At 41.6% G+C, this 144,179-nt stretch overlaps 1 protein-coding gene and 1 non-coding gene across 2 annotated transcripts; both read left to right on the top strand.

The window, feature by feature from the left end:
- Positions 1–65,131: 65,131 nt before the first annotated feature.
- On the top strand, positions 65,132–118,466 carry BASP1 (brain abundant membrane attached signal protein 1). The gene is made up of 2 exons (XM_055554517.1): positions 65,132–65,355; positions 116,860–118,466. Exon 2 carries the CDS (start codon positions 116,869–116,871, stop codon positions 117,550–117,552), a length of 684 nt encoding a protein of 227 aa, XP_055410492.1. The 5' UTR covers positions 65,132–65,355; positions 116,860–116,868; the 3' UTR covers positions 117,553–118,466.
- LOC129633475 (U6 spliceosomal RNA) lies at positions 80,543–80,649 on the top strand. Its single transcript, XR_008705060.1, has one exon. It is a non-coding gene; the product is annotated as a U6 spliceosomal RNA (small nuclear RNA).
- Positions 118,467–144,179: the final 25,713 nt, after the last annotated feature.

The following is a 144,179-nucleotide window of genomic DNA, read 5'->3' as shown; positions in this document are numbered from 1 at the left end:
AGAGTCCCTTGGACTGCTAGGAGATCCAACCAGTCCATTCTGAAGGAGATCAGCCCTGGGATTTCTTTGGAAGAAATGATGCTGAAGCTGAAAGTCCAGTACTTTGGCCACCTCATGCAAAGAGTTGACTCATTGGAGAAGACTCTGATGCTGGGAGGGATTGGGGGCAGGAGGAGAAGGGGACGACAGAGGATGAGATGGCTGGATGGCATCACTGACTTGATGGACGTGAGTCTGAGCGAACTCCGGGAGTTGGTGATGGACAGGGAGGCCTGGTGTGCTGCGACTCATGGGGTCGTGAAGAGTCAGACATGACTGAGCAACTAAACTGAACTGAACTGACAAGTATTTGAACCATGTCATAGGAAGAAGTAACTTTTTAGCAGTGTCCTGAAGGATGAAAGGGAGGGAGGGAATTCCCTTCCTTCTCCACCCCCATTCTAGAAGGAGGGAGTAGCCCTGGGCATGAAGCAAAGCACTCCACAGCTGAGCAAGAGGTCCTAGAAGCAGAAAACTGGGACATATGGGGGAGAGAGGGTGGGCCCACATTGCTGACAACTGGTGGTAGGTTGGAAGGTCTAAATTTGCGGCTTTTATTTGTTTCATTTTAACAGAGAATCTTCTGCGAAGGCTACTACAGATCAGAGATCAATAGCCAGAGGCAGTTGACTTCTTGAAAAATTTAAGCCTCTCTAGCCTCAAACTGTAGCACCTCTATTTACTCAGAGACCAGAAAGATGATAGGAGCAAAATTTCCCTTGGTTCCTTGTTTGCTTATCAAGGGGCCACACTTTCTCATGTGACAGGTCTCAGAAGCTTTCCTGGGATCTCATGACTCCTGAAAATGGAATATATGTCAAAGATATTCTTTAACATGGTAACTAAATGAGGGAACTAATAAGGTGTTCCAACTGGTTCAAAAGAAAATTCAAACAACTTACACATATGTAGGCAATGAGGAATGATAAAGTGAATCTAAAAAAATAGATGCAAAATGGGTCAAGGTCAGTATTGCTTTACAGGACAATATTACCAGTTGTATTCCACTGGAAAAAAAATTCATTTGCATTTCTGTGGACAACTATCGTTTGCATCATTTTTAGTTTTCCACAACTTACAGAGCTGTAAAATAGCCCAAAGACAGTAAGTATAAGCCTTCATAGATGCATATAACCTGAAAGGGTAGTCAGACAGGACCCTCATTAAATTTCTTAATGTCTATCCATTCAAAATCTTCATAATTTTTCCTCACTTTGGTAAGTAAGCCGACTATTTGGGTTTACCTTGGAGAAATGTACGGTGGAGTTGTCTGATTTTGCCCCATCCTGCTGCTTATCCCTGGTGGCTAGTTGGTAAAGAATCTGCCTGCAGTGCAGGAAACCACCTGGGTTTGATTGCTGGGTCGGGAAGAGCCCTTGGAGAAGGAAATGGCAACCCACTCCAGTATTCTTGCCTGAAAAATCCCATGGATGGAGAAGTCTGGCGGGCTGCAGTCCATGGGGTTGCAAGAGTCAGATATGACTTAGCTACTGAATTACCATCAGGGCAGTTTGCTTAAAGCTTTCAAACACCAGGTACTTGATATACAGTAGATTTCTTACCTGGGAGAAGGTCCATCCCAATCTCTCCTCCACAATCTCCTTCGGAGATTTTCCCCATTTCTATTTTTGCTATTCTGGGTCCTTTACTTTGATAGGGCATTTTAAGAGTCCTTTACATTGATAAGTGATTTTTAGTATCCTTGATATTTCTTCTGTGGACTGTATCCCTGGCCAGTGTTTTTCTTGGTCGTTACTTTGGGTGGATAACAAAATTAAATTTAGCTCAACTATATGCTCTAGAAGAGTAACTCAAATAGCCTTCTATTTTATAATAGTTGTATACAGTATGACCCATACAGTGCAACTGAAGATGAGTCATTATGAAATGTATAGAAAAGACTCCAATCATTTAAAATTTTTTCTGTTCCTTATTTTACAATGGCAGCTGAAAATAATAGTTTGAGGCACTGAATGCTGTGATCCTCAAATGACATTGTATCTACTTTTTGTTTTATGTTGGAGCATAGTAGATGGGGAAACAGTGGAAACAGTGTCAGACTTTATTTTTGGGGGCTCCAAAATCACTGCAGATGGTGGCTGCAGCCATGAAATTAAAAGACGCTTACTCCTTGGAAGGAAAGTTATGACCAACCTAGATAGCATATTCAAAAGCTGAGACATTACTTTGCCAACAAAAGTTCATCTAGTCAAGGCTATGGTTTTTCCTGTGGTCATGTATGGATGTGAGAGTTGGACTGTGAAGAAGGCTGAGCATTGAAGAATTGATGCTTTTGAACTGTGGTGTTGGAGAAGACTCTTGAGAGTCCCTTGGACTGCAAGGAGATCCAACCAGTCCATTCTGAAGGAGATCAGCCCTGGGATTTCTTTGGAAGGAATGATGCTAAAGCTGAAAGTCCAGTACTTTGGCCACCTCATGCAAAGAGTTGACTCATTGGAAAAGACTCTGATGCTGGGAGGGATTGGGGGCAGGAGGAGAAGGGGACTACAGAGGATGAGATGGCTGGATGGCATCACTGACTTGATGGATGTGAGTCTGGGTGAACTCCGGGAGCTGGTGATGGACAGGGAGGCCTGGTGTGCTGCAATTCATGGGGTCTCGAAGAGTCGGACACGACTGAGCAACTGAACTGAACTGAACTGACTGATAGTTGATGAAAAATGTTGTATTAGTTTCAGCTGTATACAGCAAAGTAATTCAATTATACATATACTTGTATCTATTCTTGCCAAATTCTTTTCCCATTTAGGTTGTTACATAACACTGAGCAGGGTTCCCTGTGCTATTATACAGTTGGTCCTTTTTGGCTATTCATTTTAAATATAACAGTGTGTACATGTCAGTCTCAAACTCCCAATCTATCCCTCCCAATTGAGATATAACTGACATATAAGATTGTATTAGTTTACAATAATTTTGATATATGTATATATTACAAAAGAATTGCCAAGATTAGTTTAGTTAGCATACATCACCACACACATAATTGTTTCCCCTGTATTGAGAACTTTTAAGATCTACTCTCTTAGCAACTTTCAAGTGTACAATACAGTGTTTTTGGTTTTTTGGTTTTAGGGGGGGTTTTACCATGCCTCGAAGCATGTGTGAGTTTAGTTCCCCGACCTGGGATCAAACCTGAGCCCCTTGCATTGGAAGCGTGAAGTCTTAACCACTGGACCGCCAGGGAAGTCCTCAGTACGGTGTTAGTAACTATAGTCACCATGCTGTACATTACAGGACTTATTTATCACATCCTGGAAGTTTGTATCTTTTAGCTACGTTCACTGAAAGGGATACTTCTTAATCCTGAAAGATTGTATTTCAGACTTCTGGCCAGTTAAACCTCAGGGGTGTTCCCCACTGGAGAATAACTTGGCATCTGGCTGTCAAGAACCTCCACCTTTTCTGTCTTAACTCCTTTGCTGCCAAAAGTTCTGCGGGACTGGAGCAGAGGGCTGGATGTGCTGTGGGGTGAGGGGCAGGAAAATGAGAGTGAGGATCTGGGGGACATGTGGGGTCTGCTTATTTGAGCAGAGACCTGTTTATCTTTGGAGCCAGATCGGAGGCTACAGTGAGCAAAAAAGGAAATCCAGCCTTTAAAGTAAAAGCTGAACACCATAAATCACAGGACTTCAGAAAGGGTCTTAATTATGATCTGATATCATTTCAGAAGGTTTGCTTTGGTGACTGTTTTGAGCACTGATCTCACAAGTTGCTGGGGACTCCTGTACTCAGAAAAGCATGCAAGAAAATATTAGGAGAATATTGGCTGCAGATGTACTTTTTTATTTGAAAAAAGAAGACACTGAACTTGACTGATATTTAAACACTGCTTCAGAGGATTACATGAGTATAATTTATAAATAAATGTACACAGATTGGGAATGCCTGCTCAGAAATATTTTACTGATGGGGACACAATTATGGGCTTTTCTTGTACTTTAAAATAAACCCAAGGGCCTTCCAGATTTCCTTTTTTGTCCTTTATGGCAGAGAACAGAGGAGGAGATGAAGCAGTTGGGAAAGAGACAGATGGGAATGATATCTAGGATTTGGTGACTGGTGGTTTGTGAGTGAATCCTTGATAAAACCCTAGCACTCAGTGAGGAATGTATTGTCTTTCTAGCACGTCTATAGAACGGCCATCAATTGCAATCCACCTAGTTAGTTACCGGTTGTTTTCTGGTCTGTCTTTTAGATATGTATTTGTAGCAATTCAGTAGATGCTAATGCTTTTCAACTGTGGTGTTGGAGAAGACTCTTGAGAGTCCCTTGGACTGCAAGGAGATCCAACTAGTCCATTCTGAAGGAGATCAGCCCTGGGATTTCTTTGGAAGGAATGATGCTAAAGCTGAAACTCCAGTACTTTGGCCACCTCATGCGAAGGGCTGACTCATTGGAAAAGACTCTGATGCTGGGAGGGATTGGGGGAAGGAAGAGAAGTGGACGACAGAGGATGAGATGGCTGGATGGCATCACTGACTTGATGGATGTGAGTCTGAGTGAACTCCGGGAGTTGGTGATGGACAGGGAGGCCTGGCGTGCTGCTATTCATGGGGTCGCAAAAAGTCGGACATGACTGAGCGACTGAACTGAACTGAACTGAGCTGAAGTTAAATGTTGCAATGTGACCATTACATTAAATGTTTTAATGGCTCAAAAATGGAAGAGAATCGTACTTTTGAATAAGAGAGTGTTGCATATAAAGATTGGCACCCAGCCTTTTGCATCAAGAATGAAGTAAGAATGCACTAGGCTATGCTAAAGAATTAGGGTTGTTAAGTCTGGACTTATGACTCTACATTACAGGTTGGAAATTACTGGAATTAGTCACTGGTTAGTGCCGTTATCTGAAATTCACATGGTGATTCAGGACACTACTAAATACTCACATTCTACAAATTGCAAGCATCAGAGACCCAATTAATCATAAAAGCTATTTTTTCCTTATGAAAATGGAAGAGTCAAAATTAGCCCTAGAAGTTATTTTCAAAGCATTTCCTTTTGGAGACGTAAGGAATGCTGACTATTCAACAAACAGTAGTTGCATAAAGAAGATTTTTGGTCCCATGATCTGGCTGAAGCCTTGCAGGGCCAGCTGCTTATCTCATGAATGGAATTTCCTGTTAATATTCTTGTGGGCTAATTGTTCAGCAGAAGTATAACAAATGTCAACAAATATCACCAATGTGTTACATCTTAGTATTTAAGAGACAGCAGAAAAAGTTCAAATGTTTGATTTGGTCGTTCCTAAAAGGCAAGAGCACAATCTTTACCTTTTGTCACAAACTACTCTTGATGGGATTAATGCTATGCGGAGAAACCATTTGCTTTAAATGTCCTTTTCTTTTAATTTACAGCAACATATGGCTTAAGATAAGGCTGGCTAAGGGAAGAAATAAAATTGTAAATTCAAACATCATTATTATAAAGCACTTCTGTTTTACACGGATTGCATATAGTTTTCATCCCCACTACACATGGAAATAAATTTTCTTGGACTGAAAAAACTTCAAATGAAGTCTTAAATTTCTTGGCTGCAGCCACAAAGACATCTACTTTTTAATGTGAGATGTGAGGTGCTTAGAAGAGGAGGTCCCTGCCATGGGAAGTAACATCTCCGGACACCAGGATTTAGGTCAGAAGCGGATCTTTAGTGTCAGTAGAAACTTCCCATAATACAAGACAATAGATTTTTAAAAAGTATTTCCAGTTTTTCTTTTTTTTTCTTCTAGTAAAATTAGCATTTCACACTAAGGAGCTGTTTCTGGAAGGTGATGGTGGTGGTGTATGCGTGTGGGGAGGGGTGGGGCGGGGAGGATTTTCGCATACTGCCCTGCCCTTGTGCAGACTGTTGTGCTCAGTGGCTCGGTCGTGTCTGACTCTTTGAGACCCCATGGACTGTAGCCCACCAGGCTCCTCTGTCCATGGGATTCTCCAGGCAAGAACACTGGAGTGAGTTGACATGCCCTCTTCCAGGGGATCTTCCCAACCCAGGGATTTAGCCCAGGTCTTCCGCATTGCTGGTGGATTCTTTACCAGCTGAACCACCAGGGAAACCCTGTGCAGACTGTTAATCCTGTCCTATTTTCTTTTCCTTCACCCTAACATACTCAGAGTGTCCAAGAGCTAGAAATGAGCTACAGATCTGTTTCCATTCTCTTCCAGATGGTACCAATCTCTGCTTCTTTTTCAGACCCAGATGACGATGGAGTCAGGCTTCTGAAAACCAGAGCTGCCTCTCATTTTGTGAGCATTTCCTGGGGAAGGGAGGTCCCGCCTTCCCAGGTATTAGGAGCCACAAGGATGGAAGATTAATTGCTCCCTCCTCTGATATCTTGTCTGTTCCTGTACATTTGTAGGTATTAAGTCACTCTTCTGGCCACTTGTGTTTAGCCCTAAGAACCTGGGTGTCCATGATGATCAGACCTGCACATGGCCACCAATCTTGTCTCACCCTTGGAAGAAGGCTCTGCAAGTGTCTGAACACTCAGGGTGGTACTCTAACCATTGTCAGAGTTAGACTCTCAGGTCTCTAACCATTGTTCTATGTTTGTATATGGTATTTTTATAGTTCTGTTTTAGAGCTCAATTTTCTGTGTTAATAACAAATTCTTGTAAGTGTGCTGTATACTGATGTTGTATATTCATGAGTTCTGCACCCACTGAGTGAGCATCTCTTCCCATGTACTCGGCTGTAAGTGGGGCACACAGGGATGAGTTAGACCTTTCCTGCCCCCAGGGCACCCGAAATAAGGTGACATAAGGAAGGTGCTGACAACATTCCAAAAGCCAAAGCTCAGAGCATCGTTTGTTTTTGTTCATCCTGATAGCTGAGAATATGAAGAATTAAAAGACAAGAGGAAGGGTGTGTGATAAAGATGCATATGATTTGTAAAGCCTACAGTATCTACTACCTGGTTCTTCACAGTCAAAGTGTGCTGACTCTTGACACAAGGACTGCAAGGTGGAATTTTCAGTGTTTTGCCTTCATTGAAGTCCTATTTGTTGTTCAGTTGCTTAGTCGTGTCCAACTTTTTGTGACCCCATGGACTGCAGCACACCAGGCTTCCCTGTACTTTACTATCTCCTGGAGTTTGCTCAAATTCATGTCCATTGAGCCAGTTATGCCATCCAAACATCTCATCCTCTGTCATCCCCTTCACCTCCTGCCTTCAGTATTTCCCAGCATCAGGGTCTTTTCCAATGACTTGGCTCTTCGCATCAGGTGGCCAAAGAATTGGAGCTTCGGTTTCAGCATCAGTCCTTTCAATGAGTAGTCAGAGTTGACTTCCTTTGGGATTGACTGGTTTGATTTCCTTGCTGTCCAAGGAACTCTCAAATGTCTTCTCCAACACCACAGTTTGAAAGCATCAATTCTTTGGTGCTCAGCCTTCTTTATGGTCCAACTTTATGGTCCAAAACTATAGCTTTGACTATATGGACCTTTGTTGGCAAAGTGATGTCGCAGCTTTTTAATACACTGTCTAGGTTTGTCATAAATTTTCTTCCAAGGAGCAAGCATCTTTTAATTTCATGGCCGCAGTCGTCATCTGCAGTTATTTTGGAGCCCCCCCAAATAAAGTCTGTCACTGTTTCCACTGTTTCCCCATCTATTTGCATGAAGTGATGGGACCAGATGCCATGATCTTTGTTTTTTGAATGTTGAGTTTTAAGCCAGCTTTTTCACTCTCCTCTTTCACCTTCATAAAGAAAGTTTTTAGTTCCTCTTCACTTTCTACCATTAGAGTGGTATCATATGCATATCTGAGGTTATTGATATTTCTCCCAGCAATCTTGATTCCAGCTTGTGCTTCATCCAGCTAGGCATTTCGCATGATGTACTCTGCATATAAGTTAAATAAGCAAGATGACAGTATACAGCCTTGACATTCTCCTTTCTCAATCTGGAACCAGTCCATTGTTCCATGTCAGGTTCTAACTGTTGCTTCTTGACCTGCATACAGATTTATCAGGAGGCAGGTAAGGTGGTCTGGTGGTCCCATCCCTTTAAGAATTTTCCACAGTTTGTTGCGATCCATATAGTCAAAGGCTTTAATGAGGCAGAAGTAGATGCTTTTCTGAAATTCCCTTACTTTTTCTATGATCCAACAGATGTTGGCAATTTGATGTCTGATTCCTCTGCCTTTTTGAAATCCAGCTGTACTTCCAGATGTATGAGCTGGATTTAGAAATTCTATTAGGAATGGTCAAAAGGCTATAGGGTTCATGAAGGGGAGGCTGATTTTTTATTTTAAAGAATTCCATCATTTTTCCAGCTGATACTTTTTGACTCTTCCTGACAAAAATAAAACAAAAACTAACACATTCCACAGAGTTTTTTTTTTTTAACTTCACTGAAACCTTTGAAATTACAAATATGGCAATAGTTAGAGCTGTTATTCTTTTGGGAGAGACATCTCCTTACCTCTGAGAGCAGATGCAGAAATAAAGAAATGAGAATTTCTTTTTCTTTTCTAGGTCTTCTTAAAGCAGCCTCACATTTAATGAGTGGCATCATTTTGTTGAGTTATCCATTTCTTTTTTTGTAATGTAGGTGTCTCTTTTTTTATTGCGACCATGCTGTGCACCAGGTGTGACCTTAGGTCCTTGACCAGGGATTGAACCTATGCAGTGGAAGTGGGGGTTCTAACCACTGGGCTGCTAGGGAAGTCTGGAGGTATCCATTTCTTCTAGCACATGCTGGGTGAACACTTGTCTTCAGACTCTATCCAAAGCTGCCATGGGAGGTGCCCAGAGGAATGCTATAGTATCATTATTATTATAATCTTCACAATTCTCTAGTCAAAAATGGAAATTGGAGAGAAGCAGTTTTGGGATTGGGGAGGGAAGAGAGAGCAAACACCGAGTCAGTGCCTCTCAGCCTAGAGCTGCACCCTGGAATCCTCAGGGAGCTTTTCAAACATATTGAGGCCAGACCATAAAATGGAAAAAAAGTGGAACAAATACACCTAACTGTATATCAAGTTGGAAGATAACCACTCAAGGGAAAGAATGATTCCAATTTAGTTCTGAACTCAGATCAGCTTCCCCGGTGGTGCTAGTGGTAAAGAACTTGCCTGCCACTGCAGGAGATGCAAGGGACGCAGGTTCGATCCCTGGTTGGGAAGATCCCCTGGAGGAGGGCATGGCAGCCCACTTGAGTATTCTTGCCTGGAGAATCCCCGTGGACAGAGGAGCCTGGTGGGCTACAGTCCATGGGGTCACAAAGACTCAGACACGCCATAGTGACTGAGCGCTAGCACTTGCACTCTGACTAGACATCCTTGGTGGTACTTAGACATCCTAAATCGTGTCCAACTCTTGCGACCCCATGGACTGTAGCCCACCAGGCTCTTCTGTCCATGGGATTTTCCATGGCAGGCATACTGGAGTGGGTTGCCATTTCCTTCTCCAGCTGGAAGTGTAGTAAAGATAAAAAGAATTGCAAAGAATTCTTAAACTTCTCTCAGCCGTTTTATTAGTAGTCATACTAGCATTGTGATCTTGATACTATTTTATTTGTGTGATGAGATAAAGCAGATTACTAAGTATATTTATTTTATTAATGTTTGGTGAAAGGGGAAAGAGATTAAAAAGTAAAAAATGCTGAGAAGGCAAAAAAAATGTCAAAGAATTTGAACAGGAAATACTGGTATGAATTTGCATGTCTATGATTTGCATGTCTATAGATATCGTCCAAGGTAAGGAGCAGCGGCTGCGCTTTGCTGGAGCAGCCGTGAAGAGATACCCCACGCCCAAGGTAAGAGAAACCCAAGCAAGACGGTAGGTATTGCAAGAGGGCATAAGGGGGCAGACACACTGAAACCATAATCACAGAAAACTAGTCAATCTAATCACACTAGGACCACAGCCTTGTCTAACTCAATGAAACTAAGCCATGCCTGTGGGGCGACCCAAGATGGGCGGGTCATGGTGGAGAGATCTGACAGAATGTGGTCCACTGGAGAAGGGAATGGCAAACCACTTCAGTATTCTTGCCTTGAGAACCCCATGAACAGTATGAAAAGGCAAAATGATAGGATACTGAAAGAGAAACTCACCAGGTCAGTAGGTGCCCAATATGCTACTGGAGATCAGTGGAGAAATAACTCCAGAAAGAGTGAAGGGATGGAGCCAAAGCAAAAAGAATACCCAGCTGTGGATGTAACTGGTGGTAGAAGCAAGGTCCGATGCTGTAAAGAGCAATATTGCATAGAAACCTGGAATGTCAGGTCCATGAATCAAGGCAAATTGGAAGTGGTCAAACAAGAGATGGCAAGAGTGAATGTCGACATTCTAGGAATCAGCAAACTAAAATGGACTGGAATGGGTGAATTTAACTCAGATGACCATTATATCTACTACTGCGGGAAGGAATCCCTCAGAAGAAATGGAGTAGCCATCATGGTCAACAAAAGAGTCCAAAATGCAGTACTTGGATGCAATCTCAAAAATGACAGAATGATCTCTGCTCGTTTCCAAAGCAAACCATTCAATATCACAGTAATCCAAGTCTATGCCCCAACCAGTAATGCTGAAGAAGCTGAAGTTGAACGGTTCTATGAAGACTACAAGACCTTTTAGAACTAACACCCCAAAAAGATGTCTTTTTCATTATAGGGGACTGGAATGCAAAAGTAGGAAGTCAAGAAACACCTGGAGTAACAGGCAAATTTGGCCTTGGAATACGGAATGAAGCAGGGCAAAGGCTAATAGAGTTTTGCCAAGAAAATGCACTGGTCATAACAAACACCCTCTTCCAACAACACAAGAGAAGACTGTATACATGGACATCACCAGATGGTCAACACCAAAATCAGATTGATTATATTCTTTGCAGCCAAAGATGGAGAAGCTCTATACAGTCAGCAAAAACAAGACCAGGAGCTGACTGTGGCTCATACCATGAACTCCTTATTGTCAATTTCAGACTTAAATTGAAGAAAGTAGGGAAAACCACTAGACCATTCAGGTATGACCTAAATCAAATCCCTTATGATTATAGAGTGGAAGTGAGAAATAGATTTAAGGGCCTAGATCTGATAGATGGAGTGCCTGATGAGCTATGGAATGAGGTTTGTGACATTGTACAGGAGACAGGGATCAAGACCATCCCCATGGAAAAGAAATGCAAAAAGCAAAATGGCTGTCTGGGGAGGCCTTATGAATAGCTGTGAAAAGAAGAGAAGCGAAAAGCAAAGGAGAAAAAGAAAGATATAAACATCTGAATGCAGAGTTCCAAAGAATAGCAAGAAGAGATAAGAAAGCCTTCTTCAGCGATCAATGCAAAGAAATAGAGGAAAACAACAGAATGGGAAAGACTAGAGATCTCTTCAAGAAAATTAAAGATACCAAGGGAACATTTCATGCAAAGATGGGCTTGATAAAGGACAGAAATGGTATGGAGCTAACAGAAGCAGAAGATATTAAGAAGAGATGGCAAGAATACACAGAAGAACTGTACAAAAAAGATCTTCATGACCCAGATAATCACGATGGTGTGATCACTCACCTAGAGCCAGATATCCTGGAATGTGAAGTCAAGTGGGCCTTAGAAAGCATCACTACGAACAAAGCTAGTGGAGATGATGGAATTCCAGTTGAACTATTTCAAATCCTGAAAGATGATGCTGTGAAAGTGTTGCACTCAATATGCCAGCAAATTTGGAAAACTCAGCAGTGGCCACAGGACTGGAAAAGATCAGTTTTCATTCCAATCCCAAAGAAAGGCAATGCCAAAGAATGCTCAAACTACCGCACAATTGCACTCATCTCACATGCTAATAAAGTAATGCTCAAAATTCTCCAAGCCAGGCTTCAGCACTATATGAACCATGAACTTCCAGATGTTCAAGCTGGTTTTAGAAAAGGCAGAGGAACCAGAGATCAAATTTCCAACATCTGCTGGATCATGGAAAAAGCAAGAGAGTTCCAGAAAAACATCTATTTTTGCTTTATTGACTAGGCCAAAGCCTTTGACTGTGTGGATCACAATAAACTGTGGAACATTCTGAAAGAGATGGGAATACCAGAGCACCTGACCTGCCTCTTGAGAAATCTGTATGCAGGTCAGGAAGCAACAGTTAGAACTGGACATGGAACAACAGACTGGTTCCAAATAGGAAAAGGAGTACGTCAAGGCTGTATATTGTCACCCTGCAACGCTGGACTGGAAGAAGCACAAGCTGGAATCAAGATTTCTGGGAGAAATATCAATAACCTCAGATATGCAGATGACACCACCCTTATGGCAGAAAGTGAAGAGGAACTCAAAAGCTTCTTGATGAAAGTGAAAGTGGAGAGTGAAAAAGTTGGCTTAAAGCTCAACATTCAGAAAACGAAGATCATGGCATCTGGTCCCATCACTTCCTGGGAAATAGATGGAGAAACAGTAGAAACAGTGTCAGACTTTATTTTTTGGGCTCCAAAATCACTGCAGATGGTGACTGCAGCCATGAAATTAAAAGACACTCACTCCTTGGAAGGAAAGTTATGACCAACCTAGATAGCATATTCAAAAGCAGAGACATTACTTTGCCAACAAAGGTTCGTCTAGTCAAGGCTATGGTTTTTCCTGTGGTCATGTATGGATGTGAGAGTTGGACTGTGAAGAAGGCTGAGCGCCGAAGAATTGATGCATTTGAACCGTGGTGTTGGAGAAGACTCTTGAGAGTCCCTTGGACTGCTAGGAGATCCAACCAGTCCATTCTAAAGGAGATCAGCCCTGGGATTTCTTTGGAAGGAATGATGCTAAAGCTGAAACTCCAGTACTTTGGCCACCTCATGCAAAGAGTTGACTCATTGGAGAAGACTCTGATGCTGGGAGGGATTGGGGGCAAGAAGAGAAGGGGACGACAGAGGATGAGATGGCTGGATGGTATCACTGACTCGATGGACGTGAGTCTGGGTGAACTCCAGGAGTTGGTGACTGACAGGGAGGCCTGGCGTGCTGCAATTCATGGGGTCGCAAAGAGTTGGACACAACTGAGCAACTGAGCTGAACTGAGATATCTTCATTCTTCATTTAAAGTGTGTGTGTGTGTGTGTGTGTCTTTCTACTGAAAGAAACTAAAAGTGATGACATCCCAGTAGCCATAAGAAGGCTACTGGACACTTAGTTTCTAAGCGTCATTTCAAGAAATTGGTCCTTTTTGAGAAATGGTCAGTTCTAGGCTTGGGTCAAGAGAAGTTCAAGGTGAGAATCGGAATCTTATGCCAGAAAGGAAAAAAAAAAAAAAAAAAAACTGTCAAAGGCTAATGAAGTCATCAAAAGGTCAGAAGACCAACTTGATAGCATTTCCATTAGGCAAATTTAGGACACTGAGACTTTAAAAGAATGATACATGTTATTGATTGTAAAATAAATTCAGAAGCCCATAGTTATCTAAAAGAAAGAGACAGAAGGAGAAAAAAGAAAACCTTGCTTGCTACTGCTGGAGGTGATTCCTATAAAAACTCTCTAAAAATTAGTAATTAATCAAAAAGAATTAGCATTTACTCTGGGCCTTAATGATAAGAGATATAGTTCATCTTAAGTTAATGAGAAAATGTTTTTCACCACCATGAGAGATTGCTGAGCATCTAACTCATTTGTCATGAGTGAGAATGTAAGATGGTACAGCCACTGAAGAAAAGAATTTAGCATGCACTTATAAAGTTAAACATATACTTACTAAACAACCCAGAAATCCTGTTCCTAAGTATTTACCCTTGTGAAAGGAAAACTTAAGTTCACATGAAGATCTGGATGAAAATATTTGTCTGGTTTTGTTCGTAATTGCCCCAAACTGTAAACAACTGAAATGTCCCTCACCTTGGAATGGCTAAACAAACGGCAGTGCCCTCCTGCAATGGGATTCATTCAGTCATAAACAGGAAAAACGAACAGACACAAGAACGGCACGGATGGATCTCAAATACATTCCATTAAGTAAAAGAAAGTGAAAGTGAAGTCGCTTAGTCCTGTCCGACTCTTTGCGACCCCATGGACTGTAGCTTACCAGGCTCCTCTGTCCATGGGATTTTCCAGGCAATAGTACTGGAGTGAATTGCCATTTCCTTCTCCAGGGGATCTTCCCAACCCAGGGATCGAACCCAGGTCTCCCACATTATAGACAGATGCTTTACCGTATGAGCCACCAGGAAAGTCCTAAGTAAAAGAAGCCAAACTCAAAAGGCTACACCGTGTATGATTCCATGTATGTGACATTCTAGAAAAGGCAAGTCTAAAGGGACAGAAAATATATGAATGGCTGCCAAGGGCTGGCATTGGGGGCTGACTGGAACGGGATATGGGGATTTGGCAGGGGTGGGTGGGGGACTATTCTATAGAGTGTTGGTGATGGTTGCCCTAATACATACATACATTGGTTTAGGAAGAATTGATGCTTTTGAACTGTGGTGTTGGAGAAGACTCTTCAGAGTCCCTTGGACTGCAAGGAGATCAAACCAGTCAGTCCTAAAGGAAATCAGTCTTGAGTATTCATTGGAAGGACTGATGCTGAAGTTGTCATTTGAAAAGAACCTGATGCTGGGCAAGATTGAAAGCAGGAAGAGAAGGGGACAACAGAGGATGAGATGGTTGGATGGCATCACCAACTCAACGTACTTGAGCTTGAGCAAGCTCCGGGATTGGTGATGGACAGGGAAGCCTGGCATGTTGCAGTCCATGAGGTCACAAAGAGTCAGACATGACTGAGCCTAGTCTCTTTAACTTACATTTCAGTTTAGGATCAACTGGAAACAGATGTATAAGTTAAATAATGCCATTGAGAGATAATCAGACCAACACAGATTTTAGACTATGCTGTGAGACAGCCAGCTTAATTGCTTTAAAATGTCAACATGATTTAAAACAAAAATAAAGGGAGAACAATAGACTAAAGAGTCTTTTTTAAAGACATAAGCCCTTTGAAAATTTGTTTATTTATTTGTTTTGGCTGTGCTTGGTCTCTGTTGCTTTGCGTGGGCTTTCTCCTGCTGAGTGTGTGGCCTTCTCACTGTGGTGGCTTCTCTCGTTGTGGAGCACGGGCTCTAGGTGTGCGGATTCAGTGGTGTGGCGCACAGGCTTAGTTGCTTTGCAGCATGTGGAATCTTCCCAGACCAGGGATCGACCCATGTCTCTTACATTGGCAGGTGGATTCTTACCCACGGTACCACCAGGGAAGATCGACTGAAGAGTCTTAATAAGCAAATGCAATGCATGAAAACTGACTGGATTCTGGCCTGAAACAAACAAACCAAAAAATAAGCAAAAGAATGAGATTTTTTGAGATAATTGTGGTAGGGCTTCCCAGACTGTTCAGCAGCAAAGAATCTGCCTATGTTGCATGAGACAAACTGGGGAGATCTGAATATGGACTGGATATTGGCGAGTTGCTATTATTTTCGTAGACATGATAATGGTAGTGTGTTTATGTAGGACAATGCCTTTGCTTTTGGATAGTGTCATGTTTAAGTACTTACAGGTAAAATGTTATGCCTGTAAAGTATATTCAAATAGTTCAGCTACATGCATCTACTTGTATCTATGTTATCTACCTCTGCTTCTATATGTCTATCATCTATTTCTCTATCTCTATTTATTATCTATCAATCTTATTGTGAAATATTCACCAGTGTGATGGGTCCATAGATTTCCATGTATTATTCTCTACTCTTCTTAATGTTAAACATTAAATTTAATGTAAAATTTTTTATAACAAAAAGCAGGGGGGAAATTAATACCAGATTCTACTCTAGACAAAATAAATCAGGATGTCTTAGGGACAAGACTTAAGCTACAGAATTTTTTTTAGAAGCTCCCTAGATGATTTAAAAAAAAAATAATAAAAAATCATTTTATTAAGCTCCTGGATTCTGTTGGTCAGGAATTCAGACAGGACAAAGAGGGGGTAACTTGTCTCTGCTCCATGACGTCTGGGAACTTGGCTGGGATATGCTGGTACCTGGAGTCTGGGATCGTCTAGATGCGTCTTCACACATGTCTGGCAGTTGAGACTAGCTGTTGGCCCAGCCTAGCCTTGGCTAGGCTGTCAGCCAGCACACCTTTATGTGGCCTCTCCATGTGAGAGCTCTGTATGGCCTCCAGGTGATTTTAGTTTGAAGCCAGCATTTTCCCAAACATGAACAATCATAAAAATGATCTTAAGCATTTACCATAATAAAATTCAGATTCTCTGGCCCTTTTCCTGGGAATGGAATGGGGACTATTAAAGTTGTTGTTGTTGTTCAGTCACTAAGCCGTGTCTAACTCTTTGCGACCCCATGGACTGCAGCATGCCAGGCTCCTCTGTCCTTTACCATCTCCTGCTGCTGCTGCTGCTAAGTCGCTTCAGTTGTGTCCGACTCTGTGCAACCCCAGAGATGGCAGCCCACCAGGCTTCCCCGTCCCTGGGATTCTCCAGGCAAGAACACTGGAGTGGGTTGCCATTTCCTTCTCCAATGCATGAAAGTGAAGTCGCTCAGTGTGTCCGACTCTAGCAACCCCATGGACTGCAGTCCACCAGGCTCCTCCGTCCACAGGATTTTCCAGGCAAAAGTACTGGAGTGGGGTGCCATTGCCTTCTCCGTTACCATCTCCTGGAGTTTGCTTAAATTCATGTCCATTGAGTCAGTGGTGCTATCTAGCTATTGTATCCTCTCCCGCCCTCTTCTCTTGCTTTGAATCTTTCCCAGCATCAGAGTCTTTTCCAACGAGTCAGCTCTTCGCATCAGGGGGCCAAAGTGTTAGAGCTTCAGCTCCAGCATCAGTCCTTCCAATGAATATTCAGGAATGATTTCTTTTAGAAATAACTGGTTGATCTCCGCGCTGTTCAAGGGACTCTCTAGAGTCTTCTCCAGCACCATAATTCAAAAGCGTCAATTCTTCGGCACTCAGCATTCTTTATGGTCCATCTCTCTCATCCATACTTGACTACTGGAAACATCATAACTTTGACTATATTGACCTTTTTCAGCAAAGTGACATCCCTGCTTTTTAATATATTGTTTAGGTTCATCATAGCTTTCCTTCCAAGGAGCAAGTGTCTTAATTTCGTGGCTGTACTACCATCGTCCACAGTGATGTTGGAGTCCAAGAAAATAAAATCTGTCACTGCTTCCACTTTTCCCCCTTCCATTTGTCATGAAATGATGGGACCAGATGCCATGATCTTAATATTTTGAATGTTGCATTTTAAGCCAGTTTTTTTCACTCTCCTCTTTCACCCTCATCAAGAGGCTCTCTTTAGTTCCTCTTCACTTTCTGCCATTAGAGTGGCATCATCTGCATATCTGAGGTTGTTGATGTTTCTTTGAGAAACCGTGATTCTAGCTTGTGACTCATCCAGCCCAGCATTTCGCATGATGTATACTGCACATAAGCAGAATGACAATACTCCTCGTCATACTCCTTTCCCAATTTTGAACCAGTCCATTTTTCCATGTTTGGCTCTAGCTATTGCTTCTTGACCTGCATACAGGTTTCTCAGGAGACAGATAAGGTGGCCTGGTAGTCCTGTCTCTTAGGAATTTCCCACAGTTTGCTGTGATCCACACAGTCAAAGGCTTCAGTGTACTCAGTGAAGCGGATGTTTCTCTGCAACTTCCCTGCTTTCTCCATGATCCAGTGAATGTTGGTAATTTGATCTCTGGTTCCTCTGCCTCTTCAAAGCCTAGCTTTTACATCTGGGAGTTCTCAGTTCATGTACTATTGGAACCTAACTTAAAGGATTTTGAGCATTAATTTGCTAGCATGTGCAATGAGCACAATTGTATGGTAATTTGAAAATTCTTTGGCATGGCCCTTCTTTGGGATTGGAATGAAAACTGACCTTTTCCAGTCTTGTGGCCACTGCTGAGTTTTCCAAATTTGCTGACATATTGAGTGCAGCACTTTAATATGTATGGTTAAAAACCACCCAAGTGGTTCTAACAGAGAGGTGAGTTTGGAAAGCACTGACCTAGAGCAGTCAGACACCACAGAAGAAGGGTAGTATCATATTCTATTGTCTCATTTCTGAAACTTTGTCCCACATTCTTCCTTTGATTTATAGATTACCTTGCTGCTTTCAACTCTGTCTTTCTATTGGCTGTGATTATGGTTCTTTCATGAACGTGTGGTTTTTTGCTAAAACACTTGTCTCATTTGACTCAGGCCTTGGAACTTCTTACTCCATGATTATGTGGGTGTATGGAAATCGGGTGCATTTGAGATAAACTGAGAGAGAGACAAAAGTGAGGCCAGATCTTACCAGCGTTTGAATGCTGCTCTGATGATTTTGGCTTTAAGTCAATATGCAATGGTAATTCAGAGAGAGTTTCTTGATTAGGAGAGTAAAGGAACAGGAATGAATGTTAAGAAAGTGAATGAGGGCAGGGAAGACCTGGAGGTAAGGAGAACAGCTTAGAGACTAGGAGAAAGGTTATGGGGGCATTTACCAAGAAGGCAGCAATCTCAATGTTAATGAGAAGATAATCTGGGATCCATCATTTTCAAATTCCTTACAGACCACCTTCATATTCTTTGCTATCACTGTTGGTTTATAAAATCAAATGAACATTTCATCTTTAAGAAGGAAGATGGCATGACTGATTCTGAATTGGTTCTAGACTAGTCATGATGTATTTGAGGTGATCAAATGAGGTCATGACTCTGGTTCCCCTCTTGACCCAGAGAACTGAAACTGAACCAAACTTTGGATCTGTGGAAGTCTATCTCAGTAGCATGATTTTCCAGTCAACTAAACCAACCATCATGATCTAACACTGAGGAAAAACTTCTCTAACCACACTAGAACCAGAGAAATGGACTGTCTTCTTAGGAAGCTCCCAGTGGAATCTGTTAAATGATTACTAAGATAAACTGGCATGTTTTCTTTGGTTTTGCTTCTTATCTAAAACTCTGCATAAATTTAATGAAGGTATAGTTCCTGCTAGGGGCTTCCCTGGTGGCTCAGTGGTAAAGAAATCCACCTGCCAATGCAGGAGATGAAGGCTCAACACCTGGGTAAGGAAAATTCCCTGGAGGAGGAAATGGCAATTCACTTCAGTATTCTTGCTTGGAGAATCCCCATGGATAGAGGGGCCTGGTGGGCTACAGTCCATGGGATCGCAAAGAGTTGGACACGACTGAGCAACTAAGCATACCACATACAAGGAGTAACTTGTAGATATATGTAGGACAGGTCATCAAATTTCAGGCCACAGGTGAGTAGGGTCTATGCTTGTCTTTGTAAACAAAGTTTTACTGGGGCACAGCCCCTCTCATTCTGATGTGCCCTCTGTGGCTGCTTCCAGCCACAATAGCAGAGTCAAGTAGCTGCAACAGAGCCTCAGGTATTTACTACCTTGTCCCTCATAGAAAAAGTTTACCAACTCCTTCAGGAGACCCAGGTTCAACCCCTGGGTTGGGAAGATCCCCTGGAGAAGGAAATGGCAACCCACTCCAGTACTCTCGTCTGGAAAATTCCATGGACGAAGAATCCTGGCAGGCTACAGTCCATGGGGTCGCAAAGAGTCAGACACGACTGAGCGACTTCACTTCAGTCCGGGAGAATGACTTTCTCATCAGCTTGTCATGTGGCTCTGTACATTCAGGATGTTGAAGGAAGGATAATGAAAACATCTTTATCCATTTTTTTCCTGTAAAGTCAGGAAAGTCTACTTAGGAGAAACAAATTTGAGTCCGCTTTTATGTGAGCGTTCTTTGAAGTCCCCCTTCTTTTCCTCCCTAGCTTTTCCTCTCCTCTCTTCTTCCCTCACCCCCTTCCCACTTCCTTCTGCTTCTCACATCTGTGGTCTCATCTGTGATTTGTGGTACCCCTGAAACCTGTGGGCTCTGGAACCAGACTGCCCATGTTCACATCCCAGCATGTCCGCTGACTCCTTGTACAACCTTGACTGTGTTGGGTTTTGGTCTCACCTACGTTAATAGAACCTACTGTTCAGGGTTGTTGGGACAATTGAGTTACTGCAAGGCATGACTAGGACAGTAGCTGCCTACCATCAATACTCTGTAAACATTATCTCTTAACTAGTATTGGTTTAACATAGGATCATCTACGGCCAACACTCCTTGCTGAGACTTTCAGGATTCTCACACCAGTGATGACTTATGTCTGGACAAGAGCCTGCCATCCATTTCAGGCCTCTCTGAAGTGGTTCTCAAAGTGTGGTCCCTGGACCGGCAGAATCAGCATCACCTAGGAACTTACCTGAAATGTAAATTTTCAGGCCCCCCATCCAAGATTTATAGAATCAGAGACTCTGGGTGATGTATTGATAAAGGTTTAACAACTGGCTCACCAGGAGAAAATATGCTTTAGAATTTGCTGATTCCTGTGGTTTAGATTCTCCCATTATGACTGCATTCAAGCTACCAAAGCAAAGTATCGAATGTGTTGTTGCTGAGTTGGAAAGAGATACACACCATCCGCTCTCCTAAGCTGATAGGGGGACCGGCTCTAGCATGCTAGCGGACCACGGGGCTGTGTTTCAACAAGCTTTCTGGATGCTTGTGCTGCATGCTGGAACTCGAACACCATTGACCTAAAGAGGTAAGTCGTCAAGAGACCCAGGAAGGAAGTGTGTCAGAGGGCTTGGGCAGCAAAACTTCTAGGTGCATGTCCCACTTGGCCACTTCCTGACCCAGGCCGATGCCTGGCATATACTTAAGAATAAGAGCACATCAGTTGTCATTATTGTTTTTCTGTCTTCGTTCCTGCCACAGTCAACCAACACCTTCTCAAACACTTAGCGGGAGCTCTGAGGATTTTATTGCTGCCCAGGGTCCCCTGGGTAAACAAGGATGATCCCGCTGCTGCATTCTGCAGTGAGGCCGGAAGAACTTTCCCGAGGGCTTTGTCAGGTTGTCTGTTGTGTGTCAGGGTGATTAGGCAAAGTGGAAAATAGCTATCACCCCTACGTTACACCATCATGCAAATAGTCAACATCAGTGTGGTGATTTGCAGTGTTGTTATAACACTAGGTGGGAGGCCAGGCTGGAGGTGGACTGGAGGCTCATTTTTGTCCTTTAGTATCTGAAACAACTCAGATGGGGGTCTGGCACGTTCTTGATAATCCCAATTTCCACCACCGTCAAATAGCTGGGTTCCTGTGTATAAGGGAGCCTAGTGAGCAGAGGCCAGGGTGGTAAACTTGAACTGTAACCAAACATCCTTAACTGTGCTGAGCCTACCCTGGCCCCCACCTCCACCTTCACAGCAGTGTCTATGCCGGTCCTCCTCCTGGTCTTCCTTTGTGGTTGATGACTAGCCCAGTGTCCACCTCCACATCCTCCTTGTGAACAGAGCCCTGAATTTGTTCACACACGGGAGAAAATGTGCTTAGGGAAGGTGGGTCCCTCAGTTATGAACTTGGATTCCAGTGCTGTCTGATAGAACTTTCTGGAAGGGGGTAGAGGTCTCTATCCGAACTGTCCCTTCTAGAGACCTCTGGTTGCATGTGGCTATCGAGCCCTTGAAATGTGGCTTGTGAAACCAAGCAACTGTCTTTCTTTCTTTTTTTTTTTCTGTACTAAGCAACATGTGGGATCTTAGTTCCCCAACCAGGCATCAAAACTGTGTCCCCTGCAGTGGAAGCCTGGCGTCTTAGCCTCTGGACTGCCAGGGAAGTCCCTGAATTTCTAACTGTGACTAATTGTCATGTAACTCTAAATCACTTCATGGTGGATAATGGCTACCATGTCGGATGGTACAAAGACACCAAACCGTGATGGTTCTGGTCCTCTTTGCCAGGTATTGTCAGACATGGCTCCCTGGCCCAATCTTGACCTCCAGGTTCTGGTGCAAAGGGATGTGGGCGTCTGGGAAGGACTTTTCTCCTTGATGATGGAGAGGGATGTACCAGGAAGCACTTGTCATTCTCACCTCCTGCCTTGTCCCCTGCCCACACTTCCCTCCCTGCCCTACAGGTTGTCACGTGTAGTGTGAAGCTTGCTGGCTTGGCAACCCTCTTGTGTTGATGAGAGGGTGATATTAATAAATGAAGATGCTAAAAACTAACATTTATGGGGAATTCCCTGGTGGTCCATTGGTTGGGACTCTGCGCTCTCACTGCTGAGGGCCCGGGTTCAATCCCTGATCAGGGAGCTAAGATCCCACATGCTGTGTAGACAAAAACAAACAAAACCTCTAACATTCACATAGTGTTTATCATACATCAGGCTCTGGCCAAGCAGTTTACACATACTAATTTAATAATTTAATGCTAACTAATTTAATGCTGGCAAGACCCCTGGAAGGGAGGTGCTAAGTTACCTGCAGTTTCACAGAGCACAGAACTGAAGCTCGAGTAGTTAACTGGAGAGAAGTCCCACAACCAAGAAGTGCCACAGCTGGGATTTGAACCCAGGGACACTGAGAGCAGAGGCTATGTCTCTCACTGTGACACCATCCTGCCTAGAACCGACAGAACGGCAATACCCTGACCCACCAAGTCACTAGACTTTTGGTATGTGAGACAAATACACATCCTTGTGTTAAGCCACTTTAGGCTGGGTTTCCTGTGACTTGCAGCCTCAAACATCCTGACTGATATCGTATCTTTGAGTGAGTCTCTGTCTTTTGGAATTCCCGACCATGCTGGTCCATGGAATCCTGCCTCCACCAGGGGCTGACTCACTGCTGACACAGATTAGGAAACCATCCCAACGTCAGGGAAGAACCATCCATCTGAGGCCTGGGAGCCCCGGTGTTGAAATATCTAGATGGAGACACTCACAGGGGGATTTTACCCGTGCTTAGCTAGGAGCTCGAATTACTGCAAAGTTTGGCCTTTCAGCTCCTGCCCTTATCTCTGATTCTGATAAATGAAGCTTGTCCAGAGGTAATGTGTAAGAGAGAAACTCAGAGAGACAGGGAGACTTGGAAAACATCTGTAACGGCTGCAGTGCAGGTTCTTCAAGTCTGTTCATTATGTTCTCATCATGGAGTCGATGTCTGGGTTCCCCCGTCTCCCAAGCCTTCCTCTGTGACTAAGAATTCAGGCTGACTTGAAGTTGTGTTTCACTGGAAAGGAGGGTGATTATCTCCTGGGGCTGATGAAAATTTGGAAACCTATGAACATTCGATCCATTCAGTCAGAAATAAACATGGGCTTAGGGGCATAGTGCTGAGATGCTCTTGACCATGACAGTGTGGGACACATTGAGCTGGGTCAAGGCAGGTGTCACAGGATGTCCCCTTCTGTCCCCAAACTTGCCCTTCCTTTGCCTGTGGCTGGGGGCCCCTATCTTCTCCATTGCCCTTATCCCTGCCTCCCCAACCCTGGTATTTCTGGTATTTCTTTTTTTTTTTTTTTAAACTATATCCCAGGATTAAGTGGGTTTCCCAGGTGGTGCTAGTGGTAAAGAATGTGCCTGCCAATGCAGGAGACATACGAAATGCAGGTTTGAGCCCAAGATCCCCTGGAGGAGGGCATGGCAACCCATTCTAGACTTCCTGCCTGGAGAATCCCATGGTCCGAGGAGCCTGATGGGCTACAGTCCATGGGATCACAAAGAGTCAGGCACGACTGAAGTGACTGAGCACATGGCACAGGACAGGATTAAGCAGAATCAGGGCTGCAATGGCCGGATACCTGCGATGGTCCCAGAGGAGGGAAGAGCAAGCCTGAGGGGCAGACAGTACTGGGTCCATCCTTCACCACGCTATATGTCCCTTGCTCAGTCAGCAAAGAGTCATGGGTACGTACTGTTAAAGCAGAGAGATGATGGTGAACAAACTCTGGGAGGAAAAAAAAAAAAAAACTGGTCCAACTGCTGTAGGACCCTGCTGGGGTTTTATTATTATTTGTTTATTTGGCTGCATCAGGTCTGAGTTGTGGTCGGATCTACGTTGTGTCACAGGGGGTCTTTCAATGAGGCGCCCGGGGTCTGGAGCACGTGGGCTTATTTACCCTGTGAGCATGTGAACTCTTAGTTCCCTGGCCGGGGATCGAACCCAGTCTCCAGCATTGCAAGATGAACTCTTTATCACTGGACCACTGGGGAAGTCACCCTGCTGGGGTTTTAGTTTTTAATCTGATTTGAGTATTTGGTGTATCCAAAGACCCAACATTATTTCAAATCTACAAGATAAGTAAGTGACTTTCTCATGGGATGTGGGTAGGTGACAAACACAAGCCCTGGATCCTCACAAGTTCCTCTTTCACCATGAGCCCCTTGTTGTAGAGATTGGAGGAGCTCCTGGCAGCCTGTGCGATCCCACTGGTTACTCTTTGAAGTAAAAAAAAAAGAAAAAAACCTCAAGATCAAAGGAAATATTTGGCTGAACCCAGTCATTTGGCCTTGATCTGCTAGAAATCTTAATTTAATTAGTAATATAAACTTTGTAAAGACTTCACTTTTCCAGCTTGGTTTAGCATATATCATTTTTTTTTTTTTAATTTCTGAGTGAACTGAAACAAAGGGGAAAAAATGTAAAAATATCTCCCATAAAACATGAACTATGCGATACTTTGATCTCGTGCATATTTTTCAGTAGTACTGACCCAAATTTGTATAATTTTCATTCTGGGCATGTGTGTGTGTCAAGTCACTTCAGTTGTGTCCGACTATTTGTGACTCCATGAACTTCCCCAGGCTTCTCTGCCCATGGGATTCTCTGGGCAAGACTACTGGATTGGGTTGCCACTTCCTACTCCAGAGGATCTTCCATGACCCAGGGATTGAACCCACATCTCTTGTGTCTCCTGCATTGGCAGGTGGGTTCTTTACCACTAGTACCACCTGGGAAGCCCATGATTTTCATTCTACTATGAGTAAGAAGTTAGTGTGGGAAATATTTTAGACTAAGTTATCTTCTTGTTTTCCAGACAGGCAACCTTCTCAGACTCTGTGATGTTTGAAATAAAAGCATTTTAGGAAGGAGAGTATAAGCATTATGGCATATTACATAGGTCAGGCACTTTCTATATGTTTAAAGAATGCAGCCCTTAACAAGAACCTGTGACCTAGGCATTCCTCTCTCTAGTTTGTGGAAGAAGTCAAGTGACATTCCCACGGACACACAGCTTGTATGGATGGAGCTAAGACTTGTCGCCAGCAGATGCTAAGCCCTGGTCTGTGTTCATAGCCCACTGTGAATTTAGATCTGCGTTTAGACCTTAGATCACCAGAGCTAAAGAAATTAGCTGAACGTTAAATCCTGCAATTTAAATCCCTGAAGGAGCACAGATAAAACCCAGTCCACTAACTCTCTAGAGGGTGGTCTTTTCTTTTGCTTCTCTGCAGATGGTCAAGAATGTGAAAAGTTGTCCTAAGTGAATGCAGCCACCTTTGGGGTCCTTGAAGAAACGCTTCCATTTCAGGGTCTTAGCAAGGAGCCTTCTAGGGCAGTCTTGGCTCAAGATAATGGGTCTCCTTATTTCTATTTGTGTATGGAGTGTGTGTGTGTGTGTGTGTGTGTGTGTAAGCTATCTAGTCTCCTCCATGGGACAGCATTCATTTTAGGGATGTCTTAAACATTTTGTTCCAAGGAAGAATACACGTAGAAGTGCAGATGCCAAGATTTCAGCCCTGATCTATTTCATGCCAAACCTATTGTTTACTGTTACATACACATGGTCAGGATTTGGAGGTTATCATTTGAGTTCACCAAATCCCACAACGGAAAGTTTCCAGTGACTCTGGAAATATATAACTTAGCTAGATCTTGAGCAAGAATTGGAAGCTCCTGCTCATAATTTTTCTTTTCACTTTCACCTGTTAACAGAAGACAGAAAAGTGATTGTGTGACTGCTAATACTGATGAGGTAAAGTCTCATTTTCTTAATAAGACCAGGCTCTTTAAAAAGACACGAAGAAAGAAAGAAGGAAGGAAGTGACAAGCTACTTTTGAGAAACTTTCAGCAAACAGATCAATCTCTCCTCCTTATTCAAGAAGTCTGCTCCCTCTAGAGTAGCTTCCATTGACTCACCTCCAAGGGATCTCCCATGGACCCTTTTCAACAGTCTGCAATGTAAACTTGCATGACTTGGCTGGAGTTTACAGAAATTCAAAGTTATTTGTACCCGCCCCTATCCTGCCACCACCAGCATTTCTTTAGCTGGGAAATTTTTAAAGCTTCTTACCAGAATTTGTTTCATGTGGTTAAAATCCCCAACAAGTAAAATGTGAGCCTGGCATAAAGGATCATTTTTGTTTTAGAGTCACATTCAGAATAGCAAGTGACAATGAGATACATGCCTTTGTAAGGAGGCCCCTAGTTCCCATCCCCTAATGATTTCCCTAAAATCTATTTGAAATTCAGAATCTAAGACGTTTGCAAAAACATGTTGTTTGTCATTTGTGCTGAGCGCTATTTCAATGCCCTTGGAAATATGGAGGGAATGGGGATCCTACTCCGAATTGTGTGCAACATTTCACTGCATTTGCAAAGGAATACTGTCTATTGAATCTAGTGGCCAAAATGAACTGATGATTGTTGGGGCTGAGTGATGAATACTTAGGGCGTCATCATTCTTCTCTCCAGGCTGTGGTGCCAGTTTGGAACTTTCCTTACTAAAACAAGGAAAAAGAGAAAACAGTGCCAAGAAAAAAAACGATCATGGCCCTAGTTAGGGGCTGTTCTCAGAACATTCGAGAAGAGCTAAACAGAAGCACGACTTCCATTTAGTTCCAACTCATCTTTTAAGGAAACCTTAAAAATATTTCCTGGAACTTTAAACACACTCAAAAACGATTTCAACACAGCTCAGCCTGGGAGGAGTCAGAGAGGGCAAGAGTACAAGATGGTTGAGAAAGAATATGACATATCGTTAGCAGCTGATTGAGATGGTTTCCAAATAGCAACAGGACCTGAAGGTTAGAAAAATAGACCAACACCAGTGATCCTGAGATTAGTTATGTGGCTGCTACGTACTGGAATTTACCTGGGAGCCAAAAGAGAGAGCTTCGGTTCTAGGGTCTTAATTATCATAAATACTACAGGTCTGGCTCTTTGGCGTCACTGTGTGTCCCACCCCTTCCAGACAAGCAGTCTGGAAGGACTGTCATGCTTTGTCATGTCCAGAAGGAACAGTCATGCTTTAAGGCAAATTGTTCTCTGTTTCAGATTTTCCAGTGGAAAAAGGAATGTACGTTAGGCAGATTACTGTACCTTCCCTCTGTCACGCCAGGGTAAGCTTCCTAGAACAGCTAATTCTCCTCCTGCAGGACTGGCAGCTCCCAGCCATCAGCTGGTGGGGCAGAATTCCTTCCTTCTCCGAGACACCTGTGGCCCCAGAGACGCCCCTTCCACCTGGGGAGGTGCCCAGCTGATCGAGCGCTCCAGTGCCCTGGAGGCTCAGAGGACTGGAAACATCGGGACTGGATGCCTGCGGGGCTTCTGGAGGCTGGCGAGTCCCATCCTGCCTGCCACTCTGCCATCTCCAGGGATCACCCAAGTGCCAGCCCCCGGTAACCTGTCTTCTTGGCTCCCTACCGCTTTGTGGGTCTTTCCCATCCACGGGCTTCTGACTCCTCTTCTGCTCCCATGCCAGCTGGTCCCACTGGGCTGTCTGGGTCCTGGCTACGAGGTGGATAATCCCTTTTGCATCCTCAGAGTTTTCCAAGGATGCAAACCTTAACTGAAATCTGGCTTGCTTTCTACTTTTCTATTTTCCATCAGCCGGGTTGGGGATTTAGGGTTATGTCAGTCCTCTCCTCCCCAACCCGTCCCCCTACCCCAATCACTTGCAATCCATCATTCTTCCTTTTGGAAAATAATCCCCCATCTATTGACTCCTTGACATTGTGTAATTCCTCTCTTTCCTCCTTTTTGTCTCCCTCTGGGATGTCCTGGTGATTGCTCCCTCCCACTTCCCCAATTCAATTAAGATGTGTCTCTGTGTATGTGTGTGTGTACCTATATACTGTCAAGACCCCAGCTGCAACATCTGATGACCTGGATTCTAATTTCTGCTTTGTATACATTTGTTTGTGTGACTTTGGCCAAGTACCTGAATGTTTTTAAGGTTGTTAACTCTTCTGGAAAATGCAGATAGATAACAGTAGCTGTTATAGCATGTAGTAGTTGCAAGGATGCAGTGAGAAGATCCATATAAGGCGATTGGCACGGTTCCGGCATAACTCGAGAATTGTTAACTATGATCACACTGGGCTGCTTGTTTTCCTTCCAAATCCCACCAGCTGGGGAAACTTTAGTGTTCTTTGGAATGACCCAAGCTGTTCCCCACCAGTGAGCCCTGCCTTCTTTGAACTGGGGCATCTCTGCCGCGCCCCCATCCCACTTCTTTATGACAATGTCCTGGTCTACACTTCACTGCCAGGGTCACTGTCTTCTTATCCATCATATCCTTGCCTCTTTCTTTTGTCTATTTTTTAATTTTTATTTCCCCGTGTGGCCTGCAGGATCCTAGCTCCCTGACCAGGAATCGAACCCATGCCCCCAGCAGTGGGAGCCCAGAGTCTTAACCACTGGACTGCTGGGGAAGTCCTGTCCTTGTCTTTTTGTATCACCAGGTGGAACCCTTCAGCCTTGGTCAGATGACTTACTTTCCTTAAACCTATACAGGCTGTGCTGTATAGGTAATTATCTCATGTAAATGTCAGGCTTATTCTAAGGTTATATTTTCATAATTCTTCCACTGTAAGGATGAACATGGGACTAAACTACTCCCTGTGGGAAGAATCTTACCCTCTACCTCTCATCTGGAGATTGGGCCCTGGGTCAGGAGTGGCCCTGATCCCAGGGGGTGATCATCTAGGACACTCTTGGCAGAGAAGCAGGGTGGCACTCTCACATGGGAATGGCCCAGTAGGTAGGACACCAGGAGGTAACCTTCGTCACCTGAATTCAGTGTCTGAGCTCAGACAAAGACCTTGGAGTCCTGGGACAAACCCAGCTGTGCTTCTGTGCTTCCTGACTTTCTTCCATTTCTCTTAAACTGGGACTTTTGGAAATTCCAGTCTGTCTCAACCCTGCTGAGTCACAACAAGGATAAGGAATTCTGTCCGAGCGTGAGCCAGACTTGGAAGATGGCTTTTGGGGAGGAGGAGCGGGGACAGCAGAGGGAATTGAATGGAGGGCTTCCTAAGGCATTTGGAAAGATCTTGGCACACAGAGCCAGCAAGCTAATGACCCTCCTGTGCCAGGGATGTGGGGAGGCAGGAAAGATGGGGAGAAGGTTTAACCTGGCTTGTGTTTCACCTTTCCCGTATTCTGAGAGGTGGCATGGCCCTTTCTCAGGATGGAATGGGGAGGAAGAGAGAAGAAACTCTTGCAGATACTGGGAGATAAGAACATGACAACGGACTTTTATCCATGCAGCTTGAGATTTTATGAATTCCCAGAGCAACAGACACATTTCTATACAAAACACAGAAAAGATACCCAAAAGGTAACTCCTGATTGACCATGATTCTGAAGGATGTCTTCACTCTTCTCTTATAGGTAGATAATTAAGATTAAAATAGAACTGTACAATATTTAAAAGAGACCGGAGAAGCACCGCCCCCCCCCCACACTTATCCACAGGGATCATTCCAAGACTCCCAGTGGATGCTTGAGACCACAGATAATGACAAATCCTGTATATTATGTTTTCCCCTATACTAGCGGGCAGATATTCTGGACAGAAGGATGATTCACATCCCCGGTGGGATGCAGAGGGACAGCATGAGATTTCATTATGCAACCTAGAGTAGTGAGCAATTTAAAATTTATGAATTGTTCATTTCTGGAATTTTCCTTATAACATTTTTGGACTGCGGTTGACCTTGGTTAACTGAAACCATGCAAAGTGAAACCTTGGATAAGTGGGAACTACTGTATACAAAGAGCTGGGAGGTCTGCCTCTCAAACTCAAGTTCATCCAATGGAAGGCCATATGATTTAGGACAAGATGCTCAACTTGCCTCTACATTTCCTGAGGTTTAAAATAACTGTTGATTAAAAAAAAGAAAAATCTCCTTTAAGATGTCATGAAGAATAAGGGAATATTCATGTCATACTTTGAGTAACTCCAGGGAGCAAAGTGCTTTAAAAATGCCATCTGGTTTGTGAAGTTTTTAGGTATTTGAGGAGAACTATAAAATGCAGCAGGAAAAAAGTGCAGACATCTCTAGAAAGCATTGAGCTGTTCGTTTAAAGAAAACTAAAAACAATATCTTATGTTTAATAAGAAAGTGGAGTATTGGCACTGGGTAGAAAGGAAAAAAGGAAGTGATAGAAAAAAATTCTTTAAAACCTTATGCTCAGTTAAGTCTCTTTTCATTGCCATTTCCAGAATTCCATCCCACTGTTTTTGAGTTCACAGAAATAATTAGCTTCCTAGGGATGCAGTAGCAAACTAGGTGGCTTAAAAAAACAAAAACTAACTTTCTCACAATGGTGGATGCTGGAAGTCTGGGTGGGGATGGTTTCTTCAATGGGCTCTGATGGAGAATCTGGTCCTTCCTTGTCTCCTAGCCATTGTCTGCAATTCTTGGTGTTCCTCACTTGCAGACGGATGACCTTAATTTTTTAAAAAAATTGTATTTTATATTGGAGTATTGGAAGCAGGATGAGAAGGGGATGACAGAGGACGAGACGGTTGGATGGCATCACTGACTCAACGGACATGAGCTTGAGCAAGCTCTGGAAGATGGTGAAAGACAGGGAAGCCTGGCGTGCTGCAGTCCATGGTGTCTCAAAGAGCTGGACATGACTGAGTGACTGAACAATTGGAGTATGCTGCTGCTGCTAAGTCGCTTCAGTCGTGTCTGACTCTGTGCGACCCCATAGACGGCAGCCCACCAGGCTCCCCCGTCCCTGGGATTCTCCAGGCAAGAACACTGGAGTGGGTTGCCATTTCCTTCTCCAATGCATGAAAGTGAAAAGTGAAAATGAAGTCGCTCAGTTGTGTCTGACTCTTAGCAACCCCATGGACTGCAGCCTACCAGGCTCCTCTGTCCATGGGATTTTCCAGGCAAGAGTACTGGAGTGGGTTGCCATTGCCTTCCAACTAACAATGTTATGAGAGTTTCAGGTGAATAGCAAAGGGACTCATCCATATGTATACATGTATCCATTCTCCCCCAAACTCCCCTCCCATCCAGGCTGCCATATAACACTGAGCAGAGTTCACTGTGCTATACAGGACGTCCTTGTTGGCTGTCCATTTCAGACACAGTGGTGTGCACATGTCCATCCCAAATTGCCAGTCTGTTTCCCCCAGCCTTTCATCACCAGCAACCTTAAGTTTATTCTCTGTGAGTGTTGGATGACCATTTCTGCCTCTTTCATCACAAGGCCTTCTCTCTCTGTGACTCTTAGCATCAAAACCGCCTTCTCTTATAAGGACAACAGTCATACTGGATTACAGTCCACCCTAACGACCTCATCCTAATTTGCAAAGAACTAATTTCCAAATAAAGTCACATTCGCATGTGTTGGGGATGGCTAAGACTTCAACGTATTTTGAGGCGAGGACACACTTCAACCTACAATACTGACCAACTTAAAACTAAATCTTCACTTTGCCTGGGTGATGAAGGCAACTCTCTGTGTGGGTGAGGCATCCTGGGGGCACCTTCCAGGGCAGGCAAGAAGCCCAGGGACTGAGCTGCAGAGATGTGAATTGTGCTGTGCGTGCCTTTATGCAACTTTTCCCTGGGTACCATAGTGCCCTCAACTAGCCACCCCCGGCCCTGCCTGAGTTGTCCTTCTGCCCTCTGTCCAAGACATTTCTTTTTAGTTTAACAGATAAATCAAATACTTTAAAATGAGAGTTAGTTTGAAGGGGGGACCTATGTATACATACAGCTGATTCACTTTGTTGTTCAGCAGAAACTAACACAACATTGTACAGCAGTTATACTCCCATTTAAAAAAATGGGGTTAGTTAAATAAAAAGGTCAAATGTATTTTTTTAAAAAAGGGTCAGAACATGCATTCTTGGCCTCTTGCACTCCGCTTCATTTTCCTCGGCTCTATTTGCCACAGCCACAGAGGAGTTCTCTTGACCTTCTGCAGCAAAGAGACCATGCGCCTCTCCCCAAGAGGATGCCATCGCTCAGCTGGAAGCAGCTGGTGATGTCAAAGGCGTTACAAAATTAAATGCCTTCTACTGCTAAATCTTATTTTAAAGCTTCTCTGGTCTCCTGCATTTTCTTGTGTATGATTATCACCAGGGGTGATGGAGTGGTAGGAGAGGAGGAAAGACAGGGAGGACATTTCCAGCAGAGTGCATGCATGCCTGTGTGCTCAGTCGCTCAGTCGTGTCCAGCTCTTCGCAACCCGATGGACTGCAGTCCGCCAGGCTCCTTTGTCCATGGGTTCTCCAGGCAAGAATACTGGAGTGGGTTGTCATTTTCAGGGAACCTTCTCAACCCAGGGATCGAACCCATATCTCCTGCATTGCAGGCAGCTTCTTTACCACTGAGCCACCAGGGACAATTCCAAGACTCGCTGTCACCTCCAGCCTGACAGTCTTGGTTCACATTCTCATGCAGGTTCATGTATATTAATCTGAGTACAGGGTCAATTCTGGATGACTGGAGTCAGCTACTTTCTAGCTTCTGCTGCCAGAAAATGGATTATTTTTACTTCAACAAAATTCGAACACGGTGGCCTCTCATTTTTGCGAAAACAATATGCTTTTGACAGTATTAATGAAATGACTCCAGTTTATCCAAGTTGATGAAACCTTTGGCTGTTCACTCCTGTCTGCTTTGACTGCAGTGCCCCCTAGTGGATATTTTTCTAACAAGGTTCTCATGGTTGATCACTTGCCAGAAATAGAATGCATTTTAGCAAACATTATTTTCTAAAGTAGGTCTGTATTTTTTTCTTTTTTTTTTCCAACAAAAGTTCACTTCCATATATGACCAAATTATGTATATGTGTAATCCTCTGATTGTTCACATGAGATTCTCTGCACGTCCCCTGCTAATTTCAGGAAAGAAGGGAGAAGGAAGGGAGATATAATTAAACAGGCACAGAAGGAAATGACCATGAGGACTGTAGAACTGTGCTTGGTAACATGATGTATGTGTCTAGAAAACAAAAACTCTGGAAATACGGTATAGTGAAGCTTTAAAACTGAGATTTACATGACTAAACAATTTTTTTTCAAAGTTGTTTTTTTTTCCTTTTTTTTTTTTTAAAATTTTTAACAGGATGAGGATATGAATTTCTGCGGCTAGAGTCTGACCTCTATTTTCTGCCTGAGGGCTTGTGACAAGTACATGGGGAGGAAACAGCGGGTTCCCAGATAAAGACCACTTTCTTACTGCTTTGCATAAAGATGTTCTGCCCTGAACTTTATCCCCATTTTAATCAGCAACTTCTGGGATCTCCAGCTGCTCTGCAGGCTCCGGCTCCTTCTGGCCCACAATTAGGGTGGAGGTGAAGGCCCTGGCCTCACTTCCTGGCTCTGTAGCTTCTAGAAGACTGTGCGGTGCAAAGTCTAGGGATTCAAGTAAGTTTTATCTTATACGGGAAACAGATTGGGGTGTGAGTGGGGGGTTCTCAAGTCCTCTCTGAAGCTATCACATAGATCCCCACACTTGAGATTTTGCAAACGAGCCAAAAAGGAAAGAAAATTCTAAATGGGGAATTAAAGAATGATTGCTAATTAAAAAATGTTTTCTCCAATAAATGGCATTAAAAGTAGTAATTACACAACTACTATCCACATTAGTTCATAAAAGAGAGAACAATTTAATACAAAAGGTGAGACGTAATTATAGATGGACATTTCATCCAGAGGAAGTTGTGTTTTATATATATATATATATATATATATATATAATGCGTATGTGTTGTTGTCCTTCCTTGTCTTTCATTTCACCATGAAACAAGGAAAAGTTTGTCCTGAATTAGCAGCTGTCTGTGGACTGACTTGGGGGAACTCTGATCCTGAACTTTGACTCTCCCTGGTAATTTGGAGTGCATCTCCACTGTGTGATTTCTTTGAAACTGAGACGCAGGGCCCACTGTTGTATAAGGAGAGATGAACCACGAAAAAGAGAATCTGCCCTCCGGAGTTACAGAATTTGTCCCTGCTGGGCTCTGCTTGCTGTGGAGGGTACATTAGAAAGTCAGATCACTGAGAACCCTGGGGACCGCAGGACCCAAAGACACCGCCTAGTTAATCCTCTCAGGTTAGTGCTGAACTGTGTGTGGAGTATCCCGGACAGATGGACTGTGCTCACGCTCAGAGCCCAAGCACTCTTGTACACGGCAATGCTAACCTCCGTAGTGCTCACGCTTAAAAAGGAAAGCCTCAGACTCTTAGAATCAGCGATTTACAGCCAGAGTGGGTCTAAAATCACGCAGTTGAATTTCCCCATATTACAAGCTCACTGATTCACCTGGAAGAGGCAAAGGACAAGCACAAATTCAGTAAGATGCTCTTTGAAGGGGCTGGCATTCCCCTGTAGGCGCCAGTGCCCAATGATGGAGCCTTGAACGCAGATCTCCTGGGGATGGTGGAGGGCTGCGCTGGGCTCTCCTGCCACTCTACCTTACACTTAACCCCACCCCCTGGGGCGCACTCTCTACTCACTAGGAGCCCAGGAAAACACAACTGTAGAGAACTTTCTTGAGAGCCTTCTCCCACTAGGCTTGGATCAGCTACTTTAGAGTCTAAGCTTTCTCTTATCAAGCCCTTATTTTACAAATATTTAACTGTTAGGTTTTCTTTTAAAATTTAGTTCCCTTTTCACATGTATTCCTCCAAATGGGCCACAGTGTCCCAATGTCCAGTTGACACCAAATATTTACATAATTTATGGATTCTCCTATTCTGTGCATTTTGGGAGTTAATGAACTACATACTATTACTCATAATTTTCTTTTTTAATTAATTAATTTTTTATTGGAGGGTAATTGCTATGCGGAGAAGGCAAAGGCAACCCACTCCAGTACTCTTGCCTGGAGAATCCCAGGGATGGCGGGGCCTGGTGGGCTGCTGTCTATGGGGTTGCACAGAGTCAGACATGACTGAAGTGACTTAGCAGCAGCAGAAGCAGCAGCAATTGCTATGCAATGTTGTGCTGGTTTCCAACATACATCAACATGAATCAGCCATAGGTACACACATGTCCCCTCTCTCTTGAACCTTCCTCCGACCTCCCAACCTATCCCATCCCTCTAGGTTGTCACAGAGCACCAGGCTGAGCTCTCTGTGCTATGCGGCAACTTCCCACTAGCTATCTGTTTTACACATGCTAATGTTTCTGTTTCAGTCCCACTCTATCTTTCCTACCAATACTTTGGCCACCTGATGCGAAGAACTGACTCATTGGAAAAGACTCTGATGCTGGGAGGAATTGGGGGCAGGAGGAGAAGGGGACGACAGAGGATGAGATGGTTGGATGGCATCACCGACTCAATAGACATGAGTTTGAGTGAACTCTGGGAGTTGATGATGGACAGGGAGGCCCGGAGTGCTGTGGTTCATGGGGTCACAAAGAGTCGGACGTGACTGAGCGACTGAACTGAACTGATCTTTCCTACTAGCCACCACCCACCCCCATACCCGCCGTGTCCACAAGTCTGTCTGTTCTCTATGTCTGAGTCTCTATTCCTGCCCTGTCATTTTTCTAGATACCAAATGTATGTGTTAATATATGATATGTGTTTTTTCTCTTTCTAATTTACTTCACTCTGTATAACTGGCTCTAGGTTCATCCACCTCACTAGAACGGACTCAAATGCATTACATTTTATGGCTGAGTAATATTCCATTGTATATATGTACCACACTTCTTTATCCATTCATCTGTTGACAGACGTCTAGGTTGCTTCCGTGTCCTGGCTATTGTAAATAGTGCTTCAGTGAACACTGAGGTACATGTGTCTTTTTCAGTTATGATTTTCTCAGGGTATTTGCCTAATAGTGGGATTGCTGAGTATTCATATGGTAGTTTTATTCCTAGTTTTTAAAGGAATCTCCATATTGTCTTCCATAGTGGCTGTATCAATTTACATTCCCACCAACAGTGTAAGAGGCTTCCACTTTCTCCACATCCTCTCCAGCATTGGTTGTTTGTAAATTTTTTGATGATGGCCATTCTGACCAGTGTGAGGAGATACCTCACTGTAGTTTTGCTTTGAAATTCTCTAATAATAAGTGATGCTGAGCATTTTTTCCTGTGTTTATTAGCCATCTGGATGTCTTCTTTGGAGAAATGTCTGTTTTGGTCTTCTGCCCATTTTTTCATTGGATTGTTTGTTTTTCTGCTCTTGAGATGCATAAGCTGCTTGTACATTTTGGAGATTAATCCTTTGTCTGTTGCTTCACCCATTCTAAGGGCTGTCCTTTCATCTTGTTTATGATTTCATTTCCTGTGCAAAAGTTTCTTAAGTTTAATTAGGTCCCATTTGTTTATTTTTGTTTTTATTTCCATTACTCTAGTAGGCAGTTCACAGAGGATCTTGCTGTGATTTATGTCAATAAGAGTTTGCCTATGTTTTCCTCTAAGAGATTTATAATTTCTGGTCTTACATTTAGGTCTTTAATCCTTTTTGAGTTTACCTTTGTTTATGGTGTTAGGAAGTGTTCTAATTTCATTCTTTTACACATAGCTGTCCAACTTTCTAAGCACCGCTTATTGAAGAGACTATCTTTTCTCCATTGTATAGTCTTGCCTCCTTTGTCAAAGATCTGGTGCCCACAAGTGTGTGAGTTTTATCTCTGGGCTTTCTATCTTGTTGCATTGGTCTATACTACTATTTTTGTGCCAGAACCATACTGTCTCAATGACTATAGCTTTGTAGTATAGTCTGAAATCAGGAAGGTTGATTACTCCATCTCCATTCTTCTTTCTCAAGATTGCTTTGGCTCTTTTGGGTCTTTTATGTTTCCATATGAATTATGAAACTTTTATTCTAATTTTGTGAAAATGTCATTGGTAATTTGATAGGGATTGCATTAAGATTGCTTTGGGTAGTATAGTCATTTTCACAATATTGATTCTTCCCATCCAATTACATGATGTGTCTCTCCATCTGCTTATGTCGTCTTTGATTTTTTTCATCAGTGTCTTATAGTTTTCTGTATATAGCTCTTTTGTCTCCTTGGGTAGGTTTGTTCCTAGGTATTTTATTATTTTTGTGGCAATGGTAAATGGGATTGATTCCTTAATTTCTCTTTCTGATTTTTCATTGTGAGTGTAAAGGAATGCAAGTGATTTCTGTGTATTGATTTTGTATCCTGCAACTTTGCTAAATTTACTGATTGCTGCTGCTGCTGTTAAGTCGCTTCAGTCGTGTCCGACTCTGTGCGACCCCATAGACGGCAGCCCACCAGGCTCCCCCATCCCTGGGATTCTCCAGGAAAGTGTACTGGAGTGGGTTGCCATTTCCTTCTCCAATGCATGAAAGTGAAAAGTCAAAGTGAAGTTGCTCAGTCGTGTCTGACTCTTTGCAACCCCATGGACTGCAGCCTACCAGGCTCCTCCGTCCATGGGATTTTCCAGGCAAGAGTACTGGAGTGGGTTGCCATTGCCTTCTCTGAATTTACTGATAAGCTCTTAGTAATTTGCTGATAGTATTTTTAGGGTTTTCTATATATAGTATCATGTTGCCTGCAAACAGTGAGAATTTTACTTCTTTTCCAATCTGGATTCCTTTTATTTCTTTTTCTTCTCTGATTGCTGTGGCTAGGACTTCCAAACCTATGTTGAATAATAGTGGAGAGAGTAGGCACCCTTGTCTTGTTCTGATGTTAGAAGAAATTCAGGTTTTCACCATTGAAAATAATGTTTGCTGTGGGTTTATCATATATGGCCTTTATTACCTTAATGGTAGCTTCCTTCTAGCTGATTTTCTGGAGAGTTTTATCATAAATGGGTGTTGAACTTTGTCAAAAAGCTTTTTCTGCATCTATTGAGATTACCATGATTTTCATCTTTTAATTTATTAATATGGTGTGTCAAATTGATTCAGTTGTATGTACTGAAGAATTTGGGCATCCCTTGGATAAATCCAACTTGATCATGGTGTATGACCCTTTTAATGTGTTGTTGGATCCTGTTTGCTAGAATTTGGTTGAGAATTTTTGCATCTATGTTCATCAGTGATATTGGTCTATAATTTTCTTTTTTTATGATGCCTATGTCTGGCTTTGGTTTTCAGGGTGAGGTTGGCTTCATAGAATGAGTTGGGAGTGTTCCTTCCTCTGCAATTTTTAAAAAGAGTTTGAGAAGGATAGGCATTAGTTCTTCTCTAAACATTTGAAAGCATTCACATGAAGCCATCTGACCCAAGGCTTTTGTTTTGGGGGAGATTTTTGATCATAGCTTCAATGTCAGTGCTTGTGATTGGTTTGCTCAAAATTTCTATTTTTTCCCTGGTTCAGTCTTGGAAGGTTAAACTTTTCTAAGAATTTTTCCATTTCTTCCAGATTGTCCATTTCATTGCCATATAGTTGCTCCTAATAGTCTCCTTATGTTCCTTTGCATTTCCACATTGTCTATCATAACCTCTCCTTTTTCATTTCTAATTTTGCTGATTTGAGTCTTCTCCCTTTTTTTCTTGATGAGTCTGGCTAATGATTTGGTACTTTTATCTTCTCAAAGAACTAACTTTTAGTTTTATTGATCTTTACTATTATTTTCTTCATTTTCTTCTGCTATGATCTTTATGATTTCTTTCCTTCTGCTAACTTAGGGGTTTTTTGTGCTTCTTTTTCTAGTTGCTTTAGGTGTAAAGTCAAGTTGTTTACTTGATGTTTTTCTTGTTTCTTGAGGTAGGCCTGTATTGCTATAATCCACCCTCTCAGAACTGCTTTTGCTTCATCCCATAGGTTTTGTGTCATTGTGTTTTCCTTGTCATTTTTTTCTAGGTTTTTAAAAAATTTCCTTTTTGATGTCTTCAGTGACCTATTGGCTATTTGGAAGCATGTTGTTTAGCCTCCATGTATTTGTGTTTTTTACGGTTTTTCTTTTTCTTTTTTTATTCCTGTAATTGGTATCTAGTCTCACAGCACTGTGGTCAGAAAGATGATTGACAGAATTTCAATTTTCTTAAATACACCAAGGCTTGATTTGTGATCCAAGATGTGATCTATCCTGGAAAATGTTCTTTGTACACTTGAGAATAAACTCTATTCTTCTGCACTTGGATGGAATGTCTTGAAGATATCAATTAGGTCTGTCTGGTATAATGTGTCATCTAAGGTTTGTGTTTCCTTACTTTCTGTTTTGATGATTTGTCCGTTGGTGTAAGTGGGGTGTTAAAGTCCTCTACTATTATTATGCTACTGTTGATTTCCCGTTATGTCTGTTAATGTTTGCCTTATCTACTGAGGTGTTCCAATGTTGGATGTATAAATATTTACAATTATTATGTCTTCTTGGATTGAGCCCTTGATCATTATGTAGTGTCTTTCCTTATCTCTTGTAATATTCTTTATTTTAAGGTTTATTTTTTTCTGACGTAAGAATTGCTACTCCAGCTTTCTTTTGATTTCCATTTGCATGGAATATCTTTTTCCATCCTTTACTTTCAATCTGTATGTGTCCTTAGGTCTGAAGTAGGTCTATAATGGACAGCAATATATGGGTCTTGTTATGTATCTATTCATCCAGTCTGTGTCTTTTGGTTGGAGCATTTAACCTACTACATTTAAAGTAATTATTGATATGTATGTTCCTATTTGCATTTTATTAATGGACAATATTTTTGTTTTCTTAATAGTCTGAATGTAGTGAGAACAACAACAAAAAGAACTAGGAAAAAAAAAAGAATCCCAGATAACTGGTCAATGCAATATTAGGTAAATAGTAACAAACGCAAAGGAACACACACACATAAACAAAACCAAAACAGTCCAAAGAAAACAAAGTACAAGAGAGTGACCTAGTGAACCAGACAAAACCAAAACTGATATCAACAAATTAAAAACAACAATAGCTGAAACACGAAACAGAAAACAAGACCAAAGCCTAGAGCCTACTGAAGAATAAAGCAAAGAGAACAAAAGTGACTAACCAACATGGTGACAAAAAGAAGGAAAAAAATAGAAATACATAAAAATGATTTTTATATATATATATATATGTATAAAAGAGAAAAACTACACCAAGAAAAGAACAGTAAGAAAAACAAAACAAATGAAAAAAAAGAGGAGGGAGGAGAAAACAACAACAGCAGCAACAACAAATCCCACAGAACCACAAAAAGTCAATGTAGAGGTTGAAGTATACAAAGGAAATAAAAAATGTAGTTAAACAAAAATCCTCAAAAACATAAATGGATATAATAATAATGACAACAATCACAGTAACGGAGAAAAGGGGGAAAAAAGAGAAAAAAACTTCAAAATCAACTACAGAATAAGTCAAAATACAAGAATAATAATAAATGTTTTTCTTGGGTCTCAGCTGTCAGCATCCTTTTCCTTACTTTGATTCACAGCCCACCTTCATCTTTCTAGGAGGCCCTCCAATACTGAGGCTGGTCTCTTGACCTGCTGTGGGGACAGTTCGGACTCTAATCTGGCCCTACTTTGGAGTGTTCTTGCCTCCAATGTCCACAGCTGCTGGGGCTAGGGCATTTTCCTTTGTGGGAACACTCATTGTCCTTTCACATATTCCATAGACCCAGAGGCTATCTAGTTGACCCTGTGGATTTAATATGCAGCTTGTACAGCTAGTAGAGAGGTTTTTGATCCTCTTCCTTAGCCACTCCATTCTTGGAGCTCAACTGTGGTTTTATCCCTACCTCTACTTTTGGGTCATCCATATGAGTTTGCGCCTGAGACTTCCCTGGAGGACTTGGGTCTGCCCCAGTGAGAACAGGCGTGGAGGTGGCACAGCTGCTTAGATTGCAGGGACCCTGGCAGTGCCAGATACATGGGAAAACCAGTGGCCTGGGGCACAGAAGATATGGCGCTATTAGAATCTTTGTATAGCCTCTGGCAGCTGGTGTTCAAAGGGCTTCCCTAGCTGGTCCTTCTCCATTGTTTGGTGAAGCAGGCATTCAAAGTGCCACCCTCTCTGAGGTCTTTCTATTTGTTAGCTGCCAGTGCTGACTAAGATGGGGAGAGAGAAGCTACATTGATGTCTCCGCCCCCTGCACATGACTCAGCAGTAGCACCCTGCCTCCATAGCTGCCTGTCTTTCCTCCAAACACATTTTCTGCTGCAATCTTCTCCCTCCTGTTCCCTCAGACTGTCTTCCACGGTCGACAGTAGTCTTTGCCCTGGGATTGCTCTCCAGCCCCTACACTCCAGCTCCCAGCTGCTGCACATTCCAGCGGTCTTGCATCCCTTGTCTGGGATACACAGGGCTGTGGCACAGATTGTGTGGTCCTCACTCCATGCAGATTGTCACAGATCAACTGCTTCACTCTCCAACAGCCTCAAATGCTTCCCCTTCATCCCAACTGATTGCCCCAATGTGGAGAGCTCAACTCCACTTCAGCTCTCCCACCCCCTGGGTGCAGGTCCAGTCTGCTCACTCTTCTCCCTTTTCCCCTTCCTTCCTTCTTCCTACAGAGTTTTGTGTGAATCTATAGATTCCTTTCTGGTGGTCAGGGACTCCTGCCAGTTCTCAGCTGGTGCTCTGGGAGGTCTTCTGCACCTGAAGATGTATTCCTGATGCATCCATGAAGAGAGATACACTCCACATCCACCCACTCACCAACCATCTTGTTTCTTCTCCCCATATTTTTCTTGACTGTGTATCTTTCCATTTGCCTTGTCTTATGTTTCCAAGCTTTGAATCAGTTGTATATTTCAACCAGTTAACTCAGTGTTTTGGTTTTTATGGTGTCTCTGTCATGAGCTGAATCACATCCCATCCTCTAGTTCACATTCTAATCCCTGGAACATGTGAATGTTGTTACTTTATTTGAAATAAGTAACTTTGCAGATCTAATTAAGTTTAGGATCTTCGAATAGGAAGATCATCTTGGATTATCTCTGTGAGTTCTAAATCCAGTGGCAAGTGTCGTAATGAAAGACACATATGGGAAAGGCATACAGAGAAGGTGATGTGAAGATGAGAGCAGTGACTGGAGGGATGTGGCCATAGGCCAGGGAATGCTGGCATCTCTCAGAAACTGGAACAAGTGAGGAAAGGATTCTTTCCTAGAGTCTGCTGAGGGCATGTGGCCCTGCCAACACCTTGATTGTGGATTTCTGGCCTACAGAACTGGGGGAGAATACATTTCTATTTTATTTATTTATGCTTTATTTTGGAGAAGGCAATGGCACCCCACTCCAGTACTCTTGCCTGGAAAATCCCATGGACAGAGGAGCCTGGTTGGCTGCAGTCCATGGGGTCGCTAAGAGTCGGACATGACTGAGCGACTTCACTTTCACTTTTCACTTTCATGCATTGGAGAAGGAAATGGCAACCCACTCCAGTATTCTTGCCTGGAGAATCCCAGGGACAGGGGAGCCTTGGTGGGCTGCTGTCTATGGGGTCACGCAGAGTTGGACATGACTGAAGCGACTTAGCAGCAGTAGCAGCATGCTTTATTTATTTTTATGGGCTTTTAAATATATATATATATATATATATATATATATATATATATATATATATATATATATATAGGCCATACCACATGGCTTGTAGGATCTTGTTCCCCAACCAGGGAATGAACCCATGCCTCCTGCAGTGGAAACATGGAGTCCTAACCACTAGACTGCCAGAAATTCCTCTTTATGTTGTTTTAATCCACCAGGTTTGTCATCACTTGTTAAGTTAGCCACAGAAAACTGTTGTAGTCTCCAATATTCTAAGGCTATGTTCAACACATATGCCATGCAGTCATCCATTATTCCCATATTTAATGCTATTTTCCAGCTGCCAACATCTTACTCCCTTTTTAGGACACTGATCTCAGTCCTTTGTGTATTCTAATCATTACTTTTTATGTGTCATTTTATGAGCTGTGCAATGCATAGAATTGGTGGAGGCTTCGGTTACTCTTTAGTAGTCAACAAAAATAAATTGGCTTATTTTCTAATTCACAAATTTTGGAGCAGAAGTCTGAGAAACTTATAGAGTTAGGTGGTTTGGCAACTCAAAAGGAAATATGCATCACATGAAGGTATTTATGAACAATTTCACTGATTACACTTCGTAGCAGTTTAGCATGTAGTTTGGAACTAGACTTGCTGGGTTGGAATTCAGCTTTACCAATTGATGGTGGGCAACTTATTCATCTTCTCTTGGTCTCAATTTCCTCATCTGGGAAGTGGGTATGATAATAAGTACTAAATGGATACTGACTTATAGAGCTTTCGGTGAGGAATAAGTGAGTTAATGATTAAATGAGTTAATATGTGTAAAGTTCCTAGAACACCACCTGGGGAAAGCTGAGTGCCACAGAAATCGTAACTATTACCAATGCGTTTACACCCCAAATGTACAATTAATGTGAAAGTACCTTAAAAACGGGGAAGGACTGAGTGTTCATAATCTTAAATTATTCCTTTAGGCTAAAAGCATCAAGAAAGTGCTCCTACAGACATAGAGAACAAACTTGCAGTTGCCAAGAGAGGTAGGGGAGTGGGAGACAGATGGATTGGGAGTTTGGGATTAGCAGGATTATATTACATACAGAATGGATAAATAACAGGGTCCTGCTGTACAGGGAACTATATTCAGTATCCTGTCATAACAGTAATGAAAAATAATATATATATGCTGTGCTTAGTCACTCAGTCATGTCTGACTCTTTGTGACTCCATGGACTGCAGCCCGCCAGGCTCCTCTGTCCGTGTGAATTCTCTGGGCAAGAATACTGGAGTGGGTTGCTGTGCCTTCCTCCAGGGGATCTTCCCAATCTAGGGATTGAACCTGGGTCTCCAGCATGGTATCCAGATTCTTTACCAGCTGAGCTACCAAGGAAGCCCAAGAATACTGGAGTGGAAGCCTATCCCTTCTCCAGGGGAATCTTCCTGACCCAGGAATCGAACTGGTGTCTCCTGCATTGCAGGAAGATTCTTTACCAGCTGAGCTAAATATATATATACATATATATATGTATATATATATAAGTTGATTTACAATGTTGTGTTAATTTCTGTGGTACAGCAAAGTGGTTAACTGAATCATCTCTTTGGGGACCATTTTCTTCAGATAAAGTCCAAGCTGTTTAGCCCTACTTACTAGACCCTCCAGAACCTGGTCTCTGCTGGCTTTTCTTTCTCAGATGGTCATATACCTGGGACCAAACTGGAGGTACAGAGTTAGACTTTGGTACAAATGGATTGCTCAGTATCCTCTCTGAGTAGTCCTCATTTTTGCCTCTAAAGTCCTTGAACTACCCTCCGCATGATCAAGTAGACAATTCTACTTTTCCAAGAAAACTCAGGCCCAATCTCATCTCTTCACAAAGTCTTTCCTTACAACTTTAAGTCTTCAATGAGTGTTCCTCTCTCTGACTCCAAAATAGTCTTTTGGAAATTAGTCAAACTACTTACTGAGTTATTTTCTATTACTGTCTTTAATTGTTATTGAAACTTCTATAATTAGTAATCTAGTTTAATATCTTGTGCTTATCTTCCCAACTAAATTGTAACTCTTTGACGATGTTTTAATTTTAACTTAAAAACAATCAAGATAATATGTGTACATAATTTAAAATATCATCAGTACATCAGAAAAGACTTACAATAAAAAAATACCATTTTTCTACTCTTTCCTTTCCATCTTTCTTTTCACATTCCTTACAGGAATTCCCTTTCAATTCTTAGTTGGTTCTCCTGGCAAATTCCTCCATGTATTATTTTTCTTTCTCTAGTTCCTAAATTGTCACTTATAGGCTATCTATTGAATTTCTGCTAAGGAATATAAACATAGGGTGTTCTTCCTCCCATCATTCCCACCCCGCTTTTCAGCTTACATTTTCCTAATAAAATCACAACTTTTGCTGTTAAATTATTAGTCAGTATTTACATAATTATGACTATATAATATGGTTTATCACTGAGCCAAATAGAGTATATGAGCTTATTTTTTCCCTAAACTCTCATTTTGCTGTCTCTGAAACTATCTTTCATTTTATTTCCAAATGCTCTCATAAAACTAATGTGTTTGTCAGTATTATTTTCCAAATTCTCAAATGCAACATATAATCTTTCAGTTCAGGTTTTGCTAGGAGATCTTCCTCCCACAGATTCTGTTCACCTGATCTAGTCTGGGCCAGTTGTTGACTGAAGTGGAAGCACTGTTGTTCCACCAGGACCTCCCTTTCTTTCCTATGTTGAACATCTTTTTTTGGTTCCATGTCCTACTTCTCTTTGGTTTTGGCCCTCATTCTGCTGGGATCCTTAAAGTTTGAAAATGTCTATTCTACTCTTACTTTGGTGGATGGATTGGCTGGATATAAAATCCTAGATTGAGAACAATTTTCCTTTAGAATTTAAAATGTTTTAGCTTTTCCTTCTGGTGTTTTCATTCTTATTCCTGATTCCATTGGTGTCTTTCCTCTCTGGATGGCTTTAGCATCTTTTCTTTATCCTTGGAGAATTTCAAGAGTCTGCTTTGTTGTGATCTCTTCATTCATTGTACTTGGCATTCAGTGTGCCTTTTTCATTTGAAGACTTGTGATCCTCAGGCCTGGGGAAAGCTTTCTATAAACACTCTGACAATTTCTTCCTTTTAGTTCTCTTTCTCAAATTTCAGAAATGTTGGGCCTCTTGTTCCAGACCTGTCTTTCTATTTCTTAATATTTTTGCTTTACTTTCTAGAATTTGCTCCATATTATATTGTAACCTTCTTATTGAAATGTATATCTTAGTTAAAATTTTTTTTAATTCTTAAGAAATCTCTCTTGCTCTTTGATACTTGTTATTTTATGAACAAACTCTCTTCTCTAATAGCTCTGATGGCACACACACACACACACACACACATCTGTTTCCTGTATCGTCTCTACATTCCCTGGAGTCATTTCTACCATCTCCTCTAACTCATGTACAAATTTTCTTAAATACCTGGCAACCTTTGGCTGTCCTTTTGTAGTTAAGACTAAGAGACTTGAAAACAATTTGCAAGCTCTCTGTGTGGTTAGAGCTGCAGGCTTCACAATTATGTCTAACTAAAATTTTGGCTAGAGGGCCAACTGGTCTTCTCATTAGTGAGCCATTTCTCCAGAGAAGCCTCCAGTCTCCTACTGGGTGGGTGGGTGGGGATGTTATTTTCTGGTTACAGGCAGATACAGCAGGAACCACGTTCTGAGAAATGTTTCTGGCATCAAGTTGTGAGGAAGTGGACTGAGTATTCTACCATGACTAGGCTGACCCTTAGTTAATTCCTCTGCTTTCAGGCCTGCCTCATCCTCTTTCTGGTGCTCATCATTAACCATTAGACTGGTGCTTCTTTTCTTTTTAAATTGGGGTATAGTGGGGTTTCCCTGATGGCTCAAACAGTAAAGAATCTATCTGCAGTGCAGGACACCTGGGTTCAGTCCCTGGGTCGGGAAGAACCCCTGGAGAAGGGAATGGCTACCCACTCCAGTATTTTTGCCTGGAGAATTTAATGGACAGAGGAGCCTTGTGGGCTATAGAGGAGCCTGGTGGGTTGCAAAGAGTTGGACATGATTGTTTCATTTTGACTTACAATGTTGTGTTGGTTTTTGCTGTATAATAAGTACATCAGTTATATGTGTACAATTATTCCCTCCCTCTTGGACCTCTCCACCCCCATTCCCACCATGTAGGTCATCACAGAGCATCAAGCTGAGCTCCCTGTGTTATATAACAGCTTCCTGATAGCTATCTGTTTTATATATGGTAGTGTGTATATGTCAGTCAAAATCTCCCAACTCATCTCATTCCCCTTCTTTTACTCTGGGTTCATCCATCCATTCTCACTGTCTGCCTCTCTATTCCTTGCTTTGGAAATAGGCTTATCTGTACCATTTTTTCTAAATTTTACATACATGTGTTAATATACAATATTTATTTTTCTCTTAATGACTCACTTTACTCTGTATGACACATTCTTAAGTCTGTCCACCTTGGAGTCAGTTTCTCTAGAGCAAGTGTCCAGTTAAGGCCGGGGGCAGGGAGCTTGGAAGTGGTTGCCTCTGTTGAATACTTGGGAGGGAAGTTGGGGGTATATTTATTCTGTGCAGAGACTGTCAACCAAACCCCTGCAGTGTTCCCTGCCTTTGGGTATCTTCCACCTTGAAGTCCTGGATCTTTGAAAGCTCTATAGGGTAAGCTGAATTTCCAGTCCTTCTGGGAAAGAATTACAGTTTAAACCATTTTGTTTTTCACTAAAAGGACTAGTTGAAAAAGTATTGTGAATTGTGTGATGGGGTGGAATTTGTGATGCTCGATCTGGGTTGAAAGAATCAGCAGAAACTGCAGGTTAGAATCTACGTGACTCAGCAAGTTGGCTGTTAAGAGGCACACACTGAAAGCTGTATTAAGAACACTAAGTTGTCACCAACAGGAAAGTAAATTTGTATTCTTTGGGACATTAGAATGCATTCTTGCAGAAACATCAAGGGGATGTAAAAATTATTTTAATTTGGCACCAAATAGATGTTGCTTTGTTACTGTGCCATGGGGCTGGTAGGGGAGATGTCCCTTCCTTTTCTTGATGCCAAGAACAGAAGGGAAGATAACAAAATTATTTAATGAAATGGAATTTTAAAATCAGAATATTTTAGGTTGAGTAATTTGTTTTCATTGAATGTACCTAGCAGTCAAAGAAATGTGTACCTTATTAGCCATTTGCAAGCCAGGAAGATGGTCCTCACCAGATACTGAATTTGCTGACTTGATATTGGACTTTTCAGCCTCTAGACCTGTGAGAAAATAAATGTCTGTTATTTTACCATTTGGTCTATAGTCAGCTTGAGCTGACTAAGATATTCAGTTACTGTTCATCCCCTTCACCAGACTGTGAACCCTAAGAGGGCATGAGGGTAGAAACCACATGTTTTTTTAAAATTATTTCTGTATTCACAGAATTTATCTAGTATAGCAGTAGATTCTCAACAATGATAAAAAATGTCGAATGAATGGTAACAAATAAAATATATTTTAATTTAAAAAAGAAGAAATGAGTACCTTCTGATTATCAGGCTGTAAAGGCAGAGTAGCAGCACCAGGGAAATTAACACTAGTTCAATAAATATTCTTGAGTATGTGCATTCCATGGAGCCATGGATAGCACTTAATTGCTCATACTTTCCATCATTCTCTACGTAAAAAATGTTTCAGTCATATCCGACTCTTTGTGACCCCATGGACTATAGCACGCCAGGCTTCTCTGTCCATGGGATCTCCCAGGCAAGAATACTGAAGTGGGCTAGCCATTTCCTTCTCCGGGGGGTCTTCCTCACCCAGGGATAGAACCTGGGTCTCCTGCATTGCAGGCAGCTTCTTTACTATCTGAGCCACTAGGGAAGCCCAAGTCTTTTTATTGGACTCTAAATCTCATTTTAAATCTCAAAACGATGCCAATACCTTCTAATGCAACTTAAATAAGACCTAAGGGTGCTTTTATCATGAATGTGGTAGGTAAAGTGGATGAATGGAAATGATCAATGATACTAATGAATAACTTAACATTTATTCACTGCTTAATATCCACCACACACAAGGCTAAGCATTTTTTAGGTATTTATTCACTTATTTTTATAACTACCATATAAGATATTGTATCAGTCAATTTAGATTAAGTTATGCTGCAGTTAAAAAAATATATATAGACCCCAGATAAAAATAGATCTCAAAGGATTATGACAACACACACATGTTTTTTATTCAAATGACATGTCCATCGTGGGACTGTTTCACTAGGGACCCAAGGTAGGGCAGCTCCTGGGTGGTGGATACTGGGAATTTCAGGTGATGAGAGAAGACAGCTGGTAAACCAGGAGCGAGTTTTCAAAATTTCTATTCAATGACATGTCATTTCTCCCCTCCATTGAATGGTCAAAGCTAGTCACATAGTCACTCCTGACCTGCACGTGTCAGGGAGGTTTTATTCTATTTCATGGACTGTGTGTGTGTGTGTGTGTGTGTGTGTGCTCTGTTGCTGAGTCAGTCATGTCCGACTCTTTGCAACCCTATGGACTGTAGCCCTCCAGGCTCCTCTGTCCATGGGATTTCCAGGCAAGAATACTGGAATGGGTGGCCATTTCCTGCTTCAGGGGCTCTTCCCGACCCAGGGATTGAACCTGCGTCTCTTGCATTTCCTGCACTGCCAGGTGAATTCTTTATGACTGTGCCACCTGGGAAGTCCTATTTCATGGAAACACATCTCAAATCACAAGTCCATGCCTGCTCCCTATGGGTGGAGAAGTCCAATCATTCTTCAGGGACAGCAGCAAATATTTTGAGGAATACAACCCACCATCAACAAAACAAAATCAGCAAAACAAGACAAAAACACAATGTGGAGGGCTTCATAATGCAGAAATGTGAGAATCAAACCCTGTATGCAACTTTTTCAAAAAGAGAAATAATTTTCCTTTGTAGGTTATTATTCTAGGAGGTAGTTGGGAAAGAAAAAGAAAACGTTAAGGTATTATCTACGAGGAATAACACCAAGAGATTTCTTTACAAAAGGACCAATCTAGTGTTATTTCTACAAATTAAACTCAGATTCTAAAATCTAGATTTCAGACAGCTTAGGTGGTCTCAAAGAAGATCCTGTTTCCCTTTGGGGATTCTGTAGTGTTTTACATTTACCACGTGACTCTAAATTTGCCAAATGTGAGGAATAGCTGGGGCAGTTAAGCTTTATTGTTTCAAGGGGATATAATCTTAAGAGGAAATAGTTTCCCATCACTAGAAGTGTATCTTAAACTCCTGGGTACCTAGTTAACCTTTGCATTTTATTTCCTTTCTAATGGTTACATAAAGTCTTGTCTGTCAAGTAAGTACTTGTGAAGACAAGTTCATACACATCTCACTACTGGAAACTGTTTTCCAGTTTATTCAAATATTCATTGAAAAGCCACCACTTCCCTGGGTTTAGCATTTGTCACATTATGGAAATCAGCCAACCAGTTGACAGTGTTTTCTTGGTATAAGCCTGCCATCTCGTGGTCATTTGGAAAATCAGATTTGGTAAAACAAGTGTTCTGTAGTACTTTTCCTTGAATTAGTATTTTTTGACCTCCTAATGCCAGGTGGCTTCATGGCAAATAGAAGAGGAAAAAGTAGAAGCAGTGACTAATTTTATTTCCTTGGTCTCCAAAATCACTGTGGACAGTGACTGAAGCTATGATATTAAAAGATAACTGCTCCTTGAAAGGGAAGCTATGACAAATCTAGACAGCATATTAAAAAGCAGAGACATCACTTTGCTGACAAATATCCGTCTAGTCAAAGCTCTGGTTTTTCTAGTAGTTATGTATGGATGTGAGAGTTGGACCATAAAGAAGGCTGAGAGCCAAAGAATTGATGCTTTTAAACTGTGGTGCTGGAGAAGACTCTTGAGAGTCTCTTGGACAGCAAGGAGATCAAACCAGTCAATCTTAAAGGAAATCAGTCCTAAATATTCATTGGAAGGACTGATGCTGAAGCTGAAGCTCCAGTACTTTGGCTACCTGATGTGCAGAGCTGACTCACTGGAAAAGACCCTGATGCTGGGAAGGACTGAAGGCCAAAGGAGAACAGGGTATTAAAGAATGAAATAGTATAGTATAGATAGTATCACTGAGTCAATGGACATGAATTTGAGCGAACTCCAGGAGATAGTGAAGGACAGAGGAGCTTGGCATATTGCAGCCCATTGGGTTGCAAAGAGTTGGACATGACTTAGCAACTGAACAACAACAATGCCAGATGGCACAGTGGCAAAGAATCGGCCTGCCAATGTAGGAGATGCAAGAGACTCAGGTTTGATCCCTGCATCAGGAAGATCCCCCGGAGGAGGAAATGGTGACCTGCTCAAGGATTCTTGGCCTGGAAAGTTTCCATGGACAGAGGAACCTGGCAAGCTACAGTCCAAAGAGTCAGGGACAAGACCGAGTGACTGAGCACACACATAATGTGTACCAAACAATGTCCTACATCCTAGGCTTATGACAGTGAATGAAATGGACAAGAATCTCCACCTTCCTGTAACTTTAGTTTGAAAGCGAAAAGACTTTCGTATATAAGTTTAAATTGGGAAATGTGACCCCATGTTCTTTACCATTCTTCCTGCTATGTTTAAGCAAAATAACCTCTTTCTATAGATGTCAGCTCATCCCCTTTTTATTCTCCAAATCCAAATACCTCTTGCCCTCCCAGGGACTTAGCAACTATAATTAACCCCTCATTCCTCTACATTATCAGTCTTTGTACATTCCCTTCAACACATACACATGCTCCAATAGCTGTCATTAAAAAAAAAAAAAACTTTCCTTTTTTCCAAATTCTCTCTAGCTAATGCTGCATTTCTCTGCTTCCCATCACAATAAAACTTCTCAAGGTTTTGTTTGTAGGCTTTGTGCCTACAAGGACCTCGCTGGCATCTTTTATTACTAAATTCTCAGCACTCTGGCAGAGTTCCTGGCATTTAGTAGGTGCTTGGTAAATGTTTAGTTTACACATGAAATCATGTTGCAAGAATGGCAACTCCCACCCAGCCCTGCTGCTGCTTCTAGAAAAGGCACTAGAAAGTGAAAATGTTAGTTGCTCAGTCATGTCCAATTCTGTACGACCCCATGGACTGTAGCCCACCAGGATCCTTTGTCCATGGAATTCTTCAGGCAAGAATATTGGAGTGGGTTGCCATTCCCTTCTCCAGGGGATCTTCCCAACCCAGGGATCGAACCTGGGTCTCCAGCATTTCAGGCAGATTCTTTACTGTCTGAGCCACCAGGGAAGCCCCAGAAAAAGCACCAAGTTGATAAGAATTATGATTAGCACTTGGAAAGATGCTTTAATCTTATGGCTTCCCAATTTGTAAAGTGAGGGGATGGCATACGTTGGAGATGACAATTACATATCAGCCTTGGGGTAAGACCTAATTGACAGTGGCATCTTGGGTACAGTATAACAAAGAATTTTTTGCCCAGTAAAAGGATACTGTGATTGATTGATATTAATTGATTAGCAGTGCCCAACCGGATGTGGAAGACGGTGTTGGCTGGGCATTCCTGGGTTACATGGCTTCCTTCAGCTCTAAATGTGAAGTGATTTGAAAAGACAGATTTCCAAAACATTGTCATTTCAACTGCATTTTAAATTTGAACTAGATTTAAACCTTTGAGCAGTTCTCAACATTTAATGATAGAGTAAGGTTTCAATTCAGACTCAAAATTATAAACTACAATCTCCAGGAATAAATCTAAGATGAATTGAAAGGGATCTACATCTATTTATTTAACTAGAATTCATCTGATATCCTATATCTTGAAAGAATAGCATTTTATTGTATATTAAAAATCTTCCTTTCAGAAAAATGTTCTGCAGTGTCTGGTATTTATTATGTCTGTTATTTTATCTCCCTAGATGTGTTATCTTTTCTTCTAGTTGGCTGGCTTCATTTGTTTTTTTTTTTTTTTCCTTCCATTTTGCTTCTTTACAAGGAGATAATCCCTGGCTAGACTGATGAATATTTCAAGCTTTATTTCCATTATGGGAATAATAAATGTGAAGTTAATGAGATTAAGATAAAATGAACCCCAGAAGGGAGTGTAAGCCCCTTTTAATGAAGATCAGGATTAAATGCAAATTTTCATCACTTCATAGGTCACTCAGTCACTCATAAACGTTTTGAGTGGATAAAAAAACACCTGAATGGACATGGAGACTTAAAAGAATGGGTAGAGTTTATCTCGGTGAAAAGAAAAGATAGTGAATGGTGATTTTAGTGGGAGGAAATTATTAATGATGTATACCAGGGTTGGACAAACTGCTGATCTTATGTCAAAGCTGACCTGCCAATGTGTTTTTGTAAATAAAGTTTTATTGGGCTGCAGCCGTGTCCATTTGTCTTTATGGTCTGTGTGGCTGCTTTCTTTTGATATGGTAGAGTCCCAGTGGCAGACAGAACTCTCCTGGCTTGCAAAACCTAAAATATTTACTATTTTGGCCCTTTCTAGGAGGGCCTTCAGAGAAGGCAATGGCAACCCACTCCAGTACTATTGCCTGGAAACTCCCATGGACGGAGGAGCCTGGTAGGCTGCAGTCCATGGGGTCGCTAAGAGTCGGACACAACTGAGCAACTTCACTTTCACTTTCACGCATTGGAGAAGGAAATGGCAACCCACTCCACTGTTTTTGCCTGGAGAATCCTAGGGACGGGGGAGCCTGGTGGGCTGCCATCTATGGGGTCGCACAGAGTTGGACACGACTGAAGTGACTTAGTAGTAGTAGGAGGAGGAGGAGGAGGGCCCTATAAGCTTCTCCATTAGATTATTTTTTAAAAACATTTAATATTTAAAGTAGTTTTAATATGCCTTTTAATTTGCTTGCTTAGTTTTTCTGGCCACACCATGTAGCATGCAGGATCTTAATCCCTGAGCAGGGATTGAGTCCCTGCAGTGGAAGCATGGAGTCTTAACCTCTGGGACCACCAGGGAATTCCCTAGATTGTGTATTTTTGAAGACAGGGATTCTAGGTTTAACTTCAGTTTTTAATTTACCTTTAAAAAAGTATCCACGCCTTTGAGATGATCAGTTAATAACTCTAGGAAACATCATATAGCATACACATTTCTGCAGTGGGTGGTATTTTCTAGTAGTAGTTACAAATGTACTTTAGGCCAACCCTGTTTTTCTCAACCCTCAGGGCTCTGCCCCGCCACCCCTCCCATCTCTGTGCTCTGCTAGGGTCTGCAGCGAGCCTCACTGGAAGGGTGTCCATTGCCAGACTCCCCCAGCAGCCCTTCAGGCAGACCTGAGGAGCCCTCCCTGGCCAAAATACAAGCCAGGTCTTAAATCTAAAAGAAGAAAAAGGAAACCTTAAAATACAAATGTTTTCTTATTATTTTTCAGTCAATACAATACTTGAGAAGTTGATTTTTGCACCTCAGCTTTTACTTAAATCTGAAAGTGTGTTAGTTGCTCAGTTGTGTCCAGCTCTTTGTGACCCCCTGGGCTATAGCCTGGCAGGCTCCTCTCTCTGGGGGATTTCTCAGGCAAGAATACTAGAGTGGGTTGCCATTTCCTGCTCCAGAGAATCTTCCCAACCCAGGGATGGAACCCAGGTCTCCTGTGTTGCAGGTGGACTCTTTACCATCTAAGCCACTTTTACTCCAAAATATCTGGCATTTAGTAAGAAGCAGCCAAAGTGCAGGAGATGGAATTCCAGTTGAGCTATTTCAAATCCTAAAAGATGATGCTGTGAAACCACTGCACTCTATACATCAGCAAATTTGGAAAACTCAGCAACGGCCACAGGACTGGAAAAGGTCAGCTTTCATTCCAATCCCAAAGAAAGGCAATGCCAAAGAATATTCAAACTACCACACAATTGCACTCATTGTACACGCTAGCAAAGCAATGCTCAACATTCTCCAAGCTAGGCTTCAATAGTACGTGAACTGAGAACTTCCAGATGTTCAAGCTGGATTTAGAAAAGGCAGAGGAACCAGAGATTAAATTGCCAACATCTGTTGGATCATAGAAAAAGCAAGAGAAGTCCAGAAAAGCATCTACTTCTGCTTTATTGACTATGCCAAAGCCTTTGACTGTGTGGATCACAACAAACTGGAAAATTCTTCGAGCTGGGAATACCAGACCACCTACCTGCCTCCTGAGAAAGGAGGTCAAGAAGTGACAGTTAGAACTGGACATGGGACAATGGACTGGTTCCAAATTGGGAAAGGAGTACCTCAAGGCTGTATACCCTGTATACCCTGCTTATTTAACATATATGCAGAGTACATCATGCGAAATGCTGGGCTGGATGAAGCACAAGCTGGAATCAAGATTGCAGGGAGAAATATCAATAACCTCGGATATGCACATGACACACCCTTATGGCAGAAAGTGAAGAGGAACTAAAGAGCCTCTTGATGAAAGTGAAAGAGAGTGAAAAAGCTGGCTTAAAACTCAACATTTAAAAAACTAAGATCAAGGCATCTGGTCCCATCACTTCATGCAAATAGATGGGGAAACAGTGACAGACTTTATTTTCTTGGGCTCCAAAATCACCGCAGATGGTGACTGCAGCCATGAAATTAAAAGATGTTTGTTCCTTGGAAGAAAAGCTATGACCAACCTAGACAGCATATTAAAAAGCAGAGACATTGCTTTGCCAACAAAGGTCCGTCTAGTCAAAGCTATGGTTTTTCCAGTAGTTATGTATGGGTGTGGAGAAGGCAATGGCACCCCATTACAGTACTCTTGCCTGGAAAATCCTATGGACGGAGGAGCCTGGTAGGCTGCAGTCCATGGGGTCGCTAAGGGTTGGATACACTGAGCGACTTAACTTTCACTTTTCACTTTCATGCATTGGAGAAGGAAATGGCAACCCACTCCAGTGTTCTTGCCTGGAGAATCCCAGGGATGGGGGAGCCTGGTGGGCTGCTGTCTATGGGGTTGCACAGAGTCGGACACGACTGAAGTGACTTAGCAGCATGTATGGATGTGAGAGTTGGACCATAAAGAAAGCTGAGTGCCGAACTGTGGTGTTGCTTTTGAACTGTGGTGTTGGAGAAGACTCTTGAGAGTCCCTTGGACTTCAAGGAGATCAAACCAGTCCATCCTAAAGTAGATCAGTCCTGAGTGTTCACTGGAAGGAGTGATGCTGAAGCTTACACTCCAATAATTTGGCCACCTGATGTGAAGAACTGACTCATTGGAAAAGACCCTGATGCTGGGAAAGATTGAAGGCAGGAGGAGAAGGAGATGACAGAGGATGAGATAGTTGGATGGCATCACTGACTCAATGAGTTTGAGCGAGCTCTAGGAGTTGGTAATGGACAGGGAAGCCTGGCGTGCTGCAGTCCATGGGGTCACAAATAGTGGAACATGACTGAGTGACTGAACTGAACTGAGCCAAAGGGAGGGGTGGAGAGTTCCCGGATGGCCACCCCTTAGTCCCCTAGGAGCCTGGAGTCCCAGGTTGAAAACGTCTGCCTAAGACTGAAAGGGAGAGGCAGCACCAGGGCGTGGGGACGAGAGTAGACACATGTTTTGAACTGACCTTGCTCCCACAGTAGACACTATGCCAGTGCAAGGAGACTTTCCCTGCTCCCTTCCCGTGCCCTCCACCCACATGGAGAACCTGTCTATGTGCTCCAGTCACAGTTGCTGGTCTGGACCTCATTATTTTTCCTTTTTCATAAAAACGTTTTGGCAGAATTATACTAAGATGGTTTCTGCATTTGAAGATTGATACAATAAATGGCCTCATGAGAAAACTGCTATATCTCCAGTAAAAGTCATTATTGAAAATTTTTCCTTTAAGAAATTTAGTATCTTTTACAGAAAGGGATATAGAGATATATTCTTCTTAAAGCTGACTGCTAGGAAGAGTTGTTCCTTCTGACACACTTGAAATGTTTTCCCTTATCAGAAAAATTAATAGTCCATAATATTTTGATTTTTTTCTCTCTTGGCTTCCAAGAAACTTAGAGCTAAATTCTTTGTGCAAACATAGCAACATACTTCAGGCCTTCTGTTATGGTTTTCTGAACCCTCCCGTTTTCCCTGATTCATTGCTTAAGTTTTGTTATTTTATCCCGTCCTCAAAGGTCATATTGGTGGGGCTACAAAGTTAGCTTCCTTAGAATACATTTTCTGAGTATGTTTTATGAACTGGCTAAGAGTTTTACATTCATTTTCTCATAAAATTTTCAGAACAGTCCAATGAAATTGGTAATTATCCCATCTTCCAGAAGCAAAGACTAAGGCTAAAAGACAAGAAGGATTGTAAGGCTAGAAAGTGAAGGCAAAGTTAGGATTTGATACCATTTATCACCTAAAAGCCAAGCTTGTCAACTCAATCACTGAGACGGACAATCTCTCCCAGTCATATTCTGGTGGGTTTCAACAGATGTCAAAGAGACCAGCTCTGTAAAAATGGAATCAATTTTCCCATTGAAAAAAAAAATTAATAGGATGAACAATTACGAATAGAAAACTTTTATCCATAGAATTGATATTATCCTTTTCACAAGAGACTGTGACATCAAATGAAATCCAAGCAATGAATCGACATTGGGAAAACAGTCTAATCTTGTCTGTAATTAATATGCACCTTAAAACCATTATAAAATGTTTTGGCATTGGAACTCTGGACAGGTAGGTTCTCTTAGGTTCTTCTGGTTGCAGCAAATTTGTTTTATCTTATCGGAGGACAAAACCATAGAAATCAGCATAGTGTCAATTTATGGGTCCTCTTTCTAGAAACTGAAACTGAGGAAATACTTTAAAAGATGAGAACCATGTGTTCAAAACTGTCACTGCAGCATTATTAGCAGAAAGGAGACAACTAGTCTTCAGTAGAAGATAAAATTCTCAGGTTATTTTGATTCAGCAACAATGCTATGTACTAGAAGTTCACTGATACACTGAGGAAGACATAACAAACAACATTATAAAGAAAACAGAACTCTGTTTTGATTATGCAAATACAAAAACTAAGTTACTACATGGATGGAGTGGCAGGAACTAACTATAAGACTAAAATCTTGTTCCTCCTATTAATGAAATCCCCATCTCAGAATCTGGGAGTGGGAGGCAGTTCTCTGCATTAGAACTGGACTGGATTAGGGCACCCCAGGGACCTCGGCCAGCAGCCGAAAGGAGAATGCCAAGGCTGCGGCCACATTCTTCATCCAAACCGAGCCACTAATTTAAAGGTGAAGAAGCAGAGAGATGCAAGAAGCAGTGGTGTGGTGTTAAAATACAGAGTGCCAGGAAAGCTGATGAGAAGGCAGTTTCCAAGTAGTGATTTCTTAGCCCAGGTCTCCCGAGCAGTGCACAAAATTATACATTGTGTTCCCAAAGTAATGAGAGGTCACTGCAAAAACAGTCATTCAATATAGAACTTTAGAACATGATATTAGAAAGCCGAGTAACCTTCTGCCCCACCTCTGAAACGACACCGACTCCCACTGAGAGCTACAGTGAGCAGTTTGGGCTGAAATCCTGTAGCTCTTGCCTGTGTATTTATGTATAGCATAATATAGGGACAGTGATACTTTCTATACCGTTCAGGAACTTACTTTAGGCACCTAAGAAGTTGTTTTTGACATCTTTCCTTGTGTTTGATTTTGATCACACGAGTCTTTTAATTACTACAATGAGATTGCTTTTCTTTTTTGTTCCAAGTCCTCCAGAAACGCTGATGCTCTAAGACAGGAACCATGCTTTCTTTGCGTGTCCAATTTCCTGGCCCATCACTCATTTTCACAGATGACTTTCGGGTCCCGTTAAAACTACTGATACAATAGCTGTTTTTGTGGTTGGTTGGTTTTTAGATATCCTCAACCATTTTCGCCACCTCTTGCTTGAATACATTTGCAATTTGGCTTTCTTATTTCTTACCATTTTGCGTTTCTGTTTGGGGAGGAATCATTCTTTCTGACATTATGTTGAACTTTGCTGAGTAGGAGATTTCTAGGCTTAAGAAGCAAGAGGGCTATGGTTTCTGTTTGGAAGTCTTGGGGAGTCTATCCAAAGAGCAGAGTTGGGGAGATGTTGGAATTTGACAATATTTGCACTTGGAGGAGTAGGCAAAGCAGCATTGCTTTACTAACTCACAGCAAAAAAAAAAAAGAAAAGAAAAGAAAAAAAAGTGCATTCTCTGCCTTCTGCTTGGCAACTTACTTTGCACTTAAAACCAATTTATTTGGGGGCACTATTTCTTGCACTGGAGTTAAAAGTAAAAATACCAGTAGGGTATTTCATCTGAGAGAGAAGCAGGTGGTAACAAGAAATGTGGCTGGTCTTAAGTTTCACAATACTTAATGTTGGAACCTCTATAGTCTCTTTTACTCAAAAGGGAAACCATATGAAAAAGTGTTCTACAACATTCTTTCTTTATGCCATTGTAAAGTCACTTGTTATTTGAAGAGCTTAATGGGTGATTATGGAGGAAGGGCAGCCAAAGAATTAAGGACTATTTCCCTAAGACTAAGGTCCCTCTGTTCTAATCCTCTCCTCTGTGTCTGTAGAAACAGGTAAGCAGTGCTTGAAAAAAGCCCTCCCTGGTTAGGGAGGCAAACATCCTTTGATCACTGGCTTTATGTATTTTCTTTTATTTATATTGATACTGTAAAATCAATTTACAGTATGATGTTAGTTTCAAGTATACAGTATGCAGATTCAGTTATACACACACACACATTCTTTTTCAAAATCTTTTCCCTTATAGGTTATTACAAAATACTGAGTATAGTTCCCTGTGCTATATAGTAGGTCCTTGTTTATATAGGTCATATTTATAAACAGTAGTAGGTATCTGTTAATCCTAATCTCCTAATTTATCCTTCCTCCCTTTTCCCTTTGGGGCTTCCCTGGTGGCTCATGTGGTAAAGACTCTGCCTGCAAATTGCAGGAGACCCAGGTTCAGTCCCTGGATGGGGAAGATCCCCTGCGGAAGGGAATCTTCCCTCACTCCAGTATTCTTGCCTGGAGATTTTAATGGACTGAGCAGCCTAGCAGGCCACAGTCCATGGGGTTGCAAAGAGTCGGACATGACTGAGTGACTAAACCTCCACCACCTCTCCCCTTTGGTAGCCATAGGTTTGTTTTTGTCAACAAAAAAAGATGCACAACTTGAGAGTTGCATGTGAAGTTTTATGTGGGGCAAAATGAGGACTGCAGCCCTGGAGGCAGCACCTCAGACAGCTCTGAGAGACTGCTCCGAAGAGGTAGTGGGGGAAGATCAATATATAAGGTTTTGGAGAAGGCCAAGTTCAGAACCATTAAGCACTCATTTTACAAAAGGTTTTCTGTTAGTAGTGAGGGTCTGATGTCACCATGAAGGGATTTAGTGCTTTTCTAGATTATAAGGAGATGCAAGGACTGAGATCATAACACGAAAGTGAAAGTTGCTCAGTCGTATCCGACTCTTTGCGACCCCATAAACTATACAGTCCACGGAATTCTCTAGGCCTCTCAGTATCTCTCGGATACTGGAGTGGGTAGCCATTCCCTTTTCCAGGGCATCTTCCCAACCCAAGGATCGAACCCAGGTCTCCCACATTGCAGGCAGATGCTTTACCCTCTGAGCAACTGGGGCAGTCCATCTCTGCAGAGGCAAATGGCAAATGCCCTTGCTGTTCATTGTCAATGCTCTTGGCAAGTGCCAATTTGTAGTTGACATTTTCTATGTCTAGTTTTGTGTATTTGCTTCATAGAAAATGCTAGTGAGTAGATAAAGTGCTTTGGGATTTACAGGATAGGTGGGGAAATTCCTGTCTGTGAAAGGGAGGAGGGAGTTGGGAATGAGAACTATTCAGGTAGAGGATAAGATTTGTTTTTTATCCGTCTTTTATCTTGGGCAAAAATGTTCCCAGTGTGGTGCCAAGGCCAGGTTGCTCCTTGCATTTCAGGTCCACTGTTTCGTGGTAAACACACGTTGGCTCAGGTTTCCAGCTCTCCTCTTACAGGACATAAAGAGGAGCGTGAAATAGGGGACCAGGTAAGTTGTTTTCTTCCATTTACTCAGCATGTAGGAATACAGTGAATTAAAAATCTAGGCTCTGAAAGTCATCGCCCAGATCTGTGATCTATCCAAGAAAGGCGGCGATGAAGGCGCTCAGGGCGCAATGCAGCCCCTGCTCAAAGGAAAATCTGTTAAGTCTTTGCACCTCCAGACATGCTGCCTCTACTGACACCTTGAACCACAGCAAGAGACAGGTCCTCAGGCAGCACGTGCTCTTCAGAAAAATCAGGTGTTAAACCAAGGTTTCTCCACTCGCTGTTACTAACACTTTAGGATGAGCAACTGCCTGTTATGGGGCTGTTCTGTGTGCATTGTAGGAGGTTTAGCAGTAACCCTAATCTTTATTAGTTACATTAGTTAAATCTAAAGATGCCTGATCTTGATCTATTAGTAGCACTTCTCCCCTTATGGGTTTCCCCCAAAGCCTGGAGATATTGCCACATGTCTTCTTGACTCAGAAGAGCCCTTGCTTGAGAACCACTGACTGAAACCAAGTCCTTTCTGGGCTGTGTGAAGGCTGCTATTGTAATAACGGCAGTGGAAGCTGCAGCGGGGGGAGGCAGAAAGGGAGAAAGAGGAAGTAAATATGCACATGTCAACATTTTCCTTTGATTAAAAATTATTAATGTATTTAAGAAAGAAAAGCTATCTGCTTCCATATGTAATATTGCCTGTCTAACCTTTAGCTTGCAATTCATAGAAGAGATCTTGTGAACAAATTGCAGCAATTCAGTCCTTTGCCCAATACTTAGCTGTCCTGCTGAATTGATCAAATTCTCTATAGAAGTCTCTGTGGGTTTGCATTAATTCAGTGGCCCTGAACTAGAGCTAGTCAAAAAGATGTCAGGCAAAGGTGGCTAGGGGAACGCTGCGGTGACATGACTGTGACCACGCTTCTGCTTCATTCATGTTGGTCCACAGGTATTATTTGGGGTCGTAATTCTCTTTTCACTGTTTAGGAGGAAAGGCTGGGGAACTGGGAAGGTGCTTGGCCTCGGTGGTTGATATGAGAGGTACTGAGAGGGGAGCTGTGGGTGAGCTTTGGAGGTGAGATGAGGTCTACATAATAATCTACCCTATATGTCTCAATAACAATAGATATGAAAAGCTGAACACATATTGAGGTTTTTGTAAGCCTACTCATTTAGGTGACATGAGTCCATTTCATTGCAAGCAATTCTACAGCAAATCCTTTAGTAAAAATCGGTAGTTGCTGAATCATTTATCTTTTTGATGAATATTTCCATAATGCAGGTTATGCCTCACTGAAGCAAAATATGTAGGCAATTGAAAATGACAGTGAAATTCATTTTACATCCCAGGAAGTCTAGCTTTATTAAAAATTATTCACTCCTTTTAGAGAGTAAAGCAATTTTTATTTTCATGAATATAATGTTGAAAATTAATTACATTTGTCACAAACTGCACCTTTAACATCTACTTCCAAGTTAATTTGTCTATAATCTAAACAGCTAGTGGCATCCATAATAGTTTATGTTAACAATTTTCTGAACTCCAGAGCTTTAAATTGCTTAGTCATTAATTCCCCAAGTGTGGGTTAAAAAAAACAAACAACCTTTCAAGAGCATGCATCTTAAAAATGTAAGATGTTAGATGAACAACTAAAAATGAGACTAAAAACATCAGCAAATTGGATTTTATAATGTATTGGGATATAACAGATATAACGTGTTGGGTACCACATGGTGCATATCTACAAATTTTGGAAAAGCTTCCATTCTTAAGATTAATAGCACTATCAGCCAGTTACAGCATTTTTTCATTAAAGAAGAATTCCTTTAAAAATCTTCTAAATAAACAAATCTGATGGAAGACCAAACTGAGGAGACCTGAAGTCTCATTGATGTAAGCTTTTGCCTCCCATTTCTATGGTAACCTGTGATCTATATTCTAACCACACCTTTGAAAGGTTTGTTTTCTCCATCATGAAAATTTAGCTAGGAGCACTGAAAGTACCAAACATTAATTGTTAGGTTTTTTTTTTTTTAATTGAAAAAAGGAAAAGATATAAGATAACATCCAAAGACTTACCACGCAAACACAATAGAAACATATATTTACTTATTTGGGGATGAGTTTACATGACTGGAAGATCACAGGGATAAAAACTGAATGCTAAATGAAATAACTATGCAGATACCCTAACAAATATATTCCGTACATGTTATGAGCATAAAATTGTAAATGCTCTTTTAATTGAATAGGGTTAAAACTTAAAGACTTGCTCATAACAGTTCAAAAAAAATGATAGGCCAGTAATTTTCAACCTGGAGGGATTTTTGCCTCCCAGGGGACATTTAGCAATGACAACCAACATTTTGGTTGTCACAAGTGGTGGTGGTGGGGGTGATAGGTGTGTGTGTGTTTGTGTGTGTGTTACTGGTAACTAGTGGATGGATAGAGGTCAATAATGATGATGAACAACCTACACTACACTGGACAGATCCACCCAATCCCCACCCCCATCAGAAAATTATCTGTCCAAAACAGGAGACTGAGAAACCCTACATCTAACTTCATAAATAATGTGCTGGAATGAGGGACATATACTGATCATAGAAAATTATTGAACATTTATGTTCAAACAAGTAAAATGCTTTCATTTGTAATTTTCTTCCCTGTTTTTGTACCATATTTACTTCTTTGGCTCTGTGATAAAGAATCCTACGAATACGGAAGCTGCAGGAGATGTGGGCTCGATCCCTGGGTCAGGAAGATCCCCTAGGAGGAGGAAATGACAACCCACTCCTGTATTCTAGCCTGGAATATTCCGTGGGCAGAGGAGCCTGGTAGGCTACAGTCCAAAGGTTAAAAAGAGCTGGACAGGACTTAGCAACTGAGCGCACACACACACATTGTTATTTCATTTAAATGGGAAACAGACAAAAGAAAAAAATGAAAAAGAGCAAAATTCCCTTGCCTCTTTGGCTTTCATAGGTGAATATTTCCAGCTTTCACGCCTTCGTCTAATTTGGCGTGACCCGCATAAACTGTAAATATCAGTACAGTCGGGGAGCCTTGTTCCACTGCAAAACTTTGAGGCTTGTATGGGGTTGACACTGTCACCCAGCTTAATTTAAATATAGCAATTAAATTCTGGTAAGTTTTTTCCTTGTTAATCGGAAATGGACTTACCTTTTCCCACTTGAATGCGGATGCACTTGCCTTTGGCGTCTGCCTCCTTGTAACATATGGTTACACTGTGTCATTCCGGCTTTGGATACATTCCTATCCTCGAATCCTCGCCCAGGTCAAGAGGGCAGAACCATAGAGAAGCAGGAGCGGCATACTTTGGTTTTCTTTGCTGCGATGTGGGCGAGCCGGAAAGCAATCCAGATACCGCCAGAGGGCGCCCAAATGCCGCAAATGAAAGTTCCAAAGCCTCAGAAGGGTTTTGCAGGGAGGGTAAAATTGGCTTTTGTCTAATGAAAAGAGCTATACCGTTCTAAGCGATGTCGTGTTACGTTATTTTTCGCATTTGCTTCTTGTCAACAGATAAGCAAGGTGAGCATATATCCCCACCCTGGTGGTTATTTTGTATTCCTGTGATAAAGTGGCAGCCGCCCCCCCCCCCCCGCCCCGGACACCCCACACTCCGCAGTTGGCCACGGTTTTAACCTGTGCGTTTCTGAGCTTGCACTGTGCGGCTTGTCTCGGCTAACTCGCTCTTCCTGAGAACTGGTGCCTCCGTTAAAGCACAGACATCAAAAAAACAAAAACAAAAAACCGACGGCTCCGTGCCTAGGACTCTGGTCTTTCCTCCTTCTTCTCCCAAGTCCCGAGAGCATCCTCGCAGGGGCGACGCCGCGCGCCCGGCCGGCTGGACCTCCGCGCCGCGCTGGTCCAAAGCCGCAGCCTGCCGGGGCGCAGCACACTTGGTGCACCCGGGCGCCGCCCAGGCGTGCCTGCCCTGGGAGACCACTGTCCACCCTCGGGCGTCGGTCCTGATGACCCAAAGGGAGCCACCAGGTCAACCCCTCTCCCGAACCTCACTGCCTGCCCGGGTATCAGAATTTCAGCCAGACATCGCGAGCGTTCGGATGGGATGCTGAGAAAGGGTAGCAAGGGGCAGGGGGCGTCAGGCACCACCTCGAGGCGGCCCCTCAAGGTCTGAGCGAGAGCCCGAGACCTTCTTACCCAACCGTTCCAAACAGAATAGACACAGAGAGAGAGGTGGGCGCAATGGAGAGCGAGAGTGTGTGTGTGTGTGTGTGTGCCCCAAAACATCGCCGGCGCTGCCGGGGGAGGGGAGGCGACGGAGATGGGGGGCCAGGGACTGGAGAGGAGTGGAGGGGAGGTGGATTGGGAGTGGGCTAGAAGGAAGGAGGGGTCCGGGGATGGAGGGAAGGGGAGGGGGCGAGGAGGGGAACCAGCCCTTTGGAGAAGGGAGGCGGGGGTACCCGGGCGGGCGGGGCTGGGGGACCGCGGGGAGCGGACGGGAGGCGGGCGGGGCCCCGAGAGGGACGGGAGGGGAGGGGCGTGCGGGGGGCGGGGCGAGCGGGGGGCGGGCGGGCGCGCGGGGGGAGGGCGCAGGGCAGGAAGGGGAGGGGGAGCGCGCGCGCGAGAAATGCAGAGGCTGCGGCGGCGGCGGCGAGGGCAGTAGCGGCAGCGGCGAGGGCGGCGGCGGCAGCAGCGCGACAGCTCGCTCCTCGCTCCGGGCTCCCCGCCGTCGAGCCGGGGAGAGAGCCTCCCGCCCAGCGGCCAGGCACCCGGCCGGACGACGCCCAGCGACCCGGGTCCCTCCGCGGCACCGCGTTCACCTCGGGGCGGCCACAGGCACCCAGACCCGGTAAGGAGGCGCGCCCCGGTGGCCCCCGCAGCCGCCGCGAACCCGGGGTGCCGGCCACCCCGGGGGCCTCCGTTTCCTTCTGCCCCCACCGCCACCCCCTCTCTTTCCTCCTCTGCACCCGCCCCACCCCCCCCGAGGCCCTTTGTTCTCTCTCCGCGCCGCGGCCCGGGATGGGGGGTGTGGGGAGGGGGAGTGGTGCTGGGCCCCCGATTAGACGGCGCTGGTCGTGGGGGGTGGGGATCCCTTGGGGAGGGCTCCGTCGCGCCGCGGGGAACTGGGGAGATGGGGGGGCGGCCTCCCGAGGTGGGTGGCTGCAGCCACTCGCAGGGTGGGGAAGCTGGGGGGATGGGGGGGCTGGTGAGCCTGCTAAACAGAGTTGGTGGTGGGTAGCTGGACTGGAGGAAAGCAGCTAGTGCAGCAGGAGATTGCCGAACGTGAAGCCTTTGCGGTGCACTGAGTCCCGAAGAGACGATTTTGTGAGTCTGGTGGGAGAGGCTGTCACCCGCGCGGCTCATCGCCGGGAAGAAGGCGCTGGGTGCGGGGGTCGCAGCGGCAGAAGACGAAGGGTGGGGGTGGGGTGGGGCGGGAGTGTTAAGGGGGAGAAGGGATACGGGGGGACGTGGTGTGATCAGAAGGAAGGAGGTGGCTTTTTGGTTCAGCAAATGGGTTTCCTTGGCCGCTGGGACTCCTGAATCTTGGCTTGGGGTGGGCGAGGAATGCGAGGTTCACACGACAACGTGCCTCCCGAAGCACCACTGAGCTCATCAGAGCCCCAGCCCCGGACGGGGCCGAGCTGCCTTGCCGTTAACCTGTGGGCTCCATCTGAGCGTTTCCTTGTCTCCAGTACTCAGTTCGGAGAATGCGCTGGGCGCCTCCTCTGGCGGCCCTGGCCCGGAGGGTGTGAGCTTGAACCTGACAGCGCGCGGCCCCTCGCCGCCCAGCCCGGCCGGGAGCGAAGGTTTGGGGTTTAGTAGGTTTTGCCTAAAGCGCTAACACTGAAACCCGACGCCTGGCTCCTGTTCCCCCTTCTTCGCCCAATCGCCTCCTCCCTCCTTCCCCAAAGAATAAAAATTGCAGAATCCTTGGATCCGAGCGCACACACAATGCGTGGCTACAAACCGCATTCTTTTCATGAATATTCATCGAACGCTTGGCTGGGCTCCTTATCTGCTTCCTCAAGAGACATTTCCGCCTTGAAACGAACTCCGTGAACAGTCTTTGCCTGTGTAATTTTCACCCCGCTTAAAATAACGCAGCGCACATGGGTGCATTTTTTAGTACCTGGAACAGGATTGACAACCACGCCTCGGTCTGCCGCGAGGCCACTAGCATATCTGCGGCAGGTTAAAATCAAACACTGTCATAGAGGTGGTCTTCCTGCATTAGGGGTGTGGATCAGCCTCGCAGGGATTACAACCGGGGCTCACAGACCTCAGTACTGCGGGCAAAATGAATGAATCCGGACTGTAATTACCTATTCCTTTGTCTTGGCCTCGCGCATGCGCCGGAGAGCAGGGTGTGGAGGGCCTGGGCCGACCCATCTGATCCTTCCATCACCCACCCACCCACTCCCTTCCCAAGCCCAGGAACAAAGGCGTTTGCCTTAAATGTTGCGTGAAACCCTTGGATACAGATGACAGTTTCCCCCCACCCCGTGCGTGTATTTCTTCTAGGCTATCTCATCTTTTGCCTTCTTAGCTATTTCAGTTGATGAAAAATAAGATTAGCCTTGATGCTGAGGGCAAACTGTGGGGTTTAATGTTTTTGTAACGGAACACTGCTCTTTTCCTTTCTCTTGCTGTTCATTGTTCTTTTTCCTGTAACATATCGCACTGCAGTGATGGTTGCCCTATTAATTTGCATCAGTTAACCGTTTATCTGAAAGGTTTTTGCTGCTGGCCGTTTGATGAAGGGACATTGGTCTCAAAAATGACAGTGGTTTTTGCCCCTGGTGTCACTACGGGAAAAATTAAGACATTTGGCATTTCTTCAAACAAGAGGGCCTACAAAACCCAGAGATGAGAAAATGGTTACTTTGTCAGGATCCTAACGCTGTTTTCTTTTGATTCCTACCTCATTGTTTCATTAGGAAAATCCAAGAAGAACCTCATGAAGATGGAGACCACTGGTAGGGGAGGAAGAAGGCAGATGGGGCTGCTGGGGTGAAGATGGTCTATTAAGTTCTTAATTTTTCTTTTCCATATGTATCGATATATGTCTCCATATATATATGGACATATACACACACATTTGATAGGTTGATGACTGATTTTTCTTTCCAGTGATGCAGACTACGGCCTCTTTTTGGGCCAGTTTGTTCTACCAACTAAAAAGAGACTTAACTGTTGTGTATAAAATGGAGTAAATAATTATATTTTTGCCATGCTACATTACACTTGAAAGAATTTTATGTTTCAGTATTCTCAGTACACCCTGGTAAGACAACACGTGGCAGGAAAATGGAAATTATCTCTTTTGTTCCTGTTAATAAAACTTGATATTGATCAAGTTGAATGTATCAGCACCTTTATTTGATATGGAGGGTAGCTGCCTGCTACCCACTGTCCTCCATAGTATTGGGTGGATTTTTTAGGGTTTAGAGGGCTAGGGGTAGATTTTTTTTCTTTAGGTTATGTTTTTGAGGAACAGATGAGTCGGAGTATAGATCACATGCAATAACGAGTATATACCAATATGCCCCCAATTCGATGAGTCTCAGGTTTTTGAGCAAGACCATTTTTAAATTGAATTATAAACAATCGGTTACCTTATTCTTTTACCCGGCTAGCTTTTTGGCAAGCTTTAGCAGGTGGAGAAAGGGAGCTGAGCCTTTTGACAAAATGCGCCAACAATGACCATATTATCAGTGGCGCCAGTGGCGTATCTCTCCTTAACTGATGCACTTGCTCATTATGCAGGCAGAAGAGAACCTTTTCTCCCCACAGACCACCCTAATTTGAACGTCTGATTTGAATGGAAGAGTCCTACAGGGCTCTGGCTCCTTATCTTTGGAGGCATCCGTTGCAATCTTCCTGGATTTACTAGAACAAACCATATTATAATCTAAGGTGTGACGTAGTCTGTCTCATTAATATTTGTCTTTAAAATATTTTTCATATTAAGGACAATTTCAAACCATTTTCATTCCATAGTCAAAATAAGGGGAATATGAAAAACTTAGGAGATTTGGTCACTGTTAAATGGATGTCTGTAATAGCCACTGTAATTTTGTAAAAAATTACCAAAATCCAAAACCATTTTTAAGGAAAGTAAGGTGTATACATATGTATACACACAACACACACACACACACAATTTGTATATATATATATACACTCATGTTACAAAATAAATTTTATTACTGATATGAAACAAGATAGTTGGTACAGAATATCATTTTATAGTGCTTCATGTTGGTCTTTGGAAAATAATCAGTTTTCTGTTTTTCTCAGTATGTATATAGAAAGGAGAGCCTAGCTAGTCTACTAAGATGCTCATTTCCAATTTTTACCAGTGTACCCCTGAAATAAATGGGTTGCATTGAGCATCTTAGCATGTTCATTTAGGTTCTTAAACATTCACATTAAAGCATTTTAAAAGCTGTAATAAACAAATGCTTATAGTGAACAGAAGATTTATAAAGCTGCTCTGCCTTATTTTTGTTATTGTTTGTAAAATTTTGTTTTGAAAATATTTAAAAAGAGGCCTGTTCACTATTGTTCATCAAACGCAATTGATTTCCTTTGGTGTCTGATTGTGTTAAAAGAGATGTTCTGAATTGCTTAGGTCTTTATCTTTCTAATATGTAGTTTTAACCTACTACTGTATTTATATCCTCTATCAAAAGATTAACATCTTGATGATTATTTTAGTTGGTAAACTGGAAGCCAGGTACTGTGGAGGTAAATTGGAGCTTGTATATGAGTTGAAGTTCTGGAGGTGGGTGGGGGGATGGGAGCGGAATCTGTTGTTTTATCAAGTTTTCTTAACTCATTGAATCCTTTCCATTTATTCTGACTCTTAAGACTTTGGGTAATACAATGCATTGGGAACTTTACTTTGCAGCTTAAGTCTGGTGGATTAGTATCAGGAAATAACCCAGGCTGTGAATAGCCAGAATGTTTTTTAGAGAGAAAATATTCTTGATAGGGGGGTTTCCTAGGGTGTAGTCGAAAGGAGAGTCAGTTTGAAAAGTCTCTAGGCACTGGCTGGGCCACTTTGACCAAATTGCTTCAAACTGCTCTGAATTTCATTTTATCCAATTGTAAAACTGGAGTAATAATTCCTAATTTTAGGCTATAAAAAGGATCGCACGTGTCTGAAAAGAGTGTAAGTACAGTGGCTGGCTCCTCGGGCCCCTCGCCCTCTCAGTCTGCATTTTCAACATAGCCATCAGTGTGAATGACATCAGTAACTAATTTCTGTATACTGAGCTTGTTTTTGTTCCATGCTGATTAAGACTTGAGGGTTTCAGTATATTCAGTCAGAAATAGGATATTTCAAACCTCATGGAGATACATATTTGAAATTCTATGAGACACCGTATGGGAGTTTGCTCCCATGTGGACTGAATGATGCCAGAACGGCCACCCTCACTGAATTTCCCACGGCTGCCTACATAACTCAAGAGATGGCATTTCAGTTCTTTTGAGAAAATACAGGGGTGGTCTTAAAACCACAGAAGTTCCCAGCCTGCCCAAAGATTTTTGTTAAATCCATCCTCTCCCCTGCTATCAAGACAGACATCTAGGTAAGTGTCATGTAAGAAAAAAAATGTCCAGTAAACCTTATCAGAAGTAAATGATAATCATCTAGATCTTACCAGTGGATAGTTAAATTGTAATTTTGAAAAGACACAAGCCTAGGAAGCCAAGTGATTAAACGACATTCTCTTCTTTGTTCTGGAACTCAGAAATGGGATGACGTGGATGCCAAGTCTCATAGTATATTTTTCTTCTTCTGCACCCTAAGGGTTTAAGGAACATTAAAAATCAGGCTTTCCAAAGGCAGTAGATGTTTTTGAACAAAAACAGGGAAAGCCAGAGTTTTTTTGACTAGCCAAGGGAGTCGGAGAGGGGAGGTGGTAATTGAGCATGCCTCGAAGTCTAGGAGTAAATTCCTGAAAGCTTTAGAGTCTTTGAAATGGAAGCCATCTGCAAGCACCACAGGGACCCAGGTCATAAGGACACATTTCAAGATTATATAAGAAAATGGTGTTCAGCTGGGAAGGCCAAGTATTTCCACATTTCCTTCTTATCACTTAAGATGCTTTCTAAACTTGTTTTTGAATTGATTTATTTTCTTAATCATTTTGAATGACTTAAGAATTTCGTGTCAGCCATTTACTAGCTGTGTGACATTTGTTGAATTGTTTAACTTCTCTGTGCTTCAATTCTCATCTGTAAAATGAAGATTACAATATAGAGTTTCCGTAAAGATGAAGTAATCAGGGGAATGCCTCCCACATTCTGTGTACCTTTATAATGCACGCTCACTGAAAGAGGTGAGCGGACCAGCTTTCTTTACTTCATCCTCTGTATCTACAGCTGTTTATATTCTTGTTTCGAAGGTTATTATTGCAAGAAAGTCTGGTGGGTGTACCTTGGACAGGAGTTGGTAGAACATAGAAATCTGGTTTAGAAAAGCCTCCAAATACAGCTCTGATACCTTGAAGTTGTTGCCAAGACACTGTGCTAGTTTTAAAAGTCCAGAGTGGGTCCCCAATCCCCATATTGATTAGTATTACAATGAAAAACAATACTGTGAAAGTCTTTGGAACTTAAAGCCCCTGGTGACTTAAGTACTTTACCATACTTACAGACGCCTGTAATGCAGAAGACCCAGGTTTGACCCTGGGTCAGGAAGATCCCCTGGAGAAGGAAATGGTAACCCACTCCAGTGGAGATCTTCAGAGAAAGGCCTTCTGTTTTGATCTGGACTCCACTGGATGACCTTAGGTGTAGACACAGTTCATTCATAACCTGAAAAGACTTGGCTTTGTGGTGTCCTGAATCAAGGTGTATTCATTAGCATCTGAAAGAAGTGTCTTAGTCATTAGTGCAAAGATTGGTAAAAACCAATTTAGATATTTAAAATACTGAGGACACTGTTCCACATCCCCACCACCCACACCAGGAGTAAAACCAAAGCTTGTCTTACTCAGGGATGTGAAGGTATTGTTACCTGTTGACAAAATCTCTGGAAATAATTATCCCCCTGGCAACCTTAGTCACTGTGACCAAAAAAAAAAAAGGAAGTTCTTTGGCCTTCCAGATATTTGAGATGGTTCATCCTGGAATCACTTTGACTTTTCAGGCATTTAATTCAGGGATCTGCCTAAGTGATTCATCTTTGGCCTTCTGAACACTGGGCTTTGCTGTTGAGTGAAGGTATAGTCATTTTTCATTTTGGTTAAATTATTTTTCTAATAGTTTCTTTAAACAAGATTTTGAATCTTATGGAATCAGAAGGGAAATTAATTTATCTGTCAGGTATCCACTGTGGGAAAGCGGTTTTGGGTATGGTAAGTGTATCATAGAAGAAGTTAAGGGATGAAATTGGACATCTATTGACTATTATGTGTCTTATGCTGTAAGTGAAATTTATCCCCTCAAACAAATTGTAAGAGGCATTTTGCCTGTGAATAAATAAACAAACAAACAAAAAAAAAGAGGATTAAATAATGTACATAAGATCCTAGGGCTAACAGAAATTAATAGAATTTGGATCCATGTCTAATAGTCCCATTCTGCTGGCCAATGCTACTTTTTCCCGTAAGCCTTGGCTATTTTATCTCATGTAATATGGACACTTGGGATAAAATGGGTAATATATTGTAACACATTAACCTCTTCAATATTCATTTAGAGAGAGTTGTGCTAGGTTCTTCTCTGAAAAATTATCTTAGAAGAGATATACTGTCTAATAAATATTTAATCCATAAATGCATTTAGTGGCCTCTAGATTAGAAATGCTTCCTGTTGTGTGAATATAGGCTGATATCTATAAGTCATCTCTCTTTCTGGGATGACGATGGATAAAGGCTGCTTTTGAGGACTATAGAGAAATGGCCTTGTTGCACTTCACAAGTGGAAATAATCACTCAAATGCCTTACCTGTAATTCTACTTTTGATATACTAATCAGAGATACTAGTCAGCCCTCTTCCAGCTCTGTAGTTGCCTGATTAGAAATAAACCAAGTCCTAAACTCGTGACCCCATTTTCACTCTCCCTCCACGGAGGGTTCATTTACACAAAGTAGGTGGCTGGGTTTAAATACTGGCCTAATTATCAGTGCAACCTCAGTCTTTTGTAAATTCTTGCATCATCCTAACAGAAGGATTGTAAGCTCATCACTAAAACACTTCTTTTGGAACTCAGAGGACCTTAGAAATGTCAGTGGCTTAGTCAAGGTCCCATGAGCTGGTCAGTGGCCAAGTGGAAACCCAGGTTATTTCCTGCTGAAGCTCCATTCCTACCAGCCCTCCTTTTGATCTAATTGAGTCAAACTCGAACTATCTTCAGCTTAAAAAAAATTCCTTCCTTCCTTTGACTCTGATACCAGTTTTGGGGTTTTTTTTAAAGTCTTTATTGAATTTGTTAACAATATTACTTCTGTTTTTTTATGTTTTGGGTTTTTGACCCTTGAGGCATGTGGGATCTTAGTTCCCCAACCAGGGATGGAACCCACACCCTGAGCCTTGGAAGGGGGAGCCTTAACCACTGGACCACCAGGGAAGTCCCTGATACCAGTTTTTGAAAATCCAGCCCGATCCTGTGTTCTCTCCAGCAGAGAACCAGTTCCGCCTTCTCGATAGCACCACTTGTGCCTACTGCCTGCTGCTGCTTTTGCTACATGCCATCTTCTCCGCTTTCTTCTTATTATAGGCATGTGGTTTCCTTCAGATGCTAAAGAATTTATGGCATGCGTTAAAATAATTTCGCCCAGAAGACTAAATTTTTGTGTCGTATCTTTGTTTCTCTCCTAAAATAAACAAAATGTTGCAGGGTTTGGAGCCTGCAGATGGAGGGTAGGAGTTTGAAAAGAAAGCCAGTTGGTTTTAGACTAATTTGGGGGCTGTGGAGTGAGCAGAGCAGTGAAGCATTGTGCCCTAGAAATGCTCCAGAATCTCTTGGAAGATCCAGTGTGCACAGAGCTGTAGAGATGGACATGAGTTTTTCTGTCCATTCTTAGGGTTATCTGGACTTCCCAGGTGGCACTAATGATAAAGAACTCACCTGCCAATGCAAAATACATAGAAGACAGTGGGTTTGATCCCTGGGTCAGGAAGATTCCCCTGGAGGAGGGCATGACAACCCAGCCCAGTATTCTTACTTGGAGAATCCCATGGACAGAGGAGCCTAGTAGGCTACAGTCCATAGGGTCGCAAAGAGTCAGACGAAGCGAGTTAGCACACACAGACAGTCAGGTTTACTGGCTTGAGAGCTGCATGAAACATGAGGTTTGATCTTTTTTTCTTTAGAATGATCAGAATGATCATTTGTGGTATTTGGGATGATTTTGAGGATTTAAAAGGGCAGTAAGTTTCTGAAGTAGTCATTAAAATATGAAACTGAAGTACTTAAGTTGTTAAAACACTTGATAAAGTTTCATATTCAGATGTTTGAAATGAATTTTAGCAATGTAAACTGTGTGCATTTGTATTTGGAGAAACTATGATAAGTTTATTTTTAGATAAGAGAGTTCTAATTCATATTTAAAACAATCTATTTAGACATTTCAGTAAGTAGAGAATGAGTCTTAGATAAATTTATATTTTTTTTCCAGGGAACCCTGCAATAAACAAAAGACTTTGCAATTTTGTTAATGCTTTTAAATTATAGTTTTACAGGTTCAGAAATGGACATATTTCTTAAATAAAGCCAAATTAACTGCCCCCCTCCTTTTTTTTTTTAAGTTTATGAGGCAAAGGATATCAGAGAACAGCTTCTCCTGCTTAAGCTTTCTAAATTACGAGTGTCCTAGATTGCTTGGCCAACTAATTTTGAAAAGACCCACATCATTGACCTGATGGTGGCCATTCAAAACACCATTGCCAATAGATTAATACAATAGTCAAGTTAAACAGTAACAGGATCTACTTGGGGAAATAGTATATCAAAAGAGAAAGCAATAGCAACCATCTAGTGCCTGTGAGGACATCCAGATTTCCTTGGAATCACTGGGTCTTCCCACAGTCCTGTTTTAAGCCTCTCTGAGCTTGTCTTGGAAACTATAGGGGCTGTAGAATATTTGCTGACTCTGACCTTTATGAATATTCTCAGCTGTTTCAACATGGGATAAGAGCATCTGAGTTTGCTTTAGGCATGTTTAAGACTTGGGAAAAAGGAAAATCTAGAGAAATCAGTGACTTACAGATGGAGAGATTTGAGATGGCTTTCTGCCTTTATCCTGTATTCCATCCAGGAGGTAGGGTGAGATTATATGACCACTTGGGTATTCACTAAAGACTTGAATGATTAAATGACGTGTTCTGGAATCTAATTTGCATGACTCATTTTCCTAAGGTAGGAAAAAAAGAGTTTCAATCAACAATTAAATGGTGACAATAGCTCTTCCAGAGTCTTGTGATCGCCCAGCCTCAGTGAATACAGTTGACCAGAGGTTGTTAGGCACTAGAGTGTCTCAGTAGCCCTGTCGTCTTTTGTTGAGGCTTCAAGCTTTGAATTCCCAGGGCTCACCCAGCTGGACTTCAGAAACCTGGTTCCAGAACTTCTACTATGTGGTTTTCAGACAAATAGGAACAAGTGTTTATAGCAATGGTCTCCCACAGAGAGCATTTGTAGCAATGGTCTCCCACAGGTTGTTAACACAAGGCTGATGGTTTCCCAGGTATGTGTTTCTACATGTGACTCACATCTGAGTATCACTCTTGTCCACTACCTAATCCAGTGGTTGACTAAGTAAAAGTCTCATTGAAAGTTTCATTGGTATAAGAGACAGAACCAGTAGCTCACTCCACTTAACCTCCACCCTTTCTGTTCTAACTGGCTTCGCTTCTGCCTTCCAGAGAGCTTAGCTTTCATTTCATTTATACTAAAGTCTCCTGGGTGGGTGGGTCCGAGGTCCTCCTAGGAGAACTCAACTGGCTACAATGCAGAGAAAAACAACTACATGATGGGATTATGACATATACTTTCACTAAGGTAAGAGAAGAATTTTTAAAAAACGGAGTCTGAAGGTCACCAAGCTTCTCATGTCTCTGCCTCACCCAACCATGTTAATTGGTCCTTTCCTGCCTGAAAAATATCACATAGTTGTACTTTAAACTTTAATGTCGTCAGTAGTAATATATTCTATGGCTGTATCCTTATTTCCAGCAACAAATATTACCATATTAAGGGGAGACGTGGTGGTTAGAGGGATCAGTTGGCAAATTAGGGTTTGTCCCCAGTTAAATTAGGATTTGTCCCCACGCTGCCACCTTTAACTTGCCTTCTTTATGACCAAGAGTGACCGCTTGCACGTGTCTTTCCTGTTAGTGATCCCCATTGCTAGGCATACTACTTAAGGAGTATTCTTTGTCATATCTGTAGTGAGATAGCCAAGGGTCCCAAATAAAGGGTAAAGAAGTCCAGAATGATGTAATACTGCAAAAAATATTACTGCTGTTATAAGTGGAATGACGAAAAGCTCAACCCAATAGAGTTGAGCGTGATTTCTGTTGGAAGAGGGTGTCATCTGGGACAGATAATATCTAAAAACCAGCCTCCTCAATTTCCTAAACCCTTAGGGTATTTAGATAGCATCATATAATAAAATTACTGTTAGCACACAGCATGGCGAAGCAGCAAGCCCTGACATGTTAGCAGTTGTTTGCATAGTTTACCCGGCAGAGAAAATATCTAACTGCTAGAACAAATGTTTTAGATCGCTAACATGCACCGTGGTTAGTGTGAAGTGCAAGTTGGCTGCGGAAGAATTTCCACTGAATTCTGATTCTGATAACACATGTAACTACCACCCTAACTAAACCATCCCATCTTGAGAGAGGGAGAGGCCTTTGGGAGTAATAACATTTCTTACTAAATACTGAGGTTTGTGAAAATCCTTCTGAAAAGAAGGAAATGGCTATGCTTGAGGGAAGTTTCCACGGGGTATTTTTGCAGCTGTGTTTCTGGATGGAAAGAGGGGAACACCATTCCTTTCTGTTCCTGAGAGTGTCTGGATTCCCCTTGTGTGGGCAGGGTTTCTGGTAAGTACGATACAGGAAGCAAAACTGCATTGTTCTAGATCAGCAGTCGTTGACCTCGTTTCTAAGCCCCAACCCCCTCTTTCTAGTGTTTTCAGGGGAGAAAAAGGAGCCTGGAGAGTGAAAGGAGGCAGGGGAGGGGCAGGAGAGGAGAGCTGGAGATACTCGCGTGTAACAGGAATTGCAGAGGCAGGACACTTCGTTCCTGGGTTCCTCTGCTAGGGCTGCCAGGACAGACTCCCCGGCCTGGAGGCTACAGTGCCAAAGTCAAGGTGTTGCCCTGAAAGTTCAGCTTCCTCTTGTGATGTCTCGCCATGTCTTGCAGATGGCTGCCTTCTGGCTGTGTCCTCATTGGGTCTTCTAACTGTGCATGTCTCCCTCTCTCTCTATGTCCCAATCTCTTTGTATAAGGACACATCAGTTCTGTTGGATTTAGGCCTACCTCTGTGGCCTCATTTTCACCTAATTTACCTCTTAAGTTTTGAGGTGCAGGAAGTTAGAACTTCAGCATATGAATGAAAGCAGGGCACAGCTCATTTCATATTAGGAAAGGTGGTTTAGAGGAATATTCAAAGCCCCTATGCAAAGTGCCCCGTTCCCTGTCCTTAAGACAAAGGAGGTGGGGAGAATCAGCTGCCCTGGAGCCTCTGGTTTTGTTGTTGTTCAGTCACTAAGTCCGACTGTTTGTGACCTCATGGACTGCAGCACGCCAGGCTTCCTGTGCTTCACCATCTCCCGGAGTTTGCTCAAACTCACGTCCACTGAGTCGGTGATGCCATCCAACCATCTCATTCTCTGTCATCCCCTTCTCCTCCCGCCTTCAATCTTTCCCAGCATCAGAGAGTCAGCTCTTCACATTAGGTGGCCTAAGTATTGGAGCTTCAGCATCAGTCCTTCCAGTGCCTGTGGTTTACTCCTTGCAAATCCATGTGAGGCAAGCCTGAGCAGTGTTCTCTTTTGACGACATGAGATGCAGAGAAGTTAATTTCCCTGAGATTCACATCACTAGGAAAGGTAGAACCTATGTGGACTTCAAAGCCTGTTTCTATGGCTCCCTCGGGCTGGGGATGGTAAAGGGTGTGTGCAGGTACTATTCTCTCTGTTGGACTCAGGATAGACATGGGATGAGGCCTCAGAATCCTTCTCAACACAGTGCTCTAGGCAGTTGCCACCAATCAATAGGCATTAATTTGTGGTGAAGCCTGTTTTCATTCCAGCACTATATGATCATGCTTTTCCTCTGCATGAAGCCTTTTCCACTGGTTATCCATATTTCTAAATACAGCAAGGGAATAAAGGAAGAGAGAAGGATCTACATAGTCCAGGTCATGTAAAGGACACCTATTCTTGAATAAATTAAAACAGGTATTCTGGGCAGAGAAAAAGAAAAAAGACAACTCCTACCAGTAGTGGCCTTGGTCAAGAGCCCTTCTTAATGTAAATGGAAGGGTTGACCAGATATGTAAGCCAGTTTAAAATCCTATACCAGCATCCATGCTTGTTGGTAGGGATTCAGGCTCCTGAAGAATCTTACTGTGGGCAAGTTTTATTGGATGGATGGTTGAAGACACTAGAAGATACAGGTTTTAACAGAAAGCAAATGTGGAAAGAATGGTTGGAATTTTGACAGGTTTCTCTACAGTGGGACAGTAAGGGTAGGGAAGTTAGTGTCAGAAGTCATATGAAGTTTTTGATAACGAAAAAATCAGGGCTTATGAATTCTGGGGCCTTTCCAAGAAGTAAAACAAGTAGTGATACTGAAGGGACTCTTGAGGGGATTCTCAATAAGCGTGGGTGTGACTGTATCTTCACGTAACGCTTTGGCGGCTCTTTTTCAAAAAGCACTTTACGACTTTTGAAAGTGCCCTTTCAAGTGATTCAATCATTGCCTTTCTGTTTCGAGCTGCAGGTCACGTCATGTTGTGTTAACTATAGCAATAAAAATATTACCTCACTAAGCCACAGTCTAATTGAATATAGTAATTCAATTTGATGAAACTAGATGAACTACCAGCCCTAAACTAATTGAAAGTTGGTACTGTTTAATATCTTTTATAGAAATAATTTTCTTCATAAAACCTGCAATGTTACTGTAGAATTTTTTTAATTCTTTAATTTATGCAATATCTGTTTTTGAGCCGATGTCTGTAGTCTTCTTTTGGTGTTCAGTTTCTGGTCAATAGCACCTTCTTCCATTCATTCCAGAAAACGGGGATCATCCTGCAAACAAAAGTCTGGCATCTCCCTGGTCATTGCCCCTCATTACCATCCATTCCTCTCTACACTAAGTCGTGAACCTCGTTGAAGTTTTTACCCCTCTCCTCGATTACTGTGGTCATACTCTGCTAAATGCAAGCGTGGCATCCCTGTGCTGAACACTTTTTTATCACTGCTTTCTGTTACACATAGAATAAAATTATCAAAATCCTTTGCCGATTTGTAAGTTCCCTCGTGTTCACCTTCTGTTTTCCTCTTCAGTCTCCTCTAATCCCCATTCTCACCCATGCGGCCTGCCTTTCAGTGCTTCCAAATGCTCCAAGCTCTTTCCCATTGTTCTTCTGCCTGGAATATTCTTTTCTCCATTGTCCAAGTACTCCTCAACCTAAAAATGCCACTTTCTCAGACGTTCCTTTCCTGACTGTCCCCATCCCTCTCAGAGCACTTGGCATTTTTGGCTCTTAATTGATCAAAACACGATGTGATTATTTAATATCTCCATTCCTCTGGATGGAAAGACCCAGGAGGCAGGGATGTGTCAGTTTTGTTGATCCGTGACAGAGCTGTCCAGCAGTTCTGGGGCTTATGTGACGCTTCATATTTGCTCGGTGTCAAGGTTGCCCACAGGACCATATATTTCATGGAGGGCACACATCCTCTGAAAGTCACCTTTGGTGGCTGAGATCACTTCCATGTATTGACATGCGATTTCACCTCATCAGTTGTGCTTACTATGAAGATGAATACCTGATGAACTCCAATTAGTGTAATTATTCTGTTTCCAAGCACTAACCTTAGTGGTAATTGTTCTGCAGGCCTGTGACATTATGGAGTAATTAGTACTAATGGCTCAGGCATCCAGGCTTCCTCCTAAGGTAGGGTGTCAAATAATGAAATTGTGTTATTTGGGAAACAAGCAGTATTACCCTGTGAGGTCTTTTCAGACAGAATCCACAGCCAGTGAACATTGGGGCAGATTGTAGCTGGACTTCTCATGCATTCTTTCAAGTGCTTGAATGTCACGGGTCTGCCATGAATCAGTCATATTGAGCATCTTAACCATTGAATTTTTATACCAGTCTTTGTGAGGTCAGGAGTATTAGGCCCCCAGATGAGCATAATGATTTTAACACCAATAGATTATAAACCTCATGAAGTACATGTGAATTTAATGGGCAGAGGAGCCTGGCAGGCTACAGTCCACGGGGTAGCAAAGAATCACATATGACTGAGCACACAGCCCTGATTTTATGCTGTGACCACTTACTCTAAATGGTGAGTTTCTCCAGCACAAGGCTTTGTTTCGTTCATCTTTGGCTGTCAGTTTCTAGCACAAAACCTATGGTCCAGTAAGAACTGAAGGCATAAGAGGTCATGTTTTATGGCCATGTGACATCTTGCTATGCAGATAAAGGCATATTTCAGAGCATTGACCTTTGCTGTAGTTTCACATCCAGGAACCAGCTTGTAACAAACTTTTAGCAGATATCACAGTGTTTCCTTTGGGTTGGTTGGGGTGAACACAATTTAGGCGGTGGTGGTTTACTCCTCACCCACCCCTTACCCCACCATTTACACGTACTCTTTGATGGTCAGTATTCAACTTTCATTGTCTCATCCCTGAGTGTCTTTAGCGTCAGTGTGAACTAAAATTCTTAGAGATAAGTATTTTCTTCTCAGCCCTGAGATCTCTCACAGGACAGTGTCTGGTACCTCATTCTTAATGATAGAATTCTTATTAAATAAAAAAAGTTTGGTGCTCGCTTTGGCAGCACATGTACTAAAATTGGAACGATACAGAGAAGATTAGCATGGCCCCTACGCAAGGATGACATGCAAATTCATGAAGCGTTCCATATTTTTTTGAGAATCAGGCAGAATTGTCTATACTGTTTGTAGAGTAAATCGTCATTTTTTTCTTTTACTGGTGAACTTATTATGGTTGAACTTGTGATAATAAACTTTATAAAGACACACACACACAAAATTTGTAGGTTTTGACAATCATAGGAAATTGATTTCTAAAATAACCTGTAGTTAAGAAATAATAATGTAAAGTTCCAGTTAAAAGCAAGTCTAATCTGGCAATACAACTTATTCTGAAACATTTCTAGATATTGATATTTTATTTGCAACATTTTTATTTTAATTGTCTACTTTTTAAAAGCATATTCAATGTGCAGTTATAGGTGAAGTGATTTCTGGGTCTTGATTGTCTTTATCTTTGAGCTGTGTTGGGCTGGCTATCAGGCATCTCATACCATCTACATGATCAATACCATAAACACATGCTACTTTTACTAGTAAATCAATACTTTGTCTTAAAGTGGTCTCATTTTAGATGAAATGGGGCGCGTTCTACAAAATGGCTGTAGACTTGTACGGTCTCATTTTCAGTGAGTTCAGTTTGTGAATTAGCCAGTGGCATTCTCTGCAGCTGTGGCTCCTTTATCTCCCCCTTCCTTTCTGATGTCCCTCCCTACTAACACATAGGATGGCACATCCATATGGATTGAAGGGAACTGGCCATCCGAAGGGAGAGCTCAGCCTGGGATCATTGACGCTGTAGGGTCATGTGAGTTGGATTTAAATTGAGTAGTAGAATGAAAAGGGCGGTGACACTCTTTGCAGTTAGTTTTTGATCTTATGTGCTATTGAGTATCCCTAACTCACCATACTGACAGCTGGCTTCTCACATACCAGACTTCTTGTTTTGAAGCCTTGAGGTTGTAGATTATGTACTTGGAATATGTAATTAGCTGGAATGACATGGTATTGATGGTTGAGCAGCGGTTTATGAAACAAATGAGTAATTGGATGACTGATAGACCTTTGGATGTGTATTTCCAAGAAGAATTTACTAAGCAGTACTTTCCTTGATTTATTTTTTTAAAAAGTCATCTTAATGTGGCTTGCTAGGATAAAGATGTCATTTTGGTTTTAAAGTTGAGGAATATAAACAGAAAAGTTGCTGTGGCTGCAGTAAGGAAGCCCAAGGCATGGTTGGCTTAGACATTCAGGTCCCTCATCCCCCAGCTCCAGGAAGCATTCTGTGTGGGCCTCCTGCTGTTGTGGATACCTGTGTTACTCCTCTTCAATTTTTTGTGAAGACAGTTCTATTTCTGTTCTATAAATGCATTATCAGGTTGGGTGCACATGACGTACACACACACATTTGAAGACGTAAGCCTAAAAATTTATTTTATATAGTTAAAAGGTACAGGTATTACTTGCTAATGAATTCAGTCTTTATTTTAATGTCAATGGTTTTCTAAAAAACAAAACAGGCAGTGGTTTTGGTAAGCATATTTTTAAGACTAAGCTTTTTAAAAGGAGTTCAAATGAGCAGCCGACGTGGGAGTTTGCTACTCTGTTAAATGCAGTGTAGGAAAATACAAACCACATTAAAATCTTGTAGAGTTAATGTTTGTTTACTGAGTGAGCTGAGAGACGCAAAGACCTGTTAACCTTGTTTTTAAGGAGTTTACAGTTGGTGAAGGCAAAAAGTTTCACCAGTAATTACAGTGAGACAAAAGCGTTGGTCTGTACCTACATAGAGATATTAGATGACTATTGAATTAGCAGCCTGGATCAATCATTATCTCTGTCTTCTCTCTGTTCTGCTGTTGGTAGATCCATCTTTTCTACTTAACTAAGCCATCCATGTGGGATATTCCGAGTTTGGTAGGCTATTATTTAAAGAGTTTTATGTAACTATCACTTTTGAGAGGGACTTCCCTGGTGGCTCAGATGGTAAAGCATCTGTCTACAATGCAGGAGACCCGGGTTCAATCCCTGGATTGGGAAGATCCCCTGGAGAAGGAAATGGCAATCCACTCCAGTACTATTGCCTGGAAAATCCCATGGACAGAGGAGCCTGGTAGGCTACAGTCCATGGGGTCGCTAAGAGTTGGACACGACTGAGCAACTGAACTGAACTGATCACTTTTGAGAATATAGAATCCAGCATTGGTTTCATTTAATTCAAAGGTCTTAATCACTCGGTAGAGAAGTCATTTACATACTTACATTTTCATTAAGAACATAGTACTTTGGGATTATAAACTGAAGGGAAAACCTTCAAGCCTAGTTAGTTCTCAGAACACATATGAATATGCTTTAGGTCTCAAGCAGAGTGGCCTCTTCAATATCTGAGGGACCTATGGGGGAAGGGTTCCCAGCTAGTACCCCCTGACCACTGTAAGACAAGCTGCTCAGCCTGAGAAATAAAAGGGAGAATTTCTCTTGATCTTTCTTTGAAAGTCTCAGAAAAGCACTGAATGGTTTGTAGGATCCTTCAAATCTTTATTCTTGGGAAGTTGCTTCCTGAATTCAGGAATGAATGATGTTTGTCCTTTGTTCTAGAGAGAGTTGGAATCTCTAGGAACACAATGGGAGGGGTGTGGAAATGACTCTGACCTGGGATTAAGGAGTATCTCTGTACAAAGTTCATTTTGATAAAAGGTGCTTTGGAAAATCTTAATTCTAAAGTTTCTTGGATTGGGTAAGGGTTTGCAGTGCTAAAGTTAATAACAGATCATTTTTCTATTAGTATTCCATGTTTTGTCATAGGAGTTATATTTACTTATGTGTCTAATCCTTTTTGCTCTAAAGTGCTGGTTTCTCTTGATTCCTGTATTGCAAATAGCTTACAGAGATACGTGAACATGACTTTAAAAAGAAATCTCAATGACTTCATGGCAAGTTTGGTAACCAATCTCATATTGTTCCTCTAACCTTCACCTTCTAGTTTGATTTGTACTACCTGTTGTCTGTACCAGCTGACTGACAAATGATTATTTTTCAACCCCACAGGGAAACTCGTTGGACATAGAAACCCTGTCCACTTGACTGCTGTTCTTCTACAACTTAGGCAATAGTTGTCTCAGAAATATTGTTCAACATAAATCAATGTATTAGAGACTATCTACCTTGAGGGAGAAAGGCAAGAATGATTATTTTGTACATTTTAAAAATTTGTTATTACATGAATTTAAACCAGTGACACATTTGTGAGTCCCTTGGGCAAGTCATTCGGAGAACTAATTTTCTGGCTGATAGATGGGAATTATAGTATTCATGCTCTGTTGATATTCTCTTAAGTAGTTAAATGGCTACTGGATATATCCTGAGACCATGTCCTGAGAGTTTAGTTTTCATGTCATTGTTATTTATATCATCTTTGTAGACCCTAATATCTAGACGTTGAGTAAGTCAAATGTACTGGGTAAAACACACTTCTAATTAGATCCATCTTAAGAAAAAATTCTTAACAGAAAGTCTTGGTGTAAATATATCAGGTCTTCATATCAAACAAGCCACTGAGTAAATCCTGATATTTTCAAGAGCTGGAATTTTTCTGTATACCTTTTAAAGTTTGTTAATGGAATTTTCCAGCTCACCTTGCAGTAAACAACCACAAATTCTTTCTCAAGGTGTTGTAAGCAAGACTGATAAGGCTTTCTGAGAGGGAAGCAAAGAACCTTCCTTGAGTGCATCAGGAATGCATTTCTAAATTAAAGCACAGATTAAAGATCTGTTTTTAATGTTACTGACTTTGACGCTTTTCATTTTGAAGAAGGAAAACTGCCTAAATCTGGGGTTGGGTTGAAGGCATTACCGTGTAGACCTTTAGAGATAGATGTTTAAATGAGGCTTCTGTAACCTGGCCAGGGCAGAAGGAGAAGAGGGTGGCAGAGGATGAGATGGTTAGATAGCCTCACCAGCTCAACGGATATGAATCTGAGCAAACTCCGGGAGATGGTGAAGGACAGGGAAGCCTGGCATGCTGCAGTCCACGGGGTTGCAAAGAGTCGGACACAACTGAATGACTGAACAATGACAGTAACGTGTCACCGAACCAGTACAAACGTGTGTGAAGAGGCTGGTTCATGTTATAAATGCTTATTTGTAGTCTTGTCTTCTCTGAGTTTCTCAGTCACATTCTCTTGGATGGGTCTGAGCACTTTGAGACACTTTGCCTAACACTTTACTTAGCGTGTGACTTGGAATATGTTTGTGAATTATACTTATTCTATTGTCCAGGTGCCTTTCGTTTGTTTTTTCCCCTCTGTTTCCATCGCTTTCTTTTTTCAGAACAGCACTGCACTTTCTTCTTCTTAAACTCATTCCAGATTTCTTTGGTTCTCCTCAGCATCTTCGTTTCATCCAGGAAAAGTGGTCACCATTTTCAGCCAACTCACTTCACATAGCTGCCTATCTGAGTTTTTATTGAAGGCAAAATAAAACTTCAAAGACGCTGAAGAAGCTTGAGCATCCCTTCTCTCCCTTTCAACTAACACCTACCAGTGTTTATCTTGGGAGTAATTTGAGGTTTATTTGATGAAACATGTAGTCAAGTGTTAATAGAGACTAATATCAAGCTTCAGAACAGTGTGCAGAAAGCTTTAATATTTTTTGTTGAGCATTTGATACTCTCTGATCATGGGTTTCTGTGGAATCCATGAAAGCTTGGAGGAAAAACGCTTGCCTGGCTCCCTGATAACCTCAACCAAATGTACTGATGTTCAGCCCCAGCCATTTCCCGTCGGAGCTTGTACCACCTTTTGTCTCCTTTTCTTCTTGTGCCTCATGCCATCTCCAGTTTGCCATCCCATTTTCCAGCGCCATGTTGGCTCCTAATTTCTCACAAATACCTGAAGTGTGGTGTAAAGGATATGACTCTTTAAACGTGATTCATTGTGAATCATATTTCAATATTGATACAACAATGATTTCCCAAAGAATATGTGGAAGCTTCTTTCTCAGTGTAAACTGTTAATCATCTACTTTCAATCCAACGTTGGTTATCTTCAGTATGTTTTAAGGACCCACTTTCTCAGGTGAAGACTACACAGCTCTCTAGTGAATGGCTAGAAAAGGATGACGGGTCTAGTGCTTGCTCAATTCAGGCCGGTAAGAAGCCAATTTAGCTGCTTTGAGCCAAAGGAATGTGTACAGTAGTGACAGTAAAGCCACGAGTCCTTTACTCTTTCCTAACTTATCAGTCAGCACTTGACTGAATACTGGGCTTCCCTGATGGCTCAGATGGTAAAGAATCTGCCTGCAATGTAGAAGACCTGAGTTCAATCCCTGGGTCAGGAAGATCTCCTGGAGAAGGGAATGGCAACCCACTCCCATATTCTTCCCTGGAGAAGTCCATGGGCAGAGACCCTGGTGGGCTCCAATCCATGGGGTCGCAAAGAGCTGGACACGACTGAGTGACTTTCCCTTTCACTTTAACCAAATATTATACAGTATTCTAGCTCCTTCTGAAAGAAAGTGTAGCATAGATGAAAAGTCTTCTCACTTCATTCCCCCTCCCCCTTTTTTTTCTTTCCTTAAGTTACCAGGCCCCAGGTCCAGATAAGAAGGTCGATGTTAGTCCATGCACAGAGGGCCGTGTATTTGGTGATAACCATTGGCCTCACACACAGCTGGAACCTAGGTCTCAGAGTCCTAAAGGATGTGTTGAGATAGCTAGGGCCATCATCTTAATTACAGCTTTGGTTACCTTCCTTCCAGGATCTTTGCAATGTAAGGCTGATTCCAGTTTGGACCCAGTTAGGAATTGAGATATGTCTGGCATATATGTGTCTGCTAATGCCCTTTAATGGTTGAAAACAGAAGCTTCCCTTAAGGAAGCAAAACTGCTGCAGTTTGGATTTCCCCTCCCCTTGCACCCCCGTGTGTGAAATCCTCTTGACTGGTAACCACTGCAGAGTGGAGTCTTTGGGAAAGCCACCCAGGAGTGTGGTGGTGTTTGTGTTTTCTTTCAGTCTTTCAACCTGTAGGCCTGTATTTGACACTGTTAATAGTTGATGGAGTTTCAGAGGTGCTTCTAAAAAGGCCTAGGATGTTATGATTTTGATTCAAAGTTGATAACATGAAACCATCATTACAGGGAAGGTAAAACCACACAAAGATGTGGTTTTCAAACGGCATTTCACAGCATTTTATAATCTTTTAAAATTATGTTATTATAAAATAAAGCCTTTTAGTGTGCCGAACACAAGCTTAGCAGGGACCAAGCAGGTAGTGCCGCAGGCTTCACAGATGCCGACGTTTTAGGATACCCCATGGACAGAGGTTTACATGAATAAAACATCAAAGTGCTGTCCAGTATCAGGAAACGCATAATGACTTAGGAGTATGGTATATGTGGATATCTGGGGACCTACATTCTAGCCAGTAACTTCTGCTGAGTTGAGGTCTGACATTGAATCCTGGAAGCCCTGTCTTTCAGTTCTCCCTTTTAGGGATGAGGGAACTGATGACCAAAGGGTCTATGAGTTACCCACAAGCACACTGCTGTTATATATACAGATCCTAAAGTTATGTTTTAATATGTAGGGGCCTTGATAGGTGTTTGATCCTAAAGTTATGTTTTAATGTGTGGGGGCCTTGATAGGTGTTTAGGCATTAAATATATATTTACATTTATTTGCAAAATACTGTCATTACAGTTTTTAAAAAGGTAGTTAAGACTTTTTTCTTTTAGTGGATGTCAAATACATTATATGTAAATTATTTTAAATTTTAATATTTTAACATTAAAATTATTTTTAAATTAAAATTTTAAAAATTATTTTTTAACTGATTTTGAAAATGGAGTTAATTTTATCCTTATGCTGCTTTGTCTCAGTTGAGCTATTTGATTAACACTGATTGGTTTCACTCTTCTAATGGTTAACAGACATTTTATAAGTGATAAATATAAACGCTAACTACATAATATTTGTATATAAACTAATACAAATCTATAAATGCCACCTTGCCTCCCTTATTAATTTTATTTCTTTTATAAACACACTCACCTCAGCGATATGTGAGATCCTGAGATAAGGATAAATTTATAATTTTATAGGCCTTTAAAAATTACTAGGTTCTACATAGAAAGTTGGGGCTTCCCCAGGTGGCTCAATGGTAAAAGAATCCACCTGCCAGTGCAGGAGACATGGGTTCAATCCCTGGGTAGGGAAGATCCCCTGGAATAGGAAATGGCAACCCACTCCAGTATTCTTGCCTGAAGAACCCCATGGACAGAGGAGCCTAGTGAGTTAAAGTCCATGGGGTTGCAAAGAGTTGGACACAACTGAGCATGCACACATGCACATAGAAAGTTACATTTTTTCCCTCTAGAAAGAGAATCTCCTTGGTCTTTACTGTTTGTCTCACTTGGGAAAAAAAAAAAGAGAAAACTTGCTGGGTGGGAAAAGGTGAAAATAGAGAAAAGGACAAGGGAGGGAAGACCAGGAAAGAAGAGAGAGGAGAAGAAACTGAGATCAGAGTGAATAAAGACAATACTCAGAATAACTCCGAAGTACCAGGACTCAGAGCTGCGTGTGCAAAGCTTGAACTTGTGCTTGTTTTCCTGGAGTCAGAACAAACCTGGGGTCCAGTAGCGAGGTACTGATGTGTTGAATGACGTCAGTGAATGTACAGACAGAGACAAATGTGTGAAGAGCACTCTCAAAAAGGAAAGGGAATAGCTTTTTCTAGAATGTTTTCCCTAGAATTTTCTAGAATTACTGGGAAAGGCTTCATGGTAGAGCCCCATCCTACTCAAAGGTTTTGTGTGCTTCTTTGTTCATTCGTTTGTTTTTGCACAGCATGGGGAATCTTCGTTCCTGGATCAGGGATCCAACCCCTGTCCTCTACAGTGGAAGCATGGAGTCTTACACTGAACCATCAGGGAAGTCCCCCAAAGGTATTTGAAGGAGGCTTTATCAACAAGATTTGTCCCTGCTTTGAGTATAGACTTATTAGCCCCTTCAGAGGACAGTCATGACTGTGTTGACAAGAGCAAAAAACTCCCCATAAAGACCTTTGGAAGGGAGAGATCCTAGATCACAGAACCCTATTAATATTAATTAATAATAATAATAATAATAATTAGTCGCTTAGTCGGGTCCGACTCTTTGCAATCCCATGGACTGTAGCCTGCCAGGCTCCTCTGTTCATGGGATTCTCCAGGCAAGAATACTGGAGTGGGTTGCCATTCCCTTCTCCAGGGCATCTTCCTGACCCAGGGATCAAACCCTGGTCTCCTGCATTGCAGGCAGATTCTTTACCGTCTGAGCCACCAGGGAATCCCATTATTAATAATTAATAGGTTAAAACTGGGACTTGCAAGATGGCTGTGGGGAGTTAGACTGGTAACTAACTGAATACACCAGGTTTCCCAAACCCACAGCTCTCCAATGTATAAAAGTGTTACTTGGGAGGGAGAGAAATTCATGTGCCAGGGGCTAACCTGCATACAAACTAGTAAACTTAGAGGATTTCTAGGTTTAGACTCAAACCCAGGTTATTATTTCAGTAATGGCCGATTTAGTTCAAACTTTGTTAGGTGCAGCTCACTGTGAAAGGAGTGGTGCTGTGCTTTGGGTCAGCTCACATCCCCACATCTAGATACAAGCTTATATAGATACTTGTAACTTTGCAAAATCTGAAGAGAGGGATCTTTTTCAAAATGCATTTTTCTACCTCTCAGTCTCTGGGCTTCTGAGCTCAGTGACTGTGGAGGTAAGTTGCCCAGTCTTCTCTGTCATTTTGTGTCACCTTATAAAAATCATCTGGATTTCTGAATGTTGGATTCTTACTTGAATTAAAGTTGTCAGCATAGAAAGTACTGGCCACTGGATCTGGGAGGCTGCTGATCCAGGAGTCTTCCGTGTGAAAAGGGGGCTCCAATGGGCTCTAAAGGATGTGGATCCTGACTTTATATGTGCAAGGGGTTTTTGAGATGTTTTCATTTAGTTCTGAGATTGGGAAAACATAAATGTTACCATGTCTTCATTCAATGACGGAAGCAGTTATTTGAGTACCATATTGTCCAGTGGGTGTGTGTTCCCTGTGCTGTCAGGCTTTCGAGACTGATGTGAAGCTGTAACTGTATCATGGATGCTGATCCTTCAGAGGTATCTGTGGTTGGAAACCAGCTTTGATGTGGCTCATGAACTTCCTGGGCCAGCACTTAAGCCTGCCTTTGATGGAATCGCCCCTCAGTCAGATTTAAGCAGTGTGTCTGAAATCGTATCTCTTTCAGTGTATAAGACAGTCATAGGAATGAAGTGCATGAGTGTGGCTAAAGAAATCCTTCAGCACTTCACATGGCCCAGATGTAACTTAAAAGAATCGGTGGAGTTTGTGTCATGAGAAGCAGGGGATAAATGTATTGCAGAGGATTTGGGAAATAGTTAGCATTTTTGTGGTCTCTTTAGCAGTGCCCCACTGTTGCCTGGAAAAACAACATTAGTGATCAGAGAAATTGTGAATCTCTGCATCTGGGCCACCACGAAGCTGTCTTAGGCATGGACTGATCCATAGCCCCACAGTCTTGAGGCTTCGTCTGTCTTGTTCTCAGTTGCTTATGATTTTTTTTTTTTTTTTCAGTTCAAACATTGAAGTATTCCAGATCTAGGATACTGAGCAAATGGTTTCATGCTGGTCAGTATTCTATTAAATACATTTTAGACGGTCGCCTATAGTCAGATCGTCAGAATTCTCACTGAAGCTATAGGTGTGACTCTCTCTGCGCACACTGAGTATAGCTATTGTTTATAAAGCACTGCAGCAAAAGGGCCACGTTCACACCTGGCATCTGTTACCTGAAAAAAGTGGCCAACAAGCAAGTGTGCACTTCAGAGCAGCCTCTGTTGTGACCTTAATTTCTTGATGTGGTGTGAAAACAGTTACATCATACTTTAAAATAAAAGGTGTTTTCATCATGTGCTGCTGCTGTGTGTGCCAGATAAGGGTTTTGTAACTCAAATTTATTTCTGAACGTCAGTGCCTGTTGCTGCTCTATTCGACTATGTGAATTGAAATGGGAAGTCCCTTCAGCAGGACCGGTAAAAAGATCTGCTTCAGGTTGAATTGGCCATTACACTTCCCAATATTTATTCTGCCATAGGACATTCCCATTGCATAAACCAGAGGATTAGTAAAACCAAGTTCAGTCACAGAAGTGTTCTCCTGAACTCAGAAGGGAGGAGCAGTGTGTTGTCCTGGGTGGTGCGCAGTCCGTGGTAGAGCATGATGTCCTAAAACAAGCATGTTTGGGGGCCTCTGTCAAACAGGAGGGCACTGGATGACTCTGACACCATAATATCAGATAGTATCATTGTTAGAACAATAACAAATATTGTTTATAAACACATGCCACATTGCCGTTGTGCTTTTTCATCACTTTTAGCACTTTTACCTACGGTTGCACTTCTTTTAGACTTCTTCATTACCTTTTTCTAGTCACATAACCACCATTCCACCAAGTTTTAGCATCTCTTAATTATGGAAGGCTTATTTACATAACTAAATCTCGCCATGTTGAGGTGTAGGTGCTCTTTGGCATAAGTATTACTGTAGATGCATTTGTCGGAGTCCATTTGGGCTTCAACAATAAGTATTAATTTCACTTTGATATGGAGTCTGGGAAGTCCAGGATCAAGATGCCAGCAGACTTGTGTCTGGAAGGGACAAGGAGCTCTTTGGGATCTGTTTTATAAGAGTGCTAATCCCACTCATCAGGGCTCTGCCTCCAAGACCTAATACTTCAAAAAGACCCCACCTCCAGACACCATCACTTTGGGGATTGGATTTCAACATGTGGATTTTGGGTGAGGGGAGGAAACAAACATTCAATCTGTAGCAACAGTTAAACACTTATTCATTAAAATCTGGAGGTCTTTTTGCATTTTGGAGGCTGTCTTTAATTTCTTTGAGATATCAATATTTTATACATTCCAGGGGCCCCTGTGAGCTCAGACACCCTCACCCTGTACTTGCAGGGCCTGACTTGGAACCATCCCTGTTGCTGGCTCTGCCTTGCTGAATTCTGCTCTTGATTGGGTGGGTCTGACCTGTGTTGTTGTTCAGTTGCTCAGTTGTGTCTGACTCTTATTGACCCACAGACTGCAGCACACCAGGCTTCCCTGTGCTTCACCATCTCCCGTAGTTTGCTCAAACTCATGTCCATTGAGTCAGTGATGCCATCCAACCATCTCATCCTCTGTCATCCCCTTCTCCTGCCTTCAGTCTTTCCTAGCATCAGGGTCTTTTCCAGTGAGTCAGCTCTTCACATCAAAGTGGCCAAAGTATTGGAGCTTTACCTTCAGCATCAGTCCTTCCAGTGAATATTCAGGGTTGATTTCCTTTAGGATGGACTAGTTTGTTCTCTTTGCTATCCAAGGGACTCAGTATATGTCAGTCTTCCTGAAGCCTTTTATTTTTCACCCGGAAAAAATTTGGTCACAGGTGAGAAGACATCTGCTTCTCTAAGCCTGTAGCAACAAATCTGAGCTTGCATCTCTTTGAGTTGCAGTGTACAGGTTCTTCTTCATGGTACTTCTCCAAGCCAGGTTCAGGTACTAGTTCAGTGAGACCCTAGGAGTCCTGTTTAATCAGTGCCAAGGCAGTATTTCTCATCACACGTTAAAAAAACCACACACACTATTTAAAGTCACTTGCTAAACACAGCCTCTTTTTCTTTTTTTAATCATGAATTTGTTGGTGGTAGTTTAGTCGCTAAGTCCTGTCTGACTGTTGCCACTCCGTGGACTATAGCCCACCTGGCTCCTCTGTCCATGGGATTCTCCAGGCAAGAGTGCTAGAGTGGGTTGCCATTTTCTTAGGTTGGTCCAAAAGTTCGTTTGGTTTTAAGTAAAAATAAAAGATATATTTTCAGTTTTCATCAAGAACTTGATTGCATAACAGATTGACTAACTGAATGAACTTTTTGGCCAATCCAATAGTTTCTATCGTGTTTTCTATAAAGGGCTCTTTTTTTTTCATACCATCACGTCTCTATCTGTGCTTGCTTTGCTCCTTCCTACTTAATTTTTTTCAACCCACAACTTTTTTCTTGTCTACCCTTAAACGTGTTTTTAGAGCTCCTTTCTGCTTTTTCCTTACTGCAAGAAGAGTCGCTCTTGCTTGTGCTGTTTAATCAATGTTGACTAAACTGCACCTCCTATTTCAGCTGATACATGATCTTCCTGACTATAAAAAGTCACTTTGTTCTTTATAAAAACTTTGCACTTTACAGAAAGTGTGTTCTTTGGTGAACTTGTTTATTGTGTGTGTGTGAGATTACCTGCATTGAGTTTATAGAAGTATGAAAAATCAACCTAATTTTCTGCTACTGGCTTGTCCAGAGTTTTAAACCTGGAGTTGCTATGGTGATATCAAACCTAAGTCTTTCTGTTCTCAGGCAGTCAGAATACAAAGTATGTGATAAGAGGTTTTTTAAAAAAATTATCTTGTTTCCCAATCTTAAAACATTCCCATGTGACATTCTTCTTTACTGATAATATTGTTGCAGGCTCAAAAGAGCCTGATTAATCTTTGTAGCATCTTTTAGGCTTGAATCACACTTTCATCTGATAGTAGGAACTGAGTCACTGGTGAAGTATGTTCATCCAAGACTCTAGCCTAGACAGGGGTCAGCAAACATCTTCTTAAAGGACTGCAGCTGCTGATAAGTCGCTTCAGTCGTGTCCGACTCTGTGGGACCCCATAGACAGCAGCCCACCAGGCTCCTCTGTCCCTGGGATTCTCCAGGCAAGAACACTGGAGTGGGTTGCCATTTCCTTCTCCAATGCATGAAAGTGAAAAGTGAAAGTGAAGTTGCTCAGTCGTGCCCGACTCTTAGTGACCCCATGGACTGGAGCCTACCAGGCTCCTCCGTCCATGGAATTTCCCAGGCAAGAGTACTGGAGTGGGGTGCCGACTAGATAGTCTACAGTTTCTACCATAGGTACTCCACTCTGCTTTTGTGACATGAAAGCAGCTGTAATGTGTAAATGAATGGGATGGCTGTGTTCCAGTTAAGCTTTATTTTAAAAAACGAGCAGGTGGCCCATTTTACTGACCCCTGCTCTAGAAGAAAGCTAAGTTCTAGAATTTCCGCTTTTAATGCTGCGAGTAAAATCATCTGACAAAATTGTGAGAAAAAAGGCAGTCGTTCTCTCTCATTTCCAGAACTCAAAATATTTAGCCAATTTTGTTTTTAAAATTAACTTACCTCTATATGATCTTTTATAAGTGTAATGACAATTTGGGGAGAGCAGCTGCAAAGTGTGAAATTGGATTTCCTTTGTTCTCTATTTTATTTTCTCCTGTCTAGTCTGTGGTGTTACAGACTGGAATCTGAATGTTTGGCTACTTGCATTATTAGCAAAGTTTCATGCATTTTACTTACCAAAGAAAAGACCACTATGACATTTAGGGGACTTTATGGAATAGGTGATGGCACCCCACTCCAAAACTCTTGCCTGGAAAATCCCGTGGACGGAGGAGCCTGGAAGGCTGCAGTCCATGGGGTCGTTGAGGGTCGGACACGACTGAGCGACTTCACTTTCACTTTTCACTTTCATGCATTGGAGAAGGAAATGGCAACCCACTCCAGTGTTCTTGCCTGGAGAATCCCAGGGACGGGGGAGCCTGGTGGGCTGCCGTCTATGGGGTCGCACAGAGTCGGACACGAGTGAAGCGACTTAGCAGCAGCAGCATGGAATAGAAAACGTCTGCACCTCAGTTACTTTATCTCCTGTTTTTTTTTCTAAAATTTGTGTTCTGCATATATATCTCTTAGAAAAGCATTCTAAGTGGAATTTGCCTGTTGATAGTTTTCCAGCAGGTTCAAATTGCAAATCTGCTTTTGTATTATAGTAGAGAATTTGAGGTGATATGAGCTACACAGGGATTTTAAGGGAATTATCTTTTTCTCACGAAAGAACAAATTCCCAGGACTTTGTATGCAAATAAGTGCTGATTATAACAAATGAGCATAATGAATTTGTAAAAGAATCATAAGCAGATTCTTGATTCTCTTTAGCAGTTCTCATTTATTTGTAATTGAAAAAGCAAATCTTTGCTAAAATAATTTTCATCCGCCGTGTGTGTGCCCTTCAGAGTGCCCTTCCTCCCCCAGGCCAGGCTGGCTGTGTGCATCATTAATACAGGATGCACCTTTAGGGAATGGCCCCCTTGCGGCTGTTGAGTCCTGCTTATCTGTTTGCCCTTTGGCTCTCCTCTTGACTTACAGGAAATACACCATTCTTGTACAGAAGGTCTTTGAAATTTGAGTGCCTGGGGGAACTGAGAAGTCCTGGTGGAGTTTGGGTGTCTATTATAGTGAGTCTGTTATAATCACCTGTGACACTTTTCATTAATTCCAAGTAAAAAGAGTTTTGCCAAAGAAGGTGGTTTGGATTTTAACGTTGTCTGCTTTCACAGCTATGTTATAAATGGAATAAACTTGTGTGAATAAGTAAAGTGAGGTAAGTTGTTAGAAGTGTTTAATTTGCAAAAGATCTTCTGTATTTAATGAAGAATTCAATAAGCATTGAATAACTATGTTCATTTCTCAGGTAAGAATTTGGGAACAATCGCAAAGCCCATGTTTGAGTCATCACAAAGTTGAATCCTGATTTAGCATAAGGAATTTTTGCTCTATGCCATGCTTCGTAATGATCCCTAAGACATTTTAGGCTTAAATTAGTAAGTGATCCAGTATTAAAGTGGAGGGAGTAAATCTTAAGGCAGTGTCTATGCTGAATGTCCTTATTTCACTGGATGGCACCTTGGCTGGCTTATTTCATTTGGCACCAAAAGAAGTAACAAGGTTCAGACGCTGATCTTGCCCTTTAATGGATGCTCCATCTTTTGTAGGTGGTCTTAGGTAATTTTAATTCACCTTGTGCTTCCTTTTAGCCTCCCAATTGACTGAAGGTATAGCTTTGATTTTTCTTCATGTTGCATGATAATTCTAACGAGCAACATTTATTTATTCACTTATTTGGACCCATTTTGGCAAAAAAGTTAATAATTTGGGACATGTGAATTCTTCTATACTAGTGTTTATTGTCATCATCATTTAGACACATGATATTTTAGAGAGGAAACAGCTCAGCCACTTTGTTTTATAGAAAAGCATTACAGGTCTAGCGAGGTGGGGAGCAGGTGCAAGAGGACGCCATTCTAACAGAGATTCTCCTTCCCTTTGGTTCAACTTAATCTTTTTAGGACCCCTGGTAGTGACAGAGTAGAGTAATATACCCACTTCATTATATTGTGGGTTCACTAGGATTTTCCCATTAATGTAGATTCATGAGTCACAGCCTGGTGTTACCTTCCACACTCTGATTCTGTAAAGTAAGTGCCCTATGAGCAGACTTACAAAGATGTGGACATGCGTCTGGTTCCAGTAGGGAACCGGAACCTTTTCCATTAATGTCAGACATGAGTGAAGTACAGCTTGTTCTCTGCCCCCTATTGCTGGTGATTCTTCAGCTCCACCATCTCCTAGCTCTTCCTCTTCCAGTCGGTAACTTGCCTGTTCACTCAGTGCCAGCTGTTGTACTGTACCCCTATACTTTTCAAGGTTCTGTATTGTAAGATTAAAAATATTTTCTTTATTTTTTTATATTTCTTTTAATATATTTATTTTCAATTGAAGGATAATTGCTTTACAATGTTGTGTTGGTTTTTGCCATAACACGTCAATGTGAATCAGCCATAGGTATGCATATGTTTTTTTATGTATTTGGGTATACATGTTTTTTGTGTATTATTTGTGTGAAGTTAAAGTGTTAGTTGCTCAGTCATGTCCAACTCTTGTGACCCCATGGACTGTCACCTGCCAGGCTCTTCTGTCCATGGATTTCTCTAGGTATGAATAGTGGAGTGGGTACCCTTTCTTTCTCCAATATTAATACTGTAAACCCACTGCAGTACAGTACTGTATAGCCGATTGTGTTAGTTGGGTACCTAGGCTAACTCTGTGGGACTTATGAACAAATTGGACTTTAAAATGTGGTATTGGAACGAAGAAGACTCTTGAGAGTCCCTTGGACTGCAAGGAGATCCAATCAGTCCATCTTAAAGGAGATCAGTCCTGGGTGTTCATTGGAAGGACCGATGTTGAAGCTGAAGCTCCAGTACTTTGGCCACCTGATGCAAAGAGCTGACTCATTGGAAAAGACCGTGATGCTGGGAAAGATTGAGGGCAGGAGGAGAAGGGGACGACAGAGGATGAGATTGTGGGATGGCATCGCCGACTCAATGGACATGGGTTTGGGTGGACTCTGGGAGTTGATGATGGACAGGGAGGCCTGGCGTGCTATGATTCATGGGGTCGCAGGGAGTTGGACACGACTGAGCGACTGAACCGAACTGATTGGAACAGAACTTGTTGGGATGTAGGGATCTTAAGAGTTGTGTAGCATCTGTGGTACTGGTGTCAGACTAAGGCTCTTGTGTCTTTTGAAATCTCTTGCCCCACACTGATGCCTAGTGTCAATCAGGAAGTGTGGTAATTGTTACCTACTACCCTTGAAAGTGTTACCAGGCAGGAAGTTGTGGGAGTGCAAGCTTGGTGATGGGGATGAGTTGTAGAAGCCTCAGGATCTTTAGTGAGGCTTACTTTTTCCTGCTTGCCTAAATCAGGTAAACTTTGTCACGTTGAATGCATCTTCTCTATCACCTGCACCTTCTGTTTTCATTGGGCACTATGTTTGCCTTTGACTTTCTTATTAAGACAGCACACCTCTCATCAAATGTATCTGTCACAACGCCAGGGTTGCTTAAGACTCAGACCGTCACTGGTGTATTCCATTTAGCAACATCCTATGGATCAGAACACATTATAGACTCTGAACTCCAGGTACCCACATATAGGAGACACGGGTTGAGTGCACAGATGGGACCCTTGGTTTCCTGGTCAGAAGGGAATTTGTGCCCGATTGAGTGACTCCTGGTGTATCTGTCATTGACATCAGAGGTGTCCCTCGGCCTTCCTTTGTCTGGTATCAGCATGCCTTCCCACCCCGCTTTTTAGCGCTTTTCTTGGTCCTTTCAGCTCCCATCTTGGTTTGCATCTCAGATACTGTGGAAAAAATTTGAAGGACACTCCACAGAAAGCCTCATTGGCAAAGATTTTGGTCCCTACTTCTGTATTTTCAGCTCTAACTTGTGCAAAATAAATTGAGCTGAAATGTCTTTGTTGAAATAGTTTAAGCCATACCATTAGCATCCAGCCCACAGGCTAGCATGTGCTGTTACCTTTGACCTTTTTCAGAGAAAGAATTTTCGTCTGACCTGGACTTAAAGGATGGGGCTGTCAGAGTTGATTTTGTTTCCCACTGGGCATCCAGCACAGCGCCTGGACGTTAGTGGCATTCTTGAAATATACGCATTAGCAGATTTGAGTACTCAGCAACATCTCATTAAGTTTGTGCATTATTGCAGCTTCTTTGGGTAAAGATGAAAGATTGTAGACCTAAGGGATATAGTTCTAGTTGTTTGTATTACAAATGAAATAACCAAGCCCTGGGGAATAACGTGGCTTATTTAACATAAGCAGCCAGCATTGGTTATGGTGAGATTCAAGCTCAGGCTTAACAGATATTTGTAAAGATTTAGGTTCACAAGGAGTGGTGTCAGTTCTTTTTTGAGGGAGAGCGATTCAGGTGAATTTTTGTGTGGCTTTAACGGCCCCAGAGGGACTCCACTGAGGCATGAAATGGGTGGCCTGTTTTAAGCTCTCCGTGTTGGGATGGTATTTAGCACTTGGTCAACAGACTGAGTCTTAGCATAATGCTGGTGTGGCTCAGAACTCAATGCCACATTTCCTAGGACTTGTCCAACTCCCAAGAAACATGCTTATGGATTCAGACAATTGGATTTTTCTTAGCTTGCTTTTCTAAGTCTATAGGCAAAAATAGAGAAGTGACTGGCTTCTTGCCTGAATTTTTTTCCTGAGACCTAGCAAGGATATCTGGTAATTCCTTCCTTTACTTTGTATTTCAATGTATTATTTTATAGCTGTAGGTGAAGAATAAGATATTCCTAAGGAAAAGGTTTATTGATATTATCATTTTATAACCACTTTATTGAGATGTAATTCACATACCGTACATCCACCTGTTTAAAGTGTACACTCAATAGTTTGTGTATTACATTTAAAACTCCATGAAATTATGGAACGGAGAAGGCAATGACACCCCACTCCAGTACTCTTGCCTGGAAAATCCCATGGACGGAGGAGCCTGGTAGGCTTCAGACCATGGGGTCGCTAAGAGTTGGACACGACTGGGCGACTTCACTTTCACTTTTCACTTTCATGCATTGGAGAAGGAAATGGCAACCCACTCCAGTGTTCTTGCCTGGAGAATCCCAAGGATGGCGGAGCCTGGTGGGCTGCTGTCTCTGGAGTCGCACAGAGTCAGACACGACTGAAGTGACTTAGCAGTAGCAGCAGCAGTAAATTTTGGAAAAATACATATAAAATTTGTCAACTTGACCATTGCTAAGTGTTCAGTTAATTCAGTGGTATTACATTCACAGTGCTGTGCACCCATCACCACTTCTATTTCTGAAACTTTTTCATCATCTCAAGTAGAAACTCTGTACCCATTAGGTAGACATTCCCCTTTACCCTCAGCACCCCCCAGACCCTGGTAGCCTCTCATCTGTTTCTCGTCTCTGTGAATTTAACTCCTTTGGGTGCCTCATATAAGTGCAATCATACAGTGTTTGTCCTTTGATGTCTGGCTTATTTTGTAATGTCATCAAGGTCCATCCATGGGGTAGCATCTGCCCAAACTTCATTCCTTCTTACGGTGTGAACTCCAGACAGGTGAAGTGGGCAAAACAGGGGTACTCTGTATGGCCCTTCACCACAGTTGCTCAATCTAAAGCAGTAAGAGAGAAAAATAGTCAGGAAAAGACTCGCCCTTCTCCCAAGGCTGCTTTAAAGCACATTTTAAGACCCTTTGTCCCTTCTGATTTTCTCTGTAGCGTTTTCTCATGTATGCTGGGCACACTTGGTCCTTTGGTGTTCCAGTTCGGCATTCATCTTTTCCCAGTGTTACTTAACTCAGTTTTGGCTGCTCGCTGCTCGAAAGCCAGTACTAGAGACTGTTGATTGGGAAGGAAAGATTGCTTTATTCAGGAGGCCGGTAACCTGGGGAGAAGGTGGACTCATGTCCAAGAACCAACATCTGTTCTCATCATTTTAAGATTTTGCCCATTTAGTAACATTTATTGCTTTTAAAATCTACAGATTATAGAATGGATATTGTGAGCTTCAATATAGAATGTAAACATTAACAGAAGTGATTACTAGTTTGATTATAATTGGATCCATTTTCATTTGTTTGCCTGTTTTTAATATAGTAATTTGTATTCACCTCTGTTTTCCTTAATCTTGAAATTCAAGATTACTCCTTATTATTGACACAACTGAGAAATGGTTTTAGGTAAAAGAGTAAACAAAAAAATTACTGAATACCTACTGTGTGTCTTTAGTTGAACTATGGCCTTTCCTGAAAATTCTCCATTTAAGTGCTATTAATAACCTCCTCTCCCTCTTTTTTCTTTTATGGTTGAGGCTGCGTTTGCTGAGGTTAACGTTCATGCCCAAGTTCACATAGCTGAATTTGGCCTGCTGACCCCATTGCCCATACACTTCCCCCCACAGAGTGTTGGATCAGGTCTCAAAACTCATTGGCAAGCCATCAAAGTTCCGTTTGAAACTAAAAAAGGAAAACCTGTTTTCTGAAACGTGAACTCTTAATTACATAAAATGGATGCTTCTGAAAACGGTATTGTCTCAACAGGGTGGACTGTAAACCTTGAACAACAGTGTAAACCTCATGTTATGTAAGAAGGGAGTTTACAGAGCCGAATATCCACTGAGCTGTGTTTCCACTCCAGTAATGGGCAGAGTTGCTAGGGTAACGAGGGAAGGAGCCTTGCTCTTCTAAGTGGGCTGCTTGTGCGGTGTCCCGCGTGTCTAAAATGAGGGGCCTGGGGAGGAGAGTGGTGGGGAGGGGGTGGTGGAGGGGTGGTGTGTGTGTGTGTGTTACTCGCTCAGTTATGTCCGACTCTTTGCGACCCCATGGACTGGAGACTGCCAGGCTCCTGGGTCTATGGAATTCTCCAAGCAAGCATACTGGAGTGGGTTGCCATTCCTTTAGGGGATCTTCCCGACTTAGGGATCGAACCTGGGTCTCCTGCATCACAGGCAGATTCTTTACCATCTGAGCCACCAGGGAAGCTGGGGATGATTGAATACTGGGGTGTTTGGGAGAAGGAGAATAAGCCCAGATAATTCTGGTAGCAAAGAGAACTCAAAGACAAAATGGCTCGTTCTTTGGGGCTGATACCACCCTGTTCTTTCCACCCTTATTTCCGGGTTAGACTCAGCTAGGTGTTCTGCCATGATTGTTTTTAGCTTTGTAACCACCAGAATCACACTGGTTTCATGTTTCAGTTTTTAGAGATGGCGAAAAATCCCTTAACTGACTGTGTCTCTTCAAACTCCATGTATCTGTATTTCTCAATAATGACTCTGAGTCACCAGCTTTGGCTCCACATGCTCAATGTGTTGAAAAATGGATTCTTGGGACCCACTCTGGACCCCCTAATTAATCTCTGTAATGAGACCCTGGTTCTACATTTTTAACAGGCTCCTCACTGGTGATTTCTACATACACAGATTTCACTGCTACTGTTTGACACATTATATTGAAATATCAACCAAAAAGAAAATTTGAGTGACTTTGCTTCAAATGACATCATGAGTAAGGAACAAATTGGTATTGAATTCTAGTTGCTTTAATTAGAATTCTTTCCCATTGATTCATTACTTGAAAAGGTATCTGTTGAGCTTTTGCCATATGCCTGGTCTGGGAATAAAAGACAGTCTCTTTTTCAGTAGTTGCATGGTTAGGAAGAAATACCCCTCAGTTGTGTTTTTAAATCTCACAGCCTCCTGAGACTCAAACCTTTAATGTCTCTTCAGTGCTTCATTAAGTAGCCAAGATGCTCAGTTTTGAAGAAGGCAAAAAGCATGGCAGGGAGTATGAACATGGACAGCTTGGGATAGAATGTTTGAGAAGTTTTGAGAAACAAACTTGATTTGTATGGAGAGGCCAGATGACAGATGACATTAAACTCGATTGCAATAGCCTTTTGAAGATAGATATAGCACATACTATTTGCTTGTGGATTTAATGCATTGTATCTTAATTCAGAATATGTTTACTGAATCCTTATTTGTGCTAAGCACAACACCAAGGAAAAAAGCAGATTCTTTGTTTAAAAATCAAGGATGCGCATATATATATATATATATATATATATGTATGGAATTTAGAAAGATGGTAACAATGACCCTATATGTGAGACAGCAAAAGAGACACAGATGTAAAGAACAGACTTTTGGACTCTGTGGGAGAAGGTGAGGGTGGGATGATTTGAGAGAATAGCATTGAATCATGTATATTATCATATGTGAAATGGATCACCAGTCCAGGTTTGATGCATGAGACAAGATGCTCAGGGCTGGTGCACTGGGATGACCCTGAGGGATGGGATGGGGAGGGAGGAGGGAGGAAAGTTCAGGATGGGGGACACATGTACACCCATGGCTGATTCATGTCAATGTATGGCAAAAACCATTACAATATTATAAAGTAATTAGCCTCCAATTAAAATAAATAAATGAAAAATAAAATAAAAATCAAGGATGCATATAGAGAATTTTGAAATGGTTTTCATCAAAAATGGTCAGGACTGGAAATACTGCATTCGCTGTTGGTGCCATTGGAGAAGAAAAAGACACATTAAAATGTCAATATATGGTGACTTTAGGTGTTCACAGAAAGTGCAGGCCTCCCTTTATGATTGGTTGTAGAAATTACTGGAATGAAATTGCAGTTCTTCTCAGTGTAGATGGCCGCCTCTCTGTCTCCTTGGCCACCAGCCTCTTTTTGTCGGACGAGCCACACTGAGCAAGTCTGTTACAGCTCCAGAGCCCATGATGGTCTGTCTAATCCATCTTAGCTCCTGTGAGTTTTTTCCCTGTGCTTTAAAAACTCTGTTTTGAGAGTTCAAAATTAGCCGTGGTGATAAGACATGCTAGTTTTCTGGGTCTGTGGAAGAGAGGAATGGTTCAGAAGTGATCTCAGTGGCTTGCATTTCCTGGGCTGATTGTTGTTCCTTTACCAGCTTTATTGACTAAAAGAGCAGGTGATTCATTTAAACTCATATGTTAGAATGCAGTTAAGCATGGCTTTTGAAAGGACCACCTCACCCGTTAAGTGCAAATAAATAACGATGTGTGTGTACAGCAGACTCTAAAAGCATATTAGACAATTGATGAGAATGAATAATACATGTTCTCTGATAGTGTTTGCTCTGTGTGGTAGGATATTTTAAAAGTGGGATGATAAGAAACCCTCTGCATGAGGTCTGCATTTAGTTATTCCAAGACAAGCTTAACCATCATCTGCCATATTTATAACAGCAGCGTCCATTCAGAGTTTTATGCTCAAAGCTTGTAGAATCAATTAGGAGATATACTTTGAAAAATTGATCTTTACAATATACACATAGTAATCTAAAAGAAAAATGCCTTGTCAATATTAGTGTAGTAGTTTCTGTGTATTCTCATTTTAATTATGTGATGGCTTCTAATGCTTTAGAGTTTCTCATCATGGATGATCCCTGGAACTTGGCCATGTCCCATTTAATGGAATGGACATTTCAGTTTTAATTTAGCCTTATTTCTACTGCTAAGTGAAAGCCCAGTTTATATAACTCAATTTATATGGTTGTATAGATTCATCTTCTGAGCCTATAACTTGAAAACTGAATCCTTGTTCTGTTATCATTATATTTACATTGAATAAATCTGAAGTTAGATTACAGGTTGATGTTGAAATGGGGTCCAGTCTATCTTACTGCTAAAACTTCCAACACAATACAACACGATGTAAAAGGGTTAAGAAGTGATATATATATATTATATTATATTATATATATTATTATATATATAATAGTATATATAATATATATAATAATATAATATATATAATAATATATATATAATATATATATATAGTATAGATAAATAACCAAAGGTAGAGACTTATCTAAGACTAGATTGCATAATAAGGAAATAATAGGGTAGTAATTAGGTTCTTCGGAGAAGGCGATGGCACCCCACTCCAGTACTCTTGCCTGGAAAATCCCATGGGTGGAGGAGCCTGGTGGGCTTCCGTCTATGGGGTTGCACAGAGTCGGACACGACTGAAGTGACTTAGCAGCAGCAGCAGCAATTAGGTTCTTAAGAATTAACGTTCCTTGTATACACTGTTATATTTAAAATCAATAACCAACAAGGTTTTACTGTACAGCACAGGGAACTCTACTCAATACTCTGTAATAACCTAAATGGGAAAAAATTTGAAAAATAATCTGTTCAGTCGCACAGTCGTGTTCGACTCTTTGCGACCCCATGGACTGCAGCACACCAGGCTTCCCTGTCCATCACCAACTCCTGTAGCTTACTCAAACTCATGTCCATGAAGTCGATGATGCCATTCAACCATCTCATCCTCTGTCATCGCTTCTCCTCCTGCCTTCAAAGAATAGATATATGTATATGTAAAACTGAATCACTCTGCTTTATACCAGAAACTAACACAACACTGTTGATCAACTGTACTCCAACGTAAACATTAAAAATAAATAAATAAATTTTGGCTTTAGCAAAAAAGAAATTAATTTCATTTTTATATTTACATAAAATATGGGTCTAGATATCAACTATGCATTTGTTATCTAAGAAACTCTTAAACTCCTTTGTAATGCACTAAACCTATTTGCTCTCCTTTTGCACATCAGATTGTTTCACAATAAGGCCTCTTTTGGTTTAGTGGTCACTATATTCATTCTTTAGCATTTTCAAACATTTTAGTTGATGAGATATCAGTCCTTTTCCTTCCAGTACTTGAGAAATCTCTTAACTGTTACATGAAAGAACTGAGAAGATAAAGTACCATAGGTCAATGGCTATTTCCAAGACACGTGATACCATGTTGACTCTAGAGAGACCTTACTGAGTCTTTGGTCTGGAATAATTCTGATTGACTACATGCACTTAAAAGAGAGCTATGCCAATGGCCAGTCTGGGAAAACCACTGGATTTGAAATTCACTTAACTCCTCTCCCTCCTCCATCTGTATAGCAAGGGTTCCTGCTTACCAAGCTTAATCTTGACTAACAGTCTTTCAGAACTGTGCCCTGTCCGTTATTTCTCTTTTATCTTTCCACTTTAGTTTCTCCTTTATTCTTTGTCTCATCCCATCTTCCCATATATATTTTCAGTTCTTCCAAATCCTTATAAGCAAATAAAACCCAGTATTGACAAAATTGTAAATTGTTGCCCTGAGATTGCTTTCACTTCACCAAAACCCTTCAGTGTGGGCCTTTGTAGATATCTTTTCTGGCTCATGTCTTTTTTGAGCCTTTTGCAAAAAGGTGAATGTCTTCACTCCTACCTGAGTCACTCCAGGGTCAGTAGTAAACAACTCATCACAAGATCAAATTGCACAATTTCTGTTCTTGGTTTGTTTTTTTTAAAAAACTCATTTTGTAGCAGAATCTAACTCCTCCAAGCTGCTTCCTAAAATTCTTTTTTGACTTCTGACACCTTCCCCCCCCCCCACCTTTTTGGAAAAATCTGGTTTTCTGCTTTCTGCCACGTAGGTATAAACATTCTGTTAGGCAACCTTGATAGATTATGTTCCATCACCCTTCCCTCCAGGTAGATGAGTCCTCACCTAGCTCCAAAGTGTAAATAAGTTTTTCATACACTCTTGACTAGATTCTTCCAGTCAAGAATTTGTTGTTGTTTGTTGTTTAGTCATTAAGTTGTATCTGACTGTTTGCAATCCTATGGACTGCAGAACGCCAGGCTCCCTGTCCTCCACTGCAGTCCCAGAGTTCGCTCAGATTCATGTTCATTGAGTGGATGTTGCCATCCAACCATCTCATCCTTTGTGCCGCCTTCTCTTCCTGCCCTCAGTCTTTCCCAGCATCAGGGTCTTTTCCAATGAGTTGGCTCTTCACATCAGATGGCCAAAGTATTGGAGCTTCAGCTTCAGCATCAGTCCTTCCAGTGAATATTCAGGGTTGATTTCCTTTAGGATGGACTGGTTTGATCTTGCAGTCCGAGGGACTCTCAAGAGTCTTCTCCAGCACCACAATTTGAAAGCATCCTGTTTGTTTGCTCTAACATAAATGCTTTCCAGTTCCCTATTTTCATTTAAAGGTAGCTTAGTCATCTTTCAAGGCAGTTTATCATAGTGTTTAAGAGCCCTCACTCCAGAGACGGAGTGTGTGGGTTCACACCACTATTTCCAGAGTATGAGTTGTGTCATGTTGGGTAGGTTATTTGGCTTAGTTTCCTTGTAATAAAGTGGAAGTAGTAATAATTTCTTGTAGGATTGATGAGATTATGGGCTAATGGGTTAATATATGTAAAGATTAAATAGTAAGACAGTCCTGGACAGAGTAAGTTCCTGTGTATAAATAGTTTGGATATTTCTACTGTTTTCCAACTCCACCTTGTCTGTCTCCCAACTTCAACTAAAGGTCATCTCTTCTGGGAAAACTAATTTTTTGCTGTCTCATTTTAATTGTTTCTGTATGTCTAACCCTCATGGCTAGATGGCATCACCAACTCTATGGACATGAGTTTGGGTGAACTCTGGGAGTTGGTGATGGACAGGGAGGCCTGGCATGCTGCTATTCATGGGGTCGCAAAGAGTCGGACACGACTGAGCTACTGAACTAAACTGAACCCTCATTGTAGACTAGAGTAGACTTTTTGCTCTCATGTGTTCTCTGCTGTGTCACTTAACTTGAAAAAATATTTCTTTTCCTACTAAGGAGCAAGTCTATTTTTAAATCTAGAATAATTTCTGAAGATTTTAAGTTCTTAAGTCAACTCTGCATGTTGGATTTTTTTTTATCCAAGCATGTGGGATCTTAGTTCTCTGACCAGGGATTGAACCCACACCCCCTACATTGGAAGCATGAAGCCTTAACCACTGGACTACCAGGGAAGTCCCTGCGTGTTGAATTTTTGATAAGAGATCCTTGAAGATACTAGAGGGTGCTCTATAGGGCCTGGACTTCATAAAGGAGAGTCGAAATGTCATTTGTTATTAATTTCCTTTTCTACAAGAGAGCTTTCTGACTTTGTAGTTATAACTCACCTTAACCAGCTCTCTAGGAAAATCGGGTTGTAGCAGGGTGAGTGTTTGTGTATCTGTGTGCCTTCCACAGATTTGCACATTTTACAGTACATTTTTACAATGTTGAACACTTTTATTGTGACAGGGAAATAAATTAACTTTGAAAATGTTTCTGTAAAATTTTACTCATATTTAATAGGTTTGCCTTAGAAATTTAGACATGGGTTGACAATTCTTACTGTAGTACCCTCTCCCTGGAGGACATTCCCATCCCTAAATGTTGGTGATGTTACCGAATGGAAGCTTTCACTGGATCAGATAATTCCAACAATGGACATTATCACCAGGCATTCATTTTCTTCTAGAATAAAACTTTTGGCATTTGAAAGGAAAAGGCCAGTCATTTATTAAAAACAGAAATTTTTGGACATTAACAATCATGTTTTAGATTTCTCCCCCTCTACTCTTATTGTAAATGTATTTTGAATTTGTTGTGTTTCTCCATACTTTTAAAATTCTTTCCTTAAGGTAAAAAAAAAAAACCAACCCAAGTTGTTGATCAAACCTACCTGAAGCCAATGCAGGTAGGTTTGATCAACAACTTGGATTTTTTCAGCCAGAATCATTATGAAACCAGCATGTCTGGTGATGTTTGTCTGCAGATGCATTTTATGAGTCAGTTCTAACTTTGTATGTTACCTTAAAAAAAAAACAATAATTGGATTGTCTTGTATTTAAACCTGTTGAGTTTTTGCAGCCCTGAATTTGCAGAGTGACACAGTTTAATTTGCTATGACCACATATTTAACTTTGTCAAGAAATCTTGATTGGTTCTCATGACGTGCTCAAGATGAATAGTCTTTTTTTGATTCTGTTTCCATCTTATAATCAGCAGAAAATATATCTGCCTCACAGATGGAAACAGAATCAAAAGGAGACACTATTCCTCATCTTGATCACACCATGAAGCAGCAATCAAACCAGAAATAACACTTCAGTCTCTGACACATACTGTTGCATATTCATGTTAGGTTTTGCCATAGACTTGGCGTCATCTTTTTCACTGTAATCTGTTTGACATTATCCCTAAGAACTTTATAGTCTCCTGGTTCTAGATGAAGTGATTAATTAATCCAAATTCATATTTTCAAAGTAGAAACTTGGCAGTGGATGGGACTTTTGTATGATTCAAGCTGTCCTATATAGAAAAATGCCTAGATAATAGTGCAGACAGAGAGATATAAATAGAAATAGCATTGAAGTCATAATATTGTAAACTTCAGGCCATATGGAGAAACACTCTGTTAATCATTTTCTTGTTTTGTTTTATACACCAGTTAATGGATGCCAGTGATTTTCATTGTCACAGAATTACATCATTGTTCATTGACAAAGTAACAAAAATACAGAATTATGCTGAGGAGAAATGGAACTGGGAAATGTCATGAAGTATGTAGTCATTGTAGGAAGAATATAGTACACATAATCCCTGTGGTTTCCAGGTAGTTAATGCCTAGAAACTGTGTCATTATGCAAGGTTGCATTTTCTGAAGAGAGTCAGTGTTATAACTGGGACTTGCATTTTTCATCTGAAGATATGGGACGCCAGCTAATGAATGTAACCAACAAAGTGCTACCTAAATGATGGTGATCATCATTTAGGTGATCATCTGCATATCATAACATCTAAAATTCAGTACATGGGCTGAGATAAACATTTTACATTTAATCACCAATAGTTTTGCTTTCAGAATGCAGAATGGTTCTTGAGAGTTCTTTGGATGACCCAGCTATCTAGAGGGACTCTTCTAGAATGCCCAATGGCACGCTTTTCCTTAGACCTGCCTCTAAGAACTGAAATTTTAAAGTTGATGATGACAACCTTATTATTTCTCCAAATTAAACTCCTTTCAATCCAATATTTACCCCATTCTCTCTCACTGAACACAACCAGCTTACTTAGTGCTTTATTTCAGACTAAAGAAAGGAAAGAGTACATAGGAGTCCCAGAAACATCTTATTTTTTTTGAAAACCATAACACTTTCACAATGGCTAAAATATTGAATAGGTCCTACCCTGGTAGGTAGGATTTTGAGTTCCTGTGTCTTAAAACACAGACAGTTGTCGTGATGGAAAGCAAAGGAATATATGGGCAGAGTGGCTGAGCCATGTGTTTTCACGGGGTAGCCAGGTATTTGAGAACCTTAGTCAGTGGAAGGGGTGGAACTGCTTTCTATAGAGACTACTCAGAACCAGGTTGGCTCAGTGACTCCACTCACATAGTCTACCAGTGGCTCCTTTTCTTAGCACTGGGAACAGGGAAACTATTCCAGTGGGCTTCCAGTTCCTACTACCATCGTTTACCTTTGGTGCAGGATGGAGTCAAGATTTAAATCCTTTACTGCTAGATATTTTATCTTGCCTCTGAAGCTGTCCTCCTCAAGAAGTTTGTAGGATTGAATATTTGGCTTCAGTTTCTATAAGTTAAAGTACGGAGAAAGACTGGATCCAGAGGAAGAGCAGATATTCATACGCAGTAAAGGGAGGTAAAGAGGAGTATTTGCAATCCCCTGGAGAAGTGGCAAAGAACCCGTTTGCCAGTGCAGAAGACAAAAGAGATTCGGGTTCCCCGTGGGTTGGGAAGATGCCCTGGAGAAGGGAATGGCAACTCACCCCAGTATTCTTGCCTGGAGAATCCCATGGACAGAGGAGCCTGGCAGGCTACAGTCCATGGAGTTGCACAGAGTCGGACACTACTGAAGCAACTTAGCACGCAGTGAATCTTTGCTCTTACTGTATTAAAGTCACCATGACCTCATGCTGATATTCCCAAAGCAAAGATGTTAGTATTAAAAATCTATAACTGACTGGAACTCTTTCCCAACTTATGATAAACTCCAAACAAAATCCTCTCAAATGTTGCATTCCAAGTAGCTCTGTAACAATGCAGCTGTGTCCTAGTTCTGTGTGGTACAGCTTTCCATTACAATAGATGTAGAAATGAATTACCCCTTGATTTTGGAAACAAGCAACTCATGAGAGATCTCTTAGGTAAAACTATTTTCTAGTCAGATTCTAAACATGCAAGGGAATCCATGAAAAGATACAGGCCTTTATGAGCAAATGAAAAAAAAATTTTTTTTCTTAGAAGAAATATTCCATTTTCTGGGCTCAATTCAGTTCAAAGCAAAACAAAGCAAAAATGGTCCCTTCCAAAGGAAATAATACTGTGAGTGAGTGCTAGGTGGCTTGTTTTTGACATGAGTTGTAAAGAAAATATTTATAATTTTTCCAAAATGACACTTTGTCCTCTGCCCGTCTACTTTTATTTTCCCAAAATGAAAGCTAAGTTTCAGTTTGGTAGGCTATGCTGATGTGCATGCTTAGTTGTTTTAATCGTGTCCGACTCTGTGTGATTCTATGCACTGCAGCCCACCAGTCTCCTCTGTCCATGGGATTCTCCAGGCAAGAATACTAGAGGGGGTTGCCATGCCTTACTCCAAGGGATCTTTCCGACCTGCGTTTCCTACATTGCAGGCATGTTCTTTAAAAACATATTGGGAAAGTCCTGGATGAGTTGATCATATGAGAATTTGCAAGAATTGTGGTTCATCTAATACAGATGTAATTTTGCCCAGCATGTCCTGGGATTGTGTGTACAAAATAAACACAGACTTAGATAATTTGAATGGCTAAGGACCATCTTCCGTGTTCTCTGACAGCCTTCCTGGAGCAGAAGGATCAAAGAATTTGAAGAGCTTTGTGGAGGTGACTATCTTTGTCTATTAGAGTATCATTATTACCATATAATATTTCAAATTATTTCTTCGCCTGAATGCCTCAAAGAAAATTTTTTTTAAGGTTTGCAGTAGTGGTGATATGTAGAATTACATTTTTTTCTCTTCATAGATATATATTAGTATTCAACTTGGTAGTTGACCATTACCTTGTAAACAGGAATTCCATTTACAAGAAAATAAATACTTGTTAGCTCGAAGACTCACCAAAATCCTCCAAATATTTGTGTTGGAGAAACAATTAAAATCTAATTTCAAGGCCATTTATTATTTACTTCATGTATTTATTTCTGAGGCCAAAACATGCCTTACCTTACTTAAGGTAAGGCAAGGAAGGTACTCTATCACATGGATGTGATCTCTTTCTGAGTCCTGATGGGAAGTGTAGGCAGAGAACTGGGCTCCAGGGCTTCATACCTGCCACTGATATTCCCTCTGATTCTCATGGCTTCTCTCCTGTTTCACCCCCTTCCCTTCCAGGTTGCTTTCATCACATAGCAGTGCTAGAATGTCACTTTCTCCCTTCACCAAAAAGCAATTTTCATTCTTCTGGAGTATTTGTGTATATAGCCAAGTGGGATTAATTAACTAGATAGTTATAAGAATGGAGGAGCAGATAGTCACACGTTTATAAGAATGGAGGAGCAGATAGTCACATGATAGCTGTGAGCCATTTAGAATACTGTAGTACCTGAAAAATATGAAATGATTTGGGACTTTATAAAAGAAAAGTTTCATCTGTGGGAAAAAATAGATAGGTGGTGGCATTTGACTGTTACCTTCCTTCATAAGCATTCTATGTTTAGCTTATTACCCAAGTAAAGTGTAGATCAGTTTTTTTTTTTTTGTCTTTCACATATGTATATAATATGAGTAAAACGAAGAGTTTTAATTGAATTTGGATTCTCTTTTCATTCTGAGAACTGAAAGGGAGTTTTTTTCCTTGTTTCCATGGACCAGGTGACGGAGAATTAGCGGGAAGATAAAATGATGTTTCTTCTATGATCACTCTGAGTATGAGCTCAAATTGGGAGGAAGTAGATTTGATGACTGATCCATAATTTTTACTTCTGTCTAGGAAATGATTTCTTGGTATAATAGACTGACTGTTTATATTTTTAAAAGATTTCTAACCTCAAGAATCTTAAGTACATTAAAGAATCAAATCAAAGAAGTAGACTAGTATTAATATTAGCAGTATGGGGGTAATAGGTGACAAGGGCTTCCCAGGTGGTGCCAATGCAGGGGACGCTAGAGATACAGGTTCCAACCCTGGGTCAGGATGATCCCCTGAGGAGGGTATGCCAATCCACTGCAGTATTCTTGCATGGAGAATCCCATGGACAGTGGAGGCTGGCAGGCTACCGTCCACAGGGTCACAGTCGGATACACCTAAAGCAACTTAGCATGCATGCACAGGTGGCGACAACAGATAACCACACAAACTTCTTTTCCACATATATCCAGTCAGCAGGAGCATCCTTGGAACACAGATACCAAAAATCTTGATGCCATTTAAAAATATTTTAATCACAGTGCTTCTAATTCCTGATTCTGGATCTTGTGTGTGTGTGGAACCTGTGTCCTGCGATTCTCCTACAGTTTACAAGGACATGATTATCTAAGAATTGCAGAATTAAATGATGGGGGAAAGAACTAGCACTTATTGCAGGCTCATGAAATGGCACGTGCAATGTCTGCATGAAGTAATTCCTGTCCAACATTTTCAAGATTAAAAACAGTGGAAGTTTCTCTCTCTTGCTGTTGATTGTCAGTTGTTTTCTAGACCAGTTTGAAGCCATCAGTCCGTAGTTTTGGCCCTTGTAACATACAATTCTTTTGTAATTTCAAAGGACAACTCCTGAGTTTGCTTTCCTCTGAGATGTTGTAACTAATAAATCAACTTTAGTGTTTGGTTGTCATAGCAACATGGAGAGCATAGTTCAGTGCACAGGTCTGAGTTTTCCTGCTATGTCACTAAATGGCTGGTAAATGTCCCAATGTGGAGAAATGCAAAGGTCGCCTAGCCCTTTCATTATATCTTGAAAATGAAAGTTGCTCAGTTGCGTCCGACTCTTTGTGACCCCATGGGCTATACAGGCCATGAAATTCTCTAGGCCAGAATATTGGAGTGGGTAGCCTTTCTCTTTTCCAGGGGATATTCCCAACCCAGGGATCAAACCCAGGTCTCCCACATTGCAGGTGGATTCTGTACCAGCTGAGCCACAAGGGAAGCCCAAGAATACTGGAGTGGTTAGCCTATCCCTTCTCCAGGAGATCTTCCCAAACCAGCGTCTCCTGCATTGCAGGCGGATTCTTTCCCAACTGAGCTATCAGGGAAAGATTTGGGTTTAAGTACCTTCCAGGATGGATTACTAGTTGATGGGCTTGTGTGTGTGTTTAACTGTTTTTTTGTTTTTTTTTTTAATTAAGAAGTTCAAACTTCTGAATTTCTACACCAACTGATTTCTTTCAAAATTATAAGTGATAGAAATGAGAAAAAATATATGCCCACCACCCCTTATTTCTTTAGGATTTTGATACAAAGCTCCATTAGCAAATGGGATGATAAAAAGTTACAGGGACAGAGGGTACCAGAAAATCTGAAATTTGTCCTAATCATGTCAACATCTTGGGTTTTGAGTCACCCTAGATCTGCACCAACCTTGTGACTCAGGATGGGTACCCTTCCTGAGATGAGAACTTTGCCCACTTGCTAGTTTCTCGGTAGAGTTCTCTATGACAACCTAGACCATGCCATCCTGCCTCACCTAATTTTGTAGGACTTGGCCTTTTTCTTTTATGACACTGCTCCATGAACTCAGCTAGTTAGAATTTGGATAGGGATAAAAGGAAGATACTAATGGTATACTTATGATATCATGGTGCTGTTGAGAAGATTAACATATTTGGGATTAGGGTTGCTCCTGGATCCCTGGAAACAGATAATAGACTTGAAATTAGAATTCTAATTTATCCCTGGTTGTTAACAAGCTTTTCACCCATATTTTCTTGAGAAATAATCAGACTGTTCTGCTTTTCCAGTGTTCTAGAAAATTCTGTAAGACTCCCTCTGATACCTCACTATAACTAACATAGGAAAATTTGCAAAAAGTAATAGTGTTTATTAACTTTCAAAGACCAGTAGGAATTGAGACATACTTTCTTACTTAGAATTTGATTATGTACGTTCATTTCCTGCCCAGAAACAAAGAATAGGATTGGTCCTAATTGTGTTTCAGAACATCAATTTTAGTAAAGTAGACTTTAGGTTTGTAAACTAACATGACTCTAAGTCTCTAGGGATAGCTGTATACAATTTCATGCTATGTATTTCAGAGAGGACACTTGGTTATGGTAATACGCCCACCACATTTATACTTTGTCTTCTGTACTGTCTAAGTTGGTTCATGGGTTTCTATTATGGAATTGGGAGAAGATCCTACAGGCAGACCTGTCAGGTTTTCTGTTTCTTAGCTGGAGAAGGCAATGGCACCCCACTGCAGTACTCTTGCCTGGAAAATCCCATGGACAGTGGAGCCTGGTGGGCTGCAGTCCATGGGGTCGCTAAGAGACACGACTGAGCGACTTCGCTTTCTCTTTTCACTTTCACGCATTGGAGAAGGAAATGGCAACCCACTCCAGTGTTCTTGCCTGGAGAATCCCAGGGACAGGGGAGCCTGGTGGGCTGCCGTCTATGGGGTCGCACAGAGTTGGACACGACTGAAGTGACTTAGCAGCAGCAGCAGCTCTAACCTAATGTACCAAAATATCTTGAAATATCAGAGTTGACATTTTGACATGCACCATTCATACATGCATACTGGGTAATTTAGAATTCAGTGAAAGAGTTTAAACTATAATTTAAAATACTGCTCCAGTTTATTTTTTCATATTTTCATTTATTGTTTTGTGATTGCTTAGGGGATAAAGGTGCATTTAAAGTTTTTTTTGCCATATATGCTTGCATTCACTTCTGAGGGAAAAATAACCAAAAATTAAATTAAATATAGCCTGTCGGATGTCTGAAGTAGGTTATGACCAAAGTCACTCCCTTTTGAAAAAGAAATGTGTATAAGAGAAATTCTTACTTTGATAACATAATAAAGGTCTTCTTTGAGAACAGGAACAGTATTTTCATCATCTTTTGGTTTATTGCTTTTTTTTCCCCTCCTCAACTATTAAAGTCATTCCGGACAGGAAATTCACGTACATCATGGTGAGACAAACTTTGACTGAAGAATAGCACTTTTGTATCTAACACCCGGCTCTTAAATAAGATAAATGTAGGTTATCACTGTCCTGAATCATGACTCCAAGGAATGGAATGAATAAGCAGAAAATTTTCTATTCTAAATGGAAAATACTTAAAAAAAAAAAATCACAGAGTACAATATAATTCTGCCAGGGGTCAGTTCTGACCTGAAACAGAACCAGAGGTGTCACCTGTATGTGGGGACACAAAGCACAGTGTACGTTCTCTCCTCTCTGTCTTTTTCTCCTGAACTTATTTGTGGGGAAGAAAGAGAATATTGCCATGTGATTTTTGCCACACTTCATCAAGGAAAAGCAACCAATTTGCCTCTAAAGAGCAACATTTCAGTGGATTCCCATTGATATATGATGCCATAAAAATATATTTGAACTAAATTTATACCTGATTATTGATTTGGATGAATGCTTTAGTACCAGAGGAGAAAGATTCAGGATCAAGTACACTCACAGGTTCTTACACCAGAGTCAGTGTCAGCCTCCAGGAAGTTGGAGACTTACCTTTGAGTGAAAAGGCCGTTAATGACCATTAAATTTGAGTATCTAGTTTGAATTCTCATCAGGAAATTGATCATGAAGGACATTGTTATATTACTATGAAACTATTTCTTTTAAGCCAAAAATACCTTCAAAAGCAATGAATACAAGTCTGACACAATTAACAAACCAAATGTAACTGGTGACACTCTTTTCTGAGCAATAGTTTTCCTTTAATGGGTCCTTCTTAATAATGAGATAGACCAAATCCTCCTTGCCTTTGGTCTTTGAAGATGTGAGTGCATATACGAATAGTGGAGTTTGAAGCTTGAGATTATTTTCTTGAAATTTGAGATCTGTGTGATTTTTTTTCCAGCTGTGTCATTTCTCTGGAATGTGTTTTAAAATCATGACACCTTTCACTAGCTCTCCCATAAATCTAAAACGGCTGTCACTGCCATTTTATTCAGTCCTAGGTGTTTGAGCTGGACATGAGGAAGCAGATACACAAATAGTCGCTCCGTTTCTCTTTGCAGTTGACAGGCTTAGTCTTTTTAATCACTGTTCTTTGATTTTAGCTGGGTATGTCCTTGGCTTACTACTGATCAGATACTTTAAATGATTCATTGTTTAAATTTTATTTTAACTGTGATGAAATACTTGTAGCATATGATTTACTGCGTTTACCATTCTAAGGTGCATGGTTCAGTAGTGTTCTGAACCCTTTACTTTGTAAATGGAAGCCTCTTTCAGTTTTTATACTGGACAAGCATCTTAGCACTGCTGTAGCTAATTACCATAGATTGAGTGGCTTGTCGGGGAAGGCAGTGGCACCCCACTCCAGTACTCTTGCCTGGAAAATCCCATGGACGGAGGAGCCTGGTAGGCTGCAGTCCATGGGGTCACTAAGAGTCAGATGTGACTGAGCGACTTCACTTTCACTTTTCACTTTCATGCATTGGAGAAGGAAATGGCAACCCACTCCAGTGTTCTTGCCTGGAGAATCCCAGGGACGGGGGAGCCTGGTGGGCTGCCGTCTATGGGGTTGCACAGAGTTGGACACGACTGAAGTGACTTAGCAGCAGCAGCAGAGTGGCTTGTAAACAATAACAGTTGATTTCTCACAGTTCTGCTAGGGTGGGAAGTCCTAGATCAAGATGTGGGCAGATTTGGTATCTGGTGAGGACCTGCTTTGAGATTATAGGGGGCTGGTTCTTGGCTTCGAGGGCACATGGGAAAGGGGGCCAGAGAGGTCTCTGCCGGGGTTGCTTCTATGAGGGTGCTAATCTGTCCATGAGGGCCCCACCCGCATGTCCTAATCACCTCTGGAAGGTCACCCACCCCACCCCGCCTCCTAATACCATCACCCAGGGGTTTAGAATGTCAACCCATGAATTTGGGGGGACACAGACATTCTGTCTATAGCCTCGAGTAACTCTTTCTTGTTTTGTTTTATGTCGTGTTGTTACAGAACTCCAAGATGGGAGGCAAACTGAGCAAGAAGAAGAAGGGGTACAATGTGAATGATGAGAAGGCCAAGGACAAAGACAAGAAGGCTGAAGGAGCTGGGACAGAAGAGGAGGGAACCCCAAAGGAGAATGAGACCCAGGCTGCTGCCGAGACCCCAGAGGTGAAGGAGGGCAAAGAGGAGAAGCCGGAGAAGGATGCCCAGGACACCACCAAGCCCGAAGACAAGGAAGGCGAGAAAGATGCCGAGGCGGCCAAGGAAGATGCCCCGAAGGCAGAGCCTGAGCCGACGGAGGGGGCCGAGGGCAAGCCAGAGCCCTCCAAAGATGCTGAGCAGGAGCCGGTGGCTGCCTCAGGCCCCTCCGCTGGAGGCGACGCCCCCAAAGCTTCGGAGGCTGAGGCAGCAGAGCCCGCGGCCCCCACCAAGGATGACAAGAGCAAGGAGGGAGGGGACCCCACAAAGACTGAGGCTCCCGCTGCTCCTGCCGCGCAGGAGACGAAAAGTGACGGGGCCCCAGCTTCAGACTCAAAACCCAGCAGCACTGAGGCTGCCCCATCCTCCAAGGAGACGCCGGCAGCCACGGAAGCGCCGAGTTCCACGCCCAAGGTTCAGGCCCCCGCAGCCCCCGCAGACGAGGTCAAACCTGCCGAGACCCCGGCAGCTAATTCCGATCAAACCGTAGCAGTGAAAGAGTAACAAAGGACAGCCTATGGAAAGAAAAAAAAAAGAATACAGCTTAACGACGACCTGTCTCTCTTGTCTCTCTATCTCTCTCTCTGTCTCTCTCTCTCCTATACTAACTTGTCTCAAATCGGAAGTAATCATATGTATTGCCCAAGAATAAGGATGTGGTCCCATCAAAGGGAGGGAGGGGGTGGGGAGAATCCAAATAGTATTTTTGTGGGGAAATATCTAATATACCTTCAGTCAACTCTACCAATCAGCCCTGGATTTTCAAGATCAATGTCTGAAAGTGCAGTACATCTTTTGTACCTGAACTGCTGTCCACATGCGCTCCTGCCACTAAGATCTGAACATCTTGTCTTTCTGCAAGGGGCGGGGGGTGGGGAGCGATGCGTTTGATTCTGCCCGCAGGGCTGTGCCAAGGCAATCAGATGTTTATGAAAGCAGTATTTTCTGTGTTTTCTTTTTCATTTACAGCCTTTCTTATTTTGATATTTTTTTAATGTTGTGGATGAATGCCAACTTTCAGACAGCCCACCGTAGCCTGTCCACATGTATCTTGATGCCAATACTCCATTTTTCCTCCCCTGGTCTTTTTGGGAATAACAAACATTCTCTCATCCTACTTAGCCTCCCTAGATTTCTCATGACGAGTTAATGCATGTCCGTGGTTGGGTGCACCTGTAGTTCTGTTTATTGGTCAGTGGAAATGAAAAAAAAAAAATAAAAAAGTCTGCGTTCATTGCAGTTCCAGTTTTCTCTTCCATTCTGTGTCACAGACACCAACACACCACTCATTGGAAAATGGAAAAACATAAAAATTAAAAAACAAAAAAAAAAACACAAAAAAAAATGTACAATGGATGCATTGAAATTATATGTAATTGTATAAATGGTGCAACAGTAATAAAGTTAAACAATTAAAATGAAGTCATGAAGACTACTGGTTTTCTTTTTACCACCATTACCCTTCCCTGCTCCTGGGTCATTGCCTCAGTAGAGAACAGAACAATTATTGGGAGTTTTCTTGGGTATATTTGGATAGAAAAATAAAGCAGGATCTTCAAGGTTATTTGTTTAAAAAATGAGCTGGATCAGTGTCAGTCTACAGAGATATACTCTTAAAAAAATGAGGATGTGATTAATTAAAAGTCACACATTTTGAATGAAATACATTGTAAGACAATAAATGGATTTGAACTTAAAGGCTGGGTAGAAGAGAATCATAAGGTCTTATAGATAGATAACATGCAGGTAAGTGGTGAAACCACTGAAGCTTATTTTATCTGTTTGTAAACATATTCATGGTAGCTGTGGACTGAAAGCAGACACGGAACCAGCCTTTACAGTGACTGGATTCCTATTCCAGTTTTGCACTGATGACTGAGGGCTTTTAAGTCACTTCTTTTTTTTTTTTTTTTCTTTACAATATTGTATTGGTTTTGCCATACATCAACATGAATCTGCCACAGGTGTACATGTGTTCCCCATCCTGAACCCCCTTCCCACCTCCCTCCCCATACTATCCCTCTGGGTCATCCCAGTGCACCAGCCCCAAGCTTCCTGTATCCTGCATTGAACCTGGGCTGGTGATTCATTTCTTATATGATATTATAAATGTTTTAATGCCATTCTCCCAAATCATCCTCCCTCTCCCTCTCCCACAGAGTCCAAAAGACTGTTCTATACATCTGTGTCTCTTTTGCTGTCTTGCATACAGGGTTGTCGTTACCATCTTTCTAAATTCCATATATATGCGTTAGTATACTGTATTGGTGTTTTTCTTTCTGGCTTCACTCTGTATAATAGGCTCCAGTTTCATCCACCTCATTAGAACTGATTCAAATGTATTCTTTTTAATGGCTGAGTAATACTCCATTGTGTATATGTACCACAGCTTTCCTATCCATTCATCTGCTGATGGACATCTAGGTTGCTTCCATGTCCTGGCTATTATAAACAGTGCTGCGATGAACATTGCAGGCTTCTCTCTTACATGTAAAAGGGTTAAAACAAACCTGTTTCACTTCTGAAATACTAGCTTGTGTATATGCCTGGTGATGGTTTTATGGGGTGGACAGGTATGTCCCAACAGAAGGTATGTCACCTCTGTGACACACCTTGATTTCTCCCCCAGGGCTGGAATGGCGACCCCCAGTCTGCTCATATTCCATAGATGGGGAAGGGGTTGGGAAATTGGTATCAGCAGTCGCTTTTATGGAGCAGCGAGGCAGGTGCATCAGTCCTTTAACCTAAGAAAAGAAGGAATTGTCTCAAATCTCTTGGTGGTGGTTTGGGTCTTTTGCAGTTGGTTATTAAAAGCCAAATCTCAAATATAAAGCACTTAAAAGTGAAGTGAATCCTGAAAAGTGAAAGTTGCTCAGTCATGTCAGACTCGGACCCCAAGGACTGTTACAGTTCATGGAATTCTCCAGGCCATATACTAGAGTAAGTAGCCTTTCCCTTCTCCAGGGGATCTAACCAACCCAGGGATCAAACCCAGGTCTCCCGCATGCAGGCAGATTCTTTACCAGCTGAGCCACTAGGGAAGCCCAAGAGTACTGGAGTGGGTAGCCTATCCCTTCTCCAGGGGATCATCCCAACCCAAGAATCCAACTGGGGTCTCCTGCATTGCAGGCAGATTCTTTACCAACTGAGCTATCAGGGAAGCCCCCAAGTTAATCTAGACAAAGATTTCTCATGATTGAGTCCATCAAATGGCAGGTTTGAGAAGAGTGGGTTGGGTGGTAATAGAGTAATAATAGTAATAGAGTAATAAATAATAGTAATAGAGTAATACATAGACCCTAGCCTAGGAAATTTTCTTTAGAATTTGTGAAGGGCCAGTATACTGGAATTAATCCCCCAAATTAGTTCATCCTCATCCACTAGTGAACAGTGGATGAGGAGGGACCTTATTCGGTTTTTATGGGTTACATTACACAGGATTAAAAAAGGAGAAGTCCCCTCCAATTATCTCAGTAGTCTAGTCTGTACCACACTTAAGATGTTACCAGTGGGTTATACTGGAGAAGAAGAAATGCTGAAACTGGATACTAGGGTTCAATGTGGTTTCTTGTTTCTATAGTGAAATAAATTTGAACTCTTAATGCTTGAAAGCACAGCAAGAAATATGTAAACACATTAACCACCAAGCAGCTGTTTTAGGTAAGAAAAATAGCAGAGAAACGTCCACATTATTACCAGTGTGTCCTGGCCTATGTAAAATAGCTCGGGGGTGGATTAGTGGTGCTGGTAGAGAGAGAACAGATTCTTTGAACCATGGAGGATATTTAAATGATTACTAATATTAAGTACCATGCATTTCTTGCAGATAGATGTGCTCGTTGATGAAAGTCATATAAATTCACTCTCTTCATCCTTTTCTCATAAAAAACTCACTAGGCTTTTGGGTAATTAGAACAATCAAATCAGTCTCCTGGATTAGTGTTTATCACTATAAATTCCCATTTAGGGATAAACGAAAGCAAGGAGGCACTTTCCTTAGTTTATTTACACTTAAAGTTGTGTGGGAGAATTAAAAAATCCAAGTTATTTTTCTCTTTTCTAACTCCAGTCGGTGTTCCAGCAATGAAAAATTATCAGAAATGTGGTCCTCCAAGTACCGAAATCAGAATTTCAACCCAGCCGTGGCTCATGACATTTAATTTTACTGTAGTGAAGAAAACCTTGGTTTGAAGTTGTGTATTCAGCAGAACGTGTTTTGTGTGTGGGAGTGATGCACTCAGTCCGGAAATGTTAAGCGTCCATTTTAACTCTGGAGGAAGCTCAATTGCTCTGTTCTCATGAATGATCTTAAATAAAGGGAAGGTACTGCATAGACTTGTGCGTCACTGGCAAGTTATTTGGGGACTCACATGTTTGGCTCACCACTTCATGCGTGTTTAACATCTGCTTTATGGAGAAGAAAGGGTTCCGGGGGCTTACACTCACTGGGTGCCTATGTACCTACAGCAAAAACAACGGAGAGTGAAATGAGCTTTTCCACAGTGACCAGCTTTGTCCCTGCACCTTGAATCTCCTGTCCAGTAGCTAACACTGCCGCTGCATGTTAGGGATGGACTCAAGTCCTCAAGAGCTGGTGTGTGCCATGGTGATCCCGCCTGGCCTCAACCCTAAGAGCAGGCCATCTTCAGCCTGTCTGTGGTCACTGATGCAGAGGCCTCACATGGCCACCATCCAGGAACCACACTTGCCATTCTTAGTGGAGTCAAGGCCAAGGTTCGGTGTACACTAGGCACATGGTTGTCAATCATCTGGTGCTGATAAAATCTAGACATTCTTTAGTTGCCTCAGTTGGGAAAATTATTAGATGCAGCAGCTACACACTTTGTTCTCATAAAACATCCCCAAATCTTAATTTTCATTAAATGAAATACCATGCTCTATTGAAACACATTATCTTCATTGTAACATTCAACATCAATTGATGTCCATCCACTGTCAAAACTGGCTTAGGAACACACATTTACATTGTTTCTTTACAGACATAAGGCTTTGACATATAGTAAATTTCACTCAAGTTTTATTTATGGAAAAAAAAATCTATTTAGATAATTTACTATTTTGTTGTAATCCAAATTCTTTCCTCAAGATTGATGAGATTAGTCCTCATGCTTTTGATTTCTATTTCCCAGCATAACAGTGCAGTTATTTTAGTCTTTATTTTTAGCCAACTTACACAATATTGGAAATTAGATGCTTGGAAGATAATTTTCTTACCATCAAATCTAAATGAAATCCTTTCTGGGTAGAGTAACCTTGACTTAGGATTTCCTCTTTCATCACTTTAAATATATCCTTCCACTCACTTCTGGCCTGCAGAGTTTCTGTTGAAAAATCATCTGTTAGCCTTATGGGGATTTCTTTGTATGTCAATTTTTGCTTTTCCCTTGTGGCTTTTAATAGTTTTCCTTTCTGTTTAATTTTTGTTAGTTTGATTAATTATGTATCTTTGTATATTTCTCTTTGGATTTATCCCGTATCGGACTCTGGGCTTCCTGGATTTGAGTGACTATTTCCTTGTTGGTGGGAATGTAAACTGATACAGCCACTATGGAGAACAGTATGTAGAGTCCTTAAAAAGCTAGGAATAGAACTACATTATGGCCCAACAATCCCGCTACTGGGCATATAACCTGAGAAAAGCACTAGTGAAAGATATGCATGTACCCTGGGTGTCCCTGGTTCCTCAGTGGTAAAGAATCTGCCCACAAGGCAGGCTTGGGTTGTATCCCTGAGTCAGGAAGATCCCCTGGAGGAGGGCATGGCAACCCATTCCAGTATCCTTACCTGGAGAATCCTATGGACATAGGAGCCTGGCAGGGTAGAGTCCAAAGGGTCACAAAGAATTGGACACACTGATGTGAATGAGCATGCACACGTGTACCCCAGTGTTCATTCAGCACTTTTAACAATAGCTAGGGCATGGAAGTGATAGCTTAAAGTAAACAATGTCAGATTCATGATCTACAAAGAAGAAGATTTAGCTTCCGGACCAGGGACCAGGCTTGATCACTCAAAAGGTTTTATATATCAGAGTTTTCAGTTTAGTTCAGTTCAGGCACTCAGTCATACACAACTCTTTGTGACCCCATGGACTGCAGCACTCCAGGCATCCCTGTCTATCACCAACTCCCAAAGCTTGCTCAAACTCATATCCATTGAGTTGGTGATGCTGTCCATTCATCTCATCCTCTGTAGTCCCCTTATCCTCGTGCTGTCAATCTTTCCCAACATCTGGGTCTTTGCAATGAGTCAGTTCTTTGCATCATGTGGCCAAAGTATTGGAGCTTCAGCTTCAGCATCAATCCTTCCAATGAGTATTCGGGATTGATTTCCTTTAGGATGGACTGGTTGGATCTCTTTGCAGTCCAAAGGACTCTCAAGAGTCTTCTCCAATACCACAGTTCAAAAGCATCAATTCTTCTGGGCTCAGCTTGCTTTATGGTCCAACTCTCACATCCATACATGACTACTGGAAAAACCATAGCTTTGACTAGATGGACTTTTGTTGGTAAAGTAATGTCTGCTTTTTAATATGCTGTCCAGGTTGATCATAGCTTTTCTTCCAAGGAGCAAGTGTCTTTTAATTTCATGGCTGCAGTCACCATCTGCAGTGATTTCGGAAACCAAAAAAATAAAGTCTGTCACTGTATCCATTGTTTCCCCATCTATTTGCCATGAAATGATGGGACTGGATGCCATGATCTTAGTTTTTTGAATGTTGAGTTTTGAGCCAACTTTTTCATTCTCCTCTCTCGCTTTCATGAAGAGGCTCTTTAGTTCTACCTCTTTGCTTTCTGCCATAAGGATGGTGTCATCTGCATATCTGAGGTTATTGATATTTCTTGAAATATTGATTCCAACTTGTGCTTCATCCAGCCTGGCATTTCACATGATACATGATGTCTTCTGTATATAAGTTAAATAGGCAGGGTGACAATATACAGCCTTGACATACTCCTTTCCCAATTTGGAACCAGTCTGTTGTTCCATGTCCAGTTCTAACTGTTGCTTCTTGACCTGCATACACATGTCTCAGGAGGCAGGTCAAGTGATCTGGTATTCCCATCTCTTTAAGAATTTTCCACAGTTTGTTGTGGTCCACACAGTCAAAGGCTTTGGCATAGTCAATAAAGCAGAAGTAAATGTTTTTCTGGAGCTCTCTCGCTTTTTTTTATGATCCAACACACGTTGGCAATTTGATATCTGGTTTTTCTGCCTTTTCTAAATCCAGCTTGAACATCTGGATATTCTTGGTTCACGTACTGTTGAAGCTTCATTTGGAGAATTTTGAGCATTTCTTTGCTAGTGTGTGAGATGAGTGCAATTATGTGGTAGTTTGAACATTCTTTGGCGTTACCTTTCTTGGGGATTGGAATGAAAACTGACCTTTTCCAGTCCTGTGGCCACTGCTGAGTTTTCCAAATTTGCTGGCAAATTTAGTGCAGCACTTTCACAGCATCATCTTTTAGGATATGAAATAGCTCAGCTGGAATTCCATCATTTCCACTAGCTTTGTTCATAGTGACTTGACTTTGGACTCCAGGATGTCTCGCTCTAGGTGAGTGATCACACCACCATGATTATCTGGGTTGTGAAGATCATTTTTGTATAGTTCTGTGTATTCTTGCCACCTCTTCTTCATATCTTCTGCTTCTGTTAGGTCTATACCATTTCTGTCTTTATAGTACCCATCTTTGCAAGAAATGTTTCCCTGGTATCTCTAATTTTCTTAAATAGATTCATCTCTCCTTGCTATGGCAGAATTTTATTAAAGTATAAAAAGAGAGAGGAAGCTTCTGACATAGACATCAGAAGGGGGACGGAGCATGCCCCCTTTGCTAGTCTTAGCAAGAGAGCTGTATACTTTTTTCAATTGGTTATTACAGTAAATCAGAAGAATGTCTCAATTTTGTAAAGGTCTTACCAGACCAACTCCCATGATTTACATTTTAAGATAAAGGGATTAGAGCTAACAATAGAAAGATCTTCCTAGACCCACTGCCATAATATACATTTAAAGATGACAGAATAGGTCAAAAGGGTCATAAGAAGTAGAAACATGTCCTGGAGCAGGATACATTGTTGTTATATAATCACTGGTACAGAGTTTAAGCTGAGTTGTTTGTTTTGTAATCATCAGCTCTAGGCTTAAAGAAAAAAACGTTTTATGAGATGAAGGAATGTAGAAAAAAAGTTTATCCTTTTCTCCTTCTCAAGAGCCCCAGACCCCTTTCAACTCCTCTGAGACCCCAGACTTCTCATCAACTTGCCTAAGAATTGACTCAGAAGCAACCAGATACCCATCAACAGATGAATGGATACAGAAATTGTGGTACATATACACAATGGAATATTACTCAACTGTTAAAAAGAATGCATTTGAGTCAGTCCTAATGAGGTGGATGAACCTAGGGCCTATTAGAGTGAAGTAAGTCAGAAAGAGACAAGTGTTGTATATTAACACGTGTATGGAATCTAGAAAGATGGTACTGATGAACCTATTTGCAGGGCAGCAATGGAGATGCAAACCTAGAGAACAGACTTATGGACACAGTGGGGGAAAGAGAGGGTGGGATGAATTGAGAGAATAGCATGGAAACATATATTATCATATGTAAAATAAGTAGCAAGTGGGAATTTGCTATGTGACACAGGGAGCTCAACCCAATGCTCTATGACAACTTAAAGGGGTGGGATGGAGAGGGAAATGGGAGAGGGATTCAGGAAGGAGGGGATACATGCATACTTGTGGCTGATTCATGTTGATATATGGCAGAAACCAACACAATAGTGTAAAGCAATTAGCCTCCAATTAAAAAAATGCTAAGATAAAGGAAAAAACAATATACCAAATAGCAGTGCCACTAATATTTGTGGGATTAATCAGATGAATTTATGAATTTTTCTTTGCATCCTTATAAATGGAGACCAAATTTTCCTCATTTATAACTGACATTGTTTTGGTCAGCCAAGTAGTTCATGTTTTAAATGTTTAGTCAATGACTGCTATTTGGCCAGGAGTTTTTAACCCTTCCTGTTCATGGGAAAGTGAAGAGAGTAATTCAGAGAGTTTTTCATAAAAGTATTTGTCTTTTTAAAAGTTTATTTATTTTTTGACTGTGCCATGCAGCATGCAGGATCTTAGTTCCACAACCAAGGATTGAACCTGTGCCCCCTGTATTAGGAGTGCAGTTTTAAATAAAGATATATGTCCTTGATTAAAAATAAAAAAAGTTTATTTTCATGAGCCTATATGCCTTGTGCCTTTTTAAGGATAAAAATTTTATTAGTGTATGAAATCTCAAAATCCACGAGCCATTGGTTAAGTACATTTCTCCAAACTTCTCTCAGTCATTTTATTAAAAGCAGTTTTTCTTCTGAAGCTGTGTACTTCCATTCACTTACATATTTAAATTCCTGGAGGGAAATCTTTTTGCAAAAGAACTATGCTCTTGAGAAAGGATACTTGGTACAACTGTACACATTGAAATAGAAAATCGAATAGCAATATCGTATATCTCTATCTCATGTACACTTGACCTTCATATTTTCCTAAGGCCCAAATATCACATTTGTTCCTCATTTCATTTCCTTTGATGGTGGTTTTATGTTTCTCCCAAGTTTCCCTCTGAGTCCAGGAGAATTCACATTTAACATAATTTATTTATAAATTAATAAGCCTTCTATAATGTATCTACTTCTTTTGCTTTAACTCCCCCAGATTCATGTCTTTACTGGTCAAATGACAAAATGATGGCACGATAAGCACCAATTTAGAATCATCAAGAAAGCTTTCATATTTGCTTTCTTCACATATGTTTTTGATTATGTAGTCCAAGATTTAAGAGTAAGAGAAAAGAGTCCAAAAATGTTGTATTGAGGAATTCTCATCTTGAATACGGCTTTACATCTATTTCCCTAATTCTAAGGCAGTTTCAGATAACGAAAACCAAGCCAGACAGGCTGTAGGCTTCCCCAAAGGCATGGGTGTCAGACAGTCTATTAAAGCTTAAAACGAAATTTGCTATTTTAAACTTATATAAATATTCTGATACATTAAAAATGTATATCTTAAAGACTCAGTTTCAATCACTAGATAGACTACTGGCAACCTCACTATCTTTTGGCTTTTAAGCTATGAATTTATTCAAGTAGAAACAATGTTGAAATAGGCACCAAAGACTATTCTTGCCTTGTTGACTAAATTAATCCTTAATATCAGTTGGTTTGTATTTAAGAGCCACACATTCAGAAACTCAGGCCCATCAATGTTGTTACTCAAAGGAAAAGGGCACTTTTTTTTTAAACTAGAGGAAACCATAGTTACTTGTAATACATTTTTGTTAACAAAAAGAACAGTGAAAAAAACTGAAAAAGAAAAAAAAAAAAATCCCTGAGCCCCTAAAATGAAAGCAATCCTCTTAATGGAAGGGAAAGACTACATTTCAGTACTTTACTGACAGAAAGAGCCCTGTTTGGAGATTTGCCATGAGCAGAAGGGAATGACACGTCTGATTACAATCGCCTTTTACGCAGGTTTGGGAAATTTGATCTGACAGGTGAACCCCGTTAAAAGCACTGACTAGAAGAACAGCAGTCCTGTAGCAGCAGTGAGCAATTTCCATCCTCAGCACAGACGTCTAAGAATAGAGCTGCCTCTCAGCCGGAACCACCCACTGCAGCCACCAGAGTCTGACTAGTATGCAAATTCCCCAGAGGGTGCTTTTCCTTCTTCTTCTTGAAAAAAAAAAAAAAACAAACTATATATATATATATATACACATATATAGTTTTTTTTTTTTTTTTTTTTTTAAGCTGAGTATAATAGAGCCTATATTTTACTTGCTACCTAGTCATCTGCTTTCTCTAGCAGGGGCTGAAAAATGCCTTGACATTCAGGGCAAAGTCTAAGTTTTCTAAATAACACATGCACACACAGACACACGCACACACTAGTAAAAACAACGAAACCAAAAATAACATAATTAGAAGACAAAAAAGAGTTGCTTACGTTTCTGATGCTAGCCAGAATTTCATTATAACTTTTTAAAAAATCTTTTATTTCCTCTCTTCCTCTGTATTTTGTCTTTCCCATCAAGTTTCCTACTTCTATTCCTTTTCTTCTTGATCAGCTAGTGAAATTCTAAAAAGATATTGCCACTGTCTCCTTCCTCCTTTCCTTCCTTCCTTCCTTCCTTCTGCCCACTGAATTCACACTGAGGCAAATACATACCCTGGGTAAAAACTGTAAAAAGTATATACATCATAAGTGTGTACTTTCTATATACACATCAAGTGTACCGTTTTGTTTTCTACTTTGCACAACACATTATTCATTTGTTCTTTGCTCAGGAAGAATAATGTACTTTCCTTGGAACTCATCTTTATTTACTTTCCCCCTCCCCCCACTTATCTATAAGAATAACAGGGAGATTAGTTCAGTTCAGTGGCTCAATCGTGTCTGACTCTTTGTGACCCCATGAATCACAGGACACCAGGCCTCCCTGTCCATCACCAACTCCCGGAGTTCACTCAAACTCATGTCCATCAAGTTGGTGATGCCATCTAGCCATCTCATCCTCTGTCGTCCCCTTCTCCTCCTGTCCCTAATCCCTCCCAGCATCAAGGTCTTTTCCAACAAGTCAACTCTTTGCATGACGTGGCCAAAGTACTGGAGTTTCAGCCTCAGCATCAGTCCTTCCAATGAACACACAGGACTGATCTCCTTTAGGATGGACTGGTTGGATCTCCTTGCAGTCCAAGGGACTCTCAAGAGTCTTCTCCAACACCACAGTTCAAAAGCATCAATTCTTTGGCACTCAGCTTTCTTCACAGTCCAACTCTCACATCCATACATGACCACTGGAAAAACCATAGCCTTGACTAGACAGACGTTTGTTGGCAAAGTAATATCTCTGCTTTTCAATATGCTATCTAGTTTGGTCATAACTTTCCTTCCAAGGAGTAAGCGTCTTTTAATTTCATGGCTGCAATCACCATCTGCAGTGATTTTGGAGCCCAGAAAAATAAAGTCTGACACTGTTTCCACTGTTTCCCCATCTATTTCCCATGAAGTGATGGGACCAGATGATCTTCGTTTTCTGAATGTTGAGCTTTAAGCCAACTTTTTCACTCTCCTCTTTCACTTTCATCAAGAGGCTTTCTAGTTCCTCTTCACTTTCTGCCATAAGGGTGGTGTCATCTGCACATCTGAGGTTATTGATATTTCTCCCAGCAATCTTGATTCCAGCTTGTGCTTCTTCCAGTCCAGCGTTTCTCATGATGTACTCTGCATATAAGTTAAATAAGCAGGGTGACAATATATAGCCTTGACGTACTCCTTTTCCTATTTGGAACCAGTCTGTTGTTCCATGTCCAGTTCTAACTGTTGCTTCCTGACCTGCATATAGGTTTCTCAAGAGACAAGTCAGGTGGTCTGGTATTCCCATCTCTTTCAGAATTTTCCACAGTTTATTGTGATCCACACAGTCAAAGGCTTTGGCATAGTCAATCAAGCAGAAATAGATGTTTTTCTGGAACTCTCTTGCTTTTTCCATGATCCAGTGGATATTGGCAACAGGGAGATTAAGGGAGGATTAAATCAGAATCTAACATAATTTTAAATGGTCTTCGATATGGAGTGCTTATTAAAAGGGAATCCTAAAGGTTTCACATCAAGTAACTCTTCCAGAAGGCAGGACAGTGGTTCTGAAATGCCATACAACCTGACTACCTAAAAACTTATAGGATATTGAAATAAACACAATCCAGGCACCAAGCCATGATTTTGAACCAGCAGTTCCTATGGAAGGCAGAGGGAGGGGAAATGTTTCCCAAAGCCCTTCTTTGGGAGTTCACTGAGATAGTGTGACTTTCATACAATTTTCAAAGAGACTTGGGTTAGAATCTGTTTTTCAGGATAATTTGATCTTAAGTAAATTACTTAACATCTCTGAGGCTCACTTACCTCATTAGGAAAAAGGAATAATAATAAGCTGCAGTGAATATTTTTTAGCAAGAGCCAGAAGTAACCAACTCTTGACATATACTCAATGAACCACAGCAAAGGTTTTAGTTTCTAAAAAAGCTGAGATTGTAAGCTCTGGCTTGTCTTTAAATTACAAAGGAAAATGTAATGGGAAGACATTTCTTAATGTTTCCTTGGACATACAAAGACAATGACTATGGACTTCAGACTCAAGTTATCCTAGACGAAACAGCCTAGTTTGTAGTGCTGGGAGAGTGTGTAATTTCCTTGGTTTTGTCTTGCTGCAGCAAGAGGCGTGAGGGCAGGCCAACCCCAAAGGAGGAGCCTCAACAAGTCTTGGCTCCCTCTTTTTATATCTTTTGTCTCCTCCCCCTTGAGCCTGCCCTATACAAATTAGGGCTAGCCAGCGGGGGAGCATGTTTGTTTCACCCAAGGTTCTCACTCAGGTCCAAGGATATTTCCTTTGCTCCCTTTTCACGGGCCTTTTCCTTTCTTTGTCTGTCTTTTAGCCACTGCCATTTTGGACCCCTTTTTCCTATTCTAACTACTTAACAGTAGGAAAAAAATAAAACACACATGCAAGGCATGGAAACCACTTGGTGTGGGGAGGTGGGGAAGGTCAAAATCCAAGATGGCTTTCCTGAGAATGTTCATATTAGGTTATTGAGATAACTAAGATATGAGTCAATGAAGGAGAATGAATCCCCTTTGTGTATGGCAGGTGAAGACCTTGGAATCCTACCTCTATTGTGTAGTTAACTTTGTGAACTGAGGACAGCATTAACTTCTTAGAGCCTCAATATGCTAATCTGAAAATTAGAGAACATGCCTGTCTTGGGATGGGGGTGGGGGATTGTGAAGAGAACCAAAGGATGTGTTTAGCACAGTGCATAAGTGTTACCGAGACTGTTGCCCCAGAATCATACCCCTGCCTCTCCCTGATGGAAACCAACTACTCTTATCTAAGTTTCAGGAAGAAACTGCAGAGAGAACAAAGCAAGAACTGGATAGAACCTGCTAGGCCCAAGATGGTGGAAGTCTTGACTTCCAGTAGACCTTGAACTTCATTGTAATACATTAGAATGCTAAAGACACACCCACCAGGGCCATGACTGCCATGATAACAGCCAGAAAAGCCCCCAAAGTGCAAGTGGTCTCAGTTGTGTCCAACTCTTTTTGACCCCATGTGCTGTAACCCTCTAGGCTCCTCTGTCCATGGGATTTCCCAGGCAATAATACTGGAGTGGGCAGCCATTCATTTCTCCAGGGGATCTTCCCCTTCCAGGGATCACACCCAGGTCTCTTGAAATACAGACAGATTCTTTACTGTCTGAGCCACCAGGAAAGCCCATATAACTACTGAAAATGAATGTAGCATTGGTTCCAGGTAAAGTCACACCCCTGTTCTCAGATAAGTCATGACTATTCCTCTGAGGAAAGAGTATTTACTGTGACTGAGGCAGACCGGTTGGAGTGCTGGGCAGATAGCTTGGTAGGAAACCTAAAGATGAAGAAGGAATATCTGCAAGATGACCTCCAAGTTTAGTAAGGTGGTAAGATACACTTGAAAAAAGAACTGGCAACCCATTCCAGTATTCTTGGCTGGAGAATTTCATGGACAGAGGAGTCTGACAGGCTATAGTACATGGAGTCAAAGAGTCAGACATGACTGAGAGTCTAACTTTTTTAAGACACACTTGAGGGCCCATCAGAGATGGCTTATCTTGACTAACGAATCATGATGTTCTGTTGCTTGTTCTTCCTCAGAGTTCCTTGACTACTTGGGTGCAGACATATAAAAAGAGCACAGTTGGGGCCTCCAGGGTTGGACTTTTCCAGTGCACGTGTCAGAAAAACAGGCCTCAAAATCCAACTAGAGAACTGGCAAGATTTTTGTTGATATGGTGGCCATCACATGACAATAAGACCAAGGGAGTGTGAGCAACAGGAGACTGGTGGATGGGGAGAAAGGAAAGCAGGGAGTGGGATAACACATTGAGAAGGCTGAACCATAGTAGTGGTAAGAGTGGCTGGAAAAGCATGTTTGAGAAATGGAGGAGGACACTGGAATAGGAAGTTTTGGAGGTGGAGAAGTTTAGCACGGTGACAATTTTCCTTGTGACTGAGGAAGAAGGTTGCTGAGGAGATGAATACGTTATTGAATAAGAGGAAGTGAAGCCATTAAGAGTCAGGACTTGAGCTAAGCTGCCCATGTGAAAGGCGACGCCATGCGCAAGGCCAGTGGCCAAGACGTGGGGAAAGAGAAGGAGTAAACAGGAACCCATGAAAATGTGAGGAGGAGGGAATGCTTTGGCCAAAGGGCATAAACTTCAAAGCAGATGGTGCTGTTTTTCACAGAAAGTGAACGTGTTAGTCACACAGTCATGTCTGACTCTTTGTGACCCCACGGACTGCAAGCCACCAGGCTCCTCTGTCCATGGAATTCTCCGGGCAAGAAATCTGGAGTGAGTTGCCATTCCCTTCTCCAGAAGTCTTTCCCACCCAGGAATCAAATCCGGGTCTCCTCCACTGCAGACTTTACACTTCTGGAGTTTGCCGTAGGAAGCAAAGAGCTCACGAGCCTCACTTGAGAGGTCTCTGGGGAGTTCATCCTCACGGCTTCAGTTAAGGCAAGGAGGGGGGGGGGGGGCAGGGATGTTCCGTAAAGAGGATGGAGGGTAAAAGGCATTTCCTTGCTCTGACGCTGTGCTTCCGCAGCAGAGGCCGGCAGGGAAGCAGTGCATTATGGGAATGATGGTCTTGCACCAAATAAGTGACCCCAGTAACTTACACTTGTGTGTTGGCCGATAGTAATCAGAGATGAGAGACGTGGAGATTAAGCTTCAATGCTCCCTCTGAGGACAGTGAATTCTGGCCCTAATGGGTAAAGATGTATTCTCCACTTTGCTTCAGTGGACCCTGCAGGCTGGACCTCAGACAAAGCACATGTCTGTGTTGGTGAACCTGCTTTAGCTTAGGCTCAGCACTCACTTCTCTGATCACCTTGGATCTCTCCAAAGACCTCCCATGTCTCCATTCTCGTGGACCCTTTCTCTCTCACTGCCTACACCGAGAAGATATTAGCAGATTCCCTGGTTTGAAGCTTGTCTCTGAGACTTTCTGAGTTCAGCAACCTTGGGCAAATTACTTCACCTCTTTGTGCATTGTCCTCCTTATCTGTAAAATGGGAGTAATACTCTCACCCAACTTGCAGGGTTGTCACCAAGATCAATGCTATCATGGACCTGATGCACAGTACCTGGAACCCAATTTTCACTTTCACTGGAGCCCAGTGGCAGACTAAAGAAAATCTGAGGGTTTCTGTCTCTCTGCTTCTCCAAATATTTCCTAAAATCCAGCTTTACTGGACGTTTTCAAATCCTTTCTGTCATAGAGGTCCTTTATTAGCTGGGAGTGATTGAAGGCAGAAATATAACTTCTCCTTTTCTTATCTCCAGTCTTTTGAATGTTGCCTCACACTATTTTTAAAATATTTGTTGAGATGTAAGTGGGTTATGTAATATCATTTCTTATGTCTTCTCCCAGACTTATTTGCTTTATTAGACAAGACAAAAGGTTTAAGTAAAAATGACTTTCATTGTCCAGTTTCAGGTAGATGGTTAGGCACAGGAGAGGTATTTATTTGGGGAAGATTGAGGTGATGTTGGGTGGGCAAAACAATATTATTGAAGAGGATCTTCCTAGAACTAATGAAATTTCATCGTGGGTGGCTGGTTTTGACTTTCTAAACTAATAAAGGCAAATCTGTATCTGGTATTTGTTACAAATACATGATATGAAAACAACATAGTTTGTTATCTTATTAAGGAATTTAAAATATAGCAGTCTCTAGTGTTTGGAAAAGAAGAGATGTGAGGCTTGTCCTAAATTAAATATTATAAATCAAAAACATGCATCTGTGAATCAAAAATTGAAGCCAGTCATTTTTATTTTATGAAGACGTTGAATGGAATTACCTCATACACTTCCTATCTGAGTATAGATTCCAGTGGCTCTCCAATAGTTTTCCTATGGAATTGGGTGGTAATGAGCAGATGAGCTTACTGTGATCTTGCTAAAAATGCTGTATTTTTCAACTTAAATTTGGAGAAAACAAAAGAAATTAGAAAGCAGTTAGAGTAACAATCTGCTTTGCTTGATATTCTTTGGAGAAAGTGACATTTATTATTGAGTTTTTCATCGGTTATTGGGAATCTGAAGTCTGTTGCATAGTCTTGAAGTTTCAGCCTGTTCCTGAAAGCTCCATAGGAAGTTTAGTCAGAAGAGCTGATATTAATTTACCTAATTCTCTAAGTCTCTCTAAAGATCACTAATAATTATTGAGTAGCTTTATCTTTTTAAAACAAGAAACTAGGAATTTACACGCTAAGTCTATAATCAATCCATCAGAGTTATTAAGTAACTAGAGAGTGAATTTATTCTGGCAAAGCCCTTACAGTAAACTAACATACAAGTTATCTTTTCTCTCAATGTAATGGATGATGATTTGGTAACTTCTAGTGGAAATGTACATAATTCTCTTCTAGATTTTCTTTGTATGAACCATGGTATTTTCTTTTTCTTATGGAAAAATTATGTGTTCATGATTTCCATCAATTATATCACGCTACTATGCACATATCTATATCCTCATTGATGGTGGTTTAATCACTAAATCATTAAGTCATGTCTGACTCTTGCAACCCCATGGAGAGTGGCCTGCCAGGCTCTTCTGTCCATGTGATTCTCCAGACAAGAAGACTGGAGTGGATTACCATTTCCTTCTCCAGGGGATCTTCCCAACCCAGGAATTGAACCTGGGTCTCCTGCATTGCAGGCAGGAGCTCCAAGGGAAGACTTATATCCTCATTATATCTCAATAATTAAAAAATAGCATTATTCTTCACTTACAGAGAGCATACAAAAAGATACTACAATCACGATGCACCTTTAAAAAGAAAAAAATCCTACTATTTTCCTTAAATTTGTTCAGTTACCCAATTTATAATACAATGAAAATCCGTGTAAGGTTATAGCATATGGATTATTTGTTATAAAACACATTCACATTGGTAGTTTATCCTGGGTATCTGATTTTAGGGAGAAATTCTGGCTAGTCATGCTACCTTTTTCGGCTGATACTTTCTTATAATCTTGGTCTTCGAAGAAACCTCTGGATCTATCAATGGGTCTATCAACTGAGAAGTTGCTAGATTAAATCTTGTTACTTTTTTTGAGCGCCATCATTTTGTTGGCTGCCCAATGGTCTATATTCCATAGCTCAAAGTCACTCCCACGAGGTCCTTCTGATGTTCTAATCAGAATTCTTCAAACTTTGCCCATCTTCCAACTCTCTGAAGCAAACACAAACTAATTCTCATGAGAGATTTCATACCAGCTACAAGCAACCACCACGCCCCAAAAGAAGAGGTGGCCAAAGTATGGGTCCTGATTCAGAAGACTTTGTTAAGTTGAGCCAAAAGATACTTTGTATTTGAATTTTGGCTCCTTAAAAAAAAAAAATATCCTAGACTATGGTTCTCCAATTTGCCTTGAGATAACTTGGCTTATGGAAAAGTTAGAAGAGAGGCTTGTGTGATCTTTGAAGAAGATCAGTTAGAAAAATAAAGGTGTGGGAGTAATAGTTGCAGACAGAGTAGATATCTGAAAACCAACAGGGCCCAGGAATAAGCATATCAACTGGGAACTAGTAAATCAGAAGAAGAAGCTGGTTCTCCACTTGAGCATCCAGTCAAGAGGCAAGATCAGAAATCAGAGATTTTTGTGATTTAGGAAACCAAACATCCAACCATGTGTGCATTTACCATAGATGATCCATGCTTTCAATTTCTCTCCAATCTATCTCTTCAGCCTTTTGTCTTCCCCCCAGTCCTCCCAGGGCTTTTCCTGAATGTGTGGACTTCCTTTCTGCTGCTCACACCATTCCTCATCCCACTTGTGTTTCTGATAAGTTTGCTGAGCATAAGGGAATTTTCACCATTTAAAAATGGTTGAGGTGGAGAGTGGAGATAGGAAGTAGTTCCTTAGTATATTTATTTTCACCAATTAAGAGCTATATTTAAAGGTAACAAATGGTAACTTCATTTCCCTATTGGTTCAGTTGGTAAGGATTCCACCTGCCAATCCAGGAGATGCTGGTTCGATCCCTGGGTCAGGAAGAAACCTGGAGAAGAAAATGACAACTCCCTCCAGTATTCTTCCCTGGGAAATCTCATGGACAGAGGAGCCTGGCAGGCTACAGTCCATGGTTTTCAAAAAGTCGGACACAACTTACTGACCAAAATGGTAACTATGATGGAGAGTTTTCTGCATAAGAAATGAACATAATTTTCTAAATTTTCTTTATTGCACATACTGAAAAGGTAAATGTACTAGTAAATATCTCAGAGTATTTCTCAAACATAGCATGCATATGAGTCACCTGGAAACCTCATTAAATCGAAGATTCTGATTCAGTAGGTCTAGGCTGAAGCAAAGGCTCATCATTTCTAAACAGCTCCCAAGGGGTGCCCACACTGCTGGTCCTTGCTCCACACATCAATAGCTAGGTCTTAAGGGATTTCAAATAATTAATGATATTTATTCTATGCAGTTGGAAACTGTCTATTTCTCAAATGTATGTCATAGGTGTGTATCTAATTTTTTTCCAGTCTGGTACTAAAAAAAAAAAAAAAAAAAAAAAAAAAAAATTCCTAGGCTCTCTGCTTTGCTGTCTATATCGGAATGATTGCTAAACTTATTCATGAAATGTTGAACAGACATTGCTCGGCCTCCAACAAGAGACCGCTAAATGACAGTTTCTGTGTCTTTAAATACTTGGAGAGGTTTTGTTTTCTTTTTCTCAAGGAAGAAGCTTCCCAGCATACCCTCCACTCTCACACTCACAGAGGACTAAAATAGAAATATGCTTAAATTGGGACTTCCCTGGGGGTCCAGTGGTTAGGACTTCATGCTTTCACTGCTGAGGGCATGAGTTCAGTCCCTGGTCAGGGAACTAAGATCCCACAAGCCACGCTATGTGACCCCCCCAAAAAAGTTAAATTAAGACTGTATAACTTTGATTTGTTCATAGCAGAGATTTATAGAATGCTGGGGCATGTAAGAATTCTCATCACTGAGTGATCTTCTCAAAGAGAATAGACTCATGTCATCCCTGCCCCCAGTACTCTTGCCTGGAAAATCCCAAGGATGGAGGAGCCTGGTAGGCTGCAGTCCATGGGGTCGCTAAGAGTCAGACATGACTGAGCGACTTCACTTTCACGCATTGGAGAAGGAAGTGGCAACCCACTCCAGTGCTCTTGCCTGGAGAATCCCAGGGATGGGGGAGCCTGGTGGGCTGCGGTCTATGGGGTCGTATAGAGTCAGACACGACTGAAGCGACTTAGCAGCAGCAGCAGCATCCCTGCCCCTGGACGAGAACCATTGATTCAGAGCATTGTTGCTGTTTCACTAAGTTGTGTCCAACTCTTTGCGACTCAGGGACTGCAGCCCTCCAGCCTCCTCTGTCCATGAGATTTTCCAGGCAAGAATGCTGGAGTGGGGAGCCAGTCTCTTCTCCGGGGGTTCTTCCGGACCCGGGGATCAAACCAGAGTCTCTTGCATTGGCAGGTGGATTCTTTACCACTGAGCCACCTTTGAAGCATACCTACCAAATTTAGAAGGCTGGACCCCTGATCCTCACAGGTCATGATTTCTCCATGTAATCACAGAAAGATCACACCATCACCTTCCATTATGTGCACAGCTCCTGCCTGATTCTCATCCTCTGAATTCCTCTTCTTTCTGCCTCTGGGAAGACTTCACTTACACATGAAGATTCCTCTTTGCCTCCAAGATAGAGGACCATTTCTTGACCTCAGTCCCATCAGGGGACTTAGGAAGCCTTAGCCCAACATTGAGGCTAATTATGGCTGTACCACCTAGGCTTTGGGACCTAATCTACCTGTGGACCTATTTAGGATTAGAGGATCAGCGGCATATCCTGGAATCTATGCCTTTGTAAACTGTGCTCCTCCAGAACTGAGGTCCTTCCTAGATCTTGCCAGGCCTCCTTGTGACTGGGAGGCCAGGTCCTGAGCTCAGTGGTAGTGGTAAGATCCCAGCTGCAGCCAACAGAGGCTTGCCACAGACTAGCTGCTGCCTGCACGATTTCTGAATTTTGCCTTTTACCTAGATCCCCTGACTCTCTGGTGGCTCATGTAGTAATCTGCCTGCAGTGCAGGAGATCCAGGTTTGATTCCTGGATTGGGAAGATCCCCTGAAGGAGGAAGTGGAAACTGACTCCAGTATTCTTGCCTGAAGAATTTCATGGACAGAGGAGTCTGGAGGGCTACAGTCCATAGGGTTGTTAAGAGTCAGACACGACTGAGTGACTAACACTGTCACTTTCCTGACCCTCTTGCCTGTACAGATAATCCTGATATTGTTCTTCGGTTTCTCTCCATACTCGTCCACCTGCAGCTGTAAGGCTGTAAGGCTGTAAGCCACCTGTAAGGCTGAAAATTAAGGCTCACTGGTATGTGTTGCCTTGACAACTAAGGGGAATTGGGAGGAGCTTGGGGTTTTCTTGATGGCTCACATGGTGAAGAATCTGCCTGGATTGCAGGAGACCCGGTTTTATCCCTGGGTTGGGAAGATCCCCTGGAGAAGAAAATGGCAACCCACTCCAGTATTCTTGCCTGGAGAATTCCTTGAACAGAGGAACCAGGCAGGCTACAGTTCATAGGATCTCAAAGGAGTAGCGCACATCTAAACAGCAACCACACTTCATCTTTTAGCATTTCAAAGTCCTTACAGAATGCCACATAATCAGGCCAAAAGAAAAAACTTATTTCTCTTGCTCATTGGTATCACGGTAATGGATATTGTAGTTTTTTTTTTTTTTTTTAAGAGTTATTTATTTATTTTTGACTGCCCTAGGTCTTCGTTGCTGTGAGTCGGCTTTCTCTAGTCATGTCAAGTGGGGGCTACTTTCTGTTGCGGTGAGCGGGCTTCTCATTGCGGTGGCCTCTCTCATTGCAGAGCACAGGCCCCAGAGCTCGAGGGCTTCGTTAGTTGCGGCTTGTGGGCTCCAGAGCTTGGGCTCAGCAGTTGTGGAGCATGGCGGGCTTAGCTGCTCCATGGGAGGTGGGATCATCCCCAAGCAGGGATCCAACCCTTGTCCTCTGCTTTTGCAGGAAGAATCCCAACCACTAGCCCACCAGGGAAGCCCAGTGTAGTTTGTTAATAATAGACTCAGAGGTTTCATCTCCCACGACTTGACATCTAGTTCTGACTCTAACCAAGGATAATCCTGGCTGAATGACTCACCTTCTGCCACATCTGTAAAATGGCTACCTATGCTTTGGCGTTCTTGTGGGGATGGATGGGGTTAATAATGTCAGGCCCTTGGAAAATTTTATACTATATAGAAATCTCAATCTCAAATGCAGGCTTGACAGCATCCATATGTTCTTACACTGCTATTTTCTAATATCCTGACTTTCTGTGGATTTATGGCTAGTGTCTTAGTTTAAATCTGCCTTAAAGCCTTACTTGTTCTTGATTGAATTGCCATTTTATTTGACAGTAATTTTTTCTCTGATCTGAATTATTGCAAGGGGGAAGCCATGAGCACAGGGCATAAACATGCTTGGTGCATACTCAGCAAGCAGCTGGCTAAATAAATGCAACGTTAGGCATACTTTATGATTTAATGACCTGGATTTTTTCCACACTCATGCCTAACTTACTTCTGCGTTCATATTTGTGTTCAAGATGGCTAGATTTCCCCAAAGCCTGACTTCTAGAATAAAAGAGATGTTGTTCAATTGTTGCCTCAAGGTGTTATGCTTTGGTCACTGTAAGTTAAATTCACTATTTTCATCAGAGAAAAATCATGATTTAAAACAAAATTTATTCTTCATGTTGGAAATGAGGCGGGAGCGTCATGCCTTGTTGGCTAGTTAAATAGACCACTAGAAGTGTGATATGATTTGGGAAGGGCTATTATTTATACATAGTGGGTTCAGATTAAGGTGTGGTTGACATACCATATTTATTAGAGGTAGAAAGAGGGAAAAAGAAATTAAACCTAAATGTTGCAGATTCAGACACAGTTTCTTGGTTATTTTAAGTTTAGACGCAGACAAGTGACAGTTGGTAGAAAGCGTGTCTGTGTACGTATGTTGGCGTGTGCATGTAGGTGCATCTACACAGGTGGAAAGTGAACACACTGAAGAAACAGATAATCACAGAACACCAGTGATCCTTCAAGGCGCTATTGACACTCATGCATTATAGGAAGAGTGACCTCACTGCCATAACTCTCCTGAGATTGCAGGATCTAAGGATTATTGCTGTATTAAGGGCCATTTCTAGAACTAGTTCACATATTTTTTTCTGTCAGACCAGAGCAGAACTAAGAATGGAAAAAAAAAATTAGACCTCTCAAAGTTGTTTTTATTACACATTTTCTAGCCTTTGATAAATGTTTATTTGTTATCTTGTATCACTCATAAGTTAGGGAAACATCCTTCATGAGTAGGAATTTGGAGTTAAAATCATAAACCGTTAAGAACTGAAGCTGTTTGGTAAGCACAGCCATACACATTTTGAAAAATAAAAACGAACTTTTTGTTTTGAAGAAATACAACTTATTTAACAAGTGAAATATTGTAAGTGTTTTTTATGAAGACCCAAAAGTTCAATCTGTGGACACATAAGTGCTGTGACCTTCCTGTTACCTTACCTTATGGAAGCTCATGAGATGCATACCCAAAAATAAGCCAAAGAAAACCATGATCAGAAATCAAAGAAAATTCTTGTTATGAACTTATTAGTGATTGCTCTCCAGAAGTTCTCAGTCTCTTGCTTAGACAGTAGCCTGCAAATAAGGTAGTGGATGAGAAAAATGGCAGATTACATAATAATGATTCTCTGTAGAGAGAGGAGGAGAAGGCAATGGCACCCCACTCCAGAGCTCTTGCCTGGAAAATCCCATGGATGGAGGAGGCTGGTAGGCTGCAGTCCATGGGGTCGCTAGGAGTCGGACACGACTGAGCGACTTCACTTTCACTTTTCACTTTCATGCATTGGAGAAGGAAGTGGCAACCCACTCCAGTGTTCTTGCCTGGAGAATCCCAGGGACGGGGGAGCCTGGTGGGCTGCCGTCTCTGGGGTCGCACAGAGTCGGACACAACTGAAGCAACTTAGCAGCAGCAGTAGAGAGGGGAGACAGAGAATCTGTACCAAAGTACCACAGTCTGGGTCCATCAAGCCTGGGGTAAGTGATGCCACAGGTCAGAGGGACTCTTTCTTTTTTTTTTTTTTTTATTGTTGCTATTCTATTTTCTCATATCTTCTCTAAACAATTGAAATATGGTTGATTTTCAGTGTTACAGGTGAACAGCAAAATGATTCAGTTATACTGGATATTTATGTAAGTCTTTTTTAAAAAATCTATTTTATATACAGTATTGTGTATCTGTTAATCTCATAATTCCTTACTTATACCCCCCCATTCCCCTTAGGTAACTGTAATTTTACTGTGTCTGTGAGTCTATTTCTATTTTTTTAAAATAAATTCATTCATATCATTCTTTTTTAGATTCCACATACAAGTGATATATGATATTTTTCTTTGTCTGACTTGCTTCACTTAGTATGATAATCTCTAGGTCCATCAATGTTGCTGAAAGTGGCATTATTTCATTCTTTTTAATGGGTGAGTAGTATTTTATTGTATATAGTACCATAACTTTATCCATTAATCAGTCAGTGGACATTTAGGTTGCTTTCATGTCTTGGTTATTGTAAATAGTGCTGCTATGAATATATATGTACATGTATTTTTTCTGAATTTGAAAAACTCCATTTTTTTTTTTGCTTGTTTAAAATATGTTTAGTTCTCATCACACCCACAAAATTTCTATAACTGTGTGTGGTTACAGATGTTAACTAGACATTGTGGTAATTATTTCACAATACATAAAATATCAAATAATTATGTTGTACATCTGAAATGTATATAATGTTGTGTCTATTATACCTCGATAAAAAATAAAAGTTTGTAAGAATTATACTGAAGTGATAAGAGCAGAAGAATTGAAAATTAATTTAAGGAATATCTGCCAACATTTCTCAAGAGCCCTTGAAGTGCACACAAAAAAATTTGATGTGTATGGAGATGACCAAGGGCTTCCCTGGTGGCTCAGCCATAAAGAACCCACCTGCTAATGCAAGAGATGTGGGTTTGATCCCTGGATCAGGAAGATCCTCCGGAGTAGGAAATAGCAACCCACTCCAGTGTTTTTGCCTGGGAAATCCCATGGACAGAGGAGTCTGGTGGGCTGTAGTCCATAGGGTCGAAAAGAGTTGGACGCAGCTTAGTGACTAAATAGCAGCAGCAGGGATGACCGAATCACAAAGAAAAGTTAAAATTATGCTCAGGGTCATTCCTGACTCAGTTTCTTTCATTTCCTCCAGCAGATATTCATTCTCCTTGGTTATGCTGTGAGGAGGAATGGCTGCTTCCTCTTCCTTGGTCTCTACTTCGGAGGCTTCTCTGGTGGTAGAGTCTGCTTGGAATGCAGGAGACCTGGGTTTGATCCCTGGGTCGGAAAGATCCCCTGGAGGAGAACATGGCAACCCACTCCAGTACTTTTGCCTGGAGAATCCCCATGGACAGAGGAGCCTGGCGGGCTACAGTTCATGGGGTCGCAAAGAGTCAGACCAAACTGAGTGACTAATGCTCATGACTGAGCGGCTAACACTGGCTGCTTCCTCTTCCTTTGTCTCTTCTTCACGTCTCTAAGTACAAGGACAGAGTTGCAAAGAGTTCAGCATTAAGCAGAGCATTCTGGTGTCACAACAAATTGTAGAGTCATGTGCCTTACACACTGTATGTGTATAGTCAACAGAACATCATCCTCACCTTCCTCCCATCACAGCTCTTACCCTGTCTCACGCATGCTCCCTCATATCACTTCATCCTCAGCGCAGAGGCTGCAAATTCAGGAGTTGTGAACCCAGGGGCCTACGGGAGCCGTGTAGGGCCAAGTGTTCAGTTCCCACAGATGGTTGTTATAAGCCAAGGCAGGCAAAGAGAGGCCAGGCCTCTTTCTCACCAGAAGCCCCCAGTTATAGTTTTTATGTGAGATTTCAGCAATTTTTTAAAATTAATGCAACATTTTTAAATATGTGGGATAAAAATAACAGTTTTTAGTATGCGTCTAGTCCATAGGCTCAAGTCTTCAGCTTCAACTATCTCTGAAATTCACTTCGTCTCTGAGTCTTCCCCACACCTGACCTGTGTCTAATCAAATATGTGTAAAGGACAAAGATGTATATTAATACATGACTTCAAGCTAGATTATAACAGTAATCTTGTGTAATGATATGCTGTAATATATACTATAATAATAATAATAGTGTGTTGTAGTACTATAACCTTGGACAGCAATGTATTTCCCAAAGAATTGTATATCCTTTAGTTATAAATTACACATCAGGGGAAAGAAAGCTTATATATAATTTACTTTTTAGAAAGCCTGAGTTCATAATAGAACAAAATAAAGATTTAATTAATATTCTTTAGTAGCTGTAAATCTCCCTAAACTATTAAGATGTGTCCTGGGGCATATTTAGGATTTAGGAATAGAATTCAGATTAAGTAAAATGTACTTATGATCATGCCTACAGTACAACAAACATGAATTTTAGTAAAAAAAAAAACAAACAGGAAACAGGAAAGTCAGAATGGATTATATAATTTATGAGATACACTTTATTGAACATTTCATTTGGTCTACCAACAGTTTCTGTTGGTAGATACACATTTGTTATATGGACCCCTTTGCAAAGTTCTTGCCTTCAATAAACACTGGACAGTCCCACTGCTGCTAATAATTTCATCTCCTCTGATGTTGGCTTTGTATCCCCCAAATTTAGCCTTGGGTAATAAAATTCTCAGGCTAATTCAGGGATCTTTTGTCAGCTTTGAGATGGCTTTGTGGCACCAAGCTTCATGCCAAATTAGTTGAATTACACAGGGTTGAAGGGAGGAGAGGAAAGCAAAACATTTCATTCCCTTGATGTGAACTCTCAGGTGTTCCTGAGGATG

The sequence above is a fragment of the Bubalus kerabau genome, chromosome 18 (genome assembly GCF_029407905.1).
Source record: "Bubalus kerabau isolate K-KA32 ecotype Philippines breed swamp buffalo chromosome 18, PCC_UOA_SB_1v2, whole genome shotgun sequence".
NCBI lineage: Eukaryota > Metazoa > Chordata > Mammalia > Artiodactyla > Bovidae > Bubalus > Bubalus kerabau.
This window is presented reverse-complemented; position numbering and strand designations above follow the sequence as displayed.

Coding starts and splice junctions, on each gene's coding strand:
- BASP1 (XM_055554517.1), top strand. CDS start 116,869: ATGGGAGGCAAACTGAGCAAGAAGAAGAAGGGGTACAATGTGAATGAT.